Source organism: Genypterus blacodes, unplaced genomic scaffold (assembly GCF_046128005.1).
Source record: "Genypterus blacodes isolate CSIRO-AG114 ecotype Tasmania unplaced genomic scaffold, CSIRO-AGI_Gbla_v1 ptg000017l_1, whole genome shotgun sequence".
NCBI classification, from domain to species: domain Eukaryota; kingdom Metazoa; phylum Chordata; class Actinopteri; order Ophidiiformes; family Ophidiidae; genus Genypterus; species Genypterus blacodes.
The window spans coordinates 1-139887 of record NW_027466831.1 but is presented as its reverse complement, the minus strand read 5'-3'; the positions used below and the strand labels follow the sequence as shown (position 1 = coordinate 139887).

Genomic DNA, 139887 nt, shown 5'->3' with positions numbered 1-139887 from the left:
GTGAACAGCAGATTTGTGCTGTTCTTTCACAATTTTTCGGAACTGAAAGTAGGTCACAAGCTGTGTGTGTTGTTCAATTCCAAAGAAACAATGGTGTCTGGAACAGTTTGAATTGATACTTGGCAAATGTTCATACATGCTCCGTACTGAATGCTGTTGAAACTTAGCTGTTCTTTCTTTTTCCAGCACGTTATTAGAGGCAATCGACCAATCAAAGCAGAGATGGCGCATCAGCTGTACGTGCTGCAGGTGTTGACTTTTAACCTTTTGGAAGAACGCATGATGACCAAAATGGATCCTAACGACCAGGTAAAAAAACATTAACATTTAAAGATGCAATTACGATTCCTGTCATTAGAAATTCAGGAGATGTCAAATGAAAGCAATCGCACATGTTTAAGTTTAGAGAGTTTGAGAATGAATTACTAATACTTTAAAAAACAACTCTATTATTCAAAGACAGCCTTATTTAGTTTCATGGAAGAAACATTATAAATGGCTCAATATAGATTTGTGATTGCAATTTGGAGCGTGGAAGAACAATTTGGATTCTTTGTCATTGTATTGATTTCGTCTGATTGCTTCCAGGCTCAGAGAGACATCATTTTTGAGCTGCGTCGGATCGCCTTCGATGGAGAAAATGATCCCACAGGCACAGAAAAAAGGAAAGCCATGTACACCAAGGACTACAAGATGTTAGGCTTCACTGTGAGTCTCCAGGACCGATTCTTGTTTTCTGCTGCTTCAGGAGAATATTCATAACATTATTCATTCCAACTTGGATTAGAAACTGTAATGAATTGGTGAGGTCAGTACTGCCCGTGCATGCATGAGGTTCAAAAACAGTTTGGCTTCTCTTCTGACCCACAGAACCACGTGAACCCAGCCATGGATTTCACCCAGACTCCTCCTGGGATGCTGGCCCTGGACAACATGCTGTACCTGGCAAAGGTCCACCAGGACACATACATCAGGGTTAGTTGGAGCGCCAGACTTCGCCCTCTCTCACTGAACAGAGAATCGGACTCCCGTTCACGCCTAACGTGCTTCTGTCACACTAACAGATCGTCCTGGAGAACAGCAGCAGAGAGGATAAACACGAATGTCCCTTTGGCCGCTGTGCCATCGAGCTCACTCGGATGCTCTGTGAGATACTGCAGGTTGGAGAGTTACGTAAGTACAGTAGCTCTAGAGGTTCAAACGCACAACATCGAGCATTGCGTTACATTATTGTTGTTATTACAAGTCCCACACACAAAATCCTGTTGACTTCTTAAACTTTTCAGCCTCCACCACCCACTAACACTCAAAATCACGATTTGTTTATTTGCTTTCGAGGTCTGTTAAAGTTTCAGCTTTAAAATAGTTTATTTTCTGCAGCTAATGAAGGCTGCAATGACTACCACCCCATGTTCTTCACCCATGACCGTGCGTGGGAGGAGTTCTTCTGCGTTTGCATCCAGTTACTAAATAAAACCTGGAAGGAGATGAGGGCCACCGCGGAGGACTTTAACAAGGTCTGAGCTCAGCTGAAGCACCCTCACAGTCAGCTTGTTCATGTTCACACACTCCCATCGGATACGGATGTAGGAAAACTGTCACAGGTTGGGAGATAACAGACGGAGCGATTGCTGTAGTGATGCATTTACAGTGTAATTGCTTTTTGGGTCTTTCTTTAAAGCTTTCACTGTTGAAAGCTTGATATTTACATTCCTTGCTGTGACCCAATTTTTGACTCCATTTTTCCTCCGCACACACAGTTTCACACTGATGGTAAATTAATGATCCACTTACAATGAATATGACAATAATTTGCAGCTCGTTTAACCTCAGTGACCTACACACACGAGCTACATTAACACAAGCAAAGAGCTGATGGAGGAGAAAATGCAGACAATAAGTGAAATGACTGAACGACGCCGCCTTAAAGTGAAAGCAGACATTGTCGAATCAACACATGACCATTCTTTAAAGTGGCAGTAAAAAAAAGCTAGTAAAATGTAACTTTAGAAGCAGAACATATAGGGGCCATGTCAGTGATTGAAGAGGGATATATTTACTGTGTGTAATTATTTGACATTTTATAGCAATATTAACTTAAAGACACACTCTAATTTTGTCATAGCATCACCAAAAATAATTTAGTTAGAACAACATTATATCCATCACTTCTTCTCTTAATTGTGTCTCTGTTGCACAAAGTAAATCTCTGCTGTTTAACTATTTAATATTTTGCTCTCACACTACCTCATTCATTGTGTGTGTTTGTGTGTGTGTCTGAAATATGACCAGGTGATGCAGGTGGTCCGTGAGCAGATCACCAGGGCTCTGGCGATGAAACCGTCGTCTTTAGACCAGCTGAAAAATAAACTGCGTGGCCTCAACTACTCAGAGATTCTTCGCCTGCGTCAGTCGGAAAGGATGAGCCAGGATGACTTCCAGTCTCCACCCATCATGTCAGTCGTTCTGCTGCACGCCTTTATTCCATTCTGTTGAGCTAAACACTCTCTCTTGGCTGAGCAGTGACAGATGATGTGACTGTATCATCTGTCAGGAAACATGTGAGGTTGTTTTTACTGATGTTTGCTGTGTTTGTGCTGCAGTGAGCTGAGGGAGAGGATTCAGCCTGAGATCCTGGAGCTCATTAAGCAGCAGCGACTCAACCGCCTGTGTGAGGGAAGCTGCTTCCGTAAATTGGGGAATCGACGAAGACAAGGTATCAGCACTGTCATTTCTGTTTGCTGCTGTAGGAGTAACGCTCATCTCGATTATTAACTAAGCACTCTACCTGGCCCCCTGCAGAGAAGTTCTGGTTCTGCAGACTCTCGTTGAATCACAAAGTGCTGCACTACGGTGATTTGGATGAGTCACCTCAGGGTGAAGTGCCTTTTGAGCTACTGAGTGACAAGAGTGAGTTTCATCCACATTGTTTCAAAAATAAACATTTTGAAAACGCACCTCGGCTCTGCATCAAGCAGACCACGCTGTGCTGTATCATAATGTTTCTACTTGTGTTCCCTTTGTCCAGTCCCTGTGTCGGACATCAAGTCAGTGGTGACAGGGAAGGACTGTCCTCATATGAAAGAGAAAAGTGCACTGAAACAAAACAAGGTAAGTTCATGTTAGCTTCTTAAATTAAAGAATTCAACCCATGTTATTGTTCTGTCATTCTCTCCCTTCATTCAGTGTTGTGAGGTTGTTGCTATGAGACCTGTATGTTTTGCTCCTCAGGAGGTGCTGGAGTTGGCTTTCTCTGTCCTCTATGATCCTGATGAGACTCTTAATTTTGTTGCACCAAATAAGTACGAGGTAAGCTGATCTGATCTACACTTATAATTCCATATATTAAATGACTTGCAGCACTGTTGTGATAGTTTTTATCTGTAGAATGTTGTGGGGCTCGCTTCCCTGTTAGTGTTCTTGGTTGGAGAGGTTACAGTCTATGTCATTTTGATTAAAATGATGAATCTTTCCATTTTCATCGACTTAAAATTCAAATTAGGCCTCTGAGGTTCAGTTTTGCTCTGGTCTCTAATCATTCCCTCAGTTTTTATCACTACATTGTGTGTTATATCAAAGTATGGAGATTTATTTCACCACTTGCTGCCAATCTCAGACTTTATAGATGTCCAACTGTGTGTGTGTGTGTGTGTGTATCAGTATTGCATCTGGACTGATGGGCTGTGTGCGCTGCTGGGCAGAGAAATGGGCAGCGACCTGACACGCAGCGACCTTGACACTCTCATCAGCATGGAGATGAAGCTCCGCCTACTCGACCTTGAGAACATCACAATTCCAGAAGCCCCGCCCCCTGTGCCGAAGGAGCCTAGCTCGTATAATTTCACCTATAACTACAGCTGAGTTTTGTGTGTGTGTGTGTGAGTGAGTGTGTGTTTGTGTGTGTTTGCATGCACGTGTATGGTGACTTAAGATGCAGATGTGCACACATTTTACATTTCAGAAATTATTTTCATAGCTCAGCTCTCTTTACCATGTGGACACAGGGTTCAGTGTTTTGGTTTTTGCATATTTTCACCAAAAATCCACCCAGATTTTATGTCTGAATGCATTAATTTTCACCCATTTGGTGATGGTCAAATATTTAACCAAACAGGAAAATTGATTGATTGGATGGTGTTTGCACAGTGAAACATCACATTGATCTGGAAAATAAGAATAAGTGTCTTTCTCGTTCGTTGGTGGAATTGGTAATCTGGTCAGCAGTCTCCCTTATCAATATGTCACCCTGCTGGCCATCACAGTGTTGTTAATGTGAAAATATCTGAGCAGCTGCAGGGTGAGTCAGGAAAGTTGCCGTTTCTCACCATCGCGTTGTAACTGTCATCATTTTTATTACACTGGAACACATGACTGATATCAGAATCGCTATCGTCTCACATCTGAGTCAATGCATCCCATTGAATTTCTCAAAGCATTTTATCTGCAAAAAATTCTAAACTACAACCACGCTTAACGTCTGTGACAGCGACTGTCTGTGTGTGTGTGTCAGTGTGTGTGTGTGTGTATGTGTTCATGAATCTAATGCCCTGACACTTTCCCATTCTGGGTAATCATGATCAAGGCTTCTTCGTAAGTTTTAGCCATTCTACCAGCACATAAAACATTTGAACCCTTTCTGTGTCATCAGTCTTGTCACTGCATTGCCTTATCGCCCCCACACAGTCTACAGTATATTTGAAAAGATCATATTGACAGGTTACAGTAATATTTCTCTTCTCTTCAGTAGCAGCTTTATTGTGACTTTACAGTGAATTTGCCTTCACATTCGAACTTTGATGCCCCTAATATTTGATTTATTTAGACAGGGTCTGTGCTTGTATGCACATGGGCATACAGTATATGTGCTTTAAAAAAAAGAAAGGTACAATATTACTTTTAAGTGCTTTAGCTTGATATCATTTTCTTATTTCAACAGTGTTACTGGTTATAAACGTTTGGGTAGTTTTTCCACGTTATTTAATGTCGTGTCAGATTCTAATCCAGTACTAATCACTGTTGTCATTTGATGCAGAATAGAATTATATTTTTGTAAGTGACTGTATAATCTTATCGGCTGTGAAGAGAATGGATATTGAACTAACACGGCAGTTTGACGTTCTGCCGCTCTGTACATTCCACATGCTCATTATTCCTATGATTATTACGGAACAATCACACTTATGCAGTTTCAAACACTTCATGACGACTTAGTTTAAGGAATGACTTTCACTCCAGCACCTAATGATGATGTCAGTGTTAATGTACTGTATCTTATACTACTAATGGGAATTAAAAAAAAATGGTTAATATTTATTGTCTTACATACAAATGGAATTATTTTAACATTGCTTTAAAAAAAAAAAAGAAAAGTTTTTCTGTTCTATTTCTAACTGATGTTGAAGTTGTTTTATATGCCAGTATGCCATGCAATCATAGCTGCCAAAATAATAATAAGTACCACAGTGAGTAAAAGGATTGTCGCTTTGGATGTACTAACAGTATGACTTGAAGTTTTAGCTTCTGGTACTCTTTTACATGACTTGCAAAACAATTTATTTATACTTGCTAGTGATAGTAATGAATGAAATGTTGTTAGTTAAGAAATAACAACATCAAATCTAAATATGGCATTCATATTGACCGTTGTATGTATATATTGTGTTGCCTTATTGGAGAAAATGTATTATGTTTTGTGTGAATAAATACAAAGTCTAGCTACTCTTGAGTTATTGTATTCACTGCCCTTTTTCTTTTTGACTTCCCTTTAAATCAGTTCCAGTACATTGTTACAGATTTGTAGAATTGTTGTAGAAGGCCACTTGAAACGCTCATTCATTCCTATGCAATTCTAGACCTTAACCAGCAGGGGGCGCAATATATCTTGTATTTGCTATGGAGGCGTTAGATATTCTGAGCAATTGCCACAATCATCAATATTATAGACGAGCCATTGCAGCTTCATAAAGGTAAAACAATGGCCTTTTTGTGCTACTACACTTAAACCACTTCTTATATTTCCCTGTCTTATAATTCTATTTCCTGTAAGGCAGAAAAAACACACGGAAAAATCAGGTAAATAAAAAAGATTTAATTGTGTAATAGCTGAAAATAGAATTTAACACAGTCACTTTTAAATAACTTTTATGTTGGAAGAGGATGTAGTACATTAGACAGGAAATCTAGGTGGGTGTTTACTGAGTATGTACTGCAAGATGGAGGATGGAGGTGTTGAAAGTAAAGCAAAAGTCTAGTTTACATCAATCACTTTTACTTACAGAGTCCAAACACGCAACAACTTCAATCAGATGTGGGGCTGGGACGCGTCCCATCATCCATTTGGATACAGTCACGGTTGAACCCCTGTGGTTTGAGTCGCTCGCCTCTGTACAGTGAATACTTCAAACCTCTCTCCCCACTTTGAGTCCAGCTGTTCTTCGGTCACATCCGTTAAAATCTCAGACAGTTGTTTCTCTTAACAATGTGCAATTATCATGACAAACTGATTGTCCAGTTCTATTTCCCGTTGAGGGATTTGGCATTCTATACAACACATCTTAATACAGAAATATAGCCAAGGTATACTTTATAACAGTATATAAATTAAAAACAAATCTCTCTCTTTACCACTGCTCTATATTTTGCCTATGCGCTAAGTTTCACCGATTGTGTTTGTGTGTATGTGTTTGCATTTTTACTTTGCACACATTATCTCAGCAATCCTGGTGTAGCAGTAGTTTTTCGCTCTGCCCTTTCTTCTTTTCGTTGTTGCCTTCTGCTCCTGGATTGTGAAGCTCAGCCTTGTAACACTTGATTTCCTGCAGGAGGGCGCTGTGCAGCTTCCCTTTTCCTGTGCCAGGTTCAGCGTCCTGGCCCTGGCCTGCCAGCGCCAGCAGCAGGAGAGCGAGGACCAGTAACGTGAGTGCTGTGGAGGTCAGGTCTGGACTGAGCCGCAGGCTCGATCGAGGCTCTGGGAGTTGCTTTGTCCTGAAAGAAACACACTGGGGCTTCCTGCTCTCTCTCACTCTCCTGCTGGCATGTTTTGCCCCCTCACCGATCCGTAAATGTAAACACACTTGATAAAGCGTCTCTGCGTGCAGGTGGGTCAGATTGAAGCTTTGCGTGCCGGCCAGGATGCGCGTAGTGTACGTAGGTGTGTGTACATTCGAGCTTATGGCTTGCCAGGAGAGACGAGTGGAAGGGAGGTTGCAGCGACTCTTCCAGGACAGAATAGCATAATGTTCACCCACCTTCCTAAGCTCCAGCCTGGCATCTGCTTTGAAGATTACCTCACCCCTCTTCTGCTTCTTCTCTCTCCCATGGACAGCCACAGAAACACTCTGTGTATCTGCGCCTAGTGTATTCTCAGCTATACAGGTATACAATCCTCCATCATTGGCCGTCACCATGTTGATCTCCAGAGTTCCTTCAGGCAATAATCGGTAGTGTTTGGAGTAGTTAGAGAGAGGATCATCCCGAACATGTGGGGCATCTTGAATGCCACTCGAGGCAGGTGAGTGGCTGAATACTTTGGAGTGGTGGGAAGCAGGGGTTGCAGAGTGGTTGGATCTATGGCTCGGTGCAGGACCTAGCCTCACCCCAGATGGAGTCACCCAATAGAGTTTGGGCTCCGGAACTGCAAGCGCTCGGCAGTGTAAAGACAGGTTCCTCCCTTCTCTCACGCCTACATAGGAAGGGAGGGAGCCAGTGGGAATCATAGGGAGACATGAAGCTGACATCTCTCTGGACGACACTTCTCTCACCTTGCGAGCTCTGAGTTCAGGGGGTTCAGTGCACAGAGTAGCTTGGGGTTGGATGAACCTCACCACCCGAGGTGTTTGTTTGTCTGTTTGTGTGTCTGCATCAGTGTTTAGATGCGAAGGCTCCTCTGCAGCCCACTGAAAGAGGCAGTCGCAACGGAGTGGGTTGGAGTGTAAGCTGACCTCCTGAAGATTTGGCAGGGAGATCAGGACGTGTTGGTGCAGGGCACTCAGAGAGTTGGAGTTGAGCATGAGACTTTCTAGCCTTCTAACTTGAAGGAAAGCCTGTGGATGTATGTAGGAGAGACGTGGATTGTTGGTGATCTCTAGCTTGGTGAGCTCTGGGAGGTTCTCCAATGAAGCTCTCTCAATGGACACCAGCTCCTCCATGTTGTTCAGGCCAAGCTCTTTCAGGTGGACCATGTCGCGGAAGTCTCCTGTCTCAATCAGTTTGACGCGGTTCTTGTTGAGGTCAAGGAACTTCAGTCCTGGTACTCTCCTCAAAGCTTGCGTGGGGACTTTGGTCAGTAAGTTATCATAGAAAGAGAGGCTCTCCAGTACACCCAACCCTTCCAGTGCATTTTCAGCCAGGCCTCTAAGACCCATACCGCCAAGTACAAGACTCCGGAGAGATCTTAGTGCGTTGAAACCCTGCTCAGGAAGGATCTCCACTGGGTTTTCCCCCAGCATGAGGACTTCTAGTTGGGGCAAAGCCTTGAACCATTGAGGGTTAATGGTTTTGATTCTGTTATTATTGATATGCAGACGCAGCAGGGAGTCCAGACCAGTGAAGGCTCCTGGTGCTATTGAGTACAAGTTGTTGTGGCTAAGAAAGAGCTCCTGTAAAGCTGGCAGGGAGGAGAAGGAGGCCTCAGGGAGGTGACTGAGATGGTTTTCCTCCAGGTGCAGGGACAGCAGAGAGAGGAGCGAGGAACTCTCTTTTATCGTCCTGACACTGCTGAAACGATTCTGGGAAAGATCTAAATCAGTGAGATTGGGGAGGCCATGAAGCACGGCAGAGTCCAGCTCAGACAGGAGGTTACTCTGCAGGCGCAGGGTGTGTGTGTTTGGCGGAATGGGTGAGGGGAGCCTGGTCAACAGCAGGTCATTGCAGTCTACAGTAGGCGCTTCATGATAGACTGATTCAGAAGAGAACCACGGCTTGATTTGACACACACACCGGAAGGGGCAGGACACACGCCATGGTAGCGAGTGAGGCAGTGAGCCCACGACATTGGGCATACACACACCAGCAAAGACACACAAGAGACACAGTGACTGTAGAAGCACTGGAGTCGGCTTCATAATCCTCACAGTTGACAAGAGTTGATTTGGACACAGGGTGCAAGGTTTGGTGCTCTATCAGTTTATTATGATGATTTTAAATAGGTCAGGTAGGTTAGTCATCATTCATGAAAAGGAAGAGGAAGAGAATGTGCCAGCATTCTGTAGTGGTTTGGGTTTCCACAGAAATAAAATACTGTGCGATAATCCAAGAGAGTTTGTGTACGTCACTTTGTTGTAGAGCTGGAATTATACCGTTGCTGTTGATTAGGGATGGCCTCTGTTGTCAGGTATTCAATCTCACATGCTGACCACAGGAGGAGGACACATGGCTTGTGGCAAAGTGGCTCACTGAGATATCAGAAAACACAAATAGAGAAAGAGGAACAAAGAGAGTTAGAGAGAAACTTAAATCACTAAAGTCTGAATATGAAGAGATGATACTGAACAACATATAAACTTTCCTTGTGACACTTTTCCAAGTCCTTGGAAATGAATTAAACATTGACGGTTTACCTGAAGTAGAAGTAGAACAGATGAATGTATTTTGTGGGAAGGAGTGGGAAGTATTTAATATTGATTTTTTTAAACAATTCATCAGCACAAACTTTTAGCACATAGACGTGTTGGTGGCACAAGGTTTGTGTTTTAAAATGTACATAGCAAAAAGTTTCAATGTAGTGTGGATGCAATTTAAACTGATTTTATTCTATAACACCTTCTATCCACAACTGCTCACATTAAGCCATGTATGAGTCTAAGATGTAGACTATTAACTCATAATATAAGTATTAAGGTATGAGTGAGACAAAGCCATCATCTTTCATTTATCATTCAGAAAATAAAATAAAAAGTCTCCCATCCAATACACACACACACACACACACACACACACAAACACACACACACACACACACACTCACACACGAAGCAACAGTGCAAGGCTTACTGCACTGTTGCCATGGAAACAAATCTCCTATCTTTGCTCTGACTGAGTGTTTAGGAAATTGTTCAGACCAATTTGTGAATCGGTTGAAATGAACACAGATCACATAAAGCTGCGTTTCCTCTAAAGCCTTCATTCGGTGGTTGCAGATATTAACAAAGTCGTTATGAAATGTACCTGTTAACCTTCCGTCGTGTCACTTGCTGTGATTAAGCTCAGTTCTCCCCAGGGTGAGATTTCTGCATTTTTAATGTTTGTGAGGAGAGAGTTTGGAGAGATCCTTGCCACTCACCGATTTAGTTAAAGTGCATTTTCTAAGATAACCACAGAAGTGATCACCATTTACACGCCTGCAGGTGTGTGGATATGTTCACACGTGCTCAGGCCGTGCGTACACAGAGCGGGAGGAATGTCCGAGGGGGGGGAGAGGCAGTGGAGCCACAGAGCAGACTTATCACCTCCTCTATCAGCTATTCTCTTTCATCTCTCCTCTCATCTGCAACCTGCTGAATAATGGATTCATCCTATTGGTTTGGATGCTCAGTGTGTTTAGGGCAGTTTCTAGAACAGGAGCCGATGCGTGTTGATTTGCGCCGTCTGAGGTTTAGGAATAATTTGAACTATTTATGAACAAAAGCGGGAAAACACAACTGTTCACATTTAATATTTCCATTAATAACCAAATTCCTTTCCCTTGTAAATAGACAGAGATTATTTTGATGGCTTCACAGTGGCCAACATTATCCACAACAACAACAAGGCCAAAGCCAGTAAATAATAACTGGGTTATAATTAATTACAAGGAAGCAGGATCACTAATCCAAATTAAATGAACCTCCAGTGAATACCTGCGGATTAGGATTAGCAGAGGGAGAGTTTTCTGTCCAAATCCAAGATAACAAATGTTCTCAAATTTGATCATGATTTATATTTGATACAGGGATTGATCATAGCTCATACATTACATTACGATCATTTGGCAGACACTTTTATCCAAAGCGACTTACATTACATTACCACCCTTCGCAGAGGGGGGAGCATTTGAGGGTTTGGTGCCTTGCTCAGGGGCACCTGGGGGCTCAGGGGCTCGAACCAGCGACCCTCCGGTTCCCAAGCGGAAGCACTACCCACTGAGCCACTGCCTCCCTGATACAAACACCAGTCTTCCTGATTTTACACAGGAAGACTGGGGTTTGTGACTCACTTAGGCTACTAAATACCCTAGATATTCATTGCTGTAAACTTAAAATTTACAATTGTTGTATTGAGTAGACAGCTATAGACTTCTGACATCCTGGCATATGTGCGAACGTCTCACATAACTGAGGACAAATTGTCTACTAAACCATTTTAACCTCAGCACCTCGTCATGCCTCCGTTACAGAAAGGGTTACTCAGCACAGTAAATGTTATTGCACGCTGTCTGACTTTGATATCCTCCCCGAGACAACAGGCACTGAGACACTTTTCTGGATCAATACCTTGTCTGTGTCAATTGAACGGCTCCTTTTGTTTCGCCTCACTTACTAAGCAGTTAATCCTGACCTCATAGACGTAAAGGGGCCACTTTTCCTCCCACGCACTATCAACACTCTTTACTTACACTTATTAGCCAACGCAAAGCTATACATGCACTCACTGTCTCCTCGGACTCTCTACTTGGTAAAGTTTTCATAATCTTCAAGAAGGTGAAAAATAAGACCAATGTGATATCAGATCAATTATGCACATGCATCAAAGTCTAATAAACAAACACGCCTCTCTTCTTCTGCTCTATTTGGCTTTGCTTATTCCACTTTAACAGAGAGAAAACAGAGGGAGAGAAAAGCTTTCTTACATGCTGGCATGAGATGACAGTGTCTCAGGTTTGAAAGCCCAGAACTAGAACACACAGAGAGAGATGCTACAGGGTGGAATATAGAGTGAGAGATGCAACGTGCGCAAATCGATTACAAAAAAAATAACAGGGTTGTTCTGCAATACAGAATAGAATCTGCACACACACACATATACACACACACACACACACACACAGCTGCTAGCATCACCTTTACATTGATGCTGCCTTCACTCTTCAGCCTGTGTGCGAGGTGAGTGCATGTGTGTGTGTGTGTGTGTGTGTGTGTGTGAGGCTGCAGCATCGTGTCTGTTTAGAATATCTGTAAAATCTATCAGCACATTTAAGGGTTCTCACCGCGATGGAAGAGACGCCTACATCTCTCTGGATCATTTCTTGCCCTCTTCATTGGTTGTCAGTGTTTCTTTGCAGATGCTCCTCTTGCCTGGGTGTTTCCCTCCTTCTCCCTCTGTGACAATTTCATGGATGTCTTAAGATTCCTGAAATATCACTTCTCCAGCTCTCCCTCTCTGTCACTGGAGCAGAAGAAACATCAGCACAGGCTCTCTTTTGCTCTCTCACTCTCCCTCCCTCTCTTCCGCTCTTTCTCCCTCCCTCTCTCACTCCCTCCCTCCCTCTCAGCTAAAGAGGCGATGAGGTGTGTTGTGTTCTGCAGCAGAGCTTCTGTCCCTCTCATCTCTTCTCTTCCTCTTCTCCCTCTTATCTTTTTCTGTCACCAGCTGATAAAATCCCACTTGTGTGTCTGTTGTCTTATTCTTACCAGATGCTGTGTTTCCTTTGGCCGCCGGTGACATTCATGCAAACAGCGCAAAATGAATCAGGTGGAGGCTGAACAGCAGCACCAATGTGAGCACTGTGGTCTTAACATATTCTGTATAGTTTTATACATTATTTCTGAATGTATTTCCCTACATATCAAGCATCCATTTGATTCCACAACATGAAAGTCAGACTTACATACTTGACAATCCTTGCTTAAGTTGTTTACTGCATCAGTGAATATACTGTTGCCAATTATCACTGTCAATGCCACATTATTATTGTTTGCCAGCTGGCAGTTGTTAGTACAGATTATTGTGGAAAACACTAGATTCATGTAAGCAAATCAAACAAATCCAGACTGAAGGCTCACTGTGATGGTTACAGGTCCCAAGCGTCAGAACTCTACTATTGATTTTTCTCCTGTGCGAAACATCAATGGGAATCAATGCAATGCATCAATTTGCTATCTATTTATCTTTTTCTCCTTCAGACACATGATGAGGCTGTAATAACCACTTTGACTTTAACTTAAGAGTTACATTATTTCTGCTGGCTTCCTTTTGTCTGTCTTCATTAATTTTTTTCAAAACAGCATTTGCTCCTACAATTGTTGCTCAATTGCCACTAATATTTACATGTGGAATCTCTGGACTAAGCTGGATATTAGGTATCTGTTTATTTTGACCTCACTTCAAGCCCAAAAAATTAATATATATAATAAAAGATACTTAAGTAAACGTGATTGTGGCGCTATAACAACAACAATTAAAAATTTTCAATAACTTCTGGATCTGCCATTAACTTAAGGCATGTGTGTCTCTCCAAGAAGCCTGTCCGTCCAGGATGTGCATAGGAGACACAGCGTCAGCGCATAAAAGGAACAGCAGAGTTTGATTTCACTAAGCTAATGAGCGAGCGCCGTCAGTAGTCATTATTAACGTTAAGGCTTAATTTAATGGCTGAGTAAATGGGCACACCTCACCATTATTACTTTTATTAGCAGCTGTTCTGTGCCCCCTGCTGTGACTCTGATGCAGTCTGGAGATGCATTAATGCAGTAATGTCACTTCCCCGCAGTAAGCATCGCAAACAAAGAGGCTCCCTGCTTTGGAACAATCATTGCACTGGATGATTAGATTTTGCCGTTTTTACATTCTAGATGTCTTCACTTCCTTGGCACAACGTGGAATGATGTAGGCCAAAGTGCTTAATCTAGGTACTTTTCAAAGAGGAGTCAAGGAAATGAAAAAAACAAAACAATTTCTTATCCAAGGAAAGTTCATGGGTTGGACTCCCCACCAGTCAGTTCTGACTGACTGGTGGGGAGTCCAAGGATTTAACCTCTGTGGAGTCGTCAGGGTCTATGACACCACTTATCACCCACACACTTTGCTGTTCTTTCATCCCTCCCCAGGAGACTAAACAACCATTCAGTCTCTAACAAACATCCGTGTGGTTTTTCACGTGGGTATTGACAGGTGCTGGTCATTCTGAGATCCAGGTTTGGTTGTGCGAGTGGTTAGCTTCAAGGTTTTAGACAGGGATGTCCACCAGCAGGCGGCTCTGCACTTATAATTGTACTGTAGTTTCAGTACAATTATAAATAAGTTCAAGTCCCAATCAATACATTTTCAGATTGTAAAACACACAACTCAAAACTGATGGCATTGTTAACAATAGAATTGCTCACTCTATATTTCAGAATACATTAAGCAAGCTATGTTAGCTAGCACTGTACAGCGGAGCATCATTTAATACTTAGCAGAACTTACACAGTCACTTAAGGGACTCAATACAGAATAACCTTTAAATTAACTTTTTCAACTTACATTAGTTCTTTTTGCTCAGCGTAAGCTATCTGCTTTAGCTTGCTAACGTTCTGCTGCTTTGCGCTACTCGGTTGTTTTGGCTGTTCTTTTGCTCTGTAGCACAGCCACTGCCCCCTGCCGGATTAAAATAGATATAGCAGGAGGGACAAACACTGTAGCCCCACTCAAATAATAGGCTACTTTGAGTGGGTTACATGGAAAATGTCTGACTCACTGCAGCTTGGCTTTGTTTTATCCATCAGCTCTCTTCACACCTGTTTCCCAGTCGTCAGAGTCTAAAACCAGCCAATTTCCTCTTGTTGAAAACTTTTTACTAATCCCTTTCCCTGTTACCTGATTACTTGTATGTTTGCTACCTGCCTGTCTGATAAACTGCCCTGACCTTGGACTGTTTTCAGCCAGACCTTTTGCCTCACTTGAGCTTTTGTTCTATCACATGCCTGACCTTTTGGTTCACTGTTTACCTGGCTGCCCTGTAATATCATTTTATTTTTCTTTGATTATTATTATTATTACTTTGAAGGATCAGACAATGCTTCACCCCCCTATTGTGATACCCTGCACGGACACTCCAGGCTCTGTATGTGAACATGTTTATGTCAGAAATCACTTGATTCATTGGTTTAACCACATATTGCAAACTGAGACTGCAACAGCCCATTTTCTGTCAACAACTCCAGTAGCCAGTATTACCGCCGTATCCTGGCACACGCAAGCAGTGTATTGTTTGTCTTCATTTGGCACCCATGAGTTCCTGCATTAACAGATATTCAGAAGATTTATTTTTGGCATTTGCATCACCACAAATGGACACTGAGTCCTAAATAGAAAGTCGATTATGTCAGAATGAGACCCTGCCAGCCACAACCACCTACAAAGGAATAACAAACATAGTGCAAACTGACATCTCAAGCTTTCAGTAGCAATAACATTGCAAGAATGTAACCATCACCATAAAACCACTGCCATAAAATGTCTAAATCCACTACAATGAGCTACATTCAACATCAAACTCATTAAATATAGAAACAATCTTGCTAAATTGGCAATAAACCTAAATAGCTTGCAAACCATTTTAAAAGACAGCATCTCCATATGTCTAAACCTTTGTTAAATTTCTATTTTTGTTATTGTACATGTATAATATTATTAATTTTACCAACATTGTTGATATTGCTATCACTATTATTGTCAATCCTATATGGTTTTCTACCTGCTATTATGTCATCTTTGGAAAGTATTTGTGTAGGAAAAATGGCATACAAATAAAGTTTGATCGATTGATTGTTGCAAGGATACACAGTGCTTCATTATCATTTTTCCCCAGATTCCTTTATTGATAAAGGAAAATATATGAAAGTAACAAACAGCAAGAGTTAACTTGAAAGTATACAGTAAAGTGTAGCTTAGGGACCTGTTATGATGTGTGTGTGTGTGTGTGTGTGTGTGTGTGTGATCTGGATTTCTAATGGCTTTTCCCCTTCATTTTTGTTGATTCACTCAGGAGCCGACACACAAAAGCACACACACCCACTCACTCTGCTGACTGAAAGGCAGCGAGGATAAGTGGTAGCTTGCTGAAAGGAAGAGAGAGAGGAGGTAGTCATAGCAACATTTGGGGGGCTGTCGCTTTTTATTGGAGAGAGAAAATCAGCTCTGTCTATCTCTCCCTGAATTCTCCTTTCTCTGTCTCACATTTTTTTGCGTGTGTGTCATCTTACATGAATTGATGTCAGCTCGGTCAGATAGACATGATGTGAACATTCACTGCACATCTTATGTAAAATTCCTCTTTGTTCTTTTGTTTTGCTTTGCAACTGAATATTAAATGTCACCACAGGGAAAATGAGTCTTTCTGTGAGATCAACATGTGTATGTTTATGAATCCAACATGTAATACAGAATTTTTCTGACAAATTGTGTACACAAATACAGTATGTATGTGAGAATGCTGTGAATGATGGATCACTGATATTATTAGTAAAATGACTATCATAGCACATCAGTGTGTCAGGTTTGGAAATGTGTGAAGTCATTTTTCAAAAGTTTGCATGCACGTACACACAAGTGATTGCACAAATCAGCCATATGACACAGAATGATGGCACATGATGACAGGTGACATCTGCTGACAAGTGCAGATGTGAGCCATAAAATGTGTTTTGCTACTGTATGGCCTCTCTTTCATCCCACAGCATTTGAATTCTGCTCACAGGTGGACTGTTCCCCAGCTGGACCTGGGAGCACTCAAGGACTCAAGGACAACCTGCCCACATCACAACTACTGTGTGCATGTGTGTATGTATGTGTGTGTGTGTGTGTGTGTGTGTGTGTGTGTGTGTGTGTGTGTGTGTGTGTGTGTGTGTGTGTAGGTGAGCAAGTGTACAAAAAAATGGCTGAGAAAATGATTGAGAATTTGCTGCCATAGTGACAAGCCCAGCAGTATCTAATAGCAACGGGTTGCTTGGAAGCCTGTGTGGAGGCGGATGAGGGGTTACATTGCAGAGTGACACAGACATGCGGACACGCACACACAGACACACACACACACACACACACACAAAGAGAGAGAGAGAGAGAGAGAGAGAGAGAGAGAGAGAGAGAGAGACAGACAGACAGACAGAGAGAAGGATTGCAGGTTCAACACTGAGAGCTTGTACTTCATTCTTGACACTGAGGCTTGCTTATATATAAAATTCTGGCTAAAAAACTGGCTCAGACAGTTGAGAAAAAGAGGCTTACTCTGTGTTTGTTGCCTGAGGAAGTTCATACTGTAGGACACTTTCAGCAAAACCGACAGATTATAATTATTATAATAAAATATGATCCGCTGACTATATAGTTTTACAGTGAACATATTTCCCTCATTTCACCACTTCTATGTTTCATGTTCAACAACCAGCAGAATGTGTGTGTGTATCCGTATGTGAGTATCTAGTGTGTGTCTGTGTACTGCGTAGGAGATGGCAACAGGTCTGCATTTATATGCTGGCTCCCTGTACACTGTTGCCATGGTGAGAGAGAGAGAGAGAGAGAGAGAGAGAGAGAGAGAGAGAGAGAGAGAGAGAGAGAGAGAGAGAGAGAGAGAGAGCATTAAGAGAGTGTGACAGAGAACAGAGAGAACATTTTGGTATGTGGTCCAATAAGTTGAAAGTAATTTACCTCTACAGCAGAAGAGATTCAACTCACAGCCTGCCTGTTATGTTTGAGGGCAGGATCCTGCACCTGAAGCTTGCAGTTCACTTGACAGTGATACTTTATCCAATTTGAAGAGTCACATCCATCGCTAGAGGAGGAACTTAAAAAAGATTGAAGAATAAAGACTCAGACACTTGTTACCCAAGGACATCTTAACACAAAATGGCCCTGCAACACTACACAGCTCACTCACTCTCTCTGCTGGTCAGAGTAGGAAGCGTATTCCACAATACATATGTCCATCATTAACCACACATTTACTACTGCAATATATAAACTGAAATAGGACATGTGTAGGTATTGGATGTGTTGGTTGAGCAGATGTTGGGGAGAAATATTAACTTGAAATGTCTGATAAATGTGAAACAAAGAAGTCTGTTCCATATGAACAATGATCCAGTATAACAATATGCAATATGCACATAACAATCTACTGGACTCTCATGCAACCTTGTGCAATAAATTGGTCATTCACACAATTTCAGAAAAATCAAACATTTGATTTTCTAAATTTCACAGTTATTATCAGAATTTATGGCAACATCTGAATTGGCTGTGTGGTGTTTGTTACCTATATCACCACACAGTAACCCTCATTTGATGGATTTTGTGTGTGTGTTTGTTGATGTAAAGCAGACACTCTGCTTAATGATGATAATGATCATGCAGAAGCCAGTGGTTAAGAATTAAATCAGGAGGACTTGTGGCTGAATGGTTGCTGGTTTGAATCTGTGGGCAGGTTGGAATAAAATATTAACCTCTAAGCCGCAAAATGAGAAAGACAGTAAACTTGTAACTCTGCTGCTCATGGATGCGAGGAGCAGGCTGTGGTTGTTCTGGGCACTTTCCAATGGTGATGTAACTCTGAATATGACGCAGTGACCTTGTACACATTTTCCCTGACGTATAAAGGTTAAAATAAACCATACATCACAATCTCAAATATATCCAGGAAAGGCACATAGCTTGTAAATTTGTCATCTGGAAGTTTGAACATTATCAGATTGAGATTGTCCGATTGCTCTCCGAACACGAAACACCCAGAAAGACATCACAGTTCTGACTCATTATGGTCTACATCAGCTGATCCACATTGAAGGACAGGAAAGATCACAATGGTGCTTTCCTTTAAAAGTGCTGAATGACATTGAATGAGTATTTCACAATAGGTCACAGACTGAGACAACAGCTACAATAGTGATATTAAAGTATATTTAATGGTGATAAGTTAGGTAGCAGCGATCTTAAGGTCACATCACTAACACCCACTTTCAGCCCTAAATGGTGCAACCTGATTTCAGTGTGTACTGAGATCTGTATTCACATTAAGAGAAGCTGACATCATATCTGTTAATTATAGAAAGTCAAGTCATTCACTGACCCTTGTGAACTTAAAAAGCGTGATGGAAATGTTAAGCAAAAGATTTTATAAACCTGCGGGCCCTTGACTTTAATGCATTGCGCACAACAATAACCTTGGTCACTTCAAATATCATTACATTGTATCATTATCAAAAGGCACTTGAAGGTTATCATATACATCACTGGTCCTGACCAAACAAATGAATTAGATTGGATTTCTTAGGTTTGCTGAGTTGTCAAACAAGACCAAACATAGTGTATAGATAACCCCGATAAGGAGGGGAAACCACGTGTATATAAGAGGCAGCTCGCCTTCTGATTGTTGTACAGAGGCAACATGGGCAAACTACTCATCTGCTTTGGTAAGAAGAATTTCTCAACTTTTCTTCTCATGACTGACATGTTTGATTGTGTATCTAATATGAATAATGTAGATTGTTTCTCATTACACAACCTGCTACCCTCTCTCTGTAGGACTGGCTCTCCTGCTGCATGTGCAGCTAGGTAATTATATCTTTCATCCACTCTGTCGTGATGTAAAATATGTGTATGTGTAGTATAGGTCAGTCAAACAGCAGAACCTAAAGAACCATATGCTGTATGTTTCAGGATCATCCTACATCCTGACATGCTATTTCACCAACTGGGGACAGTATCGTCCTGGAGCAGGCAAGTATTTCCCCACTGACGTTGACCCATGTCTCTGTGACCACCTCGTCTATGCCTTTGCTGGAATGGACAACAACATGCTCAAGACCTACGAGTGGAACGACGAGAAACTCTACGGCCAGTTCCAGGCCCTGAAGAACGAGTAAGTAGACACATACACTTAGGAACACATTCATGGTGATAGCGTGATTGAAACACATACAGGTGTCAGAATACACTGTACAAATGCAAACATGCAAGCAGTATCATGTCAGAGATGAAGAGGATTCTGTTCTATCTTGCAGCAATAGCAACCTGAAGACTCTGCTGGCCATTGGAGGATGGAACTTTGGAACTCAGAAGTGAGTACTGAATATAAGCTATAATACCTATCGATATTTTAGAGGGCCTAGAACACGGTCTCTCTTTCTCTCTCTCTCTCTCTCTCTCTCTCTCTCTCTCTCTCTCTCTCTCTCTCGCACACACACTCTGTATCTCTGTCTATGTCTCTCTCTCTCTTGTTCTAGGTTCACAACCATGGTTTCCTCTGCTGCAAATCGCCAGACTTTTGCCCAAAGTGCGATCAGATTCCTGCGTCAGTACCAGTTTGATGGTCTGGACCTTGACTGGGAGTACCCTGGCTCTCGTGGCTCCCCTCCTCAGGACAAGCAGCTCTTCACCGTCCTCGTGCAGGTCAGATACGCTGGTATATATAATGGTGCTATAGGGTACTGGGTTCTAACATATCACAGTTTCTAACAGTTTCTTCCCCTACATCCTCATTCTCATCGCTTTACAGGACCTTTTGGCTGCTTTTGAGGCAGAAGCCAAGAAGACCAACCGTCCTCGTCTGATGCTGACTGCTGCTGTCTCTGCTGGAAAGGGAACCATTGATTCTGGATACCAGATGGCCCAGATTGGATCGTTAGTACATCGACACATGCAGAAATACTTGCACATTGCACATGTACATGTACATGTACTACACAATGCAAGCAAATACAGGACAAGTCTGTACCTTAACAGTAATCCTCGTGTTTGTTTGCTAGTGTGCTGGACTACTTCCACGTGATGACCTATGACTTCCACGGTTCCTGGGAGCACAGTGTTGGAGAGAACAGCCCTCTGTTCAAAGGAGCCGCTGACCAGGGTTCCATGATGTACTTCAATGTGGTCAGTGGAAGGATCTCTCCTACCTCTTTCCTACCTATCCCTCTGCTGTGAATTGTGGTAAAATTGACATTATGTAATTGATAGTAACGTTTGTCTTTCTTGCACAGGACTATGCCATGAATTACTGGAAGAGCAATGGTGTCCCAGCTGAGAAGCTGCTGGTTGGTTTTGCCACCTATGGCCACACTTTCCTCCTGGCTTCCTCTAACACCGCTGTAGGAGCTCCCGCTAGTGGACCTGGAGCTGCTGGACCCTTCACTCGTCAGGCTGGCTTCTGGGCCTACTATGAGGTAGACACTTTTTTAAGAAAAATGTGTGAGTGCATTAATGTGAGCAAAGTTCAACTTGCACCTATGCTGTCTAGATCCCTAAACTGTTAAATCCTTACCTCCTCTCAGATCTGCACCTTCCTGAAGCAAGGAGCCACCCAGGCCTGGGACGCTACTCAAGAAGTGCCTTACGCCTACGACGCAAAGACCTGGGCTGGATATGACAATGTGAAGAGCTTCCAGAAGAAGGTATACACTTAGATCTTACTATCTACATTCATGTCAAGGGCTGATATTTTAGGCTGTTCTTATTAACGCTGAGTCATACTGCTTTTCTTCTCTGCAGATTCAGTGGCTGAAGCAGGGTGGATTTGGAGGAGCGATGGTGTGGAGTCTGGATCTGGATGACTTCACTGGCACTTTCTGTGGCCAGGGGAAATACCCCCTGATCGGCGCCATCAAGTCTGGACTGGGAACCGGAGCTTGTAGGAAACCCACAACACACCCCTCATTTACTGATTATCTATAGAATGTGATGGTTCAGTCTTTTGATTTGTCTTATCTCTCCCCTCAGCCTGTACCTCTCGCCCAAACCCCCTGCCCCCAATCATCCCAACCAAGGCCCCAGTTCCTAAGCCCGATGGTGGTGGCAGTGGAGGCAGCGGTGGAGGAGCTTCTTTCTGCTCTGGCAGGGCTAACGGACTCTATCCAGACCCAGCCAACAGGAACAACTTCTATGAGTGCAACCAGGGACAAACCTACACCCAGCACTGTGCTGTTGGCCTGGTGTACGAGGCCAGCTGCAAGTGCTGCAACTGGGCTTAAAAAGTCTGCGATTGTTTTTAAGTTTAGAAATGGGTAACGTATCATGTAGTTGAAGGCTATATCACTAAGGCACCAACTGTAACATCTGTTAAGCAATTACTGATTTTACCTAAATAAATATGACATTCAAAGCAATGTGGGATCTCTCATAGTTTTTATGTGTTATGCTTTGTTTCTAATCCAACCAAAGACATTCACACATAAATTAGAAAAATGAAGTCACTGCTGCCAAAGCCACTTAGAATTAATAAGCAGCGCTGCAGTCTGCTAGAGCTTTAAGTCAACTATTGCTCATAGGTTTTGTTGAATAAACATATTCAGTAAACAAGCTCAGACAGTTGGAGAGTACACTGTTTGCCTAGCACAAGATGGCTGAGAGCTTATTTACAAGAAAGATATGTAGAAGAAAGAATAAGTACCGACAGAAAAGGGTGGAACCAAAGCTTACTGCATACCAGGTGGACAGATGATCAGCCCAGTTAGACAATTAGTACAATGTACAATGATTTTGGGGGAAAATACTAACAAACTAACATCACTCAGTTTATTGAATATTCAAATTGTGGCTGTGATGTGTTGCTGGTCATGTAAAGATCAACCAAGGACACAAATGCATATGTGCAGTATATATCAGTGCCATGAGTCCTTCAGACACAATTCTTCTTGTGCATATCGTTCTCCTCGATGGATATCCAGGTACGGATGCCATTCCTCAGACGGCGAGCACGTTGACCTCAGCCGCTGTACAAAGAAAAAGGTAAGCGTTATAAATAATATAGCCAATTGAGCAGATGATTTTCAACTATGATGAAAAACACAAGCAATGTAGGAATTTACTTGAATCTTCTCAGTTCCTCAGAACCACTTCTAAGTGCTTTGACGGCAACACACACCTGCCAGAGACTTCCCTTGGCTCTCATCAGCTTATACACAGCAAAGACTAAGATCCAGATGAGGCAGAATGCAGCCATGCACCATCCCAGGGCCAAACCCCAGGCAGGGTACTCCACTTTTCCATAGGTAGGGCGTGTAAACACACTCAGCGACCACACCAGGATCAGCTAGACACAAGAAGAAAAGGTTCAAGTGGTTGAAATATAGGGAAATGTTTGTTTGTAGATGAGGGTTCTGTTCTCCTTTAAGTAGTTTTTGTAGATTATCTGCAAATTAATGGCTTTTTTTCAGTCATTGCACAATTTTGAGGATGCAAGAGTATTTCACTGTTTGCCAAGCAGTAGTTTTCAAAATTATCGGAGATGATTGTGGCGCACCCCCCTGGATACATTTCCTATTTACAAGTGTCTGGAAGTTTGTCAATACCAAAACATATTGTTCTGAAGATGATTTTTGTAAATATGACTGAATATATGTCCTCTACTCACCAGAAGGATGCAGGGGCTGAAGAATACCCAGCATGCTTTCCAGCCTAACCAGAAACAGAAGCTCTTCTTTCCAATCATCATCTCAATGTCTTTAATGAATCGGTTAACTCCTGTAAATGAGAATATGCACATATATGCAAGGCGTGTCAAGTTGAGTGGAAACACAAGGTATCATCGTAGAAATACATTCCCCTGCTTGTTGAGTTTCATATATACCATATATGTAGGAGACGGCAATGACCTCCAACAGAGCCAAAGCAAGCAGCAACCAGGATCCAGCAAAATGGTCCAACAGAGTCACCCAGTAAACTCCTGCCTATCTTAAGGACACATTCACACACACACACACACACACACACACACACACACACACACACACACACACACACACACACACACACACACACACACGAACACACACATACACAAAGCTATGAAAGCATGGCCGTAAGGTATAGTGGTAAAATAAAGATAAGATAATCCCTTTATGTAGACCTACCCTTGTCATACATGTGAGGCTCAGAAGAAAGATGATGACACAGGTTACAATGTTTATTAGGGAACGTTTGGAAAAAAACAATTTTGGGAGGGCGTCGATCAGGCTCGTGGAGATCACCTCTAACGACAAAAAGAGTGATTTAGTGCACAGCAAAGAGCCAAGAAGAGCTATGAAAGAAAACATAGGGTTGAATTAGGTAAACAAAAATCTGAACCCACCTATGACAACAAACAAATAATCCAAACCAATTGCAAAAAGCATTAAGAAGAAGAGAATGGACCATAGAGGAGAAATGGGAAGCTTTGTCAATGCTTCTGGATATGCAATGAATGCCAGACTCAATCCTGCACAAAGATGGAGACAACAGAACATCAGAGGATAGGAGTGAGCCATTAGAAGAATGTTTTGTGATGGGTGTGTGTCATGTCTATCTGACCTTCTTCTACCACGCTTTCAATAGGCTTTCCGTAGATAAAAGCCATGTGACCCAATATTGAAAAGACTGCTATGCCAGCAACCAAAGCAGTACCTAGGAGGAGAGGAAGAGAGTCACTCAGATCAAGTCATTCATGAACTGAATTACTCAAAACAATTAACAGTAGTCATACTTTCATTCAATCAAATTACTTAGATATAAGAGAATTTATAATTTATAATTCATTATTCAATTATAGCCCCTATACCTCAATGAGGTAAAATACAATTTTAGACATTAAAATGAGCTCTGCTGACTGATGTAACATGCAGAACTAAAATATGTTGTGCTTTTGCAGTTGAACACTATTCTTGCCTCTAAATAGAAATAAATAATACATTTATTTTGAAATAGTTCCATGACACTTTTGACTGGCCTCCTACCAAGGTTAGCGGCAGACACAACAATTGTGTCCATCATCATATTGTTGTGAAAATGGTTATAGGAGGAAAGAGCATGGATTCCACCAAATGCAACAGACTGAGAAAACATGGTCTGAGATGCTGCATCTTTCCAGAGCTAAAAAGAAAAAGGGTTTAAATGTGTTAAGGACGCATTAGAGTCAAACAGTTAAAAAAGTTAAATAAACCAGGTCCATACTTCTGAGTCAGACAGTTTACTGAAATTGGATATGGACCCAATAAAAAATTGGATCCCATTGCTAGCACCTTCCAGTGTCACACCCCTAATCAGCAGGACAACAATCACCACGATGGGGAATATGGTAGTGAAATACACAACCTATGGATACAAAGACCACTTGGTTAATGCATGGAAGATACAGGTACAGCTTCAAAAAAGCTTGAGCACAAAATTCTCAATTCCCAACTGATATCTCTCAATTCTAATCCGTATATCAGTATATAAATAGACAATTAATAAAGGAAATGTTATATAAAGTCTGATGGATACATTGCTACTATTCTCTGTCTCCACCACAAACGTCACGTTTTTGGGTTATGGTTATGGTTAGGGTTAGGGTTAGGGTTAGGGATCTCTTACCTTACCGCTTAACTTTATCTTAACATCAACATAAAAGGCCAAGTATGATGCTTTAACCACAAAAAAGAATACTGCATGTGGTTCAGCTTGGCTTGTGGCAAAAATATGTAAATATCCAGGGTTAAGGTATTTCAGATGGCATAGAGAGGGCTCTTTCTTTTGCTTTCTCCCTGGCTCTTCCCTTCTCTCTTCTTCTTGCTTTCTCTCACCTCTTCTTGCCTTATATTTCTCATGCTCTTGCTTTCTCTGTGCTTCGTCTTCTATTGTGCTCTTTTCTTTGATCGTCACTTCGTGGCTTGATTTATGTTATTTGTCATTATTTATTGGTTTCATTCCCCTGGCACCTCAGACATACTGTGGCCCACCAAAATAAGAGTCACAATTACAATTTGCCAAACATATTTAGAAATGTTTGCTTAATGTATAACTTTAGTTTGCATTTTTGGCATTGGCATTGTGGCATTAATGAAGAGTAAACAATATTCAGGGTGCTGTCCTTTTATGCCTCAAGTTTTTCCCAAAGTTGCATATTTCAAACTGAGGTAATCCAAAAGTAAAACATATTGTCTAGTCTGTAATTGTACATGACTATTTATACAAGATAGTGAATTTTAGTAAACATCCAAACTGGTTTTCCCCTACTGTATGTATCACGTCTCTAATGGTATGAGTAAGATGGTATGAGTAAAATGTAATCACTTTTTACTGCAAGAACATATAAGTCCCACACAGACTTACTTTGCCTGATGACTTGATACCTTTGGTGAGTGATGCAGCAACAACAATGATGGACAGCAGAAGACAGAGTGCCAAGTGCCAAACTATTGGACCCGTCTCATCAAGGCCACTGGATCTCTGCAGAGCCACGCGACTGGGGAGGACACAGATCTGAGTGTACAGCGTAAAGGTATAGAGTGTGTTTGCAGTTGACTGCATGTTGGTGAGATTCTTACTCCCAGTACTGTTCACTCGGGCTCTGCACTGGAACAGTGACAATGTTGGATGGAGGACAGGTGATGTTTCCCTGAGTCCAGTTGGCAACCAAAACACCTGTCACATTGCACTTCTCTATGAAACAAGATGGGATCAGTGAATGACTCAAGATGATGCATTAGCAATCAGTTTTCAGCCTGACAATTCATGACACCAAACAGCAGATCTGAGTTTATGGGGATGTAGAGCACCTATGAGCGTGATGCTGCAGTTACTGTCAGACCAACTGAGGCAGCTGGCCCATGGCAGAGGAAACTGGAAGGAGGCAAACAAGTAGTAGAGGCTGTAGGCGATGATGGCGTTGTAGTAAATTGACACAAGTACTGACATTAAAACCATGGCAACACCAAGACCTGGTAAAGACAGAGAGTTAATTCATCAAGCAGCAACTCATGAGCCTCTAACAATGGAAATTCCATCTATCCCTTTGTAGTCTTCTCCCAAACTCTTCTGGGCTCCATTTGATAACATTTACATTTGAATTACACCTTCTACAAGGCTTGAAAAACACAGATTAAAAATCCCACATATACTAGTTTAGTATGTATGACATACACTATATCTACAACACCACGGTGGGTAATCATGTTTAAATTCCGTAGTCATGAAAAAGTATTTTGAGTTTGCATTCTTGACCATTGTGATATAGTAAAACTTCATTAAGTCTCTTTTTCATCTTTTACACAGCTAGGGAAGGCTCACCCTGAAACAATGGCACTGCTCTCCACACGTTAATTGGGCCTTGGCTGCAGAATTGACCATGGGCACTTTCAAGGAAGAAAAGAGGAACTCCACACAGCGCAAGCATCAGGATATAGGCGATGAGAAAGGTAACTGCTCAGAGAGATTAGAAAGTGTTGCTCAGCGATTATGATAAACCCACTTACTTCTACAGAACGTAGAGCAGAATCACAAAATAGGACTGTAAACACTGAAATATTTGATGCCAAACTTACCCCCTCCATGCTTATAAGTCAAATATGGAAATCTCCAGATATTTCCCAGGCCAACAGCATAGCCAATCATAGAAAGTATATACTCAGTCTTGTTGGTCCAGTTTCCACGCTCAATATTCTCATCACCATCTGGACCTCTATGAAGGGAATCTGAGTCCTTCATAGTTAAATAAAGAAGATGATTATTCATATAAATATTGCCCCAAGATAAAACAATACTTTGATCCTTAGATGAATGTAAAATTGTTTTTAGCTACGTTTATTAATGGAAACTTCAAACTCACCATAGGCCAATATTGAATGAGTCAGCTCGGATTGTTATTTATTCCATTTTACTAAATTGTGTTAACAGTTTAGTCTTTGTTATAAAGTGCCCTACCTTATTGGTCTCCATTGAATCTGCTTTCACCCTTTGATGGAAAACAAAAGCAACCACCAGCTGTTGTTCTTATTGATCCAATGGACAATGTAATCAACGATCATGTGAGGTGAAGTCCTGAGGGATCAGATATCTTCATTCAGCAACAGACAAGTTTCCTCATTTCCTTCCACGTGTGCTCCTCCTGTGACTGTCTCCTCTCACAGCCTGATCCTTACTGCTTCTTGCTGACACCACTGGCTGTGTAGTGACAAACAAGTTCAGGCTATTTGATTAATACACATCCCTACAGTATATACCTCTGGGTAATAAGTAATGAATTCACACACATCATCAACATTAAGGTTGAGTAAGGTATGTAGGGAAGGAACCAAATAAAAGTGTAATATGATCTGTTAGTGGATGTCTTTGATAAATTATCACTTTGACTTGTTTATTCACATCATCATCATACAATGAAGTTTTTTGTAAGAAAACAGAGACTTTATTTTGATCAAAGAATAAATCACAATCACCTGGGCTGGTTGTATAGTTTAACAGTAATATTCAATATGCATTATAAGGAAATATCATGCAAGCAGAACAGAATCTGGAGGCATTTATAAAGAATGAATGTACAAAACCTTTGTTACAAGAGCTGAAAACAGGATTGAATCTGTACACAGTCTGTGAACCAGTTTGCAATGTAAATGTAATAATAATAATTATTACAACCCTCTTTCCTTCTTTCCTTCTCCTTCTCTCTCTCTCCTTTCGCCCCTCTCTCTGTATACAAAATGTTGCCCAAAAATGTCCTATAACTGTATGCCACCGTCATGTCAAATGTTTGCTTCAATAAAAAAGTTTACCACAAGATATCATAACCATGTGAGCAGTCACGAATCAGAAAGCTCCTCTTATGCTTATCAACAGCATCTTATGAAAGATGAGCTCTTAAACATAACCACTACTTCTGTGCACACCATATTTGACCCACAAGCAATGAGCTGTTCAGCGTAACCAAATATTTGGTTATGCTATGCTACATCTGGAAAAACTGGTTGAGGTGCAGCAATGTCATGCGCTGTTCATTAGTCATATGTTATATCTTTTCAAAGAACACATTTGTCCTCAGCATTGTACCTGGGAGGCAGGAACAATATATGATATCTAGTTATTCCAATTCTACATCCAGTTATTTATTACCTACGAGTGGAACGATGAGAAACTCTACGGACATTTCCAGGCCCTGAAGAATGAGTAAGTAGACACATACGCGTAGGAAACAAATTCATGGTGATAGTGTGACATTACATTACATTACGATCATTTGGCAGACGCTTTTATCCAAAGCGACTTACATTACATTACCACCCTTCGCAGAGGGGGGAGCAATTTTAGGGTTCGGTGCCTTGCTCAGGGGGACCTCGGCAGGGGCTTGAACCGGCGACCCTCCGGTTCCCAAGCGGAAGCACTACCCACTGAGCCACTGCCTCCCCGTGTGATTGAAACACATACAGGCGTCAGAATATACTGTACAAATGCAAACATGCAAGCTTTATCATGTCAGAGATGAAGAGTATTCTGTTATATCTTGCAGCAATAGCAACCTGAAGACTCTGCTGGCCATTGGGGGATGGAACTTTGGAACTCAGACGTGAGTACTGAATATAAGCTAAAATACCTATCGATATTTTAGAGGGCCTAGAACACGCTCTCTCTTTCTCTTTCTCTTTCACTCTCTCTCTCTCTCTCTCTCTCTCTCTCTCTCTCTCTTTCTTTCTCTCTCTCTCTCTCTCTCTCTCTCTCTCTCTCTCTCTTTCTCTTTCTCTCTCTGGCACATACTCTCTGTGTCTCTGTCTATGTCTCTCTCTCTCTTGTTCTAGGTTCAGAACCATGGTTTCCTCTGCTGCAAATCGCCAGACCTTTGCCCAAAGTGCGATCAGATTCCTGCGTCAGTACCAGTTTGATGGTCTGGACCTTGACTAGGAGTGTTAAACATATCTGATGTTATGGGTGGCAAAGTCATGTTGAGTGGCACACACAGTGACGTTATGTTGTTGTATTTTATGTTATGACGTTGTTTTTTCTGTTGTGACGTGTGTGCCTGCGTGCACTATTTATACTGCGTGCATGCGCAAATAAACGCTCTTAAGTTCCCAGACGGTGTCGGTCTGTATTTGTTCTCCCGTGAATATTAACCACAAGAGGGTGTGAGCTAACCGCTTTGTTGACTGCTATAACGATAGACTGCTACGAAGATGTCTAACGCTACAGGGAGTACCCTGGCTCTCGTGGCTCCCCTCCTCAGGACAAGCAGCTCTTCACCGTCCTCGTGCAGGTCAGATACGCTGGTATATATAATGGTGCTATAGGGTACTGGGTTCTAACATATCACAGTTTCTAACAGTTTCTTCCCCTACATCCTCATTCTCATCGCTTTACAGGACCTTTTGGCTGCTTTTGAGGCAGAAGCCAAGAAGACCAACCGTCCTCGTCTGATGCTGACTGCTGCTGTCTCTGCTGGAAAGGGAACCATTGATTCTGGATACCAGATGGCCCAGATTGGATCGTTAGTACATCGACACATGCAGAAATACTTGCACATTGCACATGTACATGTACATGTACTACACAATGCAAGCAAATACAGGACAAGTCTGTACCTTAACAGTAATCCTCGTGTTTGTTTGCTAGTGTGCTGGACTACTTCCACGTGATGACCTATGACTTCCACGGTTCCTGGGAGCACAGTGTTGGAGAGAACAGCCCTCTGTTCAAAGGAGCCGCTGACCAGGGTTCCATGATGTACTTCAATGTGGTCAGTGGAAGGATCTCTCCTACCTCTTTCCTACCTATCCCTCTGCTGTGAATTGTGGTAAAATTGACATTATGTAATTGATAGTAACGTTTGTCTTTCTTGCACAGGACTATGCCATGAATTACTGGAAGAGCAATGGTGTCCCAGCTGAGAAGCTGCTGGTTGGTTTTGCCACCTATGGCCACACTTTCCTCCTGGCTTCCTCTAACACCGCTGTAGGAGCTCCCGCTAGTGGACCTGGAGCTGCTGGACCCTTCACTCGTCAGGCTGGCTTCTGGGCCTACTATGAGGTAGACACTTTTTTAAGAAAAATGTGTGAGTGCATTAATGTGAGCAAAGTTCAACTTGCACCTATGCTGTCTAGATCCCTAAACTGTTAAATCCTTACCTCCTCTCAGATCTGCACCTTCCTGAAGCAAGGAGCCACCCAGGCCTGGGACGCTACTCAAGAAGTGCCTTACGCCTACGACGCAAAGACCTGGGCTGGATATGACAATGTGAAGAGCTTCCAGAAGAAGGTATACACTTAGATCTTACTATCTACATTCATGTCAAGGGCTGATATTTTAGGCTGTTCTTATTAACGCTGAGTCATACTGCTTTTCTTCTCTGCAGATTCAGTGGCTGAAGCAGGGTGGATTTGGAGGAGCGATGGTGTGGAGTCTGGATCTGGATGACTTCACTGGCACTTTCTGTGGCCAGGGGAAATACCCCCTGATCGCGCCATCAAGTCTGGACTGGGAACCGGAGCTTGTAGGAAACCCACAACACACCCCTCATTTACTGATTATCTATAGAATGTGATGGTTCAGTCTTTTGATTTGTTTTATCTCTCCCCTCAGCCTGTACCTCACGCCCAAACCCCCTGCCCCCAATCATCCCAACCAAGGCCCCAGTTCCTAAGCCCGATGGTGGTGGCAGTGGAGGCAGCGGTGGAGGAGCTTCTTTCTGCTCTGGCAGGGCTAACGGACTCTATCCAGACCCAGCCAACAGGAACAACTTCTATGAGTGCAACCAGGGACAAACCTACACCCAGCACTGTGCTGTTGGCCTGGTGTACGAGGCCAGCTGCAAGTGCTGCAACTGGGCTTAAAAAGTCTGCGATTGTTTTTAAGTTCAGAAATGGGTCACGTATCATGTAGTTGAAGGCTATATCACTAAGGCACCAACTGTAACATCTGTTAAGTGTAGTTTTTATGTGTTATGCTTTGTTTCTAATCCAACCAAAGACATCCACACATAAATTAGACAAAAGAGCCACTTAGAATTAATAAGCAGCGCTGCAGTCTGCTAGAGCTTTAAGTCAACTATTGCTCATAGGTTTTGTTGAATAAACATATTCAGTAAACAAGCTCAGACAGTTGGAGAGTACACTGTTTGCCTAGCACAAGATGGCTGAGAGCTTATTTACAAGAAAGATATGTAGAAGAAAGAATAAGTACCGACAGAAAAGGGTGGAACCAAAGCTTACTGCATACCAGGTGGACAGATGATCAGCCCAGTAAGACAATTAGTACAATGTACAATGATTTTGGGGGAAAATAACTACCTAACTAACTAACTAACATCACTCAGTTTATTGAATATTCAAATTGCGGCTGAGATGTGTTGCTGGTCATGTTAAGATCAACCAAGGACACGAATGCATATGTGCAGTATATATCAGTGCCATGAGTCCTTCAGACACAATTCTTCTTGTGCATATCGTTCTCCTCGATGGATATCCAGGTACGGATGCCATTCCTCAGACGGCGAGCACGTTGACCTCAGCCGCTGTACAAAGAAAAAGGTAAGCGTTATAAATAATAAAGCCAATTGAGGAGATGATTTTCAACTATGATGAAAAACACAAGCAATGTAGGAATTTACGAATTTACTTGAATCTTCTCAGTTCCTCAGAACCACTTCTAAGTGCTGTGACGGCAACACACACCTGCCAGAGACTTCCCTTGGCTCTCATCAGCTTATACACAGCAAAGACTAAGATCCAGATGAGGCAGAATGCAGCCATGCACCATCCCAGGGCCAAACCCCAGGCAGGGTACTCCACTTTTCCATAGGTAGGGGGTGTTAACGCACTCAGCGACCACACCAGGATCAGCTAGACACAAGAAGAACAGGGTCAAGTGGTTGAAATATAAGGAAATGTTTGACCCTAACCCTAACCCAATATATGTCTTCTACTCACCAGAATGATGCAGGGGCTGAAGAATACCCAGCATGCTTTCCAGCCTAACCAGAAACAGAAGCTCTTCTTTCCAATCATCATCTCAATGTCTTTAATGAATCGGTTAACTCCTGTAAATAAGAATATGCACATATATGCAAGGCGTGTCAAGTTAAGTGACACAAGGTATCATCAAAGAAATACATTCCCCTGCTTGTTGAGTTTCATATATACCATATATGTAGGATACGGCAATGACCTCCAAAAGAGCCAAAACAAGCACCAACCAGGATCCAGCAACATGGTCCAACAGAGTCACCCAGTAAACTCCTGCCTATCTTAAGGACACATTCACGTACACACACACACACACACACACACACTCACACACACACACAAACACACACACACACAAATGCACACAGCTATGAAAGCATGGCCGTAAGGTATAGCGGTAAGATAAAGATAAGACAATCCCTTTATGTAGACCTACCCTTGTCATACATGTGAGGCTCAGAAGAAAGATGATGACACAGGTTACAATGTTTATTAGGGAACGTTTGGAACTTAACAATTTTGGGAGGGCGTCGATCAGGCTCGTGGAGATCACCTCTAACGACAAAAAGAGTGATTTAGTGCACAGCAAAGAGCCAAGAAGAGCTATGAAAGAAAACATAGGGTTGAATTAGGTAAACAAAAATCTGAACCCACCTATGACAACAAACAAATAATCCAAACCAATTGCAAAAAGCATTAAGAAGAAGAGAATGGACCATAGAGGAGAAATGGGAAGCTTTGTCAATGCTTCTGGATATGCAATGAATGCCAGACTCAATCCTGCACAAAGATGGAGACAACAGAACATCAGAGGATAGGAGTGAGCCATTAGAAGAATGTTTTGTGATGGGTGTATGGCATGTCTATCTGACCTTCTTCTACCACGCTTTCAATAGGCTTTCCGTAGATAAAAGCCATGTGACCCAATATTGAAAAGACTGCTATGCCAGCAACCAAAGCAGTACCTAGGAGGAGAGGAAGAGAGTCACTCAGATCAAGTCATTCATGAACTGAATTACTCAAAACAATTAACAGTAGTCATACTTTCATTCAATCAAATTACTTAGATATAAGAGAATTTATAATTTATAATTCATTATTCAATTATAGCCCCTATACCTCAATGAGGTAAAATACAATCTTAGACATTAAAATGAGCTCCACTGACTGATGTAACATGCAGAACTAAAATATGTTGTGCTTTTGCAGTTGAACACTATTCTTGCCTCTAAAAAGAAATAAATAATACATTTATTTTGAAATAGTTCCATGACACTCTTGACTGGCCTCCTACCAAGGTTAGCGGCAGACACAACAATTGCGTCCATCATCATATTGTTGTGAAAATGGTTATAGGAGGAAAGAGCATGGATTCCACCAAATGCAACAGACTGAGAAAACATGGTCTGAGATGCTGCATCATTCCAGAGCTAAAAAGAAAAAGGTTTAAAATGTGATTAGGACGCATTAGAGTCAAACAGTTAAAAAAGTAAAAATAAACCAGGTCCTTACTTCTGGGTCAGACAGTTTACTGAAATTGGATATGGACCCAATAAAAAATTGGATCCCATTGCTAGCACCTTCCAGTGTCACACCCCTAATCAGCAGGACAACAATCACCACGATGGGGAATATGGTAGTGAAATACACAACCTATGGATACAAAGACCACTTGGTTAATGCATGGAAGATACAGGTACAGCTCCAAAAAAGCTTGAGCACAAAATTCTCAATTCCCAACTGATATCTCTCAATTCTAATCCGTATATCAGTATATAAATAGACAATTAATAAAGGAAATGTTATATGAAGTCTAATGGATACATTGCTACTATGCTTTGTCTCCACCACAAACGTCACGTTTTTGGGTTAGGGTTATGGTTAGGGTTAGGGTTAGGTTCGGGATCTCAGGGCTTAACCTTATCTTACCGTCAACATAAAAGGCCAAGTATGATGCTTTAACCACAAAAAAGAATACTGCATGTGGTTCAGCTTGGCTTGTGGCAAAAGTATGTAAATATCCAGGGTTAAGGTATTTCAGATGGCATTTTGGAGAGGGCTCTTCCTCTTGCTTTCTCCCTGGCTCTTCCCTTCTCTCTTGTTCTCGCTTTCTCTCGCCGTTTCTTGTATTTCTCATGCTCTTGCTTTCTCTGTGCTTCATCTTCTATTGTTCTCTTTTCTTTGATCATCATGTCGTGACTTGATTTATGTTATTTGTCATTATTTATTGGTTTCATTCCCCTGGCACCTCAGACATACTGTGGCCCACCAAAATAAGAGTCACAATTACAATTTGCCAAACATATTTAGAAATGTTTGCTTAATGTATAACTTTAGTTTGCATTTTTGGCATTGGCATTGTGGCATTAATGAAGAGTAAACAATATTCAGGGTGCTGTCCTTTTATGCCTCAAGTTTTTCCCAAAGTTGCATATTTCAAACTGAGGTAATCCAAAAGTAAAACATATTGTCTAGTCTGTAATTGTACATGACTATTTATACAAGATAGTGAATTTTAGTAAACATCCAAACTGGTTTTCACCTACTGTATGTATCACGTCTCTAATGGTATGAGTAAGATGGTATGAGTAAAATGTAATCACTTTTTACTGCAAGAACATATAAGTCCCACACAGACTTACTTTGCCTGATGACTTGATACCTTTGGTGAGTGATGCAGCAACAACAATGATGGACAGCAGAAGACAGAGTGCCAAGTGCCAAACTATTGGACCCGTCTCATCAAGGCCACTGGATCTCTGCAGAGCCACGCGACTGGGGAGGACACAGATCTGAGTGTACAGCGTAAAGGTATAGAGTGTGTTTGCAGTTGACTGCATGTTGGTGAGATTCTTACTCCCAGTACTGTTCACTCGGGCTCTGCACTGGAACAGTGACAATGTTGGATGGAGGACAGGTGATGTTTCCCTGAGTCCAGTTGGCAACCAAAACACCTGTCACATTGCACTTCTCTATGAAACAAGATGGGATCAGTGAATGACTCAAGATGATGCATTAGCAATCAGTTTTCAGCCTGACAATTCATGACACCAAACAGCAGATCTGAGTTTATGGGGATGTAGAGCACCTATGAGCGTGATGCTGCAGTTACTGTCAGACCAACTGAGGCAGCTGGCCCATGGCAGAGGAAACTGGAAGGAGGCAAACAAGTAGTAGAGGCTGTAGGCGATTATGGCGTTGCAGTAAATTGTCACAAGTACTGACATTAAAACCATGGCAACACCAAGACCTGGTAAAGACAGAGAGTTAATTCATCAAGCAGCAACTCATGAGCCTCTAACAATGGAAATTCCAATCTATCCCTTTGTAGTCTTCTCCCAAACTCTTCTGGGCTCCATTTGATAACATTTACATTTGAATTACACCTTCTACAAGGCTTGAAAAACACAGATTAAAAATCCCACATATACTAGTTTAGTATGTATGACATACACTATATCTACAACACCACGGTGGGTAATCATGTTTAAATTCCGTAGTCATGAAAAAGTATTTTGAGTTTGCATTCTTGACCATTGTGATATAGTAAAACTTCATTAAGTCTCTTTTTCATCTTTTACACAGCTAGGGAAGGCTCACCCTGAAACAATGGCACTGCTCTCCACACGTTAATTGGGCCTTGGCTGCAGAATTGACCATGGGCACTTTCAAGGAAGAAAAGAGGAACTCCACACAGCGCAAGCATCAGGATATAGGCGATGAGAAAGGTAACTGCTCAGAGAGATTAGAAAGTGTTGCTCAGCGATTATGATAAACCCACTTACTTCTACAGAACGTAGAGCAGAATCACAAAATAGGACTGTAAACACTGAAATATTTGATGCCAAACTTACCCCCTCCATGCTTATAAGTCAAATATGGAAATCTCCAGATATTTCCCAGGCCAACAGCATAGCCAATCAAAGAAAGTATATACTCAGTCTTGTTGGTCCAGTTTCCACGCTCAATATTCTCATCACCATCTGGACCTCTATGAAGGGAATCTGAGTCCTTCATAGTTAAATAAAGAAGATGATTATTCATATAAATATTGCCCCAAGATAAAACAATACTTTGATCCTTAGATGAATGTAAAATTGTTTTTAGCTACAGTTGGAAACTTCAGACTCGCCATAGGCCAATATTGAATGAGTCAGCTCGGATTGTTAATTATTCCATTTTACTAAATTGTGTAAACAGTTTTGTCTTTGTTATAAAGTGCCCTACCTTATTGGTCTCCATTGAATCTGCTTTCACCCTTTGATGGAAAACAAAAGCAACCACCAGCTGTTGTTCTTATTGATCCAATGGACAATGTAATCAACGATCATGTGAGGTGAAGTCCTGAGGGATCAGATATCTTCATTCAGCAACAGACAAGTTTCCTCATTTCCTTCCATGTGTGCTCCTCCTGTGACTGTCTCCTCTCACAGCCTGATCCTTACTGCTTCTTGCTGACACCACTGGCTGTGTAGTGACAAACAAGTTCAGGCTATTTGATTAATACACATCCCTACAGTATATACCTCTGGGTAATAAGTAATGAATTCACACACATCATCAACATTAAGGTTGAGTAAGGTATGTAGGGAAGGAACCAAATAAAAGTGTAATATGATCTGTTAGTAGATGTCTTTGATAAATTAGCACTTTGACTTGTTTATTCACATCATCATCATACAATGAAGTTTTTTGTAAGAAAACAGAGACTTTATTTTGATCAAAGAATAAATCACAATCACCTGGGCTGGTTGTATAGTTTAACAGTAATATTCAATATGCATTATAAGGAAATATCATGCAAGCAGAACAGAATCTGGAGGCATTTATAAAGAATGAATGTACAAAACCTTTGTTACAAGAGCTGAAAACAGGATTGAATCTGTACACAGTCTGTGAACCAGTTTGCAATGTAAATGTAATAATAATAATTATTACAACCCTCTTTCCTTCTTTCCTTCTCCTTCTCTCTCTCTCCTTTCACCCCTCTCTCTGTATACAAAATGTTGCCCAAAATGTCCTATAACTGTATGCCACCGTCATGTCAAATGTTTGCTTCAATAAAAAAGTTTACCACAAGATATCATAACCATGTGAGCAGTCACGAATCAGAAAGCTCCTCTTATGCTTATCAACAGCATCTTATGAAAGATGAGCTCTTAAACATAACCACTACTTCTGTGCACACCATATTTGACCCACAAGCAATGAGCTGTTCAGCGTAACCAAATATTTGGTTATGCTAATACACATCGCTAATACACAGGCCTATAGTTATATAAGAACGGATAGATCTGGAAAAACTGGTTGAGGTGCAGCAATGTCATGCGCTGTTCATTAGTCATATGTTATATCTTTTCAAAGAACACATTTGTTCTCAGCATTGTACCTGGGAGGCAGGAACAATCATTCAGCAGCTGCTTTTATCCGAAGCGACTTACATTACATTTCCATCCATTCCAGAGGGGGGAGCAGTTGGGGGTTCGGCACCTTGCTCAGGAGCACCTTGGCAGGGACTCGAACGGGCGACCCTCCGGTTCCCAAGCAGAAGCTCTACCAACTGAGCTACTACCTCCTCTGAGCTACTGGAACAATATATGATATCTAGTTATTCCAATTCTACATCCAGTTATTTGTAGCTGTGGGTGTATTGATCAGGTCCCATAGGAGTAGGAGTAGCAGGTTTGCAGGGTTGGGGTGGTGGGGCCCAAAGTGATGTACTTACAACTGATGTACTTACATAGGGCCAAAGTTTTCGTGTCCTACTTTTGCCTCCTTCAATTCCTGAACAGATCAGAGAAGTAAAAGTTATTAATTGCTATTTGATTTACAGAGAATGCAATGAACACCGTGTACTTTCCTGCATCATTCAAGTGTGACACATTGCTTCACATGTTGCCGCTGCTGGCTCCTAGTGGCCAAAATGCGCTATATGTAGCTTCCTCTTTGAGTACAGTAGCATTTCTCTCTCTCTCTCTCTCTCTCTCTCTCTCTCTCTCTCTCTGTCTCTCTCTCTCTCTCTCTCTGTCCCTCTCTCTGTTTGGTTTATAGTTTGTATAGTTTATATATATGAATTGAATTCATCATCTTCATCAGGCAATACATTTTTCTTGTACGAACAAAGAAAACGGAGACTATATATACGGAGACTATATTTTAATCAAACAATAAATCACAATCAACCTATCTTGTATAGTTTTACAATGGTATTCAATATGCACTATAAAGAAAAATCACACAAGCAGAACAGAATCTGGAGACAACGATTTTACAAATGTACAATGCAACCACCATGCTGTGCTCAACAGGACAGTTCTCTATAGAGTTTGTGAGCCTTTTTGAAATCTACATGTCACCTGAAAAGAAGTCGTGATAGTCAGTGAGGTGTGACAGCTGTATATTAAATGTAAGCTTGTCAAGGCATCAGCTATTGTGTTAACTCTATCATAACCTTGTGAGCTTCTTACCAAAGATGAGCTCTCAAACATCACCACCACTTCTGTGCACTCCTTATTAACCCTAAAAGCAATGAGCCATTAGGCATGATCAAATATTTTGCCACACACATTGTTTAAGGATCTTAGATAAATAAGAACTGATAGATCTAGAAATTGATCAGGTCCCAGAGGAGTAGGAGTAGCAGGTGTGCAGGGTTGGGGTGGTGGGACCCAAAGTGATGTATTAACCAAAGTTGGGGCGCGGCAACTTTGGGGCCAAAGTTGCCGCGCCCGTGCTTCAGTCACCCCAAACCAACACGCTCGGACTCTGGTCTCTGTCTACAGCACCTACAGACACCTATGATGAAGAGGGTGCAGCATTGTTCACCCTGGAGCCCTCGCAAGACCAGCTGTCTATACAATAAACATCTAAGAGGTTTGACATTATAAAAGTTATTTTGCCTCTTACATAGTGAGGTTCAATTCTGAACAATTCTTGCAAAAGATCAGAAAAATAGAAGTTATTTTTGGCATTTTGATTTACAGGGAATGCAGTCAACACCATGTACTTTCCCTGCATCATTGAAGTGTGACACATTTGACACTGCTGCCCCAAAGTGACCAATATGCCCTAAATGCAGCATTATCTTTTAGAACAGCATATCTCTCTCTCTCTCTCTCGCTCTCTTTTGCATACACACACATATACCACATACACACATCAGAGCCATGAGCTACAGATAACATTTACATTCACTCCTCTTTCATTGACAGCATTGTCTCTGCGGCAGTGTTCCTTTGAGTAGCGCTCTCCTCTGTGGATGTCCAGGTAAGGATGCCATTCCTTAGAGGGAGAACATGCTGACTTCAGACGCTAGAAAGAGAAAGAAATTGGGATCATTAATACGGGAAAGAAATTGTCTGCATTTTTTTGCATTTAAAGCAGCAGCATTGCTTTGAAAACACTGAGCAAAATAACAAATGCATGTCAGCTACTGGAAAGCACTCAAACCCTATTACAGTCCATCCAGGCCCTAGGTACTGTACATGGCACAAACATGACAAACGTGACAAAACACACCTGCCAGGGGTTTCCCTTGGCTCTCATCAGCTTATACACAGCAAAGACAAGGATCCAGACGAGGCAGAATGCAGCCATGCACCATCCCAGAGCCAAACCCCAGTCTGGGTAATGCACTTTTCCATAGGTAGGGGGTGTAAACATTGTCAAAGACCAGACCAGGATCACCTAAACACAAATAAATCAAATGGGAAGTTTGTATATAGCTTTAGTAACTGAGGCCGATTGAGAATATACATCTGATTTAGCGGGTGCTCTACCATCTTGAGCAATGCCCTAAATGCGACATGCTCAACTGTGCAGAAACCTAGAACATACAACAAATGTAAAAAAGAAGAAGAACAGAGGCAGTGATTGATGTACTCACCAGTATGATGCAGGGGCTGATGAAGAACCAGCATGCTCTCCACCACAGCCAGAAACAGAAGCTCTTCTTTCCAATCATCATCTCAATGTCTTCAATGAATCTGTTCCCTCCTGCGCAGCATGCACACATACATGCATGCACCTGTCTGCCAAGTCCAGAATGCTGCATATTCTGATAGATATAGGTTTTATTCATATTTACCATATATGTAGCAGACGCCAATGATCTCCAGGAGAACCACAATCAGCAGCAGCCAACTGGCAACAAACTGGTCCATTAGAGTCACCCAGTATATTCCTGCCTATTACACAGACATACAAACACACACACTTACAGGCTGAGAAGGAAGACATAGTCACACAGAACAAGTATCACTCTTAGACAGACTTACCCTTGTAACACACGGCAGGCCCAAAAGGAAGAGGACGGCACTTGTCACTACAGTCATTAAGGCACGTTTGGATTTCAAGGTTTTGGGGAAGGCATCGAGTAGACAGGTAGTTATCACCTCTAACAGCAGAAAAGTATCAAACAGACAGCCAAGGTTGATCTGAGTCTCAATCAAATTAAAGGGAATTGTGATTGCATGTCAGTGGGTGGAAAACTCACCTACTCCTGCAAACTGAGAGTCCAGGCCAACAGTTAAAAGCATGAAAAAGAACAAGATGGACCACAGAGGGGAAATAGGAAGCTTAGACAGAGCGTCTGGATATGCAATAAATGCCAGACCAAATCCTGCACGAAAAGATGGAGAGAAAGAACGCCAGAGATTATTCAGCAGCTGCAGGAAGCCTTCACATGAATTCATTTAGTAGAGTATGCAGCATGTCTATCTGACCTTCTTTTACAACTTGCCCAACAGGCTTCTCATAGATGTAAGCCATGTGACCCAAAATTGAAAATATAGCAAAGCCAGCAAACACACTGGTGCCTGAAGGAGGAGGATAAAAGTAGAAGGAAAATATGTTAAACATTCATAAATCAACCTGTTAATTAGTACTATTGATCCTTCTGTCAAACAATATTGTTTTTATCAGCCATACCAGCATTAATAAGTGGTACAACAATCGAGTCCTTGAAGACGTTGTTGTTGAAGTTGTTATATGAAGCAAGTGTCATGAGTCCTCCCCACCCGATAGACAGAGAATAGAAGGTCTGTGTTGCTGCATCCTTCCACACCTAAAACACACCACTGTACTTTAAATGAAGAGTTTTTAATAAGTAATGTAAACACGATTCTCAATCAAACTTCGAAATGTCCCCTCACCTCTGCTTCAGTCAGTTTAGTCAGATTTGACAGGGAACCAATGTAGAATTCTATCCCATCTCTAGCCCCCTCTAGTGTCACTCCCCTGATCAGCAGGATCAGAATCACCAAATAAGGAAATGTAGCTGTGAAATACACAACCTGAGGAGATAAAGAGAACAGCGACACACTCAATAAAATCATGTGATGGCTACAAAAATGTAGATTTGTGAAGTATAGCAACATTTATGCTGCAGTTTCCTGTCCCGTTCCCTATTATGGGCCATCAAAAGTTATTCCATCAATTCTGATATGAAGTAGACCTTGACTTACTTTGCCTGATGACTTGATGCCTTTGAGTAGCACTGCAGCGACAACAATGGTGGACAGCAGGAGACAGAGGGCCAAGTGCCAAACTACTGGCCCCGTCTCATCAAGGCCACTGGATCTCTGCAGAGCCACGTTACTATGGGAGGGACAGAGCTTTGGCTGTAGAGATGCAGGTGTGCATTACGTGTGTATATTTGGAGTCGTCTGCATGAGTGTGTTATTCTTACTCCCAGTACTGCTCACTTGGGCTCTGCACTGGAACTGCAATGATGCTGGACAAAGGACAGGTGCTGTTTTCAGTCCAGTTGGCCAATAGAACACTCGATATATTGCACTTCTCTGTAGACCAAGAAACAAAATGTCCATTTAAATACGCTTTAAATCCTGAGAACATATTTGTAACTTATCTGACCTACAAACACTGTGACAAGTAAAGTTTCTGGAGATGTAAAGCACCTATAGGGGTGACGCTGCAGTTACTGTCAGCCCAACTGTGGCAGCTGGACCACGGCAGAGGAAACTGGAAGGAGGCAAACAAGTAGTAGAGGCTGTAGGCGATGATGACGTTGTAGTAAACTGACACGACTGTGGTTACCATAACCATGGCAACGCCAACACCTTGGAAAGAGAGAGAGAGTTTTGTTGACCAGCCAGTGATTTTTTACCTTGAAAGCATCATGGTGCCATATGTACTCTGGGGATAGACTTCTCTTTGAGACAAATTTGTTGTCATGCTAGAAGTTAAGTTAGACATGATCTCATCCCCCAACTGGGACTCTGCTGCAACAGAGTCTTGTTACTTTTTTTCTGATAAAGTGCAGATAGAGAGGTCATGTAGTTTATTAAGCAATGGTCAACTTTCTTAATTATTTTACACCTAGAATGACTGAGAATCAATACAGCAGTCTTCTACTCTTTGTATGTTTGTTTACATTCATTTACTTACAGCTCAGCACCTTTGGTTCATTGGTTTCTAAAGGTTACATTTGAAAATGAATAAGTCAACATTCAGGATGGGAAAACCAAATAACTTTTTCTTGAATCAATGGAAAAATTCTGAACTGGACTGTAATTGGATGTCCATGCTGCACTGTGTCTGCTGGGAGAATAAACAAGCAGTGTTTTGCTCAGAACGTAGCAGGGCTCCACACTCCTTGTGGTCAAATATCACTAAATGTAACTCCCGTGTATTTTCTGACCACATGTGTACCTGCTACTGCTGCATTGGCTTTTAATGACAAAGTAGACAAGTTTTAACAAAGTCAGAAGAATTGTTATTTATTCAACAGCTGTGACTCCCATGGGTCTTATACAAAGGTGATGTCTAGTACTCCACAATCTTCCATCTTGGTTGACCTTACAATCCTACATCATTAATGGCAGACTTACCCTGGAGTATTGGCACCGCTCTCCAGGTGTTGATTGGGCCTTGGCTGCAGAACTGACCGAAGGAGCTTTCCAGGAAGAAGAGGGGAATTCCGCACACCACCAGCATCAGAAAATAAGGGATGAGAAAGGCACCTGCTCGCAGTTGATGGATTGGAAAGGGTTGCTCAAGGTTGAACACATTTCTTTATCTACACTAGTGTCATAAATTGTGATTACAAACACTAATACTATACTTACCCCCTCCATTCTTATAGGCCAAATAGGGAAATCTCCAGATATTTCCCAGCCCAACAGCATAGCCGATCATGGAAAGTATATACTCTGTCTTATTGTTCCAGTTCCCACGCTCAGTATTCTCATCAGCATCATGCCCATGGGGATCCTGCTCAAAATTAGAGTTGCAAAAGTAATACATACACAATTCTAATTGGTTTCATTGGATTTGTCCTCAAGTTTTCAAATATTTGTTTAATTACTTACGCCTCAAACATGGTCAAACATGTGCTTGTTTGTGATTAACACAACTGAACTTAATTTCCAAAGTACCTCTACTTTGACAGGCGACTTAACAAGGCCAAAACAGGTAAACAGAGTTTGGTCAACATCAACATCAACATCTACTTGACTAACTAAGCCCCAACAACCTGACCCACCGCAACTATTTACAGATATCCCTGATTTATAACGTGGAAGTGTGCTAATGTAGAGCTCTTTGCATTTTTCTGTGTTCCGATGAAGACACAATGAATTTAAATGAGAAGGAATTGCGACCAAGCAGCAGTTGTACAGCAGTGTTAGAAAGACAACCAAAACCACTAAATAAACACAAAATCACATTTAAATTAAGATCGACACCACCAATATGCAGATGTCTGTGTCTGTCTCTGTGATCCTACCTCTTCAACTACAGCAGGATTTCTAAATATTAACCCCTTAAAACTGTCCCAGCCGTAATTCCTCATGTTGTTCCCTTCTTGTAATGGTCTGTAAAAAAAACCTCAGGTAAGTCTGTTTTAAAGTCTCCCTCAGTGACAGAGGAGAGCTGTGGGTTTACAACCAATCACACTCTGGTAGGTGGACCTGGTTGCCGTAAATCCCAAATAAGATGACTCCCCTTGAATGATGTCAGTGTGTTCTAATGTAACATTTACATACAATAAATTGCAGTCCTTATTTGCATTTATTGCATTCGCAATCAATTAATGAAATTGAATTAGTTTTGAGAAAAAGAAGAAAGATAAAGACACACACACACACACACACACACACACACAGACACACACTAAAAAAATGGGAGACAGACCCAGCAAAACCAGACGGAGTGTTTGCTTTTATTGATATGCACATATGAATATGTATTGGATATGCTCAGTATGTTATGGGCTTAACTGTGTAGCCTGATCATTTCTACAGTATTGATTTCCTTTCTAGTATCACTCTCTGTTAATTCAAGTTCATCTCAGATTGTGACAAGCTGCGACTGCTCCAATGGGTCCACTCAGCGTCCAGACGATGGTTGTTATTTGCAGCAGTCCGTGTGTGTGACTGTATGTCACTAACTACCTGTCTTCTAATCCTTGAAACCGCTGCTGTACCAGAAGATCTGAACCGACCGCAGACCTCATTTTGGTTAAAGATGTCTGGTAAATCCTTAATCGCTGTAAGCATATGCTTGTGTTAGCTGTAATGACAGTCTGACGGCACGACCATGATGACACAACAGAGTGACATAAATGCAAAACTACCCATGAATCAACAGCTTATTACAATTCATCATGTCATAATATAGCAGTCATGTACCTGTACTTGCTCTTTCTCTCAACATACAAAGAGCATATCTCAGATTTGTTCGTTTCATGATCATTTGCTCAGGAGACAAAACAAATAGTGAGTCCATATGCTCTAGTTTTTGGCTAGATTTTGGTCAACGTCTGACATCATATCCACAAGTCTACTCTCTGTAATGACACATGTGATGCTGTGAACACTGTGATGAGAAATGAAGAAATAAAGAGCATCAGTAAAACTTCTGTTCCTGTTCTTGAGCGCAAACAACATACAAAAAGAGTCAAACCATTTCTATAGAGTGGACAGAGGAGAAGATTGAGTGAAGAGTGCTTTTATACCTCAGGTTACACCCTTAATGCAAAAGACAGTGTGCAGATGACCTCGCCTTTTAATGAGGCTTAGGTTCATCAGGCACATGTCAGGCTCACAGTGCCCATGTAAGTCTGTACTCAGTGTATTGACCTTTCTTTTCCGTTGGACAAATACATTCCTGCATGCTCGAAAGTACCTGATGAGGAAATCATCAGTAGGCACGTAGCATTAGACAAAATGATGAATTTGACATTTCAACCACAACCATCCCAGATGACAGAACTGGTGACTCGTAGAAATATAGTAAATTTAAAAGTGCTGTGGTCACTGAAAATACTGCCCAACTCCTCACCACTGGCCTGCTGACACAAAGAAGCTTTAGCTTTGAGGCACCAGCTCACCACACACACACACACACATAGGCTGGCATACAAAGACACACACAGGCACATAATTAACAAGAAGGCAGGCAGTTATTTATTAATGTACTTCTTTATGTAACATTCCCAAAGACCACATGCCATCTGTTTCTGTCCTTTAATCAAGATGTCTTTTAAAATTCCTCAGATCCTAAACTCTGAGGAGAACAAAAATCTCTCACTGCTAAATATATGTGTGTATTTAGCAGTGAGAGATTGTGTCTATGTAAACCCCATTTGGAGGAGAGTGGATTGATAGCACATTAAGTTCAGAAGCAACAACGCTTCATTGTTTTATGTTGAACACCAGTGACTCCAACCTGAGGATCTACAGCAAGTGGAGGTGCAGAGCCTGTGTGTGTGTCTGTCCAACCCACTTTTGACCCATAAAGTCACTGGACGGCACACACACACACACACACACACACACACACACACACACACACACACACACACACACACACACTCACTCAATGCATTAAAGAAGTGACAAATGTACACCAATCTTTCCTAAACAAACCATTTTTATCTATTCTTCAAAATAGGTTCATAAGCATATATACGTTAAACCTTTGTCAGTTTGGAGATCTGTGAATGCAATGCGTCAAACAAAAGTCATGATTCACACACCAAAGCCCTCTCCATGGCAGGTTTCCATCACTGTGAGCACAAAGAGAACAACCAACCACAGAAGTTTAATATGAAAGATTGGTGGAAACCATCAAATTGCAGTAAGATAAAACATGACTGACATGATAAAGATGATGTCATGGTGCTTACAACAAAGTTTTAAAGAATTCTGTGAGAGCTAATGATTTCAAATTCAACATTTTTCACCATATTCAACACAAACTATGTCAGTATGTTCTTGCCGCGGTAAGTTTAATAAAGATTGACAGATTAAAAAGAGCTCAGGATAGACACAAAGAGACGACAACAATACTGAAGACAAATATCATTAAAGCTCTATCCTAAGCATAAAGATAGGATCAGGCTCAGATCATTTTTATTCAGAAAAGAAAACATCACATATAGCTGATAAAGTATCTTATGACACATATATACTGTATGCACTGCATGTATAGATAACAGATCATTTATCTAACTTAATCTTCATCTAAACTGGAGATGTAATTGGAAATAGGATTCTGTTTGTCCTACTGATGCATATTGTTTAAAGTATTTCTTCCTTCCAGACTTGTTCAACCTTCTTTAATGTTACTAACATTTCTCCCATGTAAACAACCGCTGAGTTGACATTCGTAGGTTTATTGATAGAAGGGGGTTAAACTGCTGCCACCTGTTGTTGACAAAAAAAATATGTCATTACTGCCTCTGTGACCACATCATATTTAAACGTGTCCCATTGTTGGTGCATGCTGTACCCTGAATTGTGTTCTTGAGAGCCGTGTGCACACAATTAGACTTCAATGGAGGATACCAAGCGCAAGCACAGGGCCGAGTCCGAGGGGATGTCCTGATGACTGAGCTCATTTCCATCCAGTCGCAGCGTCTGCAGCTTGGAAAAGTTGGTCACATCCACAATGCTGCAGAAACTACCCAGTGTGAACTCTGCAATGCAAAGGTGGAGGTGAATAACTTAATAAACTGCTCCAGGACAACTACAAAAAGTCTCAGCATCCGGATGTAAATCATTTTAAAGGTACCAATACGCAAATTACGATCTATACAATTGCGATTTTTTCATTTTGTGGACGACATACATCAATCAAGGTGTTACTTGCTTAACAGAATGCAACTGCAATTTGTTCACAGTGTTGTGCATTGTTCACAAACCTTTGATCTTGTTGGCTTGCAAATAGAGATGTTTTAACGCGGTGCTGACCAGGGGAATCTTCTCCAGATTATTGAAGCTCAGGTCCAGCTCCACCAGCCCGCTCACATTGAAGGTGTGAGGAGGGATGCCCTTGTCAGTCAGTTGGTTGTGGGCCATCCTAACGTACTGCAGCTGAGTGAATTGGCCCAGGAAGCCCTCTGGCAGAGCATCAATGGAGTTGGACTCCAAGTAGAGTTGATGCAGGTGCTCAGGAAGAGCAGCAGGGACCTGGGATCAGTTTGATGGAGCAGAGGAGAGATTGCCCATTTACTTCATCGAACATATGCACAAACACACTCATGCGAAGACACACTGTACCTTTGTCAGTTTGTTACCACTGATGTCAAGCAATGTGAGGGACTGCAGTCCTTTCAGAGATGTGCCCATGTCTTTGACAATATTGTCATGGAGATACAAGATAGTGAGGTTATCCATTCCCTCCAGGTCTGCAGGCGTTATCTAAGCAACAGAGGAAATGATTTTGAGATGTATTGTTTATTCACCTTTGGCCAAAATATGAATGTTTTAAAGCTGTGCATGAATATCAGACATGAACATGGCATACCTTGTCAATCTTGTTATGGTTGATTCTGAGGTCTCGTAGAGAGCGAGGGAGGTTTGAGGGAATGCTGCTCAGCTCGTTGTGTTGCAGATATAAACGCTCCATTTTCTCCATCTTCAGAAATGCCTACATGTAACAGGCAAATAATGGCAAACAAAAGACATAAAGAGGTTATAAGTTAGAACCTCATGCACAATTTTAAAGAAATCCCTTTGTCACATATTTAACCTGTGAGCCACCTGCCAGCCATGCAGTGCTGCTGAATCTGACTCCAGATGTGGAAATGTACCTTTGTGCCGATTCCCTCAGATGTCAGCTGGTTGTGGTGCATCATGACCCACACCAGACTTGTGGCATTGGCCAGAGCCGACTCTGGCACAGACGTGATGGCATTGTTTTGGAGGTACAGGTACTTCATACGGGAGGGAACAGCTGGCATGACTGTTAAGCCCCGCCCATCGCAGTACATTGCCACAGGGAAGGTGGGGGGGCAGTCGCACTCAGCCGGGCAGTCCCCTCCTGTGGTGTCGGCCTGCATATAGCCAGCCGGTTGACTTCCTCTCCTGTACAGCCATGCGAAGGGGTCCTGTCTTGCGTAGAGAGAGAATGGAAGCAGGGCAGCTAACAGGAAGACACACGGTGCACGCATCGTCATTGTCATGGTCACGGGATACTCAGTGTACTCTGCAGAGAAAACAAGACAAATTCACAAATGACTGAAAAAATCCATTAACAGGGTGATGATGGATGAATTTGACAGGATAATTAAATGTGTTGACATACTGGCAGGAGAAAAAAATCTTTATTTGCATTTAGCTGGCAAACAGGTCTTAGGACAGAAATAAAACTTAATCACAACGACACTGTTGCATTGTAACTGGTTTTCTTCAAGACTGTTTCTACCAAAACAAAGCCAAGAGTCAAGCTGAGGCCGTGTGAAGAGTTGGAGGCATTCTCTAATTACTGACTAAGGGTTGTTTGGAAATGAAACAAGCAGCAGGGAAGGGAATTCTTAGCGGTCTTAATCAGCAGGGAATCCAGAGAGGAAAAAAAACGACAAAATACAACCATGAATAACAGCTTTGGAAATTGTTATCAGTGCTCTCCGACAATTACAGGAAAACACAATTCATGAAGAAATCGGCACCCAAACGCACGCACACACGCACGCACGCACGCACGCACACACACACACACACACACACACACACATACACACACACACACACACACACACACACACACACACACACACACACACACACACACACACACCTACCTGATCAGAGAGACTGGCCCTCGGTGTCCCCTCTCTCTCTCAGAGTGTGTTCAGGACTGAAGGGGTCTCTCCCAAACACTTGGTAAAAAGCTCTCCTCCCCTCCCAGCTTTCCGTTCTGCCACCCCCTCGCCCTCCCACCCCTCCACCCCTCTCTGCATGCGCCAGTCCCTTCCACCCCCTAACCGCCCTCCTGTACCCCACTCTCTCCGTTCACGCCTGACCCCACACACACACACCCACAGTCTGCAGCCTCTTTTTCCACTAACGCGAGCGAGCTTGAGGTGGCTGTGAGGGATTGTTCCCATCTGTGTTCAGCACATTGGGCCCCTCAGCTGTGTTTCCACTCTCAGCTGAACCCCAATATTCCACTGCAATGTGCAAACCTTGCACTTGAATTTCCTTTCTACCATATGGTTCAAACCGATTAAATACTTTAAGTAATTAAAACTAAAACGTTTAAGTTAGTCAAATGAATGACTGGCAGAGAACCCTGCATAATCACTGTTGTTGCTCCATTTGAGGAGTTAACTCTGTGACATCCTGGCCAGATGTGGGTGAGAGTTTTTGGCAAAGGGACTGAAATTCAAATGCAAGTGAATGTTACGTAGCAATTTGTCCTCGCAACCTCTGGGAAATTTGTTTGATAATTGCATTCTCAGGAATTTCTTATTCCTGCTCTGGTGACAGCATGACGGATGGTTTAACATTTGTATACCGTTGACGAGACAATGGTATTTTCTCTCTGTAGATCCACTGGAGCAGAGAATGTGATCCTACCCTCTCCCTTCCTCCCCGACAACCTTAAATGTTGTGAAGGGGTTAAATGAAAACATGTGTCACCGTCTACAGAATCCTCTCATGTTGTCCGTCTGGTCCTAATGTGGGCCTCTTCCTGCCTCTGTATCTTTTCTCCATCTCATCTAAATCCCATTTCCCCCCCCCAACCTCTTCTGTCTTTTATTTTAACAAACAGTCCTTCATTCACTGAATCCTCTCTGTATTTTGCTCCTCCAGATCCAAAAGGCTACAGGAGCTTCTTTAAAGGCTTGAGGGGTGTTGTCAATCAAGGGTAAGACAGTCAGTGCTGCTGCAAGTCTCCATATGAGTGGGCGTCTTACAATGATCACATGGAGAGTTTAACATGCTGAGGAGGGTGGAAAAGAGGGTAAAGGAACAATGGTGTTTAGGGGAGGACACCACAGAGGAAACCACTAGCTTGGCTGCATTTTTCAAGTTTACAAGATAAGACAAAAAGTTTTCTTGTAGGAATGTTACATTTCAAACAAATGATGGCATCAAGTTCCAACACCAAGACATCATTCAAATGGTGAAGTAGCTTACAGCCATTGAGACAATGGTACAATGGATTCCAAAGTGTATCAATAAAATCTATGTATGGGAGAATGTGAAGGTGGAGGTCTGTCCCCCTGCATCTTACTCGAGGTGGGATGATTCAACAACACAATGAGACAAATACATCCAGATAAAAGGACGACAGAATCGTTTCAATAGAATAAAATACTTCAGGAAACTTTTGCTGGAGGTTGACAAATGTTGTCGTGTGTAGACGATGAACGACTCAGCCTGTTATTATGACTTGGATAAAGATCAAACCACATTTTCCATAATTAATGCAGAAATCAAGGGAATTCTACCACCAATTTCCTGCAAGAGTATGCCTGCGCACCAGAGGAGGGTAAACACAAGTTCCATATGTGGATCTATTTATAAAGTTATATAGCCTCACTGCATATATGCTGACTCAGTAATTGAGTGCACAGTTCATTTAAATACTTTTACAGCTCTTGGCTCCTTATGCGATATTTAAGTTGGGTTTTTTTTCTTTCCAGGGGCTGACTTGTCTGACTTGTCTGAATGCAAGAATTGAAACAGAAATAAGAAAAAATGAGGACGGACGTGATCAGATTATGCTGTATCAGAGCTGGCTTGGAAAAGGGCTTCACAGAGCACATATTGTGTTGATGTGGTTTTGTTTAGGCATTGACCAAGGAGGACTGCACTGCAACATCAGGAAACACTTTCCTTTCCTCTTTGTCTGATATAAGAGCCCACTGGGATTTGTAGACTCTTCAGATTCAGCACCACACTCAGGGCAATGTCACGCCCAGCTTTAGTGAAGCACCCAGTTTTGGTGCTTATTGCAGGCCTGATTTTGTTGTGATGACACACATTTTTCAGAGCTGCTCTATTTCTTCCTAAACACCTCTAGTGATCTATTTCATCACCTTATTTAGTGTCTGGAATCCTGCAGTTTGAGCAAGACCAGGATGAACTTTGAACCTTTGACTCATTACACAGAAGTGACGGTCACACCAGAGCCTTATGAGGTCAAGCCTGCTTGCAACATATCATCAAAGGTCTGTTTGTCTGAGGTTGTTAAGTCTGTAAATGCTGTGTGTGACAGAGAGATCGGTATCTACAGACACAAAATAGTAACAAAGTAAGAAAATGTGATAGATAACAAAACAGAGGTGCAGAAAGTGTGTTTCCGGCACTTCAAAGGCAGAGGCCCCTTCCCGCCTGACTCCCGTCTGGGTTAGGAGCAGCGATGAGGCCCTTTAACTTAGGCCATGAACTCCTCAAGGGAGTGTTACAGGATCGCTCAGCTTTTCATCCTCTGGTTGGTATAATAACAAACTACTATACTACATACTAACCTGACAATATGCTCTCCCAGCTCTCTCCACACCTCCAGGTATGGGTTTGTCTCCAAAATCAAAGCAGGTTACATCACAGCTAATCTTTGTTTGGAGACCTTTGTTTTGCTTTCCCCCCCCCCAGTCAACTCGATCGAGGGGTCTTATGAAGTATGTATGGCAGTCAGATGTTCTGTTTCCCAGGAGAGAAACATTTTCCTGATGTCCATGTGGCTCTGATAAATCTGCCGTATACATGAAGGAAACATTTGTGCCGTAATTCAGGAAAAGGATGTTATGTCTGAAAACATTTTTTTGGATGATGCCGGCCAAACATGACACGTGGGAACTGAATAATTAAGTTGAGTAATTTCCAAATTTCTGCAGTAATTACTCAAAAACCTTAATAAAAAATATATTATAAATGTCAGAATAATTGACAGAAAGCTGCACAACTTGACAATAAAACAATGAAAACAGCACTTGGATCTGTGGTTTAATGGCTCCTTCAAAACCTATTTGTGCTGAGTTTAGATTGAGATTGTAAGTGTGGATTGTCAATGAGCTCTATACAGACTTCTCCTTTCAGGTGAATGGTGACCCGATCAAACCAAAACTCAGAGGAGCCTAAAAGAGTAAGGAGTGTAATGCATCTCTGAAGAACTGTGCTCATCAATGCATGACGAATTGTCAACAAATGGAAGGAATTAAGCACCGTTACTTCCCTCTTTAGAAGTGGGTGCTCTGATCCCACCAAGACCACAAGCTTGCGATAATTTAAACTTTAGATGGTGAAAAAGAACCAAAGAGTAAAAACAAACAGGGAACATCAGACAACAAACAAACTTGAGGATGTCTCACACGTCTCTACATATCTCAGGGTTGCAGGAGACCACTGCAACGTTCCAGAAGCCTCTTGGGATGACAAAACCTCATTCCAACTGTAAAGAGGAGCTTGTGTTTGCTGCTTTGTTGCCTCAGGGCACAGAGAGATTGTAGATTTAGAGTCAACAATGAATTTAAAATTGCAGCGAGTGAAATTATAGGAGAATATCCGAGCAGTGAGCGCCTGGAGTTGGTGTGGTGTGATGTGACCACAATGACCAAAAAACACAAAGTAACAGAATTGTTTAAGAGAAGAAATTTGTGGGTTGGAATGGTGAAGTCAGAGTCCAGGGCTGAGCCCAACAGCTGTGGCATGAGGAGAGAAGGCTGCGACATTTCGCTGCCTCTGGGTCTGGACATCTTACAGCCATCAAGGAAACAATGAATTCAGAACTGCACCCAAAATCTGAGTTCTGAAATGGCCCGAGTCAGAGTCCAGACCTTAACCCAGCTACGATACCAAGGGCTATTTATGCAAGGAAATGCCTGAAATATTGATTAAGAAGAGGTGCTGCAGGGTGGAAGGGTCTAAAATTCCTTCTCACGGCTGTGCACGTCTGTTAAACAGCCACATGAAATGCTCAGTGAAGGTTATTGCTTCTAAAAGAGGTTCTAACACTTATTAAATACAAGGCTCACATACTTTTACCAGACAGGGCTGTGAATGATTAAATAATGAATAAATGCAAAGAGCAATTGCCTGTTTTTAGTTAGACTCACTTGGATGAAGATGGACCACATTTGTCTTATTGAAGTATTTAGTGCACACATCCAGGGTCGCCTCTTATCTTAAGGTTAGGGTTTATGTTGGCTTGCTGTTGACATGCAGTGAAACATTACCTTCCCACTGTGGAATCTGTGCTATCTTATCATGTTGTATCTTCTACAAACTGTATAATTCTCAAACCTTTTTACTCTCAAACTGCTACCAACACAGCGCTCAGTCCTTTAGTAAGACATGAACGTCCACCTACACATCAGAGCCAAAGCAGAAGCATCAAGCTGATTATAGTTCTTTAGATTTAAAGACCACAACGTAAGAATATAGATGGTTTTAGGGATTATACAGGCCTGGTTAGATTGGAGCTTCCTGGACAATGTGGCTCCTTTAGGTAACCTGACCCATGGCACCCCAGGGCACAGAGGGCAGCATAAATCACACAATAGAAAGCAGATGTGTAGGCACACACATACATGCATGCACAGATGTTTGTGATTACACCTAATATTTCTCATCCTTGTCTCACACGGGCTATACTACAAGAAACATTATGCTCGTAACAATTTCAGTGTGGCCAGTGTTTGTTTTCAGGGGTGCAATGGGAAAAGCCACAAATTCTCAACACCTCCTGTCGTTTTCTCTGTTTCCTTTCACTTTGCACTGAGATAAGTCCAATAAATGGTGATAGAAATACAGAAACAAACAAATAATCTATGTTTTTATGCATGCACAGCCACCGACTTTATATGTTCCTTTGTCCAACTGCTTGTTTACTTCAGTATATTAAAGATATGCACATTGAAAAGGTCACTAAATGATTCCATATCTGGTCACAGAGAAATTGTAGCAAATTCAAATTTAAGTAACTATGCACAACATTTATCAATAAACAGATTCGGGGAAAGAAAGAACTGAAAGTCGTCCTGGAAATAAAATGCATGACAATAAGTTTAAACCTGTAGCTGTTGTATGATGCAACAGTACCCTGGCTGGTTGATTGTAAAATGAGGCCCTCTAGTGTCAGAGTCAGGAAATGAAAGCACAGTACATGAGGGATGGAGTCTAGAGAAGAAGACAATGATGAAGAAGAGCATTGGGCAACATAAGAGGCCACAACTTCACCTGGCACACATCATCAAGCCTACAAGAGAATGAGCATATTACTCGGCCTGACATCATCATTGCCCAGGCTGTTGTTGTTGTTCTGTCTGTTTAGAATTATCGATTTTGTAAGAAAAGCAGTTGATATTAGACGGAGGGATCGTGACTGGCAGGTCCTTCAGGGGGAGAAGTCTCTCTAAAAACCAGTTCACAGGCAAGAAGGGATCTGTGTTGGACGTGTTGCTGCATAAGCTGACAAGCAGCTGCTGCATCTGTCAACTGCTAAACAAGACACACCTGGAACTTGGGAAAACACAGTGACTCATTTCATTAGCAAGAAATCATATCCAATCAATAGTTTCATAAATATATTCACCTTTTTTCTGTAATGTATCACTTATGTTGCAATATATTTCATGAAGTTCACCTGTAACCTCATTCAGGCTGTTTAAATGATGAATAATAGAGAGCTGTTTTTATATTTATATTGAAGTATTAATATTCCATGGAGTGTTTTCAGTACAGCGCAGTCTAGTGAAAGGAAAAGGCCTGCTAGTTTCCAGGCACCTCATCCGAACAGGTCAGACGAGCTTTTCCTTTACAGCTAAACAATCTGACACAGGCAGCCTGCCAGCACCGTGAGTGACGGCAAGAAGAGAGCGTTATGTAATGTTGCGGTTTTAACACTACTGCTGAGACTATCCCTGACTATTGTTTTAGAATGGAATACAACACATCTTTATGTGAAGTACACACAGGGATTTTTTTAATGAAAAGAAGCTGTAGTGCCTCCCAAAGCTCAAAGTCTTAATCTGAGAGAATGAAGGACGGGCCCAGTGCGGTGGTCCTTGTAAGATTTTGCTGATCAAAACTATTTATCCCTAATTCTGTCTTCCTTATTCCCTGGTGGACATGTCCCCTCCCTGCATTTTCTGTACAGCACCCACTGTTCTAGAGTGACACCAAAGACACATCACAAACATTTTAAAGCAAGGAATATGCAGTACGGTGGCTTTTTCTGTGTTGTTTTGCAACCGCTGCCCCTTAGGGACAAGAACAGTATGAATCCAGAAAGCAGATTGTGTAAAGGGATGACTGAACCTATTTAAAGGCATAATGAATGTGGCACAGTGTGTCCTCATGTCTGAATTTATCACTTCTTCCTTTTTCATTGCTTCCTTCTTCTCTGTCTCCTTCCATATTTGGCACTAATAAAAATAGCATTACTTTCTCTGTGAGGATGCAAAAATATCTATTATGATCAAAACAACAGAATTATTCTGACTTGCGGTAAGTTGCGACAGTTTTTCAAACATGTGTTATCATACATTTTGGATAAAATAAATAAATTATCAGAAATAATCACAAAAATAACCGTCAGTCAGTCCAAATTTCCATCTGGCAATGATTTGACATGAGTGCAGGGCTTTGTTTCATCCCTGTGGAGTAACTGTATTCCTCTCAGGGTCTCATTCTCATTGTTACATATTTAGTAAATCACTCCCTGCCATTTGTTCCATAACAATGTTACATCAAAACACTTCACTTCCTTATTTACTTTTACATTTTCCATAACCTCTGTTTCTTTGACTCAAACACAGATAGAGACACTCCCTACGCCTGAACTGAATTCCACTCTGGGTGTTGTTTCACATGGATTTCCTAGATGGCGCTCTTTCCACACACTGATCAGAATCCGCCGATCTCTTCACCTTGCCTCCTCTATCACACTGCTGCTCTCTCGCCTTTTGTGGGAATCAGGAGAGAAATCTGGAATCGTTTTCCTCTCCGCCTTGCTGAGACGCTTGCAAGGAGCTCCTATCTTCAAAGACAAACACACACACACACACACACACATACGCACGCACGTACGCACACATGCATGCATGCATATACTGACATGTAAAAACAATGTGTGAGTGAGTGGCCCACTCACTCACACATTGAGTATGTCCACTCGTGGTGCACACATGCACAAAGACACACTACATATGTACACACATACAGAATGGTCTCCTTGGCTCCCCAGGTACTAAGCGGTTTGAATGTCTCTGGGCCGTTTATGAACACTTACACTCTCAGTCTCTCTCTCAGTCTCTCTTTCTCTCTCACACACACACACACAAACACACATACCTAAAGCTATCCAATCCTCATTTCATTTCTATCTTTCTTTGACTCCACTCTAAATGATTCTTTGTCTTACTTTTGGTGTTTCCCCATGTTTCCCTACTAACAGAGGGAGCAGCAGTAATAAATGATTACAGAGGAGGACTGGAGGGTAGGATGTGGCCAGTGTTTGAAGAAAAAGGAATGCATCAGACAGTGGGTAAACATCGGTGGTAGTTTGAACACACACAAGTAATTTCACACCCATGCTGTCTGCATTCACACGGCCATCCAGGTCCATGACTTAACACGGAGGGTTTCAGTGGAAAATAAGACAAATTGTGTCTCAGTTCTGTAGCTGCTGATCGACAGGTAGGTGTCTCTGCTCTGTTATTTGCTTCTATGCATAAGGTTAAATTAGCTGTGTGTGTGTGTGTGTGTGTGTGTGTGTGTGTGTGTGTGTGTGTGTGTGTGTTGCACATGTGGCACGATTGCATGGCACAGTTAGTGTCTCTGTAGCGCTGTGCAGTAAGATTGCAGACATGAATGGTGAAATGCAACATTGCAAAAACAACGAGGTCGAATTTCCCGATGATGCAAAACCACCAAACTTTGTCTAACATTTGTTTGTATGAGTGTGTGAGTGTGTTCTGTGTGCACACAAGCCATGTGGTCTTTGCTGTAAGCAGCTGCAGCTGTGCATGCAGGGAGAAAATAAAATGCATTCTTCCCTCGCATTTTCAAAACTTGTGTATCCAAAAGAATCCGTCTCTGTGCGAGGGTGCCGGGCGCCATACACACTGCCAGAAGTTTTGGCTCTTTTCGACTCATAACACGTAACTGATTGACGATATAGAGAAACCATTGTGGTAAAAGTAGGCGCTGCTACTTGACCTCACACAGAAACTATTTCGTCTTGAGTTTCAGAGTTTCACATTGTTCCTTCTCATCAGACACTTAAAATGACTTTCAACCCCAAATTCTTTGAATGTGAAACTCTCACCCCTGTAGATTTAAAAGGTGGCTGTAAAGTGTCTGCAGGTTTCTGCGGAAACCCGCTGTTGTCAAGTTCAGCTACACTGAGTTACAATGGTGATGAGTTTTCACAGGGGAATAGGAATCACAAATGTCTCAGATCCCCTCTGAACCAGTTTGTTTGATCACTATTTGTGTATCAATGATGTTTGCCAGTCAGCCCAGACTGAGGGTGTTAAGTGCGATAATTTGTACCACACTGAAAATGCAAAAACAAACAAGACAAACTATGTGCTGCCATTATGGGAATGTTTGATCCTTGCAATATGGACTGTAATTCCTTTATGTCTCTATGTTTGAATCCCAGGGTTTGTTAGCGTACACATCCTCCAGCCTCCATGGCCCTCCTGTACTGTGCTGTGTTGCCTCTGCTGCTGTGTGTGTCTGCCACAGTCCCTGATTTCCAGGTCGACCTGGACTATGGAGGTGTTCCTCTGTGGATAGATCGCTTGATGGGGGAGCCGAGCGTGCTCAGCCTGCACGGGCGGATAAATCGAGCCTGGTACAGAGCCAACAACCCTGAGGTCTGCCCCCTACAGTGCGACTGCCCCATCCAGTGGCCCACAGCTCTGTACTGTGACCACAGAGGCCTGGCAGAGATCCCAGACAGCCTGCCGGGCAGAATGCAGTACCTGTTTCTGCAGGTAGGAAACAGACTGACACAAGCACTGCACATTGTTTTCTTAGCGATGGTCTGCCATTAACCCACAGTGGCTTTCCATTTCCTGTCTGCATTACACATCACCCACAAAGCTGCTAACCTCCACCGCGCCCCTCATGTCCCCAGGGTAACAACATCTCGTCCCTGTCCTCTGTTTTGGCCAACGCCACGGGGCTACGCTGGCTCATCCTGGACCAAAATCAGCTGCAGAGTGACAAGCTTGACAAGGGTGTCCTGCAGAACCAGACACAGCTGTGCTACTTGTTCGCCAACCACAACAACCTGAGCTCAATCCCCAGTGGTCTGCCAGCTGGACTCAGACAGCTGAGGCTGGCCCACAATCAAATCAGCACCGTCAACCCAGGAGCTTTCCAGAATCTGCGCAACCTAACGCTGCTCTTGCTGCAGGGCAACAGACTGCAAACTATCACTCAGGAAGACCTCAAAGGTAATGTGAAGGAATGTGTAGTTAATTGTTCCTGATTTGATTACCTCCAGAGATTCTATTTGGAACCCACTGACCACTAAACTCAAAGAGTGTTTTTGTATTTCTCCCCTCCATTTTGCAGGTCTGATCAGTCTGAACCTCTTGGACATTAGTGAGAATTTGTTCTCAACTGTCCCCAGGCATTTACCCGCATCTGTCCAGCAGCTCTATTTGTCCAACAACACTCTCACTGGACTGGACAAGAAGAGTTTTGTGGGATTTAATGACCTTAAATATCTTCGTTTAAGTCATTGCAGTCTGAAGAGCCTCGGGATCCACCAGGAGGCCTTCAACGTGTCCAGCTTGATGGAGCTGGACCTCTCTTACAACAACCTCACTCTCATTCCCACAGTCCACACCAGCCTGGAGTACCTCTACCTAGAAGTCAATCAAATACAAGGTTAAGTGTCTATACACTCAAAACAAATAATGATGCACATGCATATACACACATACTGTACAATTTGGTGGGAAGCCACACAAGCACCCACACACACACACACACACACACACACACACACACACACACACACACACACACACACACACACACACACACACACACAAACACACACCAAGCATATTAGGTGACATAAGCAGCTGCTCAGGGCCCCCATGGAAAGGGTCGTTATTTAAAACAGATTTTGACAGTGTTAGAATTCAACTTCCTCTAAATCATGTACTTGAAAGCATTCAAGTTCTCAATCTGAATTTGCATACACACATGGGAATATAATTTGAATCATTTGGACTTTATGGTGAGATCAACTGTGATTTTGCAATAAGCAGCACTAAAGTCTGCATGAAGTTCTGCACGCTTGCACACATAACACACAATGGAGGAAAATTGCATACACTCAGACATTCCTTGACAGGAAAGTACAGCACTTGCGATTTATGCGTCAAACTCTTTGAGAAGACACCTAAACCTTGCTGTGAGGTAGCAGGAAATGTAAAACACGTGACAGAAACTGCAAAGAAAGCTACACAGCTCCGGCCTCCATGAACCCAGCAGGCCTGCGCTGCTGTGCATGGACAGGGGAGGAGCTGAGGCCGGGTAGCTCACAGGCGAGTCATGTATGGCAGACGATACACAGAAAACGAAAGGGAGGGAGGAAGGGAGAGAGGAGGGGACGTGGAAAGCGAAGAGGGCGGAGGAGAGAGGAGGGAAGTACTGGGTGGTTGGATAAGGGAAAAGTAGGCTAGCGAAGAAGAGAGCAGAGTGGTATGAAAACATCTGTAATGGATTCAAAGGTAAGAGTGCCAGATGAGTTAGAAGCACACTCTGTTCTCTTTCCTTTTTCAATGTCTGCGCGCCATCATTCCTTATAACAGAGAGGATTTGTATCAGGAAACAACAGCCAGGGATCAATTCAAATGGATCTTCAGTACCAGACTGCTCATGTCTAACGTGATCCAACCACAGCTGCCAGAATGCTGCCGTAGTCTGCTGTGGCGGCTCTGGCAAAGGCAAAGTGCTCTTGTTTCTCAGTCTATGAAGTAGCTGTCGGGGTTGTGCACTGTTCAGAGGCAAACGAGACACGCAGAAGGCTAAATACTTCCCCAGTAACACACACCTCATCGTCTAGGTAGCAGCCCGACAACTATGTTCCTGGTGCCTGGTTGCCAAAGTTTACGGTCTGGGCCAACAGCTGAGGCTACGACGGAATGAAGTGAGAAAGCAAAAGAGGCCATTATGGTTTATTCTATGTCTGTTTTCACTGCAGCACCTGCAGGGTATCTAATGGCAAAAGCAGATTCTGTTAGAACGAAAAAGGAGATTTGTTCAAGGTCCATTGCAGAGGTTGAGGGTGGGAAGTGCAACTGCACAGAGAAGAAGAATTAGAAAAGAAAATGCATACCTCCACCAAGGCTGAAGAGTTCTCCAATTATTGACATTGAAATTTACTAGGTTATTGACTTAACCATGATCACCCCCAAAAAAACAACAGACCTCTGATTCTACGGTCCAAGTCCAAAGTTATTGACAAAATGTAACTGTTGTTATAGCGCTGCCATCAGGTCTGTTACATTTTTCTGCATCAGTAGTCCACCTAGCTTGGTTAGAGTAAATTAAGTCCTTCATAAAAAAGCCGGACAAACAAACTAACAAACATATCAGAAGTAAGATATGGTAAGTAATGGTGGTGCCTTTCATATCAACAACTTACACACTCACGCGCTCATCACTACACATTCAAGCAAATGGCTGTTTGAATACGATGAATATCAGAAAAGGACATGACTGAATCCTGTGGGCTTTCTCTGTCTTCGCTCCAGAGTTCAACGTGACAAGTTTCTGCAGAGAGGTGGGACCTCTGTCCTACTCCAGGATGAAGATCCTGAGACTGGATGGAAACAAGATGTCTTACCAACAGCTGCCGCCTGATTGGGTCTTCTGTCTGAGAGCGCTACACCATATTTACATCTGACTCCAACATCTCAAAATACGTGTTCAGGCCACCTGGTCAAGTTCTGTTTTATACAATAATAAGATGACTCATAATAAGATTTCATTGTAAGCTGAACTCTTAATTTGCAGAACCAAATATCTAAAAGCTAGAAACTAAAGTAGAAATAGTCTAAATTGCTCTGTGTTCAAGATGTACAATCAGATTCACTTGGAAGTGAACCTGATTGTACTGGAAGACTGACCTTTAATGAATGCAATGAATGTCTTAACCAGTGTTATGTCATCGTTACGCCAAAGCGTCCGATGAAGAACGTTCTTGCCACCAGTAAATTCCCATGACTTCTTCCATGTCAGCACATGTGTGTGTTATTAGAGAATAGGAACTGTGACAAACCTTCACATTTCTGGCTGAACAGAATGTGTAATGCATGCTCATCGAAACTCAACTGTCTAAGGGTTTTGAGGGGAAATTTGTGTGAATGGTAAAATTGGATAGTTTTCCCTCAAGACAGCATGACTCAGTGAGGTGGTCTGTGCTGTTCCATCACAACGGAATCAGAAGCCATGACTCATCATTCAAGATCAAATGCAAATGTTTCTGTCTCCTCTCCCTTTTGAATACAAATCGATGCATTCTAATTAGTTAATAACAAACTATTTTTGTGCTTTATTACTACAATTTGTTTTAATGTAGTAGGTGAAGTCAACATTGTTATATCTGAACATTGTGTACAATGAAAGCATTATAAAGAAAGCTAATGTTAAAGTGTAATGTAATACTGGACATATAAAAGCAACACATTCAGATGCAATGTTGATTATCATTGTCAGAAGGATATAGATAATAAATAATAATAATCCTAATCTAAGTTTCATGGTTGTTCTCCATTTGTGACACCTTGAAGGTCCAATCAGAAGTGTGTGAAGTCCAGGTCTAACATAATCACATGAATATTTAAAGTGATGGCTGTTGGATGATTAATGATTGATGATTGCTTCGAGTTACCAAAAAACTGTCAGTGACCTTGTTTGGGCATAGCTGTTCAAAAATCCTTCTCTCACCCTGTTGGGAACGTTCAATAGCAATTTTCAGTAATAACTCCAGTCGGTTGTATCTTTCCAAACAGAAGGCCAATTACTTTTTACCAAATTCTGAGAATGTGATGAGTTTATGTCTGGGTCAAGTCTTGCTTTTACCAGAGGCACAAGTTACTCACAAAGAGTCTCTTTGAGGCACAAATATTAACCATTAAAGTCAGCGTGAGCTTGTTCCAGTCAAGAGCAGACTGCAGGTATGAAGTCATGGTGGAACGAGACAAGCTGCAGGAGAAAAGCACATTGCCTCCCTGTTGCTGCTCTACGATGGAAACAGAACAGAAACAGGCCATCCACTCTGTACGCTGACACAGCGTACAGAGTGGATGGCCTGTTTCTGTTACTTTTCTGTGACATTTAGCGTGAACAGAAATAGGGAAATATGACTTGCTGATCTAAAACTTCCCCTTTATAAATGTCACATTTGCTGTATTTGTCCTTCCAAGTTATAGTTGTCTTCCCATCATGTTCAAGCTGAACTGACTGCAGTATTTACACCTGGCTAGTTGTGACTGAATTGAATGTATCTAGATATGGATTGCATGTTAACTCTTTATATGCCATTGACGCTGGTGCTTGGACTCAACCTAAGCATCAAACAGGATAAATTGTTTGTCCAGACGGTCCTGTACTTTCCTTCTAACTCAAATGTAGTCATGATTATGCAATATCACGTGGGCAAGCCAAACTTATCATACAAACGTATCAACAAATGATCATAAAACGCTTTACTCTGTTTTCTCTTTTACTGCAAGTTTGGCAAGTCAAACATAGGTTTACAAAAAAGTGTTATGAGCATCCGTGTACATTTTTGTAGCAAATTTACATCATTTTAGCATTCAGATTTAAAAAAAGAATGATGTTAATATCGATTATGGTGCGGAACCATGTAGAGAGTTAGATGCAAGGTGTAAATAGGGCACCATCTGAGATAAGGTAAATATCAGGCTGTGTTATTGTTTTTTTCCATCCAATGGAACCATTTGAGAAAAGACAGATGTAGATCCTCAGCAGGTTCCAACTGGCTGACATTTCTGCAGCAGGAGAGCAGCCAGATGGTACAAATGAACACCTGAAAGCCTCCTGGCACACCACTTTAGAAAGAGCCCGTGACTAAGGATGACTTTTTTTTTTTACATCAACTGCTTCATACAGAGGAAGCGGTTGTCACTAATACCACATAATTTTACTGGTGTATTTGTTTCCATTACTATTTCCAGACTGACAGATTGTCCACTATTGTGTTTTAAAACTGGTAGATAATAGTTCTGTCTAGCTTGGCACAGGCTGTATCATTTTGTATAATAGAGAAAATACCTGTCTGGTTTTCATCTAGTGTGTTATTTTCCATAACAATTAGGCTGTAAAAACTTCTGCTTAGTTTAGCTGTTACGTGTAGTGGGGCTGGTCCTCACAGTAATGTAAAAGCAGACAGCAGGAATATATATAGGGCTGACTGGTAGAATGATCACAGCTCTGGCCATTTGTCTACACTCTGCCTTGAAAACCATCGGTCAAAACAATCTGAGGCTCCCTGTGGTGTCATAATAGCAACATACAGAGTCTCTAAAGCACCCGGACCCCTCATATATCACAAACCATACAGAGGTTTCAACACTCCCAGAGGATTCATCCTGAAATCAATATGATCGTCTCTCCACCGGCGCGAGAGAAAAGCTAATCAAATGTCCTCTGCCATAGATTTCAATGTAAATACAAAAGGGCTGAAGAAAAGGTCAAAGGTCACCAACATCACTGGGATTTATGTAGCATTGACTCTAAATATCCTAAATAGAACATCTACTGCATATTCATGACTTTAACGGGATTCTGCTCAGTTTTCAGTAAAGCAATAATACACACATCACACATGCATCGCACCTTCTTATCAGTCTGACAGTAAACATATGGGTACTTTCTTAACTATGTATAGTTTGAGTTAAGATTTGACTTAGGGGAGTTTGATCAAACTCATTAGACGTTACATTTTAAGAACATGGTAATGAGACTGAATTTCAAAAAAGGAACTTCAAGCTATTCTCCGGCAAAATGCTGCAAATGCAGAATTTATAATCTGTGGTTAACTCATTATCAAACTCAATAACTGTAAGTGTGCATGGGTCTTTTCTGTTTGAAATAGGCATGCATGCCATCTGGCTGTGCTGAGGATTAAGTCTTATTTCCAGTGTGGTTCAGACCTCCCTGCTGTCTGAAGAGTGTGTTTTTTTTTTCTCGGGGCGGGGAAATCATCTCTACAAACTCCTCCTCAGTCTGCCATGGTACATGTGGTTTTGGCGAGGTGACTGAGGAAGCTGTGAGACGCTTTACAGGCATGTTTACAAGCAAGTCCAAGACATCCATCCCTTTCATTGCACACAGACAACCATGGACAAACTCACATAAAAGCAAACACACACTCTCAAAGGCTGATTCCAGTGTCTCATATTTCACACTTTGTCTTTAGACTGTTGTCGTCATATCATGGATTAATCAAGATGCAGTGCAGTAAAACTGAAGTCAAGAGGAATGGAGGAAATGTGTCCTTGCGCTCAATTTCAGACATTATGTTCATGGTGTTGGTCACTGGCAATACACAAAAATGAATCTTAGAAATGCCCTGGGGAACACACAGCCCATGAAATGAGCAACAAACAATCTGTCCTTGTCTTATCTTATCTTACGGTATCTAACAAAGAAAAAAAGTCTGTCTGTTTGGATGCCTCCTTGCATTTCTTAAATACTGTGCAGACTTGATCATAATAGTGAGGAGGCCTGTTTATGGTGCAGTTTCCTGATATGTTTTAGTTCCTCCTCTGTGCACCAGCAGCAGCAACTCTTTCTCTCGAGTTTACTGTAAGTAGCTCACCCTGCTCTGATCCACACTCAGTAGCTGTGGGTTTCTTCTCCCCCAAACATTTTTTATGACATGGTCATCAGCATATTGATAGAACTCGAGGAGAGCTGAGGGAAATGACTGAGAAAGGTCAAAGGCGTAGAGCTCAGAGTTCAATGTTGTGTTGGGGAACTATGTGCATTGCGTGTGAGAGTTGAGTGTAGCGACTGGTGGAATCTGTATGAGAACACAGCGCCTCATATGCGAAACACATGGAGGTCATCACATACACACACACACACACACACACACACACGTGCACACACACACACACACACACACACAGAGACACACACACACACACACACACACACAATTCTTTAATACCACATTATTACAAGCATACAGGCAGCAAATGATTCCTCCTGTGCAGCACAATCTGTGTGTGAGCATTTCTTCTCCTTTTCTGCAGTTTATTTATCACATGGACACAAAATAAAACCAATGCAAAATGTTTGGAACACTTATGGTTCTTTTGATCGGTGAGGTTGTATAGAGGCAAACACCAAAGTCATTTTTGAAGAGTAAATCATAAATCAAATGAACAATTATCAGAAGGTTTAGGAGAATCTGATGTGGCCATTTAACACAAATTTCAAGAAGCATCCCACCCATCCATTTTACATCTTTATAGTATCTGGGTCCAGGTCTTGGAGGCAGTATGCTAAGTTAAGTAGCCCAGATGTTCCTCTAAACTGCACCGTCCTGGGGGATCCAATGATATTCCGAGGCCAGATGGGATATATCATTCCTAAATCATACTGGTCCACACTATGATCTCCTTTAGAATGGACATGCCCAGAATCCATCTCCAGAAAGGCATTCAAGAGGGCTTCCCAAACCTCCTCAGCTGTCTCCTTCCAATATAGTAGGAAATACAAATCTAAATAAAAACAGACAAAGGTATCAAAAGTATTAAACTGAGTGTGATGACTGACAGTCATCATGGATATCATATAATGTTCCCAGCCTAAACTGCTATTAAGAGACTAGTAATGTTATATATATAATCCCACTGGAAGTTCCTGTTGCACACACAGCAGTTTGTGGAGAGGGAATCTCTCTTGGAATTATATATATATACTTTAAGGTTTGTTTGGGAGTTTTACTCGACTACCTAGAGAGCTTTGGGCGGTATCTGGAATTGATGTTGTGGGCCTTTAAAGCCCTTTGAGGCATTGTGTGTGAAATTGGGCGATACAAATAAGGTTTACTTGACTTGACGCACTAATTTCACCAGTTACACTGACAACATTTATTAACATTTTACATTGAATAGACACATAAACATGAGCTTTCATCACCTATTGTCACCTGATGAGCAGTTGTCATGGTGGTGCATGCAGGTACAGGCTGATGCATCAAACAGAATAATACAAGTTTGGAGAAGAGCTTAAGTGGATTTTGGCTTGACTTTAACAAAGGCTAAGTGGCAGCAGGCTGAAGGTGCTAGTGTGTACACAGTTCTTAGGATGCCGCATCATCATGTCTGTGCTTGAGTGGAACAGAATGACACGTCGCTGGCTCTTTCCACAGCAGTGTTTCCTGTGGAAATGCCTCTGGAGGAGGCTTGTGTGCTTCTCCTTTAAGCCTTTTACCTCAATCATCGCAATCAGGCTGTGGATGACAGAACAGGCTGTTCCTGGAAGGCTTTCACATTATTATACACACAGAGTCATTTTGGGCCTGAGCCTGAGCCTCCCTCTCTCTCCGCCTGTAAGGAAAACAGCTGCCACAGTATGTGATCGCTGCAGTTAAGGGATTTTATACAGTAAATGCAGATTCTAATCCTATAAATGTTACTTTTCTACCAATCTGCAGGTTGAATTCAGTGAGTGTTTCATTCAGTATTCAAATAATACCATTCTCTCTCCAGACTTTGTGTTTCAGAGAGCTGCAGGCCAAATAGCTGCATTCCAACAGGCCACATGACCCTGTTTTCCCATGAAAAACCAAAGCATGAATTTTTATTAACAAAAACTAGCTGTTAAAGGTTTAGATCAATCTAACCGAGCTCATATCATTTGTTTTCTAAACGTGCATATATACAGTTAAACTCTACTCTAACAACAAAAGTTATATTATTGTCCCTGTGTCAAGTCAGTTGGAATGTACATGTAGACTTCAGTGAGATCTGCACACTGTTTGGTCATGATGGTGATACGTTTACTAGCATTTTCTTTAATGTTAATATTTGAAGATATTTTCAGACATTATGAGAAAAAAAAACACATTCCCACAGCCAGACACTAATTCGGAACATTCTGGCAACAATTTCAAATGCCGACATCTGGAAAAAGTAATCATTCCAATCCAGAATGTTCAGGGAATACAACAAACAATAGCAATAGCTTTACTGTATCAGAACACAATCTGCATGGGAGGAAGATGTTCATTTAATCAGCCTACAACTTGCTACAACAGTCATGATAATGTTTCCTGAACATTAGCACATGCTGTGTTTGGCCCTCTGACAACAGCTTTTCTTTATTTCCTCACATATTGAAACTGTACTTCAATAATGCAAAACTCAAGGTTCATGCCAAAAAACATGAAAGAAAATGAGAATACAGAAATCTGCATGGTTCTTTGACTAACATGTAACGGATAAACCACTTTAATGCACTTTTCAGCCGTCCCGTGGCAGCAGAAGGCACATCTGTCAGAGCAGAGATGGTGCAGTCAGGATCAGGCCAGTGCCAAGCCTGAAGCAGGATACCACCAATTTGTTTCAGGCCAGTTTGTTAAGAAAAGAAAATTACGCTGTCTTTTGTTTGAAGTTCATTCAATTTACACTTTGAACTATTATATTTCAGATAGATTATTTCACTAGACAAACGTGCCCTCGGGACAAGCACACTGTTGGCCTGATTCGTAACTATTTCCGTTGATGTCATGGCTGTGGGCGACCTAAATTAAGAGCTTTTAAGAGAACTGAGGTCATAATGGTGATCATAGGGGCTGAGTCATTTAATAGAGAGATTTCTTACAGTTTCTCTGAAATGGCAACAGAGAAGATGAGAAAGAAAAGGCAGCCAGCCAAATAAGTGACATATGTAAGCATTCATCATCTTCATCATTTTTCTTTTTCAGTCCTTTTTTTCTCAACAACCATCCCTCCTCCCCTGTTAGGGTCCAGATTGGACCAGATGCCTTGGCCCGGCTGAGCTCCATATCCCAACAAACCTCGAGATGAAGCTCAGCTGTGAAGCTTGAATGATGGAGAGAGAGGAGAGGAGTCAGATGGGTAGCAGAGGAAGAAGGATGACATGACTAACGAGAACGGAAACAATGAAAGAAGAAGGAACGTGTGCATGTATGTGTGCGTGCACGCGTGTGTGTGTGTGTATATACATGAAACTTTCCCCACACATGGTTGCCTCATTATCCTCCTGCTGCAGCTCACTCTGCAGGAATGCAGCATAGCAGACACAAGTCCACATCCTAACCCCCAATGACACATAATCGCATACACACACACACACACACACACACACAGGCTCCCTCACTTTGTTAATCACAGTACCACACAGCCTGACTTCCTGAAGGAGCCACCAAACCTCATAATGCATCAGCTGGATCTCAGTCGTCACACCATTAGTTTACAGTTTACAGAAGCTGGTGGAAGCCGGGACATTTCACTGCCACAGATTCAGTGGAGAGATGCTGCTAATGGAAAGCACATGAGGGCATCTGTGTGTCGTCTCCACAGCGGCAGAGTGGGTGGGAGACCGAGGAGGGATGCATACAGCAGGGAGACATGGAAACGTATGCATTCATTCACACATAGACACACCCTCATTTGTTGGTCGTACAAGACAAACACAAACATTATAAAGGCCCAGCAGTCTTCCAGGGGGGATTGAGATTTGATCTCTCTGATTGTGAGCCGAGAAGGGACAAGAGGGAGAAAGAAAGAACCAGCACGACCTTCAGACGGAAACAAGCCAGGGAACAGGCCCAAAAGGCAGGCTCGTCCACCAAATAAGAGAGAGAGAGAGAGAGAGAGAGGGAGAGAGAGAGAGGCAGGGGAGGGGAGGGGGTTAGAGAGGAAGAGAAACAGAGGGAGGGGTAGGGAGAGACTGAGAGAGGCAGAGAGGAGAAAAGACACACAACTTGTGACTTGACAAAAGAGGGCAGGTACCAGAGGCAGGTAAGAGTCATTATTTGTTGTTTCCATGGGGACTGTTTAACACAGGACATGCTCAACAAGATACAAAGTGTGTTTGCATGTGAAACAGTCAGGTAGATACAGGGAGGGAGGTAGAAAGGGGTGTGTGAATGTGTGAGTGTGTATGTATATGTGCAGAGGATTTTGGCAGAGGCACAGCTGAGCCATGTTGTGTGTTTCTATAGAAACACTGTGCCATAGCGAGTGGTACTCTATCCTCCAGGGAGCTGCCTCACCGCTCCACTTCCCAACTTTTTTTCCCATCAGTGAGTGAAGAGAGTTGGAGGGAATCGGTCATCCTGCTTATGAAAACAAGCTTGTCGCTTTGCTTTGGCTTCTGAGTCTACAGTACCTTCAGCAGCTCGTAAGAGGAATTCATCCACTTCACCCATTTCACAAGGAAGGAACTTGTTATTAGGAACTCTATTTATGATTCCAGTGGATCATGGAATATTCTGGAACTGCGATGGAGAAAAAATTCAGGCATGCAATAAAAAAAACAAGAAAACTCAAGCTGTGGTCAATTGCTGCATTATAAGATGGACTGCAGTAGGACTTTGTATGCAGTGGATGGAGAATGTAAAATGGAAGCAGTGTGGATTATGACTGAGGATAAAGTAACACATGTGATGACAAGCAAACGCCTATCTGGGCTCTACAGGAGCCAGATGGTGCTCAGTTTGGACTTCTGCTTCTGCGATTCCCAACACTCATTACATTTATGTATTCAATTGAACTAGAATTGAGTTGTTTTTGTCTTGGTAACAAAGAATGTTGTGATTTTTATTCTTCACTGCAGATCCAGATAGAGTTACAATACTTATGATTCCCATTTTCTAGTGCGGGACTGCCCCACCCGCATCAAAGAATGTTTTGACACTGGCCAGGGGTATACAGTACAGTGTGTTTGTGGATTAGGCCAAAGAAGTGTATAAAGCTATTTTTACCTCAAACAGTTTCAGTCGAAAGTCAATATATGCATTTCCTATATGCGTGAGTCATAATTACGCTCTAAGGATGCAATTCCTGACTCAACTTTAACACTGAATGCCCTCTATCTATGAATCTGTTTTAATTTACTCATGACATCCTTCTTGTGCAAGCTGTGACCTAGAATCAAGGCTTTGCAGTGAATTCTCCTTTGTAAACGTCCCTGATCAATTCGACGATTCTGGTGCTCAATGGCGATTCTGCCAATAACAAAGCGAGACAATGCCACAAACTGGAAAGAGCTCATCACCGAGGAATTTGTGGTGGAAAAACAACAGCTTTGTTCTGACAGCTCCCTTTAGAAATCAGCTGACAACTTGAGAGCTCATTTGATACAAGTAATGAAACGTGAAGTGGAAATCACATGGTTTTGATCACCATGATTACACATGAATCTGTATACACAACTCTTCCAGGATATCATTACATTGTTAAAGATACTGTATATATTAAAGGACAATGGATTATTTATAAGTCAAAAAGGGTTGAGTCAGCTATCTGTGATTATGGGAGGGAGGGTGTTTGTAGGTCTGACAGCAGGAGCACAGGGGGGTGGAGGTCCTGCCCCTCCAGCTGTGGTGCTGAACGAGGGGTGGGGCGGCTGGGAGTGAAAGGAGGTGCAGTGCCAGGCAACAATATCAGTTTAGATTTGTTTTTCCAGGCAGAACCGAATTTGGCTGCGTGTCTCTTTCCTGCCACATTATTTATATTGTGTTATGTTTATCGAATTGGCCAGATGCTTCCCCAAGTACAACAAAGAGATTATTAGCTAATGGAGTATTTGTGCTCAAACAATTATTTTGACAGCTGCGTTGCGGTTATTTAGAGTAGGCTCAGGCACAGGGTGAAGAGGCACACACATACACACATAAACACACACACACACACGCATGACATCTTGTATAATGCAAGATTACATCACAAGATATCTGCCTTGTGAGAGGATTCCCATAGTCCCTCTTCCTGAGTTTATTACCAAGGCAACACAAACGGTTCTGATGGATAATCAAACAAGCAAACATCTGCCTAGCATAAACGTCCAGTATTGTGCATGTATGTGTGCATGTGTCTGTGTGTGTGTGTGTGTGTGTGTGTGTGTGTGTGTGTGTGTGTGTGTGTGTGTGCGCGCGCGCTATGGCCTTTCACCCCATCCAACTGAAGAGAATGGAGTCAATTGTATTGTATGCACACCGACAATACAAAAACTGATATTGCTCACAATTTACAGCTTCAGTCTGTTTATTGTCTGTATATTGTAGAATCAATAAGCTAAAATGCAGTGTAATACAACAACAGAGTAAAACAATAATGGGGAAATATGAATAATGGTCTGCAAGGAACAAAAGGCTTTGTTGGATAAAAAGGTTAAAAGCCATTTAATATATGTACTTACTGGTATTTCTAAATCTAACTATTGTACCTGAGGATAGAATTGAGAGAATGAGAAGAAACACTCCATGCAACACTTTTGTATCAACAATGATTTAAAGGAAACATATTGACTCCATCAGGGTCTCATTGGGATTCAGTTTGGTTTCCGTTGAGCCTTCCCCCAGGTCAAAGAGCCTTAACCTTCCAGACCTGCTTACTTTCCAATACACAACTGTTCCCTCTGGACCATTGCTTACAATAGAGCCTTTATCTCAGACCGTTCCTTTCGTATTGCGTGTACGAGTTAATTTCCTGTTTCACTTAATCACATTAAACAAATCCCTCCCTCTGTCATGCTTGCTCTCTCGGATTTCCTTCATTCAGCCACAAAACCTACAATTCCATTTGAAATGTGTATGATTTAGAACTATTCATTGAATGTCAGTTCCACATCTTGTCTGAATACTATATTTATTTATCAAAAATAGTTTTTCAAAACTTCAGAATTTCAGGAAAATAGCTGAAAGATCAGAAGGACTTCACAGTGCTGAAGAGCAGCATCCCTGCTTACATGACAGAAACACCAGCCAGCAATAACATTTTTATTTCCACAGTGTAAAAGTTGAAGTGCAGTCACATAAAGGGAGGGGGTGGAGGGGGGCAGACTGAAGCACATGTACTCTAACACATCCGTGTGTTTTCATGGTTAAGAGCCAAATAAAAGCTACTCCATGTTTGTCTTCATACTCGTGTCTTGCACTCGGTGTGAATGAGACTGTCTGATTCAGCAGAGGTTGAAAAAGCACAGAAACAAAGAAGGCATTTTCAGCGTGTGCAGAAATGGGCCAAATGTCAACCATTCACAGTAGAACACATTTGGTCCACAGTCTCAGAAGCAGCACAAGGGAAACTCTAAGAGTCCAAATGTAGAACAGTATTTAGACTTTCTGTATGGTTCAGATGAAATTTAGCAGTAGAAGCAAAACCAAGGGTTGTATCTTGGCACACGTTATTGTCGCATAATAAAATAAGCAACATTAGTGTCCTGCTAAATAAGTATGTATGTAAAGATCAATAACCTCCCTTTTATACTCAACTGAAGGACCATGAAGGCCGGCGCAGGACTCCTCTCTGCATTGGCTCTGTTCCTCCTTATGGAGGCAGTGGTCACCGAGAGACCTCGGCAAAGGAAGCCGACTAAACAGCCAACCACTCGCAGAAAGCCTTCGATCCCTAAGCCTACTGCAGCGAGACCAGCAGGGCCAGAACCCAAGGAGCCCACCGACTTCCCCCCACCCATCCTAGGGCCACCTTCCATCTATCCAGACTGCCCCCGAGAGTGTTTATGCTCCCCATCATACCCAAATTCCCTCAACTGTGAGAACCGGAACATCCGTGCGATCCCTCTCATCCCATCCAGAGCCCACTACTTGTACCTGCAGAACAACTACATCTCAGAAGTGACGGCAGAGCCATTCGTTAATGCCACTGATGTCCGCTGGATCAACTTGGCTAATAATCGCATTCATCGAATCGACAAACAGGTAAGATAGATTCTATAGAGGTCAAAGGTCACTATAAATCAGACACTGTACTCTAACTCTACACAAAGCACTATCTAAATATTTCCATCCTGTATTGGCACACTGAGACCTTCAACAGTGTATTGCTGCCATCAACAGTCTCAATGTGGAATGACATGAATGTAACACACCGGTTGCACAAAGGGCCACCAGTGTTATAACCTCTGCCAAGGATGATGTGTTTCTCTGTCCGTCCATTAGTTATCAGTATATGTTAGTGATGAAAGGATTCGATAAAACTTAATGGGCAATTTGGATAATGAAGAAAGCATTCAATTGTGTTACTGGTTGGCCTGGTGGTGGCGCTGTAATGACCACTTTTAGGTTTTGGCCTCTAACTTTTGAACTGTAAGTTATAGAATCAAACTTCTTTGTATTCCCATACATATTCATCCATATAAGCCACACACACCCCTTTGTGCCAGACTTTTTAAAATCCAAAATAGATTCCGGTAAAGTGGCTGCTTAGTGTATATTAACACTGTTAACAAAGATGGCTTTGTTTACCTCCTCTGCAGGTATTTGAGAAGATCCCATTGCTGCTGTATCTCTATGTGCAGCGTAACCAGCTGAAAGAAGTCCCATCAGGCCTCCCGACAACCCTAGAACAGCTGCGCCTCAGTAGGAATCTTATTTCCAAGGTCCCTGCTGGTGCCTTCAAGAAGCTGGGGAACCTGACCCTCCTTGACCTGTACCACAACCAGGTGAACATCTCTGTCTCCCCTATCTTGGAATAGGCTCACAAACCCGCATCAGTGTTTAATAATAACAACCTCTAAGCCTACCTGCAGTAAACATACAGTATGTCCTCCCTCTCAGCTGAGTGACAGCGGTCTGGGAAAGAACACGTTTAAGGATCTGACGAACCTGATGCAGCTCAATCTGGCTCACAACGTCCTGAAGAAGATGCCCAACGGCATCCCTAGAGGACTCATACAGCTTTTCCTGGACAAGAACCATATTGATGACATCCCAAAGCAAGTATACGGATGAACATACACAGATACTAAAGCACACATTTACCTGTATGAACACACACACTTACACACAGAGCAGCACAGGATGATGGATTTCACTGTCACTCTCTTTGCCTCACGTGTTCAGAGACTACTTCAAAGGCCTGTCTCACCTGGCATTTGTAAGGCTGAACTACAACCAGCTGAGTGATAAAAGCGTTCCTAAGGCCGTGTTCAACATATCCACTCTGCTGGATCTGCAGCTTGCTCACAACCAGCTCTCCTCTGTTCCTCTCTTCAACGGTCACCTGGAGCACCTGCACCTCAATCACAACGGCATTGAGAGTAAGTTAAGCATCATCTTCACCTATCTTTGTATGAGGAAGCAATGTTTCACTTAATATTGTACACATACAGTATTCATATTTTAATTCCAATGGGAAATAAATACAGTATACAGTAGAAATTGCTTGTTGTCTAAACCCATTTCCCGTACTGATTAGGCCAACCACCTAACCTGTGTGTTGGTCATGATTATTGTGATGATAAGCAAAAGGAATAATCAGTCATCACTCAACCATTCACATTGTTTAGTCTTTGTTGGTGAGGGAAATTACGGCTTAACTTTAATTTGTTAACATTAGGTTTTAGCCACATTTCAACTGGGTGTGTGCGTGTGTGCGTGTTTTCCCAACAGGCATCAATGGCACACAGATCTGCCCATACAGCCTGGAGGTTGATTTCAGTGATGACAGCCTGATGCCCAGATTAAGGTAAATCAACATTCCGTCACATCTTGGCACTGAGTAATTACAATGGAATGGCTGCACACTTTGAGAGGAAATAAATGAGAGCAGATAATGACAAGGACGTATGAGAAGCAGACGTGACAGTGGATTAACTGGCATGTGGAGTAACTGTTCTACTGTCCCAGGTACCTGCGCTTGGATGGAAATCACCTGAGCCCTCCCATTCCTCAGGATGTCTTCATGTGCTTCCGACTTCTTCATGCTGTTGTCATATAGACAAACCATGCCACACACACACACACACACATACACACACACACACACACACACACACACGCACACACACACACACACGTTGTACACACCACTTAAATGTAAAGATATGCTCACACACAGAAGCACAGGTTATATCCACCTGTACGAACTGTAGAGCAACAAAGAGGGAACCAATACAGAAACTCTGAAACTTTATTCTTGATAATAGGTTTCACTGATCCCAGATTTTTAGAGCATAATAATATTTTAGAACTAGAAACCTCTGTAAACCTCTAAAGTGTGTACATACCAGTGTTTATCTTTTCATAAGCGCTGCAGTTTATCCGTAACCTCTTGTTTATAAGTATAGAGATACAAATGTAGCAAAAACTAGAATGAGTAAAGCCTGAAAATACAGGTACATTGGCAGACATGCTACAAAGAGTGAAGGGTAGTTATGCAGCGTTACGACTGAGCAGCTGCCACCAGGAGAACAAACAGACCTGCTGCGGATCAGAAGAACCAGATTTAAAGATGACTACCATGTAGTTCAAACTGTCCCTGATGTGCCTGTGATTTTCAAGGTACTCCATGTACAAAATGACATTTGATCCTTTTTATTCTCATTCCTTTATTTCCTTCTGTATAAAGAAGCTTTGTACAAATAATGGAGAATAAAATCTTTTCTTTAATCATTTATGTTTGATTTTCATGTAATATGATCCAAAATTTGATTGGGTTTTCTCAGCTTTTCCCTTTTCTGATAACCTACTGTAGGTTCTTCTCTGCATCAGTGCTCGACACTAAAACTGACAAACCGCAGTGAAGTCAGGGGAAGTTAGACATGCAAAGCTGAGCAAGGATGAATCTAATGGGAAGTGTGTTTTAAAGAGGCATTTCCCTGTAGTAGCATTATGACAAAAACACATTTTGTTAAATTTGTTGTTTAATTTTTGTTCCATCAGCAGATCTAGAGAGGATTATCCTGTGGGCCCTTGTTCGCCCCTCCTCACTACAAAATAAAGTTGTATAGCATGTAAGCATTTTATTGATCAAATGTCCCTTGGATATACTTTAATACACCATTAATATACAATGTTTTAGTAGGGACACTAACTGTTTATGAGTAACAAGTTAAATGAATAACAGAAACATAACAAAAACACATCTCAGGGTTTTGTGAAACTCTTAAAGTTGACAGTTATCACCACCTTACTACTTCTAAGTGTTTTCTAGCGAGCCATACGTGTTGTTTCCATCGTTTCCATCGCAGTACGCTGGTCATCGGCCTGAGTCGTTCTTTAAATTGTGTATAAGTAAGTCATAGACTCATGCCTGTATGTATGAAATGAGGTAAAATCTGATACTTAGTCGTTTTCTAACCTATTTGATTCACTTGTCACCATATATTATTGTGATATACTGTTTCATATACACTGCCTGGATGTTACACAATTAAGGCTCACATGATTGGTCTGTGTGGTTTGATGAGTATGGAGTGTAAATTGTGTATTTTAGCCTTCACAGTTAGATTTAAACCCTGTCTGAGCATTTATGGCCGATTCTGTTCAGGCAGCTTGTGGTAGCCAAACACCGCACTAACTAAGCCACTTTATGTTGTGTTGTATGTGTTGAGGGTAAAATCTCGGATATCATGACATAATATGCTCAATTGACATCTTCCCTTTGAGGTACAAATAAAGTTTATCTTATCTCATCTTTATCTAGTCTAATTTCTGGTATTTGTTTGTGTTTTGATATTTGTCCATTGCATCAGTGGTGGTCTAGTCATATTTTAAGTTGAATATATGCTCTCATGTGATCATAATCTCCTCTGGTGAGCCGATCTTAGTCATAGATCGCCCATGACTAAGATCGGCTCATCGGAGATTTTGTGATGTGCTGTTAGGACCTCCAGGGGTTATAATAAACATCCCAAACGCAAGAGGAGTTGCCAATGACGTCGTTATCATTAAAGACAATTTATTTCCAAGCGGCTGGCGAAAATTTTAACTTTCCTAAACAGAGATTCCATTGATTCCTTATACTATTCCTTTAGTCTTACACACAGAGGGTATTCCGGCTCCGTTTGTCTTACTTCCTCTTGATGCTTTTTTTAAATTCATTCATGAAAGCTGTGCTGCAACAACACGCATGTAAACAGGTCAGGTAGCTGTTTCCAATCAGGACCTGTTTGACAGGAGTGAAGTCATTTCTAGTGAGTGTGGGCGTCACCAGATGGGTTGGTTGGCTCACACACAGGTTTTGATGACAATGCTCAAAAGTTGGTCTGGATTACCAAAACAGTTTTGCTGGAAATCAAATATTTGACATCTAAATGCATTCAAGAGACTGATCCAAACCATAACAATTTACACTGCAAAATACAGATAAGGGACTTACTTATAACGGTAACATATATTATACATTGGATCTGAATATTAATAAGCACATCTCTGTATGACATCTATGACGTCACTGCCTACAGAGAGGCATGGTAGAGGAAAGTACTAGCCAATTCCCCTTACTTTAAAGACGTCAGGTGGCATTTCCTTTATTTGTACACACTTCCTCCTCCTGTAAACCAATTAGTGTGCATGTACAGTACATGTTCAGGTACATGTGGGTGTGAATCTTTCACCTGTGCAACAGCAGGTAAAATCCCCTCACTTCACTATAAAAAGAGGCCTCATGGGACACAAAGACACAAAGACACACATCTTTCTAAGGACTCTTCCTCTGAGGATAATACCAACAGGTGAGTCTGAACTGAAGCTGTGCTGCATGGTCCACATGATCCACAATGACCAATTAAACTGCCAATTTATCGAATTACTCTTTTGTAAAAATGTGTGTTTGCTTCCCCGACAGATAATCGTAGAGATGAAGATGCTCGGAGGCTTTGCTTTCTGCCTGCTCCTGCTACTCAGCTGTCTGACTGAAGTTGTGAAGAGCCGAAGTCTGAATCTGAACACCTGCACTGTCAATGTTCACACGCAAGAACTGCGCACATATTACACTGCCATACGAACAGATTTGGTGAGTGTAGTAATTGCACGCACACATCCTAAAAATTGAACTCATCACCAACAAATGCATTTGAATGGGTAGTTGTGGCTCGTGCCTATTTTGCATGACAGACATTCACTCTCTTTCTTTTGTGGCCCCTACATTGTAGATCGCAGAAGACAGTGAGATCGGAGTGAAACTCTTGGACAATTCAATGATAAAGAAAGTTCAGGTGAGTGTTTATAAATATATTTAAGCTATATTTATGTTCCTTCCACCCTATTTCCCATTTCAGAATTGTAATAGTGTTCCTCTGCTCTGAGATTAAATGTATACATGTCCAGAATGAGTGTGTGAGTGCTGATGTGATTATTACTCTATGTCTTGTAGGAGGGCCAGACGTGCTGCTTCATGCGCCTGCTGCTGCGTTTTTACATTGAGAGAGTGTTCAGCAACTATGCCTCTGCTGAGCCGCAGCACCAGCGCTGCACCAGTGCACTGGCCAACGCGTTTGTCAGCATCAGAAGAGACATACATCAATGTGTAAGCTCCATTTCAACAATGGAATGTATTCTCTCTATTCAAAAATATCTATATCATGGCACTAATGGTGTTCTGGTCTGTTTCGTTCAGCACTGTCACTGTGATGAAAACACCCAGAGAGTAGTCGACTCCATCCACACCGAGTTCATTAAGGTATGTAGTATATCTGCATTTATTCTTGGCTGTCAGTTCTGCTTCAGTGAGACGTGGAGAAAATGTATAATGCCATATATCTGTTTAAGATTGTGGATATCATGTTCAATAGAAAACCCAATAATTGGTCGTTCAAGTGGGAAAGCAAAGTAGAGTAGAACATGAACAAACATTTCGAGACGCAACTTTGACAATTCGATGAAAGCTGAAAATGTCACTCATGAGGATAAATGTAAAATATAAGATGTTTTATTTAGTTAACTAAACCCAAACACATGACAACCTACTCACACTAACAAGACAAAGCAAAAAGAAGCAAACTGAAACCATCCTTACATTTTCCTCTCCTTCTCTCTGAGCAGCTTGACATCAAAAAGGCTGCGCTGAAGGCTGTGGGAGAGCTGGACACTCTGCTGGACTGGATGGAGACAGTAAACCAGGCAAACACACAAGCGTGATCGTCCGGAAGCCAAGAAACTTCGCATCAACCCAAGTTAATTCATTAATTTCACAATTGTGCCGTTGTGCATTTCGATATTTTGTACTTGAATGAAATCGTTGTGTTTTATCCACTGAAATGGATAGCTGAATTTTACGGAACTATATTTATATTTAACACAGAACTGTTTCAATATTTTAATATTTATATTTATCTAAAAAATGATCTACAAGTGAAAAGGTGTTGTGTATCTAAGCTTGACAGATTTGTTTTATTGAAAACTGACAATTGTTTAATTTTAACAGCAACAATTAAAAGAAAGCTCTGAAAGTTATAAGCAGTTAGTTGTGTTTTACTGTATTTCTTGTTGCGCCCATAATTGATGACTGCAATGCATTGCCATCTAGTGGTGAGAATTGAAAGTGAAAGTGATTTTATTCAGCCTAGGAGAGCAAATGTAAAGCAACGTCATCAAATAATCATTATCATCATCATCATCATCATCAGCTTTGACTGTTTTTATTTGCACACACACACACTCACAAGCCAATCTTCGTCACTTACGAGCAATAGAAATATAAAAATCTTCAAAATGAAATAAATGAAACTGTGATTCACCATTTGAAATGATATTTAGAAACACTCAAAACTTTCACTGATTCAGCATTCGGATGTTTGACAGGTTAGGGAAAATATGAGCTGAGGTAGAGAGTCATGCTTACAAAATTGTGGTTAACACCGGCACAGTGGAATAGGCAAATATCCAAGAGTACGTATGTACTTACGCACTTGCAGAGGAACACAAAAAAACAGCACAGAAGGTTTATATCACGTGTTGTTTACAGCATCATACTGGAGTAAATGAACTGATAGGACCATACTGACTCAACCAGAAGGCCTCAGTTGGGTCTTATTATTATTGCTAATAGTGATCATGTCGAGGTCAATGTCAGGATTGTGCACAAATGGAATTTCAAGTTTCATCTCCCCCTGGATAATGCTTGCTCAGCAGGTGTAGAGGGGAATTGAGGTTCTTGCTTACAGCGCTGCACGTGGTCTCATGTGGCTCCATCAGCACTGCATTGCATTTTCTATGTATTTTATATTAGTGTTTCCTTCTCTTTGGGCAGGTAGATAGATTTAAATATGCGCATTGTATACCTTTTCCTGATTTTTGTCCTTCTTTCACTCTTAGAATGGCAATTATTTCAATCATAGCTCTGTCCTTAAGCAGCTTTGACCTTTGTCTCCAAAGATGGAGGATTATTCACATCCATGGGATTGAGGTTTACTAACATGTATCACAAAACTAAAAGTAACAGGTTACACAATGACTATAAAAAAACTCTGAAACACAGTGGTTTCTACAGAGCATCCACAGGAAGTACTTAAAATTCAAAGAATCAGCATTTTGCCTATGAGTTTCCCAATTCATTTAATTCTGTCCTACTGTTCTTCCGCCAGCTAAAATGCTGCCATACATGGGTGTGTTGGGTGTATAGTTGCATAGTGTGGTGTAACCATGGGTTAATGACTCTAACTGTTCATACAGTGACTTTTCTCGAAGTTTCCTTCTTTCTTTTTGATACATTGAATATACAGTAAATTGTGGTGCTTTGTTTCTCTAGTAGTAACATTTATCACTGTATGTTCACATCCATAACAACTCTTTGATATAAACAATAAGAAAAAGGCAACCAGTACGAAAGTGAAAGAGCATTTTAAACTGTAAGTACACACTTGCAAATGTAAACTTTTGCAAGCATAGAAAATGTGATGCATGCAATGTGGTGAAAATGTACACAACTACACCACATAGCAGATCATCTGGTTTGCAAAGACAATGACAATCTGCATTCAAAACATAAACACGGCAGTAAAACTGAGCATCAACATTTTAAGTTGCGATTCATTTGAATGTAGGGAAATTTAGGATTCCACCATGATCCAGCAGAATAGCAGCGTCATCACGTCACGCCTCCATTCAGGTCATGGAAACTGTGTCAGCAGGGAGTGAACTGGACATCAGCTCAGCTTGTGAGTGAAACTATTGCTAAGTGCAGATTCCTGATTTCTGACATTTTGGCAAAATGTGTGTGTTAAAATATTGCGCATAGCGATGAACACAGAGAGAATCAACAGCATACATCTAACTCTACATTTAGCTCTTTGTTTATGACATATTTTATCTAAGGAGTTGGTGGAGTAAAATGAAAAAGCACAGCACGTTTAATTTTATCAGGTGGACAAAACCCGGTTTCAATATATCAATGTTGAATGTTTGAAGTAGGCCATTGCCCATTGGTCACTACACTTATTATGAAATATGTCAGGGCTGTGTGTTAGACAGCATATTTTAGAGTTCTTCTGCCCCTAACCGTGGAGAGTAAAAGCAGCATGTATGCTTCTTCTGACGCAGCCCGGCCTGCCGTATGTAACTAATTTGCTGAAATCCCCATTACATCCTAATATAGGAATCTATAAATTGTCGGAAATAAATATCATGTCTGTGGCACCTCCTGTTGGTGGAATCTGATTTAAGAAAACCCTTTGAGCCCTTAAATGCTGTGCTGGGGGGAGTCAGGGCAACAGGTAGGAAGGGGTAGGAGGATGTTGACGAAACGCTCTCAGTGGTTTCACTACTATCAAATAGCATTACCATTCAGCAAACCTCTGACATGTTCTCGTCAGAGTACAAAAAAAATAGTAACAGCCAACAGGTACACTTTATCAGGTGCAATCAAATCACCAGCCCGCTTGTGCTGACACACACAACAGGTCTACAGTGGCACTATGAAAGGTTTTCTTGCCTAAGTCTGTTAAAAGTGCTTGGTCATGTTGAGTAATGGTATTGGTGGTGCATGCTCACTCACTCACTCACTCACTCACTCACTCACTCACTCACTCACATGCACGCACGCACGCACGCACGCACGCACGCACACAAACCCCTAACAAATGTGAGTGGGGTTCCCATAAACTGGTGCTGACTAATCTTAAATTCACAAATGACAGTGTGCTTCCTCTGCCCTTATTTTATTGAAAACCCAACAGAGAACAGAGAATATCAGAACCATTTATTAAACGTTAAACATTAAATTAATACTATAATTACTATAATTATTAAATTTTACAAGAATATCTCAAGAATATCAAGAATACTTGAGACACACACAACCACTGACGTGCAATTACAGGTATTTCTTGCCTGTTTTCATATCCAATGCATCTTAGGGCTCATTTTAACCCTTGATAACCCCATAATAATACAAAAAGAAACCCATAAACCTTAGTTTGAACTTTTTCAAGTCTTTCTACATTCTGGCACAGATTGTAGATGTTATGTTCACTAGAAAATAATTTCCCCGACCATGGGCTTCAAAATGCCAGTGTTACCCAACACCGGAGGCTGTTTATTAGTTCAGTACACATTCCAGAAAGAGCTGGAGGGAAATCACCTGTGAGTTATGCCGCCCCTAAGAGCCCCGAACCACTTCTCTATATGTTTTCCCTTTTTAGACATATAGCTTTAAACGGGCTTAACCAACCCTGGTTTATGGTAAAGATGGAATCTCTTCAAAGAGTACAAAGATGCCCACCACTTGCTCATAGCTCAGGAAAGACCTGTCTTCAGTCTGATCTCTCTTCTTACGCGCATCACATGAATCCACAGCGTCATCAAACCACAAGTACCATCTCTCTGTATTTGTATGTAGGCACAGAATGATGTCATTTACAGCATTCTCCACAAACATTAGTATGTTCCTACTTATTATCTCTACATGACAACAAAGATATTCCTTGTAGTATCAGTAATGTAATAATTGGTACTATTTCTGATACTTTCTGATACTTTCCAATTACTAGTGATGATGATGAGAACAACAACAAAACTACTACTACTACTACTGCTACTACCAATAATAATAATAATAATAATAATAATAATAATAATAATCATAATAATAATAATGATGATGATGATGATGATGATGATGATGATGATGATCTTTGAACTTTCAAAATAATAAATAAATAATAAATAAATTTAAATAAAATAAAATCAAAATAGTCAAAATATCAATATGGTACATTTGTAAAAAAAAAAAAAAACACACACACACACACACATATATATATATATATATATATATATATATAATATCATAAAATAATAAAAGTCCTATTGTGAGAGCAGTTACTGTATATTCATATATATTATTACATTTGATTTAATTGAAACAAGTTTTGATGTATGCATCATTCTCAACAAAAAAATTGCATCATGTTGAAGGCCGATTCCAGTTAGCGCCCTCCCCTCCTCTTTCCAATCAGGTATAGGTCTGTCCCCAATTGTCCCTACAGTATATATTGATCATGATGCACTTGTCTCTTCAGCTCAAACCAGCCACGAAGATTCCCCAGAGAAAGAAGCCTCCTCTGCATCTCCTCCAGACTCCAGACTCCAGACCCCCACAGCAGCATGACTCCTCTGCGCCTCCTCCTGTCCCTCCTCGTCGCTTGGACCTTCAGCACCGCGCGGTCCAGTCCGATTTGCAACAACCATTGCTGCCGCTTCGTGGAGGGCTTCCCCGTCCGGCTCAAGCGGCTGCGCCTTAACTACTCTCAGATCAGAGACTTCTATGTAAGTATGGAGACCCCTGTGTCTCTCTCACCAGCGTTGCTTTCACTTTGCGAGAAGACGCTGACGGTTGGTGCAGCCTGATGGAGCTGGATGAGTGCACTCCGCCCCGTGTGGTCGCCCCTGGTCTGTCCCATGTGATGCTCACTGTGCGTCCCTCACACTCCTTTTGATTTATGTTTTGCAGGAAGCCAGCGATGATTTAGATACGGCACTGCTGGACCAAACCGTCGAGGACTCCTTCAGAGTGAGTGTCCACTGCATCTCTCCTTACTTTACTTGAATCTGCGGACGATCTGCGCGTGAATATCCAAATATTACACACAGCGGAGGGACGAATAGGAACTAATAACAAGTCTATGTGTCTCTCACACCAGAGTCCATTCGGTTGCCAAGCTATGAACAGCATACTCGATTTTTACCTGAGGACGGTTCTCCCCACGGCCATGGTCGGAGAGGAGGAGGGGATCCGGGACTTAAAGCCACATGTGGAGTCCATACAGCAGATCTTCGACGCGCTCAAGGCTGATGTCACCAAATGTGTGAGTATGCACACGTGTGAGACTATAACAGCAGAGTAGCAAATAGTGATGGTTTGCAGCAACAGGTCGCTAGAGTGAGTCATGCAGTGAGCAGCTTAATGTTATGAATCCAAAATTACTCCCACGTTTCTTCTGCTGGGGTAGTCTATAGCTTTAAAGCCTCAACGTAACCCCTTAAACGCTGGCTAACATTCACTGTAGTAACCCCACATTTTTAAGTTAATTCCCCTAAGTTATCTTTATTCTGGATGTGTTGGATTTGATCTTATACAGATTTCCCCTGAATCCATCCTGACATATCTGTTGTCACATGAAACATTTGGGCGTTGTAGTAGAATCAAAAGTGAACATCATGTGTTGATGAAGATGACATCAGAGTTTAGGAGGTTGCTGATCATTTGTGAGCGGCCGCATGTCATGCTTTTCAAGAACACGTGATTTGGTCTAAACTGACTGGGTATATCTCTCTTAGCTTACCCTACTAACCGCAGACATCAACAGTATTACTATGTAACTGTCTGAAACACTCCCAAAAAAAAGTCCCAAATATTTGACCTGATGGAACTGGCCATCACAGAGAGAAAGAGGAAGCACCAAATGATGGGGACAGAAGTTAATGCATTAGTCAGTGATTCTAACCCTGCAGCACAGTGCATAACTGCACATCGCTCAGTTTTCTCAAAAGAGGGAGGGAAGTTCCTCTATTTAATGACTTACTCAGCCTGAACGAGCCTCTCAGAGATCAGGTCCAATTGAGGAGAGAGCCGTCTCCTATCCTGACTGCCATCCTTCTGCTTTACTAAAATCCTATTTGTGTTTTTCATCATACAGAGACATTACTTCTCCTGCAAGAAGCAGTTTGACATCAAAAACCTAAACTCTACTTACACTCAGGTAAGTGTCAAGTTGGGGAATTAAGGCCTCACATGCTCTTTATAAGTGCAAATACCTTAACACTAAATCATGCGCAACAGCTATAACTTAGAGCATTCTGACAGATCATTTCAATAATCTGAATGTGTGTCTGTCCACAGATGGAGAGTAAAGGTCTGTATAAGGCCATGGGGGAGCTGGACGTGCTCTTTAACTACATCGAGACATATCTGGCTTCTAAACGACGCAGATCACCAGGGATTTCCCACTGACGAACAACAACTCAAGCAAAATGTAACTTCATTCACCTCAGGAAAAATCTGTCAGTGCAGTGTTTCCTCTTGACCCTCAAAGGAACATTTTAACATGAATGCTGCCGGATACTGATTTTTGCTTCCTGAACTCACACTGTGGCTTCAGTTAACATTTTGTCCTGAGGACAAGTTTCTGTTTCAGGTTCATATTGAGCTCTACCTCCACTATCACAACTGTTACAGCAGAATGGAATATTTATTTTCACCACATGGACTTATTTAACAATATGTATTTATTGCATTGTAACAAAGGAATAAAAGACTTAATATGATGATGACAACTGATCGGTGTTATTTTTACAACATGACACTGAAAAGTGACCTGCTGCATTTCTGTACCATTTCTGAGGTTTGTGTGTGTGACACAACACTGAAGATATCACATCCTGCAGCACTGTCGTCTATCTGTGAGGAACCACTGAAGTGTAAGCCCAACAGGCTGCTGCACAAACCTCAAACGTGACCCGTATACATCACTTACCAGCAGCAGCCCCACAGTATCTAACTTACCGTAAATGTGTTTAGCCAGTCTCATCCTCATGGCACTTGCACACTCATACATGCACACAGACACACACACAGATTCACAAGCTAGTTTTCTCACACATTCTTAAAAGAGAAAAAAAACAGAACTAACTTGAGGTTAAAAAGAGCAAGCCTGATGTAGAGAAAGTGTAGCTCTCTCTGCTGACACGTCACCTAGTTCATAGTGCTGAGCCAGAGGAGGACATACGGATCACTCTTAAATGTAATTTGATATACACAACAAGGGCCTAAACCTCTAGTCAGACACTTATCTTTTCTGGTCCCGGGGTGGTGGGATGCGTTACTGAACTCCATTCAATACATCAACTACAGTACGCCCTCTTGTTCCACTCACTACAACTTAGCTTCTTGGCACTTAGTCTGGTTCATCTCTCTGGACTAGACCTTTGCTTGTGTTATATTCAAATCCTTGATAAATAAAAGAGATAAAAGCGTCTGCCAAATGAGTAAATGTAAATATATTGACTGATCAGATGCAACTCTTAAAGGAATCTTAAAAACGGTGCTTAAATCCGACGCACTCTACCAGCTTAACTGGATTGGGTTACAGTCTGGTAGAACCACAAAGACAAACATACTAAAAGTGTGAAATGTGACTCTCATTTCACGTTTGCTGCATACTGCGATAGTGAAGCCACACAAGTTTGCCGATTTGACTCAGGCTATGAAACTACTCAGTCATTTTATAAGCAATTTGCTTAGTCACATCGGGATGCTAGTATCATCCCAGAAATGAAGCTGCTCTCTGCAAAGATGCCATTCATAACATTTGTTTGATAGAGCATGACCACTTCCTGATAATAAGGGCCGATAGTAATGGTTGTTTACTTCCTGTCCTTGAAACAGGTGTCAACTGACCACAGTCATCTGAAACGTGTGCATGAGTGTGTTAAGCTGTGCATTGGCAGACTGGTGATGCAGGTGAGAGCGTCTCATTATGTGATCACTGGTAACTTCTATTACTTTCTATTATTATGAATGGTGCACAGCAGCATATAAGTATAGGCTGTTATGTCACTAGTTGGAATGATAAGAGAAATAATCTTGGATTCAATTTACAGGGACAGAACAAAATCATGACGCCTCACATAGAATTGTTTATATGTTTGAGTTTTGAGAAGACACCAGTAACAATCAGAGGCAAAGACACATGTAGAACATGAAAAATGATTCCATTGAGCAGATGGAGAGAATATGATGCCACTGAAAGCTGCTAAGAAAACCAATGTGAATCATTACATTGAATCATACCAGCTCATATTGATTAAAAAGCCTGTTCAGGCGGTTACGTGATGAGTCAAGATTATATCTCAGATTCTGGGTATCAAAAGCTGATGTTCGATGTGTGGAAACACACCCGTGCTAATGATGCATTGAGACGCCTGAGTTGCGTATACGCCCTGAATCTTCCTTTGTCGTATTTAAATGATGTGACAATTCTCCATCACAGCGTGCCGTCTTACTCGCAAGTTTTTTTACTGTCCATCCTTCCTCTTCCTTTCTTCAGAAAAGGACACAGGGTGTGAGCAAGGTGTGACAAATAAATATTTCACAATGCCAAAAATATTGGCAGTCCACTGTCGAACTCATCGCACGCCACAGTAAGTCAGAAACAGTATTGGGCAACATGTACCACTCAAGCCACTTCCCTTATATAGATGCGACCATAAAGGTTCAACCTCTAACTAAAGTACAGACTTTGTGGCTGATTGTACCTCATTTATCTTATTTACTTGTTTGCAGACATTAAACCTCAGAGTATTGAGGTTGACCAACCCGTATCAGTGGTAGTGAATGAAGGCAACTGTTCATTTGCTGCAACTGTAAAAATACCAGAAAAATGCCCATGAGTTTAGTCAAAACCCCAAACACAGAAAATACTGTAAATAGAGTATGTTTTTCTGTTTATATGTCAGTTTCCCTGCAGCACACTTAGAATATAGGGAAGGGATAACAAAATAAGTGTTTCATTAAGTATCTTAAACGTGTTGCTACAAACCTGGAGTTGGCAAAGTACAAAGCCTTGAAGTGACCACAAACCACAACATATACCTACTCGTGCCCAACAGTGAGAACAAAGACATTTGGAACAATTGTGATTCGTGATATGAATGTAAAATGAAAAATCAGACAGCGGTCAGCTACTTATGATACCAAGAAATTGCACCATAATTCACACCAAGCTATAGCTTTCAAACTCGGGTACAGTCACTTCCGAGAGGGTGTGTGAATGTGTGTGTGTGACATGTTTTTTTGTGAGAGACCTATGACTTCTTGGCATGACACTTCAAAGAACCCCATGTTGTGTCATCAGCTCAGCTGATAAGCATCAAAGTCTCCATCCACCACATTTAACCTCTTTCTTAGTCACTCAAAGTGGTGCAGTGGCGACATAAATTCCTTACAGGATAAATTTGGTACGTTTTGTATCTTGAGTTAATTTCACAGCTTTTCACAGCTATCTGGGTTCCTCTGATGGTACTTACTTCCTATGACTTATGAGTACCAGCACTACTGCAGAATCCTGCGTGGGAAGGAGTTGAGGTTCCAGATGGTGTACTGCCTGCTGGACGAGTATGTGAGGAACTCCCCTCAAACCCCAACTTTGCCCTCTTTCTCGCATACCAGACACAGACGAGCAGACGAGCATGGCAGAGATATGACTGTAGGTTTCATCACACTCAAAGCTGGATGCTCTGTGCCAGCCACCGTCTTTCACCTGAAGAGAAACAAACCTCTGCACTGGCGGGAAGCGGCCGAAAACACCCCGATATTGGCAAATGTCTGCGCTGACTCAATTTTAACACGCAAATACATATATTCCAGTCACTCACATGCTTGCAGGAATGATAGATTGTCACAAGTTGACATTGTGTTCAAATGTCAAAGCCACTAATTCCGTATTCACAGATGACCCGAGAGCTGAATGCACGAGTGTGTTGACACACGCGTTTAGCAATTCACAAAAAGTGGGAAAACCGAGCATCAGCTGTTGAGAAAATAGAGCGTTTCTTTAACAATTGAAACATATCATTTTCTAACACTCATGTACTAACAGCCTATGTTGAATAATACTGAGGTGAGAAGTGTCAACATGTTAAAGAGGAGATAGGAGAGCAGGTTGTGTTTTATGTGTTATTTAATCCAAAGTTTAAGCAGATAAAAGTACAACAGGTGGATTTCAACAGACGTCATCACAAGAAAAACACAGACACACGTGTGCTTACGCTACAAAAAGTGTTGGGAGGAAAGAAACAAGAAACCAAACAGGTAATGTGGATGTGATTTTACAAAGTGAAGAGAACAAAAACTCACCGACACAAATCAGATATCAAATAATATGAAACTAACACAATCATTTCCCCGGTGAGGTGGGAAGGGCTCCGTCGTGTCACGGTGTCAACAGAACATTGTAGACAAACTAATTAAACCTGTGTGCCTGTGTGTGTGTGAGAGAGAGTGACGAGAGCTTGCTGGTGCCATGATTCTGCTCCGGTATGAGGAGCAGAGGAAAGTACTCCCTCTCTACTTCCCATTCACCCTCCAAAAAGAGTGGAGGCGCTGTTTTTACAAAAAACAAAAACAAACAAGAAAAAAAACTTGCGTTGGTCAAGATGAGTTTGTAGAACTATGTTCAATCAGGACGATGTTCCCTGGTAGATACTGCTGCTTTATATATCTACACATCGTATTGCTACACACTTCTCCAACACATCTGCAAACAGAAATCAGAACTTTGACAAACTGACAGAACTTCAAGCTGACAAAACACATCTGCATAGCATTAACCTGACACGTAATGTGGCAACAACAGAAACCTTGTGATCGGAGCTAAGAGCCATCTGCTGCTTTACGTCACAGAAACACTCAATAAGGCCAAACGCTACAATGTTCGTCACTTTGTAAAGATACAGTATCAGTCAGGTCCTGCTCTCCTTTATAGAAGAAAAACAAGCAGCCAGCTTTACGTCTGAAACGTCACCTGCTGCCGCGTTGTGAAACTGTGTACCTGAAACAAGTGAAGTGGGAGAGAGGTGAAGTGCTCTCGGAGAATGGCACATGTCCCTTGTGTGTGTGTGTGTGCGTGTGTGTGCATAGGCCTCAGTTCGACATTCATGAGTGACAAACCTGACGTTCTCAGGCTACATCTCTGACATAGATGACTAATTCCAGCTATTACCAAAGGTCAGGTACAGAGTCCTTACATTCTACTAGTCAGTTCAAAATTACATCTGCTTTGCTGCAGGAAATAAAAAAAAACATCTTTGCCTTGCTTCCATTTTTGGGGCTTTAGCCATTTAACATTCACAGGATTGGAACGAGGGCTAGAACAGGGCTGCGGGACTGCGGGGTAGAAAATAGCTACTGCTTAACGCTAATGACTTCATGATCTATGCCAACATTCAAGCTCCTCCAAGTACAACCTGATATTTGGGAAAGGAGAGAAGAGAGGTTTAAAAATCATTCTATCTTCTCCCCTTTTCTGTATTCAATAATCTCTTGACTGGTATATAAACACACATTAACATCCTTTCTGCAATAGCAGAGTAGTGGGTCTGTTAAAATGGTAGCATAATAAAAAAATAACCAACACTACTAGAAAATATTAGAACCATGAAAAATAAAAACACTGAGATAATCCATGCAAAGCGACTCTCGCCGACAAATTATTGCTTCCTTTTTACAACCTGTGTTTCATGTGCATGCATGCTTGCATCGTTCAGTGTGTAGCAGAGTGTGCGTCCCACCAGGGTTACTGGTTACTGGCTTTCTTCCTCCTTTTTGTTAGCAGTGGATTGGTTGAGTCCTCAATGGTCTTGATTTTAATTTGCTCGTAGTCGACCCTAATCGCTGCCAAGGCACTGGTCATTTCCTCCTGAGGAATGAAAAAAAGAAAGAAGAGAGAGCTGATTAGACTGACTGCTGTGACCACAACAGACTGCTGAGGAAAGTGTTTTCAAAGACACTTACGAAAGTGTGTGGTTGTGTAATAACAATTTCAATACATTGTTCTTTTTTTCCCTTTTTGTGATCTGTGTTTGTGCTTTACATTTATACTAAAAAAATGTTTGCCTTTTGGAGTGCGTACCAGCTTTCCACTTGCCCAGATGTTATGCGTCAAATGTAAGAAGTGGCTGAGCATTAAGTAAGTAAATACTTCATTGTACTTCATTTTAAAGCACAATAAATCACCACAACCCAGGCTCCCTCATAAAAGCAGAACCTCCAGCTTGGACCTACAGGCAACAAGTCGTGAAAGGGATCCCCTCCTCCTCATTGCACTTTGCACTTCTCCATTAATTGGGGTGTGTGTGCAGAGGGGATCAGACTAGCAATGATAGCCTGATCCTCCTAAATGTTTAAGGCGGGGGCCGAGCAGTGACAGCTACTTGTTGAAGTACGACAATAGGACCTCACAAATTGTGGTGTAAAATGGGCCGTAATTCAGTGTGATGTACGTTTCCATCACTGAGGGTCTTTACGTGTAGACAAGACTGTCAGATCGGACTTTTTCCATGCAAAATCAAACATGCACAGATCACATATGGAACCACACATTTTATTCAAAGATCAAAGACATTTCATTGGAGACAGAATTCTCTCGGTGTGACTCAAAGGAGAGCCGGACTTCTAACCTTGACATCCTCCCAAGCGTGCTTCTCCTCCATCAGAACTCGGCTGGTGTGGAGAGGGGTCTGGGGAACCTCCATTGACTGCTTGAGGGAAATAAACGTATATAAATTTCACTTTTTGTAGACATGATAACCATAACAAATAAGCTGCATGAACGGTAAGAACGTGAGGAAATGTACTCACATTGATCCACGGATGGTTCATGAACTCTGTGATGGTCATTCTCTGGGTCGGCTCAGTCTTAAGGAGCGTCCTGATCAGTTGCTTAGCTACAAATAAACACATGTTCATAGTTAATAAATGAAATAGACTGAAATTGCAAAGATTCAAGTAAACCTGCAGACACATTCTTACCTTCCTCTGACACATCACACCATTCAGGGTTGGGAAACTCATATTCGCCCTTACGAATCCTCCTCTTCATCCCAGGAGAAATGGGCAGACCGTGGTTGGAATAAAAAGGAGGGTAGCCACACAGCCTGGGGAAGAAGTGGATTCCAATTAGTAGATACATGCAGATGAAGGGATCAGATAGATGGAGTAAAATGTTACACTAACTTACAGGATATACATTATGACACCTAATGACCACATGTCACATGACTTGTCATATTTCTCTGGGCCCAGAACCTCTGGAGCTGCAAAAAGGAATGAAGTGGAAAAAGAGAAATGAAGGCAAGTCAACAAGCGGGGACTTCATGTTAAGAATATGTGCATTTGTGCACACTTACCGACGTAGTAGGGTGTGTAACAGGGAGTAGCTAAGGAATTGTGTGAGGTGGTCTCCTTGGCAAAGCCGAAGTCGGTGAGCTTGAGCAGTGCGTTTGGCTTTTTGGTGGAGTACAGTAGATTTTCCGGCTGCACACAGGTGTCAGGAAGCCAGCATAAAAACGTAAGCAGAGGATGAGTAGGCAGCTGGTAAACACTGATATGATGATCAGCAGATGACTTTAAAGTAGACAAATGATTTTATCACTTACTCAACACAAAGTTCACTCATCATTCAGAAACCACTCATAACACAAACCTTGACATCTCTGTGTGCAATGTTGATCGCATGTAAGAACTGGATCGCTTCGCCAATGTTTTTCATGATGTCAGACGCCTCTGAAACGGGAGACAGAAGAATCCATTTGAAATCAGATTGAGGACATCACTTTGCTGGCCACTATATACTCATATGCTGGTCCGCATACTTGATGCCTTTGTGTTACGTGCAAATATTTAAGAGAAAGAAACGGTGGGGTTGTATGATGTGGTGGATCCAAAGTGAATTGTCAGTGTGTTCTGTGTAAATAGGTCAAATGTCTCAGAAAGTACAAGCTTGTTACCTCTTTCTGTGAAGGCCTGGTCCCCTCTGTCCTGGATTCGACTGAAGAGCTCCCCACCATCCATGCTGGAAAACAAAGCCACAAACAAGTTGGTACGTTTCTGATTCATGTGTTATTCAAAGTTACGTCAACATAAAGCATGTTTTTAAAAGGCTTGAGACGATCGGGGACACAGGAAGCAGTTTTTCCTCCGCAGTGGAAGAGGGAAAAATAATCATTTCACGTCATTTAACTTTGTGCAATTTTACTGCACAATATGCAACTACTGGTCGACATCAGTTAGGTGTAACCTTGCCTGAATTCAAGCATGAGAACATTCTAACCGAGTATCTTGATGCCAAGTTTCATTTAATCTTTTTGCTCGGTATGACTGAAGTTTCAGGTACAATCATCAATGCAAATGTGTAAGAGTGACTAAAGGTGCATGACACCATAGACCATATCATCAGGTATGTATGTGCAATGATTAACCACAGCACACTTTGAAAATCCCAAAGTCAATTATGTGCACTCATTTTGCATACCGACAAACTGACTTTAGCACAATCTGTGGTTGTACAACCAAATAAAATGCAGAATAAGAAACCTGAGTCAGCCCAGAAACCAGCACTGACTATTTCACAGGCGAGGTTCTGACTGCTCTATGCGGTTGAAGTTAGAGATGAGGCGCTGCCCCCTCGGCGACTCTGGAGCCGAGTTCTTAGCGTGATGAGTTTGGTAAGTGAAAGGATGCAAATCTCACACCATCACAGGAAAAGCAGACTTATAATTCCCTTTGACTTTTGCTACATGTGCAATAATTTATGAGCTGGTTATTTCAGTGTTTTATGCAGCTGGCACTATAGAGTTCTGAGCCGCACACAGCGCAAAGTAGACTGTTAAAATGTAATTGTTATCCTGAGGCAAACACTGCTCAGCTCTCTTTATAGCATCTGTATCCAGGGCTGAGAAAACAAAGATATTCCTGCAAAAAGCTTACAGAAGTATTTTGCATTCAACTACAGACAGACTATTATTAAGTTTGGCACAATCTAGGAGACAACAAATGCATAACATCTCACAAGAGTTAAGAGGGTTCCCTTGAAGAAGAATGAGCCAAATGATGGGCATGCTTTCAAAGTGATGACATGTTGACTTAAGCACTGATTATATCCTTCATTACTGTGAATTTTAATATGCAATATGATATAATGGAAGCCCTCAGACACACTGTGGGAGCAGAGCAAAGACCCAAAGATATCACACATCTTGTTTGAAATCAGATTGACTTTTTCCCCTTTCCTGTTCCTCTGCATGTCTTTTGCTTGAGCTCCAATTGGCTAAACACATAGCCAGTCTCAACTTTCAGCCTCCGCACAGAGTCTCGAAGTCTCGACCACGGTCACATCCGATGACATTCCACCCCAAACAGCGAGCCCCCACCGTGTCCAGTTGGCCGACTCAAAAATCGAGCAAAGTGTGCAGTGTGCTCCCATCTGTTGCTGCTGGATAAATCAACTGGAGAATGGAGGTGCGTACGTACACACACACACACACACACACACACACACACACACACACACACACACACACACACACACACACACACACACACACACACACACACACACACACACACACACACACACACACACACACACACACACACACACACACACACACACACACACACACACACACACACACACACACACACACACACCTCTAATGTGTAAAGACTTGAAGGCTGCTACATCTTCAAGTCTCCTGGCCCTATATTATAGGAAACAATTTTTTTTTGCTGAGAACTTTTTGGTCTCTCTAACCGAGTTCACTTCATCATGGAAATTAGTCATCAGCTTGTAGCATTCGAATGTGTGAATGTGGGCAGGTAGTGTGGGTCCACTACCTCAGTATCAACCACAACAATCAGTGCACGTGTAGCAGTTATTTGGGGTTCCGCGGTTTAATGCATTGCACGTGAACATGTAATGCTGCGGAAACAAAACTAAAACTCATTTAGGAGAAATGGGTCATTTTCTACTAAAGGTCACACATAACACATTTACAATAACTAACCCCGGCTGAAAAAGTGCTTACAACGACAGAGGACGGAGAGGATGTTCGCGTCTTCGACTTAGTCATAGGCAGGTGAGACGTAGCTGCTGCCGTAACTGTGATAACCAACAATACTTCAACCAGTGCTCACTGTATTTTAATAAATACACATTTCGCAAAACTACAACATTATGTTAAAATGGAACGAACGTTCATGAGTGTGCCCAGTAACTAACCAAGCGCTCTGAAGCTTTTTTTAAGGTGATATCGACATTTATACAGCCCATTTTTTATTTTCAGTACCTCTACACACAGATGTAAGATGCCTTTCTTGTTCATTGTACCCTTACACATTCCATTTCATCTTTACCTTTGGTATGAATGCTGTGAGTACAAAGAACACAATGCTGGTGATAAAAGACTGCATTGTATTAAGATGCTGTGTTTCTCATAAGTGTTCATTCCCATTCATGAAGCGGACATGATGGACATTTGTATTTGAGAGCAGAGCATGTACTTACCACTCCATGACAATAAGCAGACACTTCTTGCCCTGGTAAAGGTTTTCGAAGACATCGATGATTCGCACAATGTTGGAACACGGTGATGCCCTCCAGTGGAGTTCCACTTCCCTGCGGGCCTTGGCACAATCCTGCAGCATCTAGACAGATGGACAGAGGGCATGTTCAATACCATGGATTGTAAACATTAACTGTTCAAGAGATTCTGGAAGGTTTCTCCAGGTTATTGATACAAATGTGAACTTTTTGAAGTCAGTTAAAAAAAACACTAGAATTCAAATGAGGAGTGAAACCAAGTAGAAGTGCAGTGCTGCCATCAGCTGACATTGAAAACACACTGCGGGCTCCCCCGTTCAGCCGTGTGTGTGTGTGAATGTAGCACCATCTTCATGTAACACTCTGTTACTGCACTGTTCAGAAACAGCATTAGACAGAACAATGACTTGGTGCAATAAGGCATTCCTTCACTTACTTTTTGCTACTACTTTATTAACTCGTTGTTGGCTGAAGTTTTGCTTGCCTTCCTCTACCTGGAAGTCACACAAGGTGGTCAGTAATCAGTGGTCATGGAAGCAGTGAGAGCTTCGTCATTCCACTCAGGAGTAGTTCAGCAGAGGAACTCTAGCAACTTTAGCCTTATGGTATAAGAATGGATGAAAATGCCTCTGTATGCAATACTGAATTGCTGTTTTGTATCGATATACGTTGTGCATGTGATGTGTGTAATTTCCAACATAGTAAATAGTCCTCACAGATAGGAAATATTATATTAAGACTTAAGTACCGGGTGCTCTTCTGTCATCCATCCCCGCATGAACCCAGCCTCATTGGTGAGGAGGAGTTCATGTGAATTCCTTAACAGGATCGAAGATGCAAAATCTGGATAAAATAACAGCAAACGGCATGAAGACTACCTGACTGTATTAAAGCAGTGAAACATTTCAAATATAGCCCCGTGAGCTCTGCCTGTATGTAAGAGTAAATATAGGCCAAGCCGCTTTAGGTTCACCCTACAGAAGCAGTGCCTCAATTGATGGCTAGAACTTAAAAAACACATAATTTGCCGATTCACATACAACTTCATAATGCAGCTAATGCAGATTCAAAAAGCTTGTGGTAAAGTTCAGTAAGTCAGTTCGTCCACATGAGTAGATATTCCTCAAGAAACATCTCAAATTTCAAACACATCCGTTAAGTTGTCACACCCATTGAGTCACAAGTTAGGCCACAGTGTGACGATCCTCAGATCCCTATTTTTGTGTCAGTGACAGTTAAAGTGTGAGTGCATTAGAATTCAAATGGAACTCTTTGCAGTGCAGTCTGTGCCAATATGAACGAGTACATTGCATTGAATCCTATCCTGTCGCATTGTGTCCTATTGTAAATTGCATGCTATCGGTTGCTTAAATGTATTTTCAATTAGGATTGGGTTGATGATGTATTGTGATACAGCTCATATCCCCTATAATCACAACTTAAGGACACTCATTGAAATCTTAATTAAACTCTTGCTATCAGTTGCACACCCAATTTCTAATCAATTAAAAGGATGATAGGCAACAGGACCCTCGTAGTGTTTTATGCCTTATTAATATAGCTTAAACTATTAAATTGTGCTATAGCAACAACTAAAAATCTTCCTCAGCACCTTAGCTTATTATTTACATGTTTAAATATATCCCACGAAGTCCTGACATTCAAGTCAAACATCAGAAAACCATTGACGATTCAAGAAAGAAGGAAGGAAGGAAAGAATTCATCCTGGCAGCTTCACAATGAGCCACCGTCTGTCCATCTAGTTGTGTGTGTGTGTATATTACATTCCAGCACTGCCTGCAGACACAACAATCGGCCTCGCTCCAGTTGGCAACGAGAGGTGGGAGAGACGACAAGAGAACCCAATCTGCCGTCTGCCCTGACAGAGGAAGATACTGTGCCAGCTTTGGCTCCTCCATCTGAAGTCACATAACTTTCTTTCACTCAGCCCAACCCGGTTCAACCAGGGCACTTTAACCTGCGATATGCCTGAAACCAATCCCAACCAAGCTGAAACCAGTCCAAAGACCAGCCCAGCCCATCTTGGCTCAAAGGCATGGCCAAAGGGAAAATGTGTCGGTGCAGTTAGAGGTTGTACACACACGTCTCTAAATGCACCACAAGCCACCCATCAAGTGAAAGCCACCTGTCCAGTTAATGTCTCATGTATACGGAGTACTCGCCAATTTGACTGAGATTTGAGTAGTGAATAAGCTCAAATAAAGCACTTCATAGTAAAACACAACTGTTCCGATGAGTGTGTGGCAAAAGGCCAGCACAGCAGACATCAGAGAGAAAAACAAGACATTAAAACACACTTAAAAACAACAAACGTTCTGCATATTAGAATACTAAGAAATACAAATAGCTGGACAGTAGATCCCTGTGGCATAACCCTGTTTGTTTATGTACTGGCTTTTACATAATGTCAATAACGGTTCTGCACAGTAACTCTTCAGTGACGTTCCCAGCGGGGCCATAACCAGGATGAGAGGGAAACCTTACAGGTCTCAATGTAAATCTAAAACCTCAAGTACACTTCTAAATCATAGCTATATGGTCCCGAGTGTGAGTCGTTCATGTTGGAGGGGTGAGAACAACTGAAGCATACAGGGACCTTCAGAATATAAAGACCAATAACTGTGCTGTGAAACCTTTATTTCAAATATTGCAATTCTAAATAGGCAGCAACACATCCATATTAAAGCAACATATAGAATTTATTTCAAAACATAATGATTGGTTTGGCTATGAATAATGCAAAGTTAAATTATTGATAGACAAAAGACGGCCTCAACTGTATGGCAGGCCTCAAACAAAGACTTGACACTGGCTTCTTGACACATGCGCTTTCACATTCACACCCAAACTGGTTCTCGTAGGACTGCACTGCCCCCCATCTGCTGTTGGTCCTTTGAGGCTAAACAGTGAAGGTGGTGGTGGAGGAGGAGGAAGAGGAGGGAGAGGAGAGGGGCAGATGGGAATACAATGCTCTTCCACTAGCCCGCACAAAAGCTCCGGAGCAACACGGAGGGGGGCTGAAGGAACACCCATCCTCCACCTGCCACATGGGACCAAGGGACAGGCTGGTGTCCACGGTAAGGAAGCAGAAAATAGGGCAAAAAAAAAACCCAACAGAAAATCTGAGGGTGATGGGGCAGTAAAAACACTGTGGATGCTACAGATTACGGAGGGTGGCGGGTTAAGCTTGGCTCAATCAGAAAAGCCTCTTAACCTGGGGGTGAAGAGGTTAAACAACAACAGAGTAAGTAAGCAGAACGCAGCAAACATGTTTGGGTGTCAGTGGGACGTGATATGATTAAAGACATCTGCTAGAGACTCACAAGACCATCAGCTCTGTGTGTGTGTGTGTGTGTGTGTGTGTGTGTGTGTGTGTGTGTGTGTGTGTGTGTGTGTGTGTGGCATTAACCCAAAACTCAATAGGTTTGAGTCAATCGGGCCCAAATGTTTGATTTGGATTTTGTAGTATTTGCAAACTAAGGGTCAGATTTAGAAGAACGATGCAAATTGCGGTCAAGGATGCAAATTTGTGCCACACCGCACGTTTTTGATTTAGCGGCGGGAGAATGATTTTGTAAATTAGCCCAAACAAAATGTTAAATTGAATGCACTGCCGTTATACTGGCGTCTCTTCATGAATGTGTTCAGGTCACGCAAAATTAGATGTGAATTCCATTTCCTTACAATCTCTCTTGTATAATGCTTATTACATCTATATCATTAAGTTAGTTTAAAGTCCTCATTTCAGGTTTACTTTTTATTCCATTTGATTCCACGGGTGCTGCCATGGTAGCTGATGCCAAACAAACATGGACTCCAACTGGCTCAGAGTGTCTTTGCTAAGTAGACAGTCATTATTTAAAAAGGGATGACCTTTTTCTGAATTTCCTCCTCAAAAACCGTTCAAAAGACTACTAGTGAAAATGGAAAACTGAAAAAAATAGAAATACTTCCTCCTAAAACGGTAAATCAGAGACGCAATTACCATTGCCGGTGACCAACAGTGACCAGCTACGATAAATCAGCCAAAGCAATCCATACATTTCCATTCTCTCCCCCCCCCCCCCCTCATTCTTCTGCGGCGTCACATCAGCTCGCCTAAAATGCATATGCATGAACGGATCTGGCCTTTCTCTCATTTTACAAGCACTAGCCCCCGTCGCGTTATGTTAGCAAACATGGACAGACGGTATTTTTCTCCTTACCGTCCGTAAAAGCCCGTCAAAATGCTTAGTAAACCTGTCCCCATGTGTACACACTGAAGGAAGTGCAGCGCCAACGTGACACTGCACTCCTATGTGTCCCATCTTTTCATACATTGAAGATTTGTGAGGAGGATTACAGCTTTGTTTAGAGCCAATGAAAGAGGCCAACCGTGGGTTCTCACAAAAAGCAGACGACAAACTTGCAGGTTAGTAGGTGTTAAACCCGCAGGTGACCTATCGCCTCCCCCACTCCTCATGTGCCAGACAGACGGAGGAAGCAAGAGAAGTAATGATGGTAACAAACAGCTGTTTCACTTCCTGACACGGGCAGGGTGACATGCGTGGACCGTTCAATCAAAGAGGGAGACGGAGAGAGTAGCGTTGGTGTGTTCAAGGCGATAGGAGGGAAGAGAAGATGGTCGTGGAAGATAAAGAGGGATAGAGATACAGCACTGATCACTGTGCTGGTAAATAAGCCAGATCGCGCATATTTAGCATATTTTCAAGCTGGCTTCACCCACTCCTCCCTTTCGACACCTCATGATTCACAGAATGAATCCCCCTCTGCCCCCAGTGAAACAGATGATACCTGAGGGCGCGCTACAGAAATACAAGACAGACTCTCGTTATCTGCTCCTTTCAAAGGACAAGGAAAGAGGGGGGGGGGAGGTGCTGTGTGAGTTTGTGGTTCAGACCGGGGAAAGTCCACCAACGTGTTATAGTGAAGACACTTCCGTTTCCCTTCATATTTCATTAATCAATTGAAAAATGAAACCCACCAACAACCCACGGACGAATATTAGCCCTTTGTGTCATGTTGTCTGATGGTCAGAGGGGAGCAACATATCAGACCGGCTGCATGAAACCAAGAGCAGAAAACATTCACTTCCCTTCACTGATAAGATGCTTCAGCTATTCAAACACTTCCTTATTATGAGCAAATCACAAGACATTAACAGAAAAGAAAGACTAAAATGGCTGCAAGAAGAATGAGTCGAATATATTTTCTTACAAACTTCTGATAGTTTGAATATTAAATGGACCTGTTTCAGAGTAAAGTAGTCATGACGGAGTGTCAATAAATGTAATCGTGGGGCAGAGCAAGATCACAAACATGTTCAACTACAACACAAATGAGGTCACTGTCGCTGGCTGAAGTTCTGATCTGTGACATCTGTGGCTATGATTTCCTTCCCTCCGGTGCTACACAGCCTCTCTGATCTGATCACATGTGTGTGAAGTTCTCACTGGTGGCCTGCTTCAACTCTTAGCGATAGTTTCACTTGTGTGGTCTTCAGAAAGGAAACTCATCTGTAGGCGCATGAATGTTTCAGCTTGTTTGGACTCTTCCTCTTTACCTCCTATGGTGTTATAATTCACAATAAAGATATGGAAAATCCCTAATGGACATTCATAAAACTGTGTTCTGTGTCAGCGTGATTGAGTTGCTTGGAAATCGGGTAGCAAACTAGGAGAGCACCGTCACAACCGCAATGCCACATCCTTCTAAATACACTTCCCCAACATGAAGGGAAGTAACCGAAATACCAGGGTCAGCTGGTCGCTCTAAAGTGCCAGTTTGTACAGAAAGCACCAACAGCCCGGAGAGTTTTTTTATTAGTGTACTCCGGACGTGAAAGAACTGTATGTCTTAAGCGATGCAACCCTTATGAAAGTGCATGACACAATGTACTCAGAGACTGTGAGTGGAGTTATAACGCAGAGCGCCTCTTCCTTCCTCTCTCTCCCCCCCTTCCTACCTTCTTCCCCATCACCATGTCATGACTGGGACATGGGTTTGGCTGTTCCTCTGAGCAACCGAAATCAAACATCCTGACACTGGGTAAGTTCAGAGAGACTAAGTATATCTGAAGACCATTAAATGGAACTCATTTTTAGTTTTTTGTCTTTTTTATCCGCCACATTTCAGGAAAATTCATGAAGACAACTGTTTAAATGTAGCTGCAGTTATTTGGAAACACTTTCAGTAGCTGTTTGTCCCGTGAGTGATGTCAATTTTATTCTAATGTTGATTTTTGTTTTTTGCTTGATTGATATACACAATTTCATATATTATGGTTGCTTGTATTACAAAAGGCAAAGTACACTTTAGGTATACTGAGAGTTCCGCCTAAAATCCAGGCATAAAGTAAGAACACAGGTGAACTGGTATTTGTCTACACAACCCATCCTTGTGTGTCCTATAGGAGGACCTGAATGAAAATGAGTGTTGGCACATTTGCTGCATTATCCTGCTGGCTCAGAGAGGCATCATCTAACCCCGCACCATGTTCCACGCCTGCCAACATTACACTTCCAACTATTTAACAGAGCACGGGTCAGCCAAAGGAAAGACAGCAAAAACCCTGGCAAGAGTAAGTTACTCTTAACTAAGCCTTCATTTTCAGGTGAGCTTACTGAACTGCAACTCAAATATCAGGTGGAAAATTCTTCCATGACTCATTTCAAACCCATCACTCATTCCAGATGAACTTCTCTAAAGGTGTTGGTGGCAATCCGGTCAGATGTTCTTATTTATACTGTATTCTTCATCAATAAAACAACATTCACAACCAATTGTTGTCTAAACTGAAAACAAAGCACTTTGCTTAAACCATTTCTGATATACTTGACAATATGAGTTGAGTGTGTGAACGTCATTATAGCTGCGTGATCCCTGCAAGGTGATACACACCTTTTGCCAAGGCAGTGCACTTCAGACCGCTCAACTCACAAACATGAGACGATTGTGAGAGGCTAGTCTCTGACGCGCGCTCACGCACAAACACCAGACAGTGTTGTAAATGATTCAGCTCCAGCTACACAAAACTTGCCTCAGGATACAGGCCAAGGTTTTGTTAGGTGATATCATATTATAATACAATTAATGGCAAGAGGCTGATCTAGCTGGAAAAGGAACAGGTGGGACATCGGTTCATTAGTTCAGTCAGCTGAGACATCAAAAGATACACAAAGTCCTACAGTGGTATGAGACGTAATTACCCCTCAGCTGCAGGAATGTATGTGAGGATCTGTGTGTGTGTGTGTGCGTGTGTTATCTTGCATGAAGAAATGAGCTGCGACACCTGAGCTGAAACTCACAAATGCCAGCAGTGATTGTCTGTACCTGCGCACTCTCACTCAATATGCTCTCAGTGGCCAGTATATTTCAAATACCTGTACAACAAAAACATAATAATTGTGGCCATAGAGGTGTTGTTATAGAAGACTGCATTGGGTTGAAAAGAGTTTCCTATATCTATGTATGTGAATGGGTTACACAAATTATATTTCAGCATAAAGACTTCAATAGCTTCCTCCCCACGTGCTTCATGCGTTATGCCTGTCCAGGTCCAACCACCGTTCCAGGAAAGACAATTCTAGGGAAAACACTGATTTATGCATCACCTCATGGTGCGACATCGGTTAATCTCCCACACATTTGTCTGCTTCGTGACAGATCCACGAAACTCTTTAGAGAATGTGAATGTAAAATTCCAGAGGGAAGCTTTCTGTCCATAAATTTGGCTGCAAATTAGGGGATAACAGTGTGTGAATGCAGGCCAGAGACAGAATGCCAGACAATTTGAACATGGTTACATTACCGGAATACTTGCAGGAAGATTCATGTATTATTGAGAGATTTGTTTGTGTGTATGGGTGGATTTTATTAAACAAAAGTGTAACAGCTGTACAGATTGCATTTACACCTGACTAGTTGTGAGTGAGATCTGATCATGCTACCACATCTGCATTTGGTCTGACAGGTGGAATTAGTCATGGCCCGCCCAGTGTGATCCACTCATCATGTTGACAGCATCCAGATAATCAGATGCATGTTGACACAAGGTGCAAAAGAGGCCTAACAGGTTACAGAAGCAAGTACCGCTGTATGATGTTCAGGGCCAATACTACAACCAGCCATGGCTCCAGACAGATTTACTTAACTGATTCTACACAGTCACCAGTATTTAAAAAAAAAAAACAATAATAGTGTAAAAATGCTTATATTAATTGAGAGGCAGTGTCAATACAAGCAGCGAGTCTTTAGGATAACACTGCCATACCGCAAAAGTGGAGTAATAGATCATAACTGAGTGAATAGTGGCGTGTTGAGTGACAAGGAGTTAAATGTCTCAATGTTAGATACCCTGTGTGTCAATTCAAAAACGGACATCTAAATAAATCCCTTATCAGTCTCTGTTTTAATCAGATATTGTGCACATAGTAAGTATAACTGATTGCCAAACATCAAACTGATGCCAAGACTAAAATGGGAAGCCATGGTCCTGGTGGGGGGGAATCAATTCAAATGTGAGTGGACCACCTTGTAGTCATATCTTGCCATAAAACATCTTAAGTCTCCATGAGGGAAAGAATCACAATTAAGAATATGTCACAATAAGGCTGTGACTTTATTTCTTATTAAGGGCGGTGAACTGATTTGTTTTGCAGCACTGCACTTGAAATTTGATTGAAAGTAAAAATAAAAAGTAGAAGTTAAATTCCAACAAAGTCAACACCGTTGTCCTGCACAACATTTCTGGTTATTTCACATTTATTTCACTGTCAATCATAGCTTACCTTCAGCGCATACTTGTCCCCAGTCTTCCTCTGGAAGATTTCCAACACTTTTCCATTGATGCCCAGTCCCAGCACCTGGCTGGTCACTTTATAGTCGTCTGTTATGGCATTCTTTTTAATCTGCAAACTGGCTTTGGCGTGGAAGGGCAGAAACTGGCCCGGAGGTTGTGCGACAGGGTTCTGCTGGACCGGCGGGTTTGGAAACAGCGGCTGGTTCTGTGCGTTGGACAGCATACTGAGACCGGGCTGGGGGAGAGATGAACACCGGGCACCTCAACAATACTCCTCCGCTTTCTCTTTGTAACTCACGTCGGCGTTGCCTCCTAGGTTAGCTGGCCTCCGACAAGTTGTTCGCTGACAGGTCCAAAGATTAACGAGAGCCACTTCTGATGTTACAGGTCAACAAAGTCCCGTTTATCTGAGAGCGTACCAAGTTGGCTAGCTGTTAGCATGCTAGCTTTATCCTATTCTTAACCTGGGCTTTTCGGCTAACACATCAGCTATGGGTTAGCTTATCCATCTCGGGGTGTCCGCCGTCCACCGGTTCCTCAAAGAGTACTTCAGGAAGTTTTCTAAAACATTCCATAAATCAACTATAAGACAGAGTTTCAAAGATAAAACGTGTAAAAAACTCACAACTGTAGTTAAAATGTCCAAAAACACGTCACGAAGACGGGCAATGGAGAGAAAACTCGGTAGCTCCTCGACAAACTGTTCACTTACCGACGGACAGCCACCCAGCCGGAGCAGGTTCTACTGCTGACGTCACGGCCGGGGATTTACGGCGCTGTGCTAAAGAGGAAGTGCGAAACAGGAAACTGTGGACTGTACGAAACGAGGACAAAACAACTACGTTAATTCATAAAGGATTGTACGCTACCGAACGTCACGTGGCAAAAGAGGGGTATTAAAACGAAACTGCGGCTTCCAAGACGGCCCTGAACTAGTCACCAATACAATAGACACAGGGGGTCCACCACAGCCCACTTTACAGGATGAGTCAACCTATTGTTTACTTAAGTTATGGTGCGATGACCCTCTACTTGTGTCATGGGAAAAGACAAGGACAGAAGGTCAATCTTTAACCAGCGAGTCCAAAGACGGGAGACACTTCATGACAAGGTTGTTAGGTCTTCTTTGCCACATTTCAGGAAGCAAGTTCAGTCATGGCAGTTGGTTTACATTCCAGTGGTTCTCAAAATGTGATACCAGCACTACTTGTGGTATTTGAAGTGTTCCCCCGAAACAATTAAAATCTATGGAAAATGTGTTACTGTGGCACATCATTCACAAATGAGATTAGTTTTAATAATGTTTCAAATGTTGTCGTTATTGGGTTGTCTCTCTTTTAATAAAGATTTAAGTTGTTGTTGTTGTTGTTGTTGTTGCCCAAGTAAAGCCATGTACAGACTATGTACCACTTATATGTGGTTCATACAAATGTTTCCTGCTCATACTGGTCAATACCATTATCAATAGTTTAACTTGTAAATTTCAATACACAACACATTCACACTGGGGGATTTTGACATGATGTTTGTTTCTGATTTACTGGTGAGGTACTTGGTGTTTGTTCAGAGGTGCGAATTGAAGACACTAGACACGTTGACCTTTACACGAAGACGTGACTGCTTGATTTCAAGCCTTTATGTTACAAATGTATCCTGTTGAAAAGACTCAAAACCACATGTGTTTTTATGAAGCTTTCTATTATGGCTGAATATATGTAAGTTTCAAAATAATTACAAAAATAAAATAACAATTGGGACAGAATGACAGATAAAAGGAGAACATAACATACCAATGCTGTATTTTCAACACAGCGCATATCACATCTACATTAGACATCTGCTGATCAGCGGGTCTGAAACAGTGATACATTTTCTATTGAGAAGGGAGAAGTTTACACTCACAAATTTAAGAACTGAATTAAACATTCATTTTGAAAGTGATATCATTTTAAGTTTCCACTAAAGTCATGGAGAGAATGGAGTTATTGCGCAGAGAGCTGACTCACTGACCACGTCCAAAGTTCAAAGTATCTGTACTGTTGTCTCAGCTCAAGCCATGGGTCATTGCATCAGATGGATTTTGTTCATCAAAAAGGCAAAAGGAAAATATAGTGATAAAATAATAATAATAATAATAATAATAATAATAATAATAATAATAATTGATATATCAATATAATAATATCAATGGTCATAGCCTGCAGGTGATAAAATAGAAATGCAGCGCATGTGTTGACCACTAGATGGCAGGGCACCCTAATTATTTATTTTTTTACAACGGACCCGTTAATCAACAGTTGGAGCAGTTGTTTGACACTATCTGGAGAACCTGCTTGGAGTAGCGGATAAATATCCTTTGCCACAAACAACGTGAGTCATACAATAACAGGAAGTTGTTATAGAATAAGAGACATGAGAGGACGACTGGGTTGTGACTGCGTTTTAGTGACAGTGATTTACTGTGGGACTTGGAGATCTGCGGATCCAGTTTCACTGAATAAGTGGCATTAAACTGTGACCTCATTTCACATGTGCACATATGCTTAGGGGTCATTCGTGGTCTTTGCAAATCACACATTTAAGTCAAGTTTCTTCGTATTAACTCAGAACAACCAGATCCTACATTTATGAACCTATACGCTGCCGTCACTTAATTCTTCAATGAGACCAAGAAACTACAGAATTCATGACAGAAACTGAATACGGAAGTGTCATGAAATTGTCAAGACATTGTCAGTGACATATGCATGTACAGCACCCACCTTGTGTAATGTAATGTATAAATAGGATGGAGAGGCCAAGCCCATCAACGCCATTTCCACGCATGGAAAAACACTTCATCTCTCTCTCTCGCTCTCAAACCGAAACTAAAATAGTAACTACACAGCATTTTTTGAGAGACTGCGATTAGGAAAAATGCGGTGAAACGGCAATCTTTTGTTTATGTCAGAGTTTAACATTTTGAGCTTCTTTGACTCAATAATTTAAATTGTTTAACACTGTTATCATAATATATTTATCATACACCCTCTTTATATTAGGTATGCCTTACCACTGCAAATGAAGCACCATAACTTTATACCTTGTTTTGCTTGATATACTGGATTTAATTTCAAAGGCATACATGCTCAAATACATATAATACATATAAAATTGCCCATTACACACAAAACATTATTTGACCATGATCTGACCACTTATAAGGACACTAAACATTACCATACACTTTGTCCTTATCTGTATCCTCTGCAACACGAACTCTATATGTTTTCACTGGCTGTAACTGTAGCTGTGACTGTAAACGTAACAAATTCCTTGACTTATATACAGTACAGTACATTAAGTTCCCACCTATAGAAAAGTTTACAGCTGAGTTTTACGTCATCCCATCACCTCCAGGAGGAACACTGCCTATGGACACATTATCGTGACTTATGTAAGAGGCCGATCACATGTCTTATCTTCTCCCTTATGCACACACCACACACACTCCAGAAAACACCTTTTGGAACACCTACAGCCTACACGCACACACACATAGCATGTACAAATAGAGATACACGCACGCACATGTGAAAGGGGCCTGAAATTGGAAACTGCTGGCTGAGCTTTGACAGCTTTGTGCTGATGAATTAACACAAGGTCCAGAGTTACGGTTACTTTGCATAGCTCCAGGCTCACTTATAGCAGCTCCCCAGATACTTAGAATGACCTGTCGAGCACACTGCCAGTCTCCCAGGGGAAACTTCACGGCTCTGATAATCATTTTCACAGTTTTTCACAGAAACCAGACAACTCTTGTCACATCAGCTATTCTTAGTCGATTCCATCTGATCCGATGGTTTATTTACAAATGTCCCTGTGTTTGTCTGAGCGCAGAGGGATCAGGAATGCGTGGCACTGTTGAATCCAGCCTGCTGACATTTTCATTTTCTCCTCTCCCTTATCCCTTTCTTCCCAGAAGGCTCCCTTGACGCCCTCTCGGCTTTCAGAGCACCTCTTTTAACTCTGTGACATGAAGGAAAGTTCAGGGAGCAGTAGGTGCATCACCCTCATCTTGCTTCTCTCCTCTTCTTCATCAATGTGCAAAAGTCACAGTCAAAGTTTGGATCGGTTATTTCAGGACCGGCTAGAACCCGTCTCTCTCAGAATAATCCTCCATCGCCGCCTGGGGCCTGAAACTCTAGCCGGTCTTGATATAGACCCATGGTCAGCACTGGCTCTGGTATAGGATTCTAGCACCTGAACACCGACAAGCTCCCTCGACCAATATGGAACCTGTTGAACCTGCTCACCCCACTGATGCATTCACCAACACACAGACACACACAGACACACACACATTTCACCCCCTCTGGCGAACGGCCTCTCTCGCTTGCTCTTTTCTCATTGTTTCTTTGTCTCTCTGTAATTACTACGTTGAGTGCCGCAAACCCTTATTTACATGCATGCGATCCCATTTTAAAATGCAGCGGCCTCCCTCAACCACTAAAATGCATTTGTTTACATTGCCTGTCTCAAACTATGCAGAAACTACAAATTATATCCATCTGTCTGCCTGTTTTCTTGTTGATGTAGAGTATTTGCCCTTTGATTTGCTCCTTACCCGCCTCATCTCAGTTAAACAAGGTCAAACTCTGTGGACAGTAGAGGTGTTTTCCTTGCTTTGGTTTCATAGGAGACAGTGGCCCCGCACACTACGATCTTTCTCCATACGTAGTTTCTCTCTTTTCTCGCACTCCCCCGCCCTCTTGAATATTTTCACACATACACAAGGTCGTAAAAAACAACCACAGCGCACCTCCACGAACATTATCAGCTCCGAGGCACAAAGTCTGAAAAGTGTGCTTCAGTCTCCACAACACGAGGGCCTGTGGTAGCAGAAGTTGCAGCTGACGTGTGTATTTGTGTGTGCACGTGTGTATGCACGTGTGTGCGTTGTTGAATATATCATTTATTTATATAGCCGATATATATTAAATCATGACAGTAACGGTAGATAAGTAACTCACTAAATTCCGATGGAACACACTTGGCTGCTTGTGCTTTCCACTTAAAAGCCTTGAGGAATTTATTGTGACACACACACACTGCTGATGTATGACACGCTGTCATACATCAGCATGTTGGTTCATGTATATATACATTTTGGCTCAGTTCTGACATAGTGTAGCTTTCCCACATGCCATGAGTTGAACCAACCAGAGAGCCAGCTGAATGTCTCCACTTTTTCCCTGAGCTGCTGTAAATTCACACAATGTCCTAAGATGAAGGCTGAGGACTTAACCTGGGCAAAGGTTAGGTTTCAGGTAAGGTAGGAGTGTTTCCCCGCCACATTGATCAGCTGGGCTAAGGACACCTGGATGTAAATGGTGACCTGCTGGCTGTTGACAGCCGGTCTGATCAGCTTGTTGTAGCACTCTGGTGACAACAGGTGACTAACTAGACACTATACCAGCTGTGCACAGTGTCTAGTGTGTGTGTGTGTGTGTACACATACACACTAGACACTGACACAACCTTAAACCTTAAACTTAACTTTTAACCACATCAAAATTAATGTTTCTCTCTCCCCACTCCCCCACCACACACACACACACACACACACAAAGGCACGGGGAGAGAAAAACATTAATTTTGATGTGGTTAAAAGTTTAAGGTTAAAAGAATGTTTATCACAGTGCCTGTCCCACTCCCTCCCCACCCTTAAGCAAGGTATCTAACCGCTGCTGAGTTGGCATTAGATATGCCTGAGGTAAAAGGTCTTTTTACTAGAAAAGTTAGTCATGCAGGTGATGGTGGAGGCTTCGTCAGAGACCACCTGTGTTTCCAAACACATGGCAAACACAATCGCTTCAAGATGAACGATCGCCATTTTGGTCGTTCTTGCAATAGTGCAGGAGCTTTGCTGCAGTTTCATCTAAAGCTACTTTAATTAAATTAGTGTGATGTCATCAAACTAACAAAACAATGTAATTGAATAAACAATGTCATCCAAACTCCAGCAATGATGTGACATTGATGTATCGGTGATAAAACGGAGAAATAAGAGGATATGAGAAATGCTTTGAAACCATTTTAATATGTTATAAATAACTAAATGTTTTTCATTCTATCCATCCCTTTAAATAAATGACTCCACTCACCACAAAAAATGCAAACACACACACACACACACACACACACACACACACACACACACACACACACACACACACACACACACACACAGTTACAAATACAGGTGAAAGCCAAAATGAAAAGGTTTACAAAAAGCACAGGTTTCCCCAAACACAGGTCACTGAACAATGCCACAGAAAGCTGCACATGCCTCCACACAAAGCAATGCCACGTCTGACTTGTTGTCCATAAAATAGCTGGCCTCATCTATAGCCCTGCAGGGAGCATGTGACTGCCATTGGAATCCATCGTTCATCTGTGGACAGAGCCTGAACCACGTCGGTCCCCACAGACAGAGAAGTGGGCCCTCAGCGGTCATGTGCAGACTTTTTAAAGCTGACCTCAGGCCTGCGGGGCTGAGGAGAAAGGGAGAGATCGGGGCGTGTTAGAGAGAGAGAGAGAGAGAGAGAGAGAGAGAGAGAGAGAGAGAGAGAGAGAGACATAGTTGTGAATACTTCTTGGAGAAGGTTAAGCTAAATGAAAAGTTAGATAGGACAAAAAGCTTAGAAATAAGATGAGAAAATCTGCCACGACTAATTCTGCTGTGCTCTGTGAGACTATAGTTTGTTCTTTGGTTTGAGGTCAGTGGGACAACAACTTGTTTGCTTGTGTGTATCAGTGTTGCTTTCACGTTGTAGTCATGTGGACATTCCTGTGCCCCCCACCCCCTCCAATTATCAAGAGGCTGTTTGATGATAGGGGACGACTATTTAGCCTACTTCTGCTGCCAGCTCCTCTTCTGTCCTACTCAGCTGAAGGGAATGCCCCAATTTCGCTATTAAACCCAAACACACGCATACACATACAAACACACACACAGGTCTCTTTTTCACCCTCGTGCTCACTGCTTTCTGTTGCACAGGTGTTTTTTATATTTGCTCACCAGCACACACATCAGTCTGCAGGTCTGATTCTGCTGAGCCAGTGACACGGGCAGCTCCAGTTGTCACACACAGACACACAGACACACACACACACACACACACACACACACACACACACACACACACACACACCACCCAGCTTTTCCTCCCAATGATTCACTGCAGACCACTGATCCGGTGTCGGAGTGGAAGATACACACTCACCATATTCACGTTCACCCATACTGACATTTGCATGCGGCCGTTTGAACAGGAAGTCAGATACAAACTCATAGATGGTGTGACCAGGCCTGAGCACAGCTGAAGCATGTTAAAAAAGATTGCAATCAAAGCGGACATAAACCATTCAACTAGTTGTCTCGTAAAAACAAGATGATATCGTCTGTAGGTACCATTCAGTCGTTTATTGTCTGTTATTTCTCCTCATGTCCTTCTTTTTCCCCTTCTATAGTTTCAAGTAAAATTCCTATTTTTCTCACGATGTAATTTAAGAATAGTCTAATATTCACTTATTAGGTGTTTGAATCCTCTCCTGTGCTGTTTGTGTCCTTTCTCTCTCTCTCTCTCTCTCTCTCTCTCTCTCTTTCTTTCTCTCTCTCTCTCTCTCTCTCTCCCTTCCATTTATTGTAATCCAAAAAGATAAAAATCACGGGAACGAGCCACTTTGTGTATGAGATTAGCCAGCATCACCATAGCTACGCAGCCTTTTTGCATGTTAACACATAATTGGGCGTGACTGTAGTGTGCCTATGATCAGCTGTTGGGGCTTACTCCCCCTGCGTTCTTCATCCCTGCCCTGTGCTGTGCATTAGCAGAGGTCAGCCAGCGCTCTTTAATCCTGCCAGTCTGATCCCTGTCACGTTTCGCCCTCCTACACTCAACCTACTGCCCCACTGCCCCTGCACGGCTGCCTCGCTGGCTTTACTAGCGACTACTTCTCCGTGCGTCACACATCTTACTGACTTCTTTGATACCTGACATACTGCCCCCTAACCTGCCCACCATAAAGCCTTGCTGCCTCCTCCAACCTCACAAAAGGTGAGAGATAGACAACATGAACTACTATTGGAACACCGTTTATGTGTTCTTATAGAGTCCCGTGCAATTGCAATCCACTCTGCACTATTTTTAAGTGCTCCAGCTGGCATTACGCACACACACACGCACTCAAACAGCCGCAAAGTTGTGTGTGCATGTGCAGGGCTGGTATGATGGTCCTTTGCCGCTCCTATGCCCTTGTACGGATGTATGACCCACAGACCAGCATGCCCACACGGGCGTTTATTTCCATTCCTGGACACAACTCCTCAAACATATATCAGCCCCTTTGCCATACCCTTAATGAGCCCTTATGCCCTATGGCTGTCCTGCTCCTAACATATATGTCCACGTGAACATGCATATGCACACACACACACACACACACACACACACACACACACACACACACACACACACACACACACACACACACACACACACACACACCTGCTTATCTACAAGAAGTGAACCCGTGCCTTTTTCACATAAGAGACATAAATAGAGGCTAACTATGGACCCTATACTGTCCATATAGTGGACATACTATAATAATACTACCTCACGTTTCCAGTGTACATTTCATCAACTGACTGGATTAGTAACATTAAGCCCTGAACTCTTGACCTGTGGACTTAATGCCCCCAGAGTACATAAAGGGCTGACATTGGCGAGCACTCTTCTATCAGGGAGGACTCGCTAGGTTTTTTCATATTTATTATCTATGTGTAAGCCGAGTCTTGCTTCTGCCTTGGGTTGTGTGACCTCAACCACCATCTACCCACCTTACTGTGCATCTCACACACACATTAAAACAACTATGCGTGTCAGCACTGGAGGCCCAAAGGTTAAAAAGAAAAGAAGGTATTTTGTGTTGTTCTTTAGTATTTCCAAAACGTCTGTGCCGCTGAGGATCTTAGCCCTCTGTGATGTTTTACAAAGCAGATGGTTTGCTTCTTAACAACACTGCTCAGGTCTTAAAATAGAGCAGAGTTTCTGTGTTCAGCCATGAGTGAAACACAAACATTAAGGCAGCACAGAATGACTGAATTATTGATGCCTGGCCTATAGGCTGTGTTTAAGACTCCTCTGTATTTCTGTTTCAGTGTGTGGGTGGAGTGGGTGTGTGTGTGTGTCATGAGCTCTCCGAGTTTAACCGCAATTGAATATACAATATCAAGTTTCCTCTCCTCTCCTCTCCTCTCCTCTCCTCTCCTCTCCTCTCCTCTTCTCTTCTCTTCTCTTCTCTTCTCTTCTCTTCTCTTCTCTTCTCTTCTCTTCTCTTCTCTTCTCCTCTCCTCTCCTCTCTTCTCTTCTCCTCTCCTCAGTAGGTCAGAGTGCTTCCTGTCAGAAGCAGACGGAAACAGGCTCTCCTCACTCTGCCATGGAAAAAGCTCTTCAACAGTTCACCTGGCAGCTGCTGCTAAGGAGAGAGGGATGGATGAGAGAAGAGAGATGGAGCAAGAGAGGCACACACACACACACACACACACACAGAATAACACACAAACATAAACAGAGGACATTTTCTACTGCATAAACTCTTGGTGCCGTCCTGTCCAGTGATCATTGCCATAACATTTCAATTTCAGTGACTATTTCAATGCAGCTTTTGTTCCTGATGACACAGTTACACAGCGTGTGATCCTCAAACTCAATTTTCTATAATAAGCACTGCCTTGACTTATTGAGTAGCCGCCGCCTTAGAAGTACTGACATGCACTGTGAGTGCATGAAAAAAGTAAAATGTCATACTTGAGCAGTTTCGTCGAAAAGCGCAAACATGATGGCTCATGTGACTGAAACTGTGATTGTGTGTGTTGTGTGTTGTGTGTTTCTTTTTTCCAGTGCATCTGCAAACACAAGAGTTTCACGTGGTGATCTCATGCACACACACACACACACAGACACATACACACACAAACATTACTTACTGCTTCACTTTGAGGGACAGGCTAGTATCAGCCGTTCCCATTTTTCTTGTTTAGATGACAAATGCCACAGAGGTCCGAAACAAAATGAACGGTTTACTGAAGATCGGTGACCTGAAAAGGAAAGGTCGACACACGACAGGTTAGCAGCCCAGGGTCAAGGCTCCCACCCCTGGATGATCGTCTCCCAAACTCTTAAACATTCCCTGATAGGAGTTGCACTGTCTCCATCGTGAAACCTGAAACCAACCAGAAATATCCCATTCAGCCCAGCAACAGAAAGGTCCGAACAACAGACGTCAGACTGTAGGCGCATTCCCAGACAATAGGAGCTTCTCCCAGATCTCTCTCCCAGAAATGGTGGAATAAAGAGATTATGAAGAAGCGGCAGTGACAGCAGATGTGAGGTTGATTCTGGTTTCTTTATGGACAAGTCAGAAAAATACAAAACTACCAAGCCTGGTTTGCCGTTTGAAAGGGATCATTGAAGGACTTTGATGATGTCAGGCAGGGATTGTTGTGTGGCAATAATTGAATTATAATTATAAAACGTCACAGTCAACTACCTGTTTATGATGAGTGTTTATGATGCACTTCTTGGTTTAGATGGATGAAATGTTTTGTGTGGGTGTGTAGACAGACTGACAGTGACGGAGCTGATGTGTCCCTGGAGCGCTGTGACTGTTCCTTCCCAGGCCTTTGCTATGCAAATCTTCTACCTTGAGGCCGTAAGAGAAGCGGAACCATAAACACCTGTGAACCAACACATCCATAAACACACACACAGACATACATTAAAGGAACAGACTTCGCCAAATTCATCCTGGTAGACAGGAGGATGAGTCATCATCTATTCCAGTCGCAACTGTGACCCAGCTGGGTCATGTAAACAAGCCAAGGAAACAGAATATGGGGCCTGCACACTGCACCGGCAGCAAATACAGTTGGAACAGAGAAAGAGCTGAGGTCTTATTTCAGCAAGTCCGATGAAGGCAAAGCTCTCAAATGCTTTTAAGTAACAAAATGCGTGTTGCACAAACCGCATACTGTATGCACTCTGCACAGCTCCTACACCCTGTACTCTGTGTGGAATGTAGATTGGTGGGTTGGGTGGGCAAATGTTCCTGGAGTACAACCCCACCTCTCCCAGCGATCTGCATCTGTTCAGCCTGTGTAGACATGTGCTCAGCTGTGCATTTGTGTGTGACCACTGCGAGCTCAGCTGTGAGTGTGTCATTGTGTGTTTGTATATGAGTAAGAAACAGTAGGATGTATAGTCTTCTTTTGTGCATGTGGGGGCATGTGTTGTCTCACTCTGTGTGTCTGTTTGTGTGTTTGTGTGTTTGTGTGTTTGTGTGTGTGTGTGTGTGTGTGTGTGTGTGTGTGTGTGTGTGTGTGTGTGTGTGTGTGTGTGTGTGTCTGTCTGTCAGTGCAGGATTTGGACTAATGTGGCATACTCCTGTTGCCTCCATTGCCTGCTTGGTACCCCAGCTGTCCCACTGGGCCACAGCCAGGTGACACGCATAGCTCTGGTGTTCGTCTGCACCCTCTGACCCGAGGCTGTGTGTGTTTATAGGTCTGTGTGTGTGTGCACGCCTGTGTAAATGGAGGATCCCTGCGTTGGAGCAGTGAGTCATTGTTCAGATAAAAGCTTTGGACAAGACAACTCAAGTTTCTCTGCTGTATCACGACTACATGTGAAGTGTTTAATGTGACGTCAAACACACCACGCAGAGAACCAACCAACCAAACACATCACACAAGCCCTGAAAGCAGCACCAATAACACACACACACACACACACACACAGACACACACACTGATAACTTCCCTGATATACAGTAGGTTGAATGTTTGTCATGTCACAGCATTTCATGCTCTATCTTTATGACTCATCAGATGTAGGAAAGGATCCAGTAAATTCAATTACATAACAGACAAAGAAACAAAGACACAAGACAGACAAAGGACAGAGACGCTTACTGTTTGAGCCAAACATGGAACACAACAAGCAAGTCACAATTTCTCAACCTGCATGCCGAGCACTGATCTGAGACCTGTCAACACTCTGCCTTTTCCTGTTTGCCCTCATGACTTGAAATCTTGTTGTTGTTCCATATAGTCTGCTGCCTAAACCCCCGAGGAGAGGGGAGGAGGAGAGGGGAGAAGGGGAGGGGAGGAGGAGAGGGGGGGAGGAGAGTAGAGGAGTCAGTGTGTCAAGGGGAATGTAGGGTCCATATGGTCAGAAGGTGACAGAGTTAGTTTGTAATGGGATTGAGCTAATCTCCTTTTTTATAGAAAGAGGAGAGAGAGAGAGAGAGAGAGAGAGAGAGAGAGAGAGAGAGAGAGAGAGAGAGAGAGAGAGAGAGAGAGAGAGAGAGAGAGAGAGAGAGAGAGAGAGAGAGAGAGAGAGAGAGAGAGAGAGAGAGAGAGAGAGAGACCATCACCTAATCATAGCAATCATCAACAGCAACTCTTGATGGAAGTCAAGTCTGGCTCAGAGCATGCCTGATGGAAAATCACATCATCTCACCATAATGGGTTGCATAAGATAACTGAGGGAAGTTCACACACACACCCACATCCCCCCCCCCCACCCCCCACAACCACCGTGTGCACGACTCATCAACCTCTTCCTCCTCCTCCTCCTCCAGGTGATGTTGCTCGACCGGTTTCTCCTCTGTGATGATTTCTCCCCTCAGGGCACTCGGTCTGCAAGTGTAAACATCCATGACTCATCAGCATTACAGGTGGTGATCCACCGTCATTATTACCTGATACTCACAGGAGTGTTTCTGGCAGCGGGATGTATTTGTCTCTTCTGTTCAGCTAGCAGATTAGACAGATGAGAGAGAGGAGGTTAAGAAGTTCAATAGTCAAATTACACATGTTGTGATTGTGATTTAGGATTGCAAAGACAGGCTACGGAAATTATTTGCATTTTAAAGAGACACAAAGAAGTAAACTTAAGATATGTACACAAACAGCAGCAACCCCTGTCAAACCTTCTGTTCCTGAGCTGCCTTGCCTGAACATTTAGTTTGTGTTCAGTCCTTCAGGCTGATGAGCAAACGCTGGCCTGCATCCTGTTTCACGGTTCGTGGGCGATGCCAGCTCAAAGCCTGATGCAGCGAGACTCTCAGAACACTGCTCAGGAGGGCGGCCTTCAAAAGACGGTATAGAGACTCTGTTTGGTCTCAGTGTGCACACCAGTGTTGTTCATCAGACAAGAATGCCCACTCAGCTTAAGATCAGGTGGGATTTAGCAACTTTCAAATCCGCTGTCGTATGCAAGTGTCATGAATCACACAGGGCTTTTGTTTGTATACCTTCAGTTACGCAACAATGTAAGAAAAATGATGAATGGAAATGTTATGAATGAGGCCCAGTGTGTTGTGCTGTGTACATAAAAGCTTTGCACATAGAAATAGAAAGAAGGTATGAGCCCTTTATGCAGAATTGTAATGAAATGTAAATGATAAGGGGGAGGCAGTGGCTCAGTGGTTAGAGCTTCCACTTGAGTTCCGGAGGGTTGCCGGTTCGAGCCCCTGCCTGGGGGCCCCTGAGCAAGCCACCGAACCCTCAATTGCTCCCCCCTCTGCGAAGGGTGGTAATGTAATGTAAGTCGCTTTGGATAAAAGCGTCTGCCAAATGATCGTAATGTAATGTAATGATAACACAGTGCTCCCAAGCAGAAATCACCCCAGAGCAGCAAAGTACAGTTAATAATCATTTTATTTTCTTTAGAAAAAGAAACTATCACAAGTTTATTTGGTTACTGTACAGTTTCTCTTCTCACAATCACTCAGTCTGTATAACAGGTTCTGATTTCATGATGAACACCAAACATCCTCCTACTAAACGCACACCTCTAGTACAACATGACTGTATACGACTTTCTTTTTCTGCTTTTGCATTTTTTACATCCTCTGATATTCTGGAGTGAATAACAATAAAAACCACTTCTATAAAAAAAATGGAGACAGAGTAGAAATCCCTGACGGTTTTCACTTGGAGAACGTGGGGACAAGAGATAGAACTCTTTTTAGTGGCGTGGTCCATACAACATGCACCTTAACGTGTTCCTGTGCGCGTGTCTGTGTGTGCATTTGGACAGCACCATAATTCACTATGTGTGAGTTTAAGAGATTCCCTGGCCTACATGGGACAGAGAGAGGGTGAGGGGGGCGGGGGGGGGAGGAGAGAGAGAGAATCTAGGTCAGATTGTAGCGCATGCAGACAAACTCATATCGGCTCTCTCGCTCTCGCTGGACAGAACTGCATGCGGGGGGTCGTCCGTAGTCGGGGACTGTAAAGTGGAAACAAAACTAATATAAGAGTAAGGGATGTATCAAGTATGTCTCCCTGAGAAACATGTCTTCTTCAGTACCATAAAAACCCACCTGTCACTGGCCTGTCCTATCGTGTCTTTTACACAGGAAAAACAAAAACATCTGGGCTCGTATTCGACACCCTGCCCTTCATATTATCTCCTCTTTTCTCTCTTGCCCTGCACCTCTTCCTCCCTCTTCTAGGTTTATCGCACCGATGCCAACATCACACAACAGCCAATTAGGGGCACGGGTGGGTGACAGTCACACACAGACTTCACATCTAACTTTCCAAAGTCAACATTATACATATATATATTTCCTGTATACCAATTGTTGTGTGCCAGTGTGAGGCAAACCACTTTGTGAGGTACTGACAATGACACCAATGTGACAAGAGTTAGAGTGCAGTTACTGTCCTCCCTTCCCCCCATTCTCACACACACACACACGCAGGGGGGGCAGGGGTGGGTGAGAGGGGGACAGTGTTGGAAACAGCTTGTCCTGAACACGCCTAACGTCTCCCACAGTAGCACCACATACCGAAACCACACATGTAGACGTATTAACGCCAAATAGTGAGCTGACACGCGAGCACCAGTCATTGGGGAAGGGTAGAAAACAAATGTGGATGGATGTACAGACTTAAATTATTGCTAAAAATGTATTTTCCTACTCAGTCACTTCACAGTGCCAATCCCCTCTGTACCAGCGTCAAGGCGTGTGTGTGTGTGTGTGTGTGTGTGTGTGTGTGTTGGAAGCAAAGGCCCAAGCACTAGTGTGATTCGTTTTTTTTTTCCTATGATGGTTGAACAATCTATAGTAATCTCTGTAGCCCTTTTCAAGTTTTATGTATCGTAACATTACCGCCCAAAAAAAGGCTGGTGGCTTTTGAGGATTAAACAGAGTGTGTAAGAGAGGCAACTAGAGAGGCGAGTGACAGTGCAGGTGTGCTCGAGTGCGTTTATCTGAAAACACTCACGTGAGAACACACACACACAAGTTAAAAACATTTGATCACGTACGTAAGCCGTCCGCTCACGCATGTTTTGTTTTTAAAAAGCAATGTCTAAACCAAACCTCGTGGAGGGCCGTGTAGAGAAATCACACGGCCGGCTGGAGGAAAACTGCTGTATAAAAACTTAGTGTTCCAATGTCTCTGTCTCGCTCTTCATCTATATTAAAAACCAAGAACTGAGGTGGCAGCGCCGCTCAGTAGAAAACAAGTAGAACAACCAAAACGATTTTTAAAAACCTAGTCCCCCCACTCCCACCTGTTCTCTGACTCTTCCTGAGGAGTGGAGAAGAGGGTGAAGCGGAGGGACGGATGAGATCAGAGGAACTGTCTCTCTTTCTCTCTAGGAGACGAGTTTGGGTAGGACTGTGCGAAGAGGTATGGCGTCCCCTGAATCTCCCATCATGTTGCTCCTCAGTTTGTTCGTGGCAGCCGTGGCGCTTAAGCCAGCTCCCCCTTTGGACATGATAGAGGGGAAGGAGGTGCTGTGGTGCTCAGGGAGCCTTTTCACCGTGGCTCCGTGACTCTTCTCCGCCACAGGAAGGGGCTTAGGTAGACGGCGATACAGCCAGGGGTGTCTGAGGGCCTGGCCGGGAGTGAGGCGAGTTGAGGGGTCCCAGTCCAGACATTTCTTTATGAAGTCAGTAAAGGTGGGATCCTCGCAGCCTTTGAGTGTGGCACTCCACTCCTTGCTACCTGGCGGGCCTCTCATCTTGCCTCGGCGGGAGCGGGACCCTGTCAGCACGGTGGCCCCGGTGGGCAGGATATTGGCGCCGCAGTAGCGCGGGTGGCCCTTGGAGTTGATAAAGTTCTTTGCCCTTTTGGCCTGTTCCAACACCTTCTGTGGAGGCATGCCCAGCAGCTCCATGACACAGGCCAGCTGGTCGCCCTCGTCTTCCCCGGGGAACAGGGGGTAACCCGTCAGCAGCTCGGCTAGAATGCAGCCAAAGCTCCACATGTCGATAGGAAGGCCGTAACGTGAACCCAGGATCACCTCTGGAGCCCGGTAGAAGCGGGACTGGATGTAGGTGTACACACGCTGGTGTTCAAAACAGCTGGAGCCAAAATCAATCACCTGGCAGAGACACAAGAAGATAGAACTGTGTGAGTGAGCAGGCAATTCATGAAGTACCAGACTTATTACAAAGAGGCCAGATCACCGTCCATCCTGTGGCACGCGTCTCACCTTGATTCCGCTCCGTCCCTGCTGCTTGAGCAGGATGTTCTCTGGCTTAAGGTCACAGTGGATGATTCTGTGCCTGCTTAGGGCCTCCAGGCACTGCAGTATGGAGTGGGCAAACTTCCTGACCAGAGGCAAGCTAAAGCCCTGGAACTTGTTGCGCTTGATAAGCTCGTACAGGTTCATGCTGAGCAGCTCAAAAGTCATACAGATGTGGTTGCGGTAGGTGAAGTTCTCCAGCATGTGCACCACATTCATGGTGCCGTTGCGGTCCTGCTTGCGCAGATGTTCCAGGATGCGGATTTCCTCTTGTGCCTGGCGGTGGAAGCGCTTCTCGTTACGCACCATCTTCAGGGCCAGGTGCTGCTGCAGTTTGTGGTCATACACCTTCGCCACCTGCCCGAAGCTCCCTTTACCAATAATCTAAAGAGGACAAGAAGGACATGGGGAGGAAACTGGATTAGCAAACAAACCTGACACTTCATTGTAATATGCAAAATAAAAATAAATGTCCTACCTTGAGGAATTCATAGCGATAGGCCAGGTGGTCATGAGGGACATGAATGTATCCTCCCTGCTCATCGTCATAACCACAGTTGTTATTGCCCCCTGCGACGGCGGGCCTCTTCTTAGCATTGGGTCCCACAAAGTAGATGTCTGGATAGGAGTGGATCTCCGACTGCTCCAGGGTGGTCAGCTGAGAGCGGTACAGCCTCAGAGCTTGATCGGGAGTGAGAGGGCCACACATTTTGCCGCTGCCTACACTGCTCCCGCTATTCCCAGTTCCGTGTGTGCCGGAGGATTCATTGGAGCCCTTGCTGGATTCCGTGCTGTAACAAACAAGCGTGACATTCAGCAGAAGCAGACAGTCGTGACAAAGGCAACGCCATGATAGCGATTATCTGCACGGGCATTTCTCCTGAAAGAGGATTTCCTCTGTGGGTTTAACCACTTTAGATTAAAGGACATCTGGAAAAGTGTCTCACCTGTCCACGCTGTGCTCCTTGGACAGGCTGGAGACGAGGACGGGTTTGCTAGAGGTCTGTGCAGTGGTCCCACCGCTGTGAGCGGTTGCTGTGGTAATGGCGCTGATCTTTCGATTGTTGGTGGCGTCTTCATACAGGTACTTGACCTTTAGTTGGCCACTTCTCACCGTTACGTGATCTCGCACCAGACCCTTATTACTGACCACCTATAAACAGGAGAGAGAGAGAGAGAAACAGACAAGGGGCGTAAGAGGAACCATCAAGAGAACACCAGAATGTAGACTTGGTTGTGTCTTTATTATATGGAGGATATAAAGCGCGTAGTGTTTTGTAAATGTAGGGCGTAGGGTGAAGAGATCCCTGTGTCGTGCACGTGTGTGTGTGTGTGTGTGTGTAATCAGTAATACTAGATTTAGCTACGGACACATTGTGTAAGAACAGGGGATATTTGTAGTCTGGAAAACGGAGGTCAGCAAACACATGAAAGCACTTTGCTTGTTGAAATAAACATCTATTGGAATTGAGCTAACAGTTTTATTCAGGGGAGAGATTGGAGATCACAGAGGAGGGATGGAAGGTAAATCTCCCACAGCCACAGATAAATAGATACAAGTCGTTTGTTTGTGAGGCACAAAGGTATGACTTTAAATCAAAGGGTAGAATGTGTGAGCAGCTAGTAGAGGGAACTCAAACGGCCATAAACGGGACAGAAATGATCATCTCCACTTCAAATCTTGGGCTTGTGAGCCATTAGCAGCGGTTGAACCAGCACAACAGGATCCTCATCCAATTTCGCCGGAAAAGCGTGTGAACACACACATACGCACAGTACATAAACCTTGCCCACATCCTTGTTTACTTGTTTCTTTATTTGCTTACAGTTACATCCTCTTGGAGGTAGTTGAACATTTTGGAAACAGCAGCCGAACCCTCACATTTACAGTCCAGACTCCTTCAGAATGCAACCGTTTCCTCCTCATTTTTTTATCCAAATGGGAAAACTTGCAAAAATGGGCTAGAAAGTATTTTAGGAACACTGTGTAGTCTCACTGTATCCTGCAAGTAAACATTTTCGGCAACCCCAGGAATTCATTCCTTTTCTCTCCGTTTGCTCCTTCTTACCAGCGGAAAGAATCGTCCGCAAGATTATGGAGCAGAAGGGAAATGACAGTCATTAAATTTAGATTATACTCTCAGACTGTAGAAGCAGTGCAGCTGCTAATAAGACAATACTGTCAGAAACTACTTAGGCTCCCTAAACAGACATTCAACAGAGACATTAACTGGCTCTTTCTGTCTTTCTGTCTTTCTGTTTCTCTCGTCCACGTGAACACTTCCTATTTTAGCTGCCGTGTGGTTTCACCCGGCTGAGGGTTTGGGATATTTGCGTTTTTCCCAGCGTTGGGCGTGAGGAGCGCTACGCTGCTCCGTGGAGCATTTCGGCCCCTGCTTGTACAAGGTCTCAGGCCGAAACCAGGTCAGCCAATAAAGACAACACGACGAGGTAACATAGATTTAAATGAGGTGCCGACATGTTCCACTGACAGCAAACCCCGGCTCGGCCTGTGTTAGTTTTGTACGCTCGGTCTTTAAATAGAGATGGAATGCCGGATGGCTTTCCATACATGTAAGCATATAGTCTTAACTTATTACAAAGGCCCTGCTGCTGACCCGTGGCCGCAATGCAGCTGTTGCTCTGAAAGCTGAACTACAAACACAGTGAACGGCATTGATTGCGTCCCTTTCACAAACACACACACACACACACAGATACAAATGCTAGTGTAAAAAAAAAAAAAAAATCAAACCTTTTTACAATGATTATTGATTTGAGCAGCAGTACAATCAGCAAAAGTGACCCATAACAGAGAGGCGGAGAGCAGCCGGGTGTACGTACAGTATGGAGCGCAGTAGCACGTCCTCTCTGTGCGGATCGGCACAGTGCAACAGATGGAAAAGAGCTTATCCCCTTGCTGTCAGAGAAACTCCTTAAGTACGCTTTTGTCCTTCTATCGAGAATAGACACTGTTGCACAACTCCAGACACGTCTCATACACACACACTGAAGCTTGTCACATTGCCATCATCAAAGCTACCAACTGGGTCACACATCTAACAGAATAGACATGTTGTGCTTAAGTGGTGCTGCTCTCTATCCATTTATTTCACTTCTCTCGCTCTTCCTCTCACAAAGAACACAAACCTTGGGATCATTTCAGGTTGTTGAGGGAAAAAAAAAGGCAACTCTTGTGAGGATTCTGTACACAAAGCAATGCGTAATAATGTAATGTCACGAGCTACACCGGCAGGCCGCACTCGTCTGGGCATATTACCTCTGTGAGGGAGGAAGCGTGAGAGAATACAAAGGAAGGTCGACCAGAATAGAAAACTAGGCCTAACCTTTGTGCATCCCGCCTGCTGCAGGATAACACCAGATAGAAGACGTTGGAAAAAGGGGGATGAATTGCCGATTGTTTGTGGGCCAGATTTTCAAGCCCAATAAATCTTTACAATATATCAAACTGGCCTTTTTCTCTTTGGTGTGTGAGGTTGGGCAGCATATGTTCACACAGTTTTAAGCAAACGGCGGCAACGGTGACAGGAATTGACACTGTTATGGGCGTAGGAAGAGAATTTGAATAGTCTCTTAATGGTTTAATCTACAAAATGTAAATATAATGCCAAAGTCCCGTGACAAGCGTCCAGAATCAACAGTAAGCTGCTGAAAGTGGTTTGGTTGTCAGGCCAACGGCACAATAATCCAAAGGCAGGCAATGATTTCTATCAGGTAAGCGACTAAATTTAACAATGAGGTAATTAACACCATCTACAAAATTATATGAAATATCCGGTGTGTGTGTGTGTGTATGTATGGACGGGCTTCAGCTCAGTTTGGAACACACCAGCCATGTATCATGTAAACGGAGACAAAGTGCCAATAGATGTCCGCCACAAACTGTGAATAGCAACATCTTTCCAAACTACTAACTACCCTCTGGCCGTCACCATGAAGCTCCTCTCACAGCTTATTCCCCTTGAGTGATATGAATAATCGACTAAATCACAAAAGGCTGAAGATAAGCCTGAAGGCTGGAGGGAGGAAAGGATGAGGAGGACAGATTGAGAAGAGAATAACTCTCTGACGAACAGGATGTCTGGAGACACAGCATGCCTCGGCACAGGAAATAGGGCCTTTTCCGATTACGTGTGTGTGTGTGTGTGTGTTTGAGCGTGTGTTTATACTTACTGTGTGTTTGGGCATTGGGGGCAGCCCAGATGGACTGTTGGTATCTGCTTCGTCTTTCAGAATGTGATCTGTCCTCATGTAGGAGTCATACAGGCCGTCGCCGTGACGTGCTGGAGAAAGCAAAAACAAAATGGATCAGATGAGCTGGAGTGATCAAATCAATTTAAATCTACCAAGCGTACAATCTGGGATGAGAGTTGAGAATAGGGTTTAAGAGGACAAGTCGATGGAATGCAATCTAACCTCCACAGAGACAGACAATCTCACGTCTGCTCGACCCGGCCAAAGTCCCATTGATTACCTCATCAATCAACCTAAACAATCCAGTCACTATCTTAAGACCATACAAGGGGTTTGATAAGACACAACAAATGCCTAGCGCTAACCTCAGGAAGCCAACTGCATTGCTCCTTCTGGACAAACAGCCGTATATACTGTACGAACTCCCCCGACATCATAACCCCCTTTTTCGTGAATCCTCATTAGCAGATGCATCCATTGTATTCCTTGTATCCAATACATCGTATCCAAGGCAAAGGCTCAGACCTGACCAGCTTAGACAGGGCTTAGGGTCCCAGAGCACTCGCCCTGCAAGTGGTATTATTGGCCTAATGGGGGTAACAGATGCCTATGTGACGACAGCATCTTTCCGTCTTCCCATCTGTCTGTTCAGGCCGAGTCATGTACTGCACATGCCAGGTGTGTGCAGAAATAGAGCCGGGCGGGATGGATGGATGGATGGATGGATGTGGGCGCTTGTCATTCAATAGTGCTGTGCACGCTCGCCCCTGTAGCATCATGCCAAACACCTAATGTGACATGATACAGAGTGGATGGGTGAAAGGAGCATTTGGGACTGTGGGAGGAAGCCACTTACTCAAATGACAAACCCTATCAACCGGCTGTTCCTCTCAATGGTGGGTTGCCTGTGACTACCACTTGCTGCTGTGAGTCAACAGTGGTAATTTACTACAATTAATCCCTGATGGACTGTAATGGGGTTGAGTAGTCTGTTAACAAACGGCATTGGAAGAGAGGGTTTGATTAGCTAATTAGCAAAACCCCAAACACTCTGCATTCTGTATTATAAGCCCTTGAGAGTATTGTAACCATGTACAGGTGCGTCAGAGCCCCATGTACCTAACACTGACTTGTCAACAGACTGACTTCAAGGCAGATTAGACCTGCTGCCTGGATACAGACGCATTAGACCTGCACAGCACTGCAAACACACGCCTTAAGGCCCCACACAATATTGGGCAGGCACGTAGCCCATTAGTCCTCTGTGGAGTCCTAATCACTCAGCGGGGGGCTCAACACTTTCTGCCAAGCATCTGACTTTGTTGTCCAAGCAAACCACAGAATCCAAAGCGCAGTGTAACCAAACATGGAACCCACTACGGGCTCTCCACACTGTGAAAACCCTCATCCACACACAGCAGAGGGTAGGGAACAAGGTTCAACCGAGCAGATGTACAGCAGATCATGTGTCATAAAGCCTGTGTGGGTGGGGGATTCTGTGGACTAAAGTGACAGTTTTGTGTCCTTCTGCTCCGAGAATCCTGAACAAAATGTACCCGGATCACAGTTATTATGCAGGCGGGGTTTGGCAGCGCCTTAAACACAATATGTAATGATCGACTGCAGTTCTAAACATAGAACAGACCCAATGAATATATAATAGCATAAACTTTGTCACGTGCAAATAAAAAAGTAGCTGCAGGAGGAAAAATGACTTATCGAGCCCTGATAAGATACTTTCCTCACTAAAAGACGTAATAAAACAAACACACCCAGATAGAGAGAGAACACTTGGCGATCGATACAAACAGACAACATGTTTACACCTATTGTGACATCTGCTACATCTGTCAGACCTCTGTCCGGAGCGGGACGCGAACCGAAATCCAAGACGGCGGGGAGCCAAGAAAGAATTTGTCAATCAAAACCATTTTAGGAGCGGACGGAGCCCTGCCGCCACAAGATATTTCTGTAAGTGCCAAAGCGTTGCCTAAGGACGAAACCAATGCCACGACATAAGCCGACAGTCAGTGTGTGTCACCTGGACACACACACACACCCGGACACACATACACACCCTTCTTTTAGTCCTCAACGAAAATGTAATAAAAGCTGAAATATTCAAGCAAGACATGCGTTTAGTTACCTGCTGTTATTGGGCCCTCTGGTTTTCTGCTCATTATCATCATATTTGCCTTTAATATGTGACGCCAGCATTCGAAGCGAAAAAATCCAGAAGAAAATGGGCAAAAAACAAAGATTCTAACCTAATCTAGCTAGTAGCATTTATACCTCCACTCTGGTTTATGGGGGTTTAGTCCGTTTAAGTAACCTAGAGGCGAAGTTTCGACTGAAGCTTTTATCTTCTCTTTGGAGTTAGCTTTCTTTGTGACGCCCAGTAACCTATCAGGGCGCTTTTTATCTCATTTCTCTCTCTTTTCAAACTGTATTTTGAAGAGTATTCAACGTGTTGCTCCAAGCATCTCGCCTCGGCTGCAGTTTCGGAAAAACTTGGGAGCAGGCGGTGGGGGTCGTTTCCTCTGAGCTAGCTTAGCCAGCCAGCTAGCTCGCACAACCACAAAAACACCCGTCCGCTCGACAGAGGCTTCCCCTGTTAAAAGTAGTTTGAGTCCAAATTTTGCAGCTCGGTGGTCGAACCCGTATGTCCCTCGCCTTTCTCTGTCTGTGCAGTGTGTCGATCCAGGGCAGCATTCCCGTGTTTATTCCCGGTTTGCTGGTTTAGTAGTTAGCAGCGATGCTACCACTCGTCGGTTCTTACTGGGGGGGAAGCCCAGCAGGACTCGATTCTCCTTCGGGACAGCTTGGGTGGTTCGCTTCGCTTAATTTCGGCAGTTGGCTAGCCCAAACAGGCTACCGGTCCCATGTTAATAAGCGGGGGTGTCCCCTTGAAAGAAAAGCGTCACCTGTATTCAGCGCGATAAAGCAGCGGTGTGTAATCCGTTTTGTCTGCGGTACAGTATCTTATTCGCTGCTGCTCGGTGTGTTGTTGCTAAGGGCGTCTTCGGTGAGTCCCGTGACATCATCAGGCAAACACACTGAACAGGGCGGGGCTTAAAGCTGCGGGCTGCCAGGAAGCAGAATGGCGCCATCTAGCGTTCGATTGATGCTCTGCAATGTTGCTATGATGCATTTTGCTGCTCGTCACTGAAGTCTAAACGGCATAAAGGCAAAATCCGTTGGAGGACTTTGGATTCACTAAACAACAGCAGAAGCTTTAAGACTTCTAGTCCTTAGTACTATTGTGAACTAACTGTTATAAACTCCAGTTTCCCTCCCCACGGCCTTTATAGATAGATAAGCAGTTGTTTTCCATGCTAAACAATGGTCACAAGGATTAATAAGTGACTTGGATGTGTAAAATCAATGCAGTCCCCCTCTCTAACTGATATATACTAATTTATTGTTTTTTAATTGTACAGTATAGACTGTCTTATTAGAGTGCAGTTAGTGTTCATTCTGTTCTCTTTCAATCCTTTATCCTATATGCCAGTGAGCGTGCATATATATATGATATAAAGGATATTATATTATTTTACATGCTTGGATTTAAGTGGCAAAGTGCAACCTCTCATCAGACACAGCGCTTTTTGCCTGCCCCTCTCAGACAAGCTGCACTGTTGATTGAAACTAGAGAAGGTATTGAGATCCATACACGGCTAGATATAGTTAGGGGCAGGGCAGAGGACACGCAGAGTGAGACACGGCAGCCATGAGTTGGGGGTGCAAGCTATATACAGACAGTGATACATAGTCTAGGCAGAGGGTGATGCTAATCTTAGCTCTTTCTCAGAGGTGACAAGAGTGGTCTGTCTATATTTGTGGCCATAAATAAGCATACTGACACAGTTTCAGGTTGACCTCTGGGCAGCAGCCAGTCCTTAAGGCCAGCTTGGCCGGGCCGATTATTCTTAGACGGTGGTGCGTAAAGAGAGAACTGTAGGTGACAATAACTTTCAAATTGATCTCCTTACTGCACGCTCCTCTCAAAATGGTTCAAGGTTTAGGCGTGGAGAACAAACCACTGCTCTATTCAATGCCAGTGAATTTACAACCACTACCAAGAGAAGAGGCCAGGTGCAAAACTACCTATAGGTCCTCTCGGGGGATGGCTGTTCTGGCTGTATTTGGTCTCGGAGCCCCTGACAGACACTGACACCTGTGGGTTTATTTATTGGTCTAACACTAAAAACGACCACATAAGGGCCAGCATTGTTGTGTGAGACTATAGGTGTCACTGCTGGGACTGAGAGTTCTCACCTTCAGCAAATCGGGAAATCACACCGACAGCAAGCACCTGCAAATGAACGCACGCACGCACACGTGCACACGTGCACACACACAGCTGCTGGAGTCCCAAGCTGCTGTCATGACTGTGCCTGCAGTGTAAATGAGTCACTGCCACCTGCTGGTGAATCGAAAATGTTAAAGATATTGTCATCGAAGATAACTTCCTTGGAAATATACGTTTGATCAAGTATCACACGAGGACAAAAGTACATTTGCATAAAGGGACACTTTAATTTCATTCAGATAGTCTGTACAGCTCTACTGATACTTTTATACACAATTCTTCAGATAAATCTCAATAAATTGCAGAAAGCATTAATTAGTCACATCCTTGACATAGTATACCAAGGGGGTGAACCATGAAATAAATAAAACGCGCTCACACACACGTACACTCAAACACACACAAACACACACCAACATACGCACAGACGTATGAAACAAAAGGCACTGCCAGCAGGAACAGCATGGACACTGGGTGATGGTGCAGAACAGATCGGATCTAAAGGTTTTGGTTGTGGGAAGAAGACAGAGAAACATGTGCTTATGGACAACAGGCCTCATTTACCTGCGCTGCTATGGAATCAATAATGAAAGGGTGGGTGAAAGATGTTTAAAATGCTTTGGTAAAATGCATTCATTACAGGATATATGCATGCGAAACATTCTTTTTTTCTCAAAAGTCACATCATCCTAATTTGCAGTAGAAAGGTGTTACATGTCCACACACACATTACACATCTGCTCACTTTAGGTGAGGCCCAATAAGAGGGAGCTGATGTCATCTTTATCTTAATATCAATCACAATTTACATCATCCTTTCAGCCTTAGATGAACATAGATGTTAGACAGTCAAGAAGAAATAAGAATATAATATTTATCATATTCGTCACAACCTTGTCACTCTTTTTCCAGTGTCTACATTATACATATGCTTTGCAAACACGTCATCGATACAGGAAAGCCATTCTCGGGGAATTCATTTGGGCGATAAAAGATAAAGGTAAAACACAAATGCATGCCCAGTCCCTTTGTTTCTACAGAGTTGTGGGCCACTCAGCGGCCTGCATCGGTATGTACAAAACAAAAAAAGCTGGTTGAACGTTTATATATGCCACTTTTCAAACCCATCAAACCCCAAATTGTCTCTCATCCCTTTCAGCCCCCTCAGTAGATCTGTCTTAGCTTTGGTGTAAATTATACTTTCACATTCAGATATAACCCATACGCAGGAACAGTGTGCGTAAAATGTAAACTCGGTTCACTCGGCCGGTGGCTTCCTTTACAGGTGGAGTTCATGCACTGGCGAGATTGTTAGATGAGATGTTTACAGAGAGAAGAAGATGAAATTACAGTTATACAGTAGAATGATGAGATACCAACAAGACAAACCAGGGATAGACGTGGAGCGGTTGGTTTAAAGATGGGGTGAAGTTTAGCGTATAGGGGATTCTCTTATTCTCCTTTAGATTTCCTCTGAGCTTAACATTCTCCCTGAGAAAAATCTGAGAATGGAATCCTTTCTTTAAAATTCCATTCCCCCTTATTCTACCGTCTAATGAACACACAGCCGTCCCTTTCCTACTCTTGCCAGCAATGATACCAACACTCCATCCCTGACCATAAACACCTCCGTAACAATAAGGCCCTGTACGTCATGTGAAACTCACTGTGATTGTCCTTCGACTCCAAAAAAAGATGGAGAAACAATAATCATGCCTTCTGTTTTGATTCTAATTATAAGGGGGGTGAGAGAGACTCATGCATAAGTAACACTTGCAGTAGCAGCAGTAGCAGAAGAAGAGGAAAGGTTTAAAAACGCCTTTGTATGACCATAGTCACCATAGTCTTTCCTTTTCGCTCTCAACCCCCCTGAACCTCTTGTCAGGGTGCGGATGTACATATGGCTGGAGGGATCCCTTGTGTGTGTGTGTGTGTGTGTGTGTGTGTGTGTGTGTGTGTGTCTGTGCATTCCAGGGGGGGACAAGTTCGGCTCAGGCTCCAGTCTTTGAGTAGAACGTGGGCCGCCAGGGGTAAGCGTTCAAAGATAAGGTATCCGTAAGGTTTTGGTCACAAGGCTAACAGGTGAGGGGTCAGGGGTCATGTTGTTGTATCGCTTGTTGTAGTTTCTGTCGGTACACGGTGTATTTCTGCTCCACTATTCGGATGCGCTCGGCTTCCTCTTTTTCCAGGATGACCAGGAAGTTTTGTAGTTCGGGGACAGAGAAGGCGTGCCACTGTCGGGAGAAAGAACACAGTTGAAGAATGCGTACCTACCTGCAAAGCACAAACCTGTGTGTGTGTGTGTGTGTGTGTGTGTGTGTGTGTGTGTGTGTGTATGTTTTCACCTCAACCTCTGCCGTCTCGTTCTCCTTGAGGACAAAGCTGAGTTGCTCTGGGTCGGGCCCTGCTATCAACCTCAGAAAAAGAGGACGCTCACATAGAGGAATCTTCTGGAACAGATCTGAAACAGAGGATAAAGCTCCAGCAAGTAAATTTACGCTTCGACACCATTTATCCTGCCTTTGTGTTTTCCTCCCTCTACGCGTTGATCACTACGGTGTGTTTTGCCTCACCCTGCCCGTCCCGGTGCGTCTGTCTGTACAGAGCGAATTTCCGGGGATTGTCCAGCACCATGTATTTGTTCAGCAAGCCCTGGATGACTTCTTTGGCGGTGTGCAGAGAGCTGATGTGGATCTGCCTCACACAGTCGCACGGCAGGTAGAAGGACGTTCTCTTTTCGCTCAGCCCGCAATCTGTGCCTTCCTGGCCTTCTGATGCCGTCGTGGGTTGATTGCACCTCGGCCCTCCCTCCGATCCCCCCACCTCCATATCGGGGACTGTGACCGGTCGACTGAGCCTCAGGTGGACCTTTATGAAACCTGTGTAGGATCCATCTGAAGCCTGGCACAAAGAGGAGAATGCAGCGAGATGAGTGACATTTCAGTGTTTGTGTGTATTACAAAGAAGAAGAAGGAGAGGATCATTTAGTTTTTGTGATGTTGACCTATATGTCAGCTGATTTTTAGTTTTTGTTTGGCTTTGGTCATTTTTGTTTAGAAGATAAACTCACCACACTCATGCCAATTTCGGAGTTTTGAGCGTTATACTCTTCTATCCTGGTCCGCAAGTCTTCCTCCGACAGGTCTTTTGTTGCTCCGTTCTCTTCCTCCTTTGCCTCATTCTGAGACAGAGACAGAGAAAAGCGTTTAAGCACTGGGTCACATTAGTATTATTCTAACCAGCAGGTGGTGCTGTGTGCTGCACAAGTCCTGGAAGTATGGAATGAGGCCCACCTGTGTTGGACTTTATGGACGATCAGTACCAACAAAACCCAGCCCAAGAAAGAAGACAAACTTAGTGACATCCAGGCATCACAACATGCACACTAGGTTCAAGATGCCAGGTACTGCTCTGCATGGAACATTACTGTGTCTCCCACTTTCTCCCATCCTCCAACGACGTCACCTTTGAAAATTAAAGCTGTGGTTACATTTGTAGTTGTCAGAGATCCTACACACACCACCTCTTCCATCTGTGTATAGTTACACTACAGCGCAGGCATGTTCACGACACAGATTCCCCCTTACTCTTCCATATCGCTCTGTGCACACACACGAGAGAGGCACATAATGAAGGAGGGAGGAGAGGGGGAGCAGTGAAAGAGAGCAAGAAAAGGAGGTAAGCAGTGATGAAAGTGTGGCTGCTGAGCCAGCCTTAGCAACACAGTTTGACTGAGTTATTTATAGCAATTGGAAGCGTATCTCCCTCTCTCTTCTTTTCTCCCTCTCTCTCTCTTTCTATCCTTCACACACACACACCCACACAATACACAGTGACATTTTTTCTTTCTTCTTTTGTCCTTTTACATTTTCTAGGGCAGAGAGAGGGATGGACAAAGATAGAGAGTATATAGGGGAAGTCTTCGAGATGAATCAGTGTGTGCATAAGTGTGTGTGCATTAAGACAAGGAACTGAAGGGTCTTGAGTTTATAAAACACAAGCTAGATGGATAGATAGATACACAGATAATTAGATAGATGGATAGATAGATAGATAGATAGATAGATAGATAGATAGATAGATAGATAGATAGATAGATAGATAGATAGATAGATAGATAGATAGATAGATAGATAGATAGATAGATAGATAGATAGATAGAGAGCTAGAGAGATAGAGAGATAGAACATCTGTGTGTGTGTGTGTGTGTGTGTGTGCGTGCGTGCGTGCGTGCGTGCGTGCGTGCGTGCGTGCGTGCGTGCGTGCATGCGTGTGACTTGCTGGCATTTCTTGACCTTTCACAGTGGCTCCTCTGCATGTAATGAGGTTCTAGTATGTAGGGATAAATGCTTAATTTGCAGTCAGCTGGGTGTATTCAAATGCATGAGATTGCTTAATTGAGACTAAAACACAAGTGCTGTAATGTTACAGTTAACAGCCTCCAAAGAGCCATAAAAATGCATTTACTGACTTGATCTGATCCATACAAACAAAATCTGCTGGTTTGGTGCAGAAATAATATCACAAAGGAGTCAAATATGTTGGATACAAATGCCCACTACCACTGTGAGTGTGTGAGCTACAGTGGAGGGTTAAAATGGAAAGTCAGAGGCATTGGGAGGAGTAGCCAATTCCTCCCACTCACAAAGAGAAAAAGTCCTTGCAGGAATTCCTGTGTTTGTATCCCAGTTTCTAAAAGTATCCGACACGGCACCCTGCCCTCCCTTTCTGCATACCAGCGAGAGTGCAACACAGCGGGACAACACAGCAATTTCTGCTCCCTTGTTAAGTAAGGACAAATAAGACATAAAATTGATCTGTGTTCCTCCAGTAGGTCATAGGTCACTGTTTTGAATACACAAAAGCTTCCTGATATGCAAAACAGTGAGAGCTGAGGGATGAGGGATGATGTTTGTGGTTAGTTAAAGTCATGTTGTATCTGTTTCACCAGATAGAGATTGCGTAATTGTTGTTGCTGTAGTTACTTGTGGTTCAGAATACAGTAGCCAGTGAACTGATTTAGAGGGATGGTTAAACTGCGTGGGGTTAAATTCTTCCCTTATGCTTCCATTTACTTTGACAACATCAAGGCACCCCGAGGTTACTCTAGGTTAGTGATGAATAATACAGAATGTTTGAGGGTGAAACTTCAGGGAAAAACTCTTTCTGGTCAACAAATCTGTCAAGTAGAGAAGCTTTTAGAGGCCGGGAAGAGAACAACAAATATCTCCAAAATGCTCCAACGTCAATGTCCGTGACCCAGTTTGGATGTTTTGCCTCAAAACTTATCAGCAAATTTCACAAATATGTGCGACTACCTCAAAATATAGATATCTAAGGTGAGGCAGAGCGGTAAGAGCCATACTGTTAAATGTTATTAGTGTGGCTGAGAGAGATATGAGACATCTTGTGTGTATGAGAGATCTAGGACTGTTACATAAGGACAACACACATTCATATTCGACATACAGATACACGTTCACTACACACAAGACACACACACAACCCCTCAGGGTGATCCAAGCAAGTGTTGATGCTCTCACTGTGATGAGATCAGACAAGGGAGAGGTCATATGCTTGTAATGCCATTGCAAAGTGTGTGTGTGAGTGTGTGTATGTGTGTGTGTATGTATGTGTATCTGGTCTTAAATTTGAACTGATTCTTGATACTTGCATGAGTAGTTGTGCTTGTGATTGTCATGTAACACTAGACTGTGGGGTCAATATCACTGAGGACACACAGAGAGACAGAGGGAGGAGGGCGGGAAAGGCAGGGGTGGGGGGGAAGGAGGGGGAGCATTCAAATAAAGTGAATTTGAATGTAGGTGAGGCAGCATGTTGACGTAGAGCACATATGTCAAACTCAAGGCCCGCGGGCCAGATCCGGCCCGCAAATGAATTATCTATGGCCCCCGGGATGATATTTAATTACTATTAGAACCGGCCCGCGGCTGCCCGCTGGTGTTTTGCACGCACCAGCGTAACACTACATTCCCCACAATGCACCGCGATTGAAAGCGTTTCTGTGCGACATCACGAGCCATCTTAATGTAATGAACCTGTAGCTGCAGGGACGGGGGCGCATCATCTCTGACATGTTCAGTACAGTGAGGGCGTTTAAACTCAAGCGTTTAAACTCAAGAGTCTGTGGGAGACGCAGATGCGGAAAGAAAACTTGAGCCACTTTCCGAGCTGCCAGACCATGAAAGAGAAGCTCTCAACCGCTGTTTTCCCGAGTGCACAGTTTGCTGATAAACTCAGCGTACTTGCCGCCGACTATCGACGCCGATTTGCTGACTTTGAAGCCCAAAAAAGCAGGTTTGAACTGCTCAGCAATCCTTTTGCAGTTGACATGGAAAGCGCACCAACAAACCTACAAATGGAGTTGATTGAGCTCCAGTGTGATGACGCACTGAAGGAAAAATATGAGAGAGTGGGCTCTGCTGAGTTTGCATGTTTCATCCCCGACACAATGCCCCAGCTGCGCATCCAAGCGGCTCAGACGCTCTCTATGTTTGGCAGCACATACCTGTGTGAACAACTGTTCTCTTTGATTAAGCTTAACAAAACATCACATAGGAGCCGGCTTACTGATGAACACCTTCATTCAATCCTGAGGATTTCCTCAACTCAGAGCCTGACCCCAAACATTGATGAAATTGTACAAAAGATGAAACACCACCAAGTTTCAGGCTCAGCCTCAGACAAGTGAGCATCACAGAGCGTTAACGTATTTTCAGTTTTTAATTCAGTTAAATGTTTACATTTGTTACTATTTTCTCATTTTACTATTTGAAAGCAGTGATTGGTGAGGATCATAGAGCAGTACAATAATGCATTTTGGGTTCATAATGCATGCAATTTCATTTCTGCATTTATCTTGTTATCTTGTTATCTTGTTAAGGAACATATTTTGTTTTTGAAGGAAATTTACTTGGTTGCTGTTTGCCTGTTGAAAAATGTTTCTGTTGAAATTACTGACAGAGCCATAAGAAAATATTGCTTGATTCATTAAATGATTCAATAATATACACTGTGTGAGGTCTTGGTTCAATAGCCTATGTGCAATCATTTCAATATGTTTTAATAAACATTGAACCAGTCCGGCCCTCGACTTGTAGCAAATGTAGTTTTATGGCCCTCTGTGTATTTTACTTTGACACCCCTGACGTAGAGTTTCGTCGAAAATAAGAAGTGAACATGCACTCCAATCATCCACATCCGCACCCAGGCAGCTACAGGGCGCCATTAGTAGGTCAAGTGTTGAGGAGGGGAAGCACGGCGGTGAACACACACACACATATACATGCCCTGATTCTATTTCACAGCTCAGAGAGCTCAGGTCTGCCAGCGCTTTACCTACAAATGTATATATACTTTATATCTATGTATGCTCATGCACACACACAGCCCACACACAGACACACACTCAAAGCTGTTTATGTGGAGCAGGCTCTGGAAATAATTAATGAAGAAAAGAAGAACTCAACTTTCCTTCCCCTGTTTTGCTGAATTTATGAATGTATGTCTGTGCGAGAGTGTGTGTGTGTGCAAGGTCATACACACTTGCACTGTGCTAGGTCTGTGTGTACAGAAGTAGACCCAGCACAGTGACACTTACTTTATACTGCACACACAAAGTCCAGTATGAAAGTATAAAGGGCCCCCTGTCAGGTCTTTGCATAGCTCTTTTTCATATTCAAACACAGGGAAAGAAGAAGAGGAGGAAAAGGGGGGGACTCAGCTCTTTGGGCTGCAGGGCTCAATTAAGACTCTTCTCACTTACTACTGAATTACTGATACAGACATGGAGCCATTCCCTCTCTTGTTCAAAATAACAAATTGTGTTTTGAGCCATTATTCCTGGGCCTCCTTGTTGCAGAGAATCGGACCATGGCGGAGCAGACTAGCTAACCCCAACATCCATCTGCCTGAGCACTGCAGCAACACGACCTCCATCTCCCTGACATCACAGCCCGTCAATTATTTAAAGGGTATACCTTCTCCCAAATCAGACACCTACAGCACTGCCAGGACGGCGACACCGAGAGGAGCGACGGAGTGTGTTTGTAATCAGGCAGACAGAGGCTCTACCTTCATATCTCTCTCCCTCCCTCCCTCTCTCTCTCGCTCTCTCTCTCTCTCTCTTACACTATATCTAGAAAACATCGGTTACACATATTGTGATTACCCCTCAGTATATTTCATCCTGCAGACTCTACATAACGTTCTTATGTTTAGACAATAACATGCATGCATACATACATACATAAGACAAATTCCAGCCCTAGGAAAGAGCACACGGTGTGCATATGAAAGCAGCAGTTACTATGGTAACTCGGAAAATGGTCTGCAATAGTTAAGTGGGGAGAGGAGTTCTGAGGGAAAAACACCCCTAGAGAATCTGTAAGGGGAACATCATGACTCGCTACATGACATCGCTTCCCACACATTAAACCATCATCTTTCCAAACAGACTGATGATTCTTGCCGCCGACGGGATGTACGAGCTGTCAAACGCCATCGCTGGTTGATGAGCGAGCGAGGCTGGGAGGACCGCAAATCAATGTTACACAACAGATGCAAACAGCAGCAGTGCGACCCCCTTTCTCACACACACAGGCATACACACACACACACACACACACACCTAGAGGCCACCTCAGACATGCACAAACAGCTTCCACTTCCTCTCACAACAACTTCTCCTTTTTTAGACTGAAAGTTCTCACAGTAACAGATGAAATCCACCCACCAGACCCGTATGAACGTTATTTTATCTTCTATTCCAACCCCCATAAACATGTCTACAACTTGTCTTGTGTGTAACCTAATCCAACTTAACCCACGGCTCTATACCTTGACGGCATGTTTGGGCTTGCGGAAGAACGAGGTCTTGGCGGTGAAGAAAGTAAAGTCTTCGCTCTCCTCGTCCAGGCTGCAGTAGCCGCTGCTCATGCTGTTGCTGCTGGTCATGGAGGAGGTCACCGCTGTATTGACGGTCATTGAGAGGTCCGGCGCCGGCCTCTGGCACAAGCGCAGCACCAGACCAGCACGTTGTTGGAAGTTCAGGAAGTGCTGCTTTATCTTGAGGTGACACTCATCCACAATCAGGGTCTACACTCGTGTAACGGTCCCTGAATCATCCAGAGGAAGGCAGAGCTCCTGTGCTGATGCATCCAGAGGGTTTACGGTCCACCTGCGAGGGTGACGGTAGGGTGACACAGGTGAGCCCGGCTCGGATTCAGGGCTTGGCGTGCCACCGGAGAGGGGACCAGGAAATCCAAGAGCGAGCACACAGCCGTGTCACTTCCTCCTGCTGTGTGTGTGTGTGTGTGTGTGTGTGTGTGTGTGTGTGTGTGTGTGTGTGTGGTTGCTCTGACGCCGGTGTCAAAAAAACAAACTCAGATGCACACACATACACAGCATGTAACTGTTTCTCACAGACACACACATGCAGACACACACACAACTGTGCCACGGAATCAGTTTACAGCTTGGTTTCAAGTTAACACTGCTC

At 42.7% G+C, this 139887-nt stretch overlaps 14 protein-coding genes and 1 pseudogene across 19 annotated transcripts in view; 7 read left to right on the top strand and 8 right to left on the bottom strand.

Moving 5' to 3' along the window:
- Positions 1-5710, top strand: part of elmo2 (engulfment and cell motility 2) — a 14493-nt gene extending 8783 nt beyond the window's left edge. For both annotated transcript variants that reach the window (XM_076141378.1, XM_076141377.1), the window contains 11 exons: positions 187-309; positions 589-708; positions 871-975; positions 1065-1173; positions 1381-1517; positions 2293-2456; positions 2604-2716; positions 2803-2910; positions 3029-3111; positions 3232-3309; positions 3661-5710. In XM_076141378.1, coding sequence (XP_075997493.1) covers positions 187-309; positions 589-708; positions 871-975; positions 1065-1173; positions 1381-1517; positions 2293-2456; positions 2604-2716; positions 2803-2910; positions 3029-3111; positions 3232-3309; positions 3661-3861 — 1341 coding nt within the window. In that variant the 3' untranslated portion in view covers positions 3862-5710. The remainder of the gene's footprint in view (positions 1-186; positions 310-588; positions 709-870; positions 976-1064; positions 1174-1380; positions 1518-2292; positions 2457-2603; positions 2717-2802; positions 2911-3028; positions 3112-3231; positions 3310-3660) is intronic.
- A 1000-nt stretch (positions 5711-6710) lies between these two features.
- LOC142991273 (leucine-rich repeat neuronal protein 2-like) lies at positions 6711-9062 on the bottom strand. The gene has a single exon (XM_076141341.1). The coding sequence runs from the start codon at positions 9060-9062 to the stop codon at positions 6711-6713; it is 2352 nt and encodes a 783-aa protein (XP_075997456.1).
- A 10271-nt stretch (positions 9063-19333) lies between these two features.
- On the top strand, positions 19334-21911 carry LOC142991099 (acidic mammalian chitinase-like). Its single transcript, XM_076141100.1, has 11 exons — positions 19334-19358; positions 19471-19500; positions 19606-19807; positions 19950-20006; positions 20172-20337; positions 20444-20568; positions 20694-20817; positions 20925-21107; positions 21216-21335; positions 21433-21571; positions 21661-21911. Exons 1-11 carry the CDS (start codon positions 19334-19336, stop codon positions 21909-21911), a joined length of 1422 nt encoding a protein of 473 aa, XP_075997215.1.
- A 630-nt stretch (positions 21912-22541) lies between these two features.
- On the bottom strand, positions 22542-27381 carry LOC142991272 (sodium- and chloride-dependent neutral and basic amino acid transporter B(0+)-like). The gene is made up of 14 exons (XM_076141340.1): positions 27219-27381; positions 26965-27096; positions 26454-26615; positions 26223-26337; positions 26008-26140; positions 24868-25008; positions 24651-24786; positions 24229-24321; positions 24011-24136; positions 23793-23911; positions 23510-23609; positions 23294-23403; positions 22805-22972; positions 22542-22652 (listed from the first exon to the last, which is right to left on the bottom strand). Exons 1-14 carry the CDS (start codon positions 27379-27381, stop codon positions 22542-22544), a joined length of 1809 nt encoding a protein of 602 aa, XP_075997455.1.
- Positions 27382-28678: 1297 nt separating this feature from the next.
- LOC142991101 (acidic mammalian chitinase-like) lies at positions 28679-31490 on the top strand (annotated as a pseudogene).
- A 569-nt stretch (positions 31491-32059) lies between these two features.
- Positions 32060-36638, bottom strand: LOC142991271 (sodium- and chloride-dependent neutral and basic amino acid transporter B(0+)-like). The gene is made up of 14 exons (XM_076141338.1): positions 36476-36638; positions 36222-36353; positions 35710-35871; positions 35479-35593; positions 35264-35396; positions 34134-34274; positions 33916-34051; positions 33494-33586; positions 33276-33401; positions 33058-33176; positions 32799-32898; positions 32586-32695; positions 32331-32498; positions 32060-32170 (listed from the first exon to the last, which is right to left on the bottom strand). Exons 1-14 carry the CDS (start codon positions 36636-36638, stop codon positions 32060-32062), a joined length of 1809 nt encoding a protein of 602 aa, XP_075997453.1.
- Positions 36639-39779: 3141 nt separating this feature from the next.
- LOC142990949 (sodium- and chloride-dependent neutral and basic amino acid transporter B(0+)-like) lies at positions 39780-44433 on the bottom strand. The gene is made up of 15 exons (XM_076140844.1): positions 44368-44433; positions 43709-43853; positions 43472-43603; positions 42539-42700; positions 42310-42421; positions 42086-42218; positions 41774-41914; positions 41550-41685; positions 41345-41437; positions 41116-41241; positions 40898-41016; positions 40708-40807; positions 40507-40616; positions 40140-40307; positions 39780-39932 (listed from the first exon to the last, which is right to left on the bottom strand). Exons 1-15 carry the CDS (start codon positions 44431-44433, stop codon positions 39780-39782), a joined length of 1896 nt encoding a protein of 631 aa, XP_075996959.1.
- A 1724-nt stretch (positions 44434-46157) lies between these two features.
- Positions 46158-49740, bottom strand: fmoda (fibromodulin a). Of its 2 annotated transcripts, XM_076140846.1 has the most exons (7): positions 49669-49740; positions 48679-49073; positions 48393-48515; positions 48146-48286; positions 47788-48055; positions 47376-47562; positions 46158-47290 (listed from the first exon to the last, which is right to left on the bottom strand). In XM_076140846.1, the coding sequence occupies exons 2-6, from the start codon at positions 49048-49050 to the stop codon at positions 47411-47413; spliced, it is 1056 nt and encodes a 351-aa protein (XP_075996961.1). In that variant the 5' UTR covers positions 49051-49073; positions 49669-49740; the 3' UTR covers positions 46158-47290; positions 47376-47410. The 2 variants fall into 2 exon arrangements, with proteins under 2 accessions (XP_075996961.1, XP_075996960.1); XM_076140845.1 differs by having other exon boundaries at positions 46159-47562.
- Positions 49741-57362: 7622 nt separating this feature from the next.
- On the top strand, positions 57363-62569 carry LOC142990967 (lumican). Its single transcript, XM_076140868.1, has 5 exons — positions 57363-57514; positions 58485-58821; positions 58965-59286; positions 59408-59725; positions 61606-62569. Exons 2-5 carry the CDS (start codon positions 58516-58518, stop codon positions 61755-61757), a joined length of 1098 nt encoding a protein of 365 aa, XP_075996983.1. The 5' UTR covers positions 57363-57514; positions 58485-58515; the 3' UTR covers positions 61758-62569.
- Positions 62570-69798: 7229 nt separating this feature from the next.
- Positions 69799-77519, top strand: prelp (proline/arginine-rich end leucine-rich repeat protein). The gene is made up of 7 exons (XM_076140830.1): positions 69799-69879; positions 73361-73802; positions 74360-74545; positions 74661-74818; positions 74946-75142; positions 75495-75570; positions 75732-77519. Exons 2-7 carry the CDS (start codon positions 73365-73367, stop codon positions 75820-75822), a joined length of 1146 nt encoding a protein of 381 aa, XP_075996945.1. The 5' UTR covers positions 69799-69879; positions 73361-73364; the 3' UTR covers positions 75823-77519.
- A 975-nt stretch (positions 77520-78494) lies between these two features.
- On the top strand, positions 78495-80201 carry il19l (interleukin 19 like). The gene is made up of 6 exons (XM_076141278.1): positions 78495-78559; positions 78673-78840; positions 78980-79042; positions 79201-79353; positions 79444-79506; positions 79869-80201. Exons 2-6 carry the CDS (start codon positions 78685-78687, stop codon positions 79962-79964), a joined length of 531 nt encoding a protein of 176 aa, XP_075997393.1. The 5' UTR covers positions 78495-78559; positions 78673-78684; the 3' UTR covers positions 79965-80201.
- Positions 80202-84047: 3846 nt separating this feature from the next.
- On the top strand, positions 84048-86300 carry il10 (interleukin 10). Its single transcript, XM_076140840.1, has 5 exons — positions 84048-84590; positions 84775-84834; positions 84965-85129; positions 85961-86023; positions 86164-86300. Exons 1-5 carry the CDS (start codon positions 84429-84431, stop codon positions 86272-86274), a joined length of 561 nt encoding a protein of 186 aa, XP_075996955.1. The 5' UTR covers positions 84048-84428; the 3' UTR covers positions 86275-86300.
- Positions 86301-89983: 3683 nt separating this feature from the next.
- On the bottom strand, positions 89984-106162 carry mapkapk2a (MAPK activated protein kinase 2a). Of its 4 annotated transcripts, none has more exons than XM_076141056.1 (11): positions 105868-106162; positions 105232-105477; positions 96386-96525; positions 93828-93892; positions 93524-93603; positions 93228-93354; positions 93059-93134; positions 92851-92975; positions 92680-92765; positions 92499-92579; positions 89984-91738 (listed from the first exon to the last, which is right to left on the bottom strand). In XM_076141056.1, the coding sequence occupies exons 2-11, from the start codon at positions 105463-105465 to the stop codon at positions 91616-91618; spliced, it is 1137 nt and encodes a 378-aa protein (XP_075997171.1). In that variant the 5' UTR covers positions 105466-105477; positions 105868-106162; the 3' UTR covers positions 89984-91615. The 4 variants fall into 4 exon arrangements, with proteins under 4 accessions (XP_075997171.1, XP_075997172.1, XP_075997170.1 ...); XM_076141057.1 differs by having other exon boundaries at positions 105955-106162; XM_076141055.1 differs by having other exon boundaries at positions 105232-105803; positions 105955-106160.
- Positions 106163-120346: 14184 nt separating this feature from the next.
- dyrk3 (dual specificity tyrosine phosphorylation regulated kinase 3) lies at positions 120347-129070 on the bottom strand. The gene is made up of 6 exons (XM_076141134.1): positions 128202-129070; positions 126035-126144; positions 122788-122993; positions 122319-122631; positions 121808-122224; positions 120347-121696 (listed from the first exon to the last, which is right to left on the bottom strand). Exons 1-6 carry the CDS (start codon positions 128242-128244, stop codon positions 120965-120967), a joined length of 1821 nt encoding a protein of 606 aa, XP_075997249.1. The 5' UTR covers positions 128245-129070; the 3' UTR covers positions 120347-120964.
- A 1500-nt stretch (positions 129071-130570) lies between these two features.
- Positions 130571-139881, bottom strand: LOC142991188 (ras association domain-containing protein 5-like). The gene is made up of 5 exons (XM_076141225.1): positions 139227-139881; positions 133438-133548; positions 132941-133268; positions 132713-132828; positions 130571-132601 (listed from the first exon to the last, which is right to left on the bottom strand). The coding sequence occupies exons 1-5, from the start codon at positions 139371-139373 to the stop codon at positions 132458-132460; spliced, it is 846 nt and encodes a 281-aa protein (XP_075997340.1). The 5' UTR covers positions 139374-139881; the 3' UTR covers positions 130571-132457.
- Positions 139882-139887: the final 6 nt, after the last annotated feature.

What these genes read in the sequence shown, in the direction of transcription:
- LOC142991273 (XM_076141341.1), bottom strand. Translation starts at nt 9,062, where the DNA reads ATGAAGCCGACTCCAGTGCTTCTACAGTCACTGTGTCTCTTGTGTGTC.
- LOC142991099 (XM_076141100.1), top strand. Translation starts at nt 19,334, where the DNA reads ATGGGCAAACTACTCATCTGCTTTG. An exon ending in TTCCAGGCCCTGAAGAACGA is followed by an intron (nt 19,808 to 19,949) that starts GTAAGTAGACAC and finishes TCTATCTTGCAG; the next exon opens with CAATAGCAACCTGAAGACTC. An exon ending in CAGATGGCCCAGATTGGATC is followed by an intron (nt 20,569 to 20,693) that starts GTTAGTACATCG and finishes TTTGTTTGCTAG; the next exon opens with TGTGCTGGACTACTTCCACG.
- LOC142991272 (XM_076141340.1), bottom strand. Translation starts at nt 27,381, where the DNA reads ATGAAGGACTCAGATTCCCTTCATAGAGGTCCAGATGGTGATGAGAAT. An exon ending in TGAAAGCGTGGTAGAAGAAG is followed by an intron (nt 24,137 to 24,228) that starts GTCAGATAGACA and finishes ATCTTTGTGCAG; the next exon opens with GATTGAGTCTGGCATTCATT. An exon ending in TCAGCCCCTGCATCCTTCTG is followed by an intron (nt 22,973 to 23,293) that starts GTGAGTAGAGGA and finishes TCTTGTGTCTAG; the next exon opens with CTGATCCTGGTGTGGTCGCT.
- LOC142991271 (XM_076141338.1), bottom strand. Translation starts at nt 36,638, where the DNA reads ATGAAGGACTCAGATTCCCTTCATAGAGGTCCAGATGGTGATGAGAAT. An exon ending in GACTTATAAGCATGGAGGGG is followed by an intron (nt 36,354 to 36,475) that starts GTAAGTTTGGCA and finishes CTCTCTGAGCAG; the next exon opens with TTACCTTTCTCATCGCCTAT. An exon ending in TCAGCCCCTGCATCATTCTG is followed by an intron (nt 32,499 to 32,585) that starts GTGAGTAGAAGA and finishes TCTTGTGTCTAG; the next exon opens with CTGATCCTGGTGTGGTCGCT.
- LOC142990949 (XM_076140844.1), bottom strand. Translation starts at nt 44,433, where the DNA reads ATGAGGAATTACGGCTGGGACAGTTTTAAGGGGTTAATATTTAGAAAT. An exon ending in ATCCTGCTGTAGTTGAAGAG is followed by an intron (nt 43,854 to 44,367) that starts GTAGGATCACAG and finishes AATTTTGAGCAG; the next exon opens with GATCCCCATGGGCATGATGC. An exon ending in CCAAGTGAGCAGTACTGGGA is followed by an intron (nt 42,219 to 42,309) that starts GTAAGAATAACA and finishes TCCCTCCCATAG; the next exon opens with TAACGTGGCTCTGCAGAGAT.
- fmoda (XM_076140846.1), bottom strand. Translation starts at nt 49,050, where the DNA reads ATGACAATGACGATGCGTGCACCGTGTGTCTTCCTGTTAGCTGCCCTG. An exon ending in ACCATAACAAGATTGACAAG is followed by an intron (nt 48,287 to 48,392) that starts GTATGCCATGTT and finishes TCTGTTGCTTAG; the next exon opens with ATAACGCCTGCAGACCTGGA. An exon ending in GCAAGCCAACAAGATCAAAG is followed by an intron (nt 47,563 to 47,787) that starts GTTTGTGAACAA and finishes TTTGCATTGCAG; the next exon opens with AGTTCACACTGGGTAGTTTC.
- LOC142990967 (XM_076140868.1), top strand. Translation starts at nt 58,516, where the DNA reads ATGGCCCTCCTGTACTGTGCTGTGTTGCCTCTGCTGCTGTGTGTGTCT. An exon ending in TGCAGTACCTGTTTCTGCAG is followed by an intron (nt 58,822 to 58,964) that starts GTAGGAAACAGA and finishes TCATGTCCCCAG; the next exon opens with GGTAACAACATCTCGTCCCT. An exon ending in AGAAGTCAATCAAATACAAG is followed by an intron (nt 59,726 to 61,605) that starts GTTAAGTGTCTA and finishes TCTTCGCTCCAG; the next exon opens with AGTTCAACGTGACAAGTTTC.
- prelp (XM_076140830.1), top strand. Translation starts at nt 73,365, where the DNA reads ATGAAGGCCGGCGCAGGACTCCTCTCTGCATTGGCTCTGTTCCTCCTT. An exon ending in TTCATCGAATCGACAAACAG is followed by an intron (nt 73,803 to 74,359) that starts GTAAGATAGATT and finishes CCTCCTCTGCAG; the next exon opens with GTATTTGAGAAGATCCCATT. An exon ending in CAATCACAACGGCATTGAGA is followed by an intron (nt 75,143 to 75,494) that starts GTAAGTTAAGCA and finishes TTTTCCCAACAG; the next exon opens with GCATCAATGGCACACAGATC.
- il19l (XM_076141278.1), top strand. Translation starts at nt 78,685, where the DNA reads ATGAAGATGCTCGGAGGCTTTGCTTTCTGCCTGCTCCTGCTACTCAGC. An exon ending in CAATGATAAAGAAAGTTCAG is followed by an intron (nt 79,043 to 79,200) that starts GTGAGTGTTTAT and finishes TATGTCTTGTAG; the next exon opens with GAGGGCCAGACGTGCTGCTT. An exon ending in GAAGAGACATACATCAATGT is followed by an intron (nt 79,354 to 79,443) that starts GTAAGCTCCATT and finishes TGTTTCGTTCAG; the next exon opens with CACTGTCACTGTGATGAAAA.
- il10 (XM_076140840.1), top strand. Translation starts at nt 84,429, where the DNA reads ATGACTCCTCTGCGCCTCCTCCTGTCCCTCCTCGTCGCTTGGACCTTC. An exon ending in CCGTCGAGGACTCCTTCAGA is followed by an intron (nt 84,835 to 84,964) that starts GTGAGTGTCCAC and finishes CTCTCACACCAG; the next exon opens with AGTCCATTCGGTTGCCAAGC. An exon ending in TAAACTCTACTTACACTCAG is followed by an intron (nt 86,024 to 86,163) that starts GTAAGTGTCAAG and finishes GTCTGTCCACAG; the next exon opens with ATGGAGAGTAAAGGTCTGTA.
- mapkapk2a (XM_076141056.1), bottom strand. Translation starts at nt 105,465, where the DNA reads ATGCTGTCCAACGCACAGAACCAGCCGCTGTTTCCAAACCCGCCGGTC. An exon ending in GTGTGATGTGTCAGAGGAAG is followed by an intron (nt 92,766 to 92,850) that starts GTAAGAATGTGT and finishes GTTTATTTGTAG; the next exon opens with CTAAGCAACTGATCAGGACG. An exon ending in ACGCTTGGGAGGATGTCAAG is followed by an intron (nt 91,739 to 92,498) that starts GTTAGAAGTCCG and finishes TTCATTCCTCAG; the next exon opens with GAGGAAATGACCAGTGCCTT.
- dyrk3 (XM_076141134.1), bottom strand. Translation starts at nt 128,244, where the DNA reads ATGATGATAATGAGCAGAAAACCAGAGGGCCCAATAACAGCAG. An exon ending in CCCCAATGCCCAAACACACA is followed by an intron (nt 122,994 to 126,034) that starts GTAAGTATAAAC and finishes TCCTGTTTATAG; the next exon opens with GTGGTCAGTAATAAGGGTCT. An exon ending in AAGGAGCACAGCGTGGACAG is followed by an intron (nt 122,632 to 122,787) that starts GTGAGACACTTT and finishes TGTTTGTTACAG; the next exon opens with CACGGAATCCAGCAAGGGCT.
- LOC142991188 (XM_076141225.1), bottom strand. Translation starts at nt 139,373, where the DNA reads ATGACCGTCAATACAGCGGTGACCTCCTCCATGACCAGCAGCAACAGC. An exon ending in CCGAAATTGGCATGAGTGTG is followed by an intron (nt 133,269 to 133,437) that starts GTGAGTTTATCT and finishes TCTTTGTGCCAG; the next exon opens with GCTTCAGATGGATCCTACAC. An exon ending in GACGCACCGGGACGGGCAGG is followed by an intron (nt 132,829 to 132,940) that starts GTGAGGCAAAAC and finishes CCTCTGTTTCAG; the next exon opens with ATCTGTTCCAGAAGATTCCT.